Below are 144,179 nucleotides of genomic sequence, written 5' to 3'. Positions count from 1 at the left end.
CAAAAAGTTCTGCTGCCTGTGCCAAAGTGCCAGGAGGTAGTGCGTAGGCTTCCACGATGTGGTGTTGATTCACAACAGCATAACCGGCGAGGAGCAAATAGTCTCTTGGTCGATGAGAAGAGCCGTCGGTGTAAAAGGTAACATCCGGATCTCGTAGAGGATCCATCTGCAGATCCATTCTGGGAGAAGTGGATTGCTCGACCATTGCAATTCAGTCAAGTTCCGCCTCTTCAGGGGACTCGGGAACAAAAGTGGCAGGATTAATGGCAGGCGATTGGCGATAAGTGTAATTGGGATGCGATAATAAAATCACTTCGTACCCCGTTCGTCGTGAGGCAGTAAAATGTTGTGTAGCAGCGGAGTTTAGTAGCAGCATAACAGTGTGGGGTACCCGTACCTCACAAGGGTGATCGAGGACCATTGTAGCAGCAGCAGCAACAGCACGGAGACACGCAGGCATCCCCAGCACCACAGCGGGAAGAGCCATAGAATAATAAGCGATCGGTCGTCTACCTCCGTTATGGTCTTGAGTAAGCACTCCGGTGGCGAATCCTCTCTCTTCGCAAACGTGCAGCTGAAAAGGATGCCCATAGTTGGGAAACCCCAGAGCTGGGGCCGTGGTTACAGCTGACTTGAGAGCTTGAAATGCTGACTCCTGTTTTGAGGTCCATTGGACAAGCGCTGGCGCCTCCTTCATCGTAGCTGCACGGAGGACAGCATCGTGTAGGCGATAATCGGGAATCCACTGTCTGCAATAGCCCACTATACCTAGAAAAGAAAGAATCTCTTTCTTTGTTTTAGGGGGTGGTATCCGCAGGATGGCTTGTACTCGTTTGGGTCCTATCTGCCGAGTCCCTGTTTTTAAAGTGAATCCCAGGTACTGAACTTGCAGCTGGCAGAACTGCAGTTTAGATCGCGATACTCTATGGCCTCTTGTTGCTAAAAATCGGAGTAATGTTACTGAGTGCTCCACGCAGTCTGCCAGCGAAGGGGAGGCCACTAAAAGGTCATCGGCATACTGTATGAGTGTGGGGTTTCCATTCAAATAGCACTCGTCTAAGTCACGTTTCACCGCAGCTGCATATACGGCAGGACTTTCCCTGTATCCCTGGGGAAGCCTCGTCCAGGTACACTGCTGTCCTTTATATGTAAAAGCAAACAGGTATTGACTGTCGGGATGGAGGGGGATAGAAAAGAAAGCGGAGCATAGGTCTATTACGTTATAGGCTACAGCGGCAGACGGGATAGAGGACAGGATTACATTTACATCGGGTACTACTGGTGCTGTGGGGATCACAATGCAAGTCCTGCACAAAACGCCATTCGTTTGGCCGTCCAATTTTAGGTATAGGTAGTATGGGTGTGTTACAGGGGCTAACGGTGGGGTTAAGGACTCCTTGTTGGAGCAGGGCATTTATGACTGGGGCTATGCCCGTCTCAGCGTCAGGAGTGAACACAGGGCAGGACAGCATTCTTTCCCAGCACGACGCAGCGATCTGAGGCGGAAAGCACTCGGCCGACAGGATTTTTATGCAAAGCCCACAGGTCGTCATTGACTATGTCTAACCCATAAGGACCAACAGAGCCAGGCTGCTCAGGCGGCTGTTGTCGCTGGAATTTGGCTGGGGGGTCGATTATTTGACAGGAAATCCCTGGGAGATAGATTCTACCCTCAGCAGGTCTGAACCATTCAAACGATCCGATGCACTGAGGTAGGGGTCTGCTGCAGCCTCTTGATCATGGGACCTATATGGTCTGCCTGAAAGGGGGGCCGAATAGCAAGGGTCAGATGGGGCACAGAATCAGGGCTCATTTGAAACAGAGACTGCTGCTCCGTGGTCAAATGCACCAGGATCCCAAACCCGCCTCGCTGAAATAAAGATAGGGATCAGGGCAAACGGGGGTCACCTTTCCTGTGAGAGTGCTGACCCTTTGATGATATTCAGGGTCGTCTTTCACTGTAAACCACGCGGTACAGTGTAGGCGAGAGTAATACTGTGCTACCTGTAACAGGCTCTTTAGAGTTTTAACAGGCGGTGAACATGGTAATCTGTCAATTTCCTGCCTTAATCGGCCCATCCTGGCCGTGTAAGGATTATTCTCGAGTTGCCAGCAGTATAAGATTGGTTCAGGCTTATTCTCAGGGATAAGGAGCAAGGAAGTTAACTGATGAGTCTGGGGTGACGGCACCTCCATATACATGCCTTGTGGCGTGCAGTAAATAGTGGCTCCCAATTTGAACAAATTTTGGCGTCCTAGCAGGGGTGAGGGTCCTAGCAGGGGTGAGGGTCCTAGCAGGGGTGAGGGTCCTAGCAGGGGTAAGGGTCCTAGCAGGGGAAAGGGTCCTAGCAGGGGTAAGGGTCCTAGCAGGTGTAAGGGTCCTAGCAGGGGTAAAGGAGTGGTTTTTGAAACTATCAATGTCTCCTCCACACGGTTGTCTTCCAGTGACAAGGCAACCCGCTTAGATAGAGGTTCCGACAGGGGAACGCCTGCCACTCCTACAGTTACTACCCTGTTTTGACTAAGGGGTAATCCCAGGGAGGGAGGTACAGAAGATCGGGTAGCGCCAGTGTCCACCAAGGCTTGTAAATGTGTATCTCCTATTCTAAGGGTTGCCATAGGTTGTGCTTCAGAGTCTTGGGAAAGTGATATAACCGCTCCCTGTACCATAACCTCCCCTGGGCCCCGCTAATCTTGTGGAAAAGGGTTATTGTAAGTAAAGGAGGGAATCGCGCGGTCTGCTGACCATAGGACACAGCAGGTTCCTTAGGGGGTGCAGATCGACATTCTCTAGCCCGGTGCCCCTTTTTTCCGCATTTATGACAGGTGTCTTGGGATTTACCTCTCCTCGGGCCTCTTGCCTGTCCCTTACGTGTATCCTGACCTTGATGATAAAATTGGGTCTTTTGTTGTTTGGGGCCCTCTCGGGGATTGACCAATAGTCCTTCCCGGTCCATATTAACCAAAGTAGTGGTAATTTCAGACCATTGCATGGTTTGCCAATTTAGGTTTTGCATTTTGAAAGTCTGGGCATGTTGGGGCAGCGTGCAGTTCAGCAGCGTCTGTATGGCTAAGGGCCCGATGCCTTCCAGGGGAACACCCGCGTGCTCCTCCCAAGCGTTATGGAATCAGGCGATAAAATCAGGGGCGCTTTCCTCTTTCTTTATTGAGCAACGAGTTACTTCCCCCATGTCCCCGTGCCTTTGCGCTGCTCCCATGTTGGCAGTTCGGCCCCTTTCTCGCAGCCAATGTCCCAAACTTTCATTCCCAGCTTCCGCTTGTTCGTCATCTTTTCGCCAGGCGGCACCTGAATGGTATCCTTCAGCGTGGCCCAGGAGCTACCATAAGCAAATTTTAACAAGTCGCCTGGAAGGGGCTGATAAGTTGCACACATCTGATATAGCCAATTTAGAAAGGCAGCTGGGTGCTTTATGGGGTTGGCCGCTTCGGCTACCATCGCTCGAGCTGCCGCCGGAGTCCACGGTTTGAGTATAGCCGTGTTGCTGATCATTATTTTCGGGTTCTGAAGTACATGAGAGGTAGTGTCAGCCGCTACCTTCCTGGAACTGCTTCGTGTGGTCATTAGTTGCGGTTCTGCATTGCTTGGACTATCGGCTCCCGATTCCCTTGCCTGGGGGTCGGGATCAGGTTGGGCACTAGCTGGGCCATGATTTGATGGTCCCGCTCCCGCCTCTGCACCTTAACCGGCCGCTCTATTGGACTGTCTCCAAGCCGTCGTTATTTCTATGAGTTTGTCCGTTAGGGGATCAGGAGGGGGAGGCCAGTGAGGATCGCCGGACGCCGGGAGTCTTGGGTACAGGGTATAAGGTCCCAATAAGCCAGGGCTAAGGGGATATGGTGGAGGGGCAGACGCTAAAGCGGAAGATGCATCTTTGCGAGCGGTTGCGGGGGTCCCCTCTTGGTCTGTCGGGATTTCATTATCTGCAGCCCGGCTTTCCTTTTTATTCTTTTACTTGGGGTGGTCGGGGGGGTGGGGTTTGGTGGCGTTTCACCACCTCCATCCATTTTTCAAAACAACCTATCATATAATCAAAATCCCAAGTAGGATCTCCGGCCCCATTAGCTACTCCATCCCACCAGGCCTGGATAAGGGGTATTTTAAAACTTCCCCCATACGGCCATTCTCCCTGCGTCCATCCGTACAGGCCACTGCTAAAAGGCACCACATACCGGTCATCGTCCGTTTCTCTTATAACAACGTCGGCTGGCGACCCCGGAGGGACCAGCGGATCTCCTACCTGTTGACGAGCTCTGGTTACCATTATACTTCGTTTTTCCGTTTTCTTACCCATCCTTAAGGTTCCTGTTTTAAGCTCCGGTTTCGGGGGAGTGGCAGAGCCCGCTCTGCTGTTGCAACCTCCCATTTTTCCTACCCTATGTGCTCACTGGTGTTTAAGAGTTCCTCAACAAGTCCACCAGTTCCTTGGGTCTTTCTTATGGTCGGTAGCTACCCTTTTATCTGCTGTCCCCCTTTCAGCTGGGACGCTAATTCACTGCACTCCCCCTTTCAGCTAGGATGCAGTTCGTACTCTCCCAACTTAGGAGAGTTATTCCTCCCTGTCTCCGCGAGGGTTCTTTTTTAGAGATCCGACGGCCCAGGATTTCAATCACCTCTCCAACTTAAGAGGTTACTGGACTTCAGTCAGATCCCATCCTCGTCGCCAATTTGTCACGTAAAACGGAGTGAACACTCGGACCCAGGAGGTTTGTCTCGGAAGCCTTTATTAAATCGTGATATCACGGAGAGCCCAGCAGCATACAATGTAGCTAGCTGACACTCTGAGGAAGCATCAGAGTACACACATAGTTATAGCAAAAGCATACGTGACAGAGGTCATGCAATTCACAAAGTTGCTTGACCCTTTGTAATTAATAACATTGAAATTTTATCTTTGGCATGCATACAATTGTTCTATCTTAGTTTATAATTACACAAAAACCTTGAGTAGCCCATCTGGCGATTAGTCATCTGGACAGACAACAGATAGCGTGACTAGGCCCTATCTCATGTGCTGATAACAGACATACTAGCTTGGTTTCAAGGACACTTGATAGTTTGTTCATCATACTTGTTTTCATTCCTCCACAATAACTGACAGCACAGGTTTGTTTACTACTTGATGTACTGGTGCAAGGACACTTCGTTGTAGTATTCCACTATGGTTTAACCACTTAACCCTTTGTTATCCTGTATATGTATTTTATTCTCCCACAGGGATGGAGTCGGTGTGTAGGGAGTTGAGGTTGTAGCAGAGGCTGAAGACAATGGCTTCAATCTTCCCAATATTTAAATGGAGGAAATTTCTGTTCACCCAGTAATGGTTGTCAGACAAGTCAGGACGGTGTGTGACTTGGAGATGAACTTGGAGATGATGGTGTTCTCATACACCTGCTACCCTGGTCCTTCTGGGTAGTGGAGGTTGAGGGTTTGGGAGATTCTGTCAATGCTCTGGTTGCATTGTAGATATATGAAATCATGCTCCTTCACCCCTGCTCTCTCTTTCTCTCCCTCACTCGCTTTTTCTCTCTCTCTTTCCTGCCATGGAACCCAGAATCTTGTGTAGGCGCAGACCGAGTGGCAGGGTCCCTTGTGATGTTTTATAATCCTTGCTCCTTATTCTTGGGGATAACAGAGTCGGTTGTATCTCTCAATAAATTTTCTTCAACTTCGGCAAGAGGGAGCTTGACTCAAGGACACATCATTGGGTCCAATGAATCCAACTTGCCATCAGCCAAAGGAAGAAAACCAGTCAAGACTATCCTCCTGATAGTCTAAGTTTCAATAACATATTAACTCAGTTGTAATCTTCCTGAATATTATAAGGGTCTGGGTTCAACTCCTCAGTAAATATTCCCCGACCTTCAGGAGAATAGGAGTTGGGTTCACTGAGTGGTGCAGAAGACGAGGTGAGGCAGGTTAAGTTTTAAGAATATTTTTTAAGAATCTGTCACAGTAAGAAAGCATGTGACCTGGTGATTATGCAAAATAGTATAATTTGCAAGGCTAAGTAAATCTCGAAAAGAAAAGCTAACTAGTTCTGATCTCTATAAGAGAGTCCAAAATGTAATCTTTACTTGTTACAGATATAAGAATTCTTAGAGTAAATAAGGATATCCATCAAATATGAAAGTAATATTTCCGTCATCCCCAGTATGTGAGATCCGCTATGTTCAGAACAATTCTAAAGTCAATCTCAGAGAATCTGATGAATCCCCCGAACAAATCTGAAGATTCAAGTTTGAGTTGAGATGTTTATAATGAATCTTGGGGTTGGATAGTTAATGTTAGTGTGGAAGATGTCCATTTGATCACTAACAGACCATCCCTAATTAGTATCCTATATTTAGATGAAAATTAGGTGAAAGGACCACCTATTATCATGAGGGTGCTCATTCAATTTCTAGGAAATGTTATCTTGAATTTATTCCCGAGGACTGAACTTCCCGTGACAGTCTTGTTGGTCAGTGTTGCTGAGTCAAGATATTGTGTCCAGTGGGATAATAAAACTTGGGGCCGAGTATTTCATTTCTCTGTTTTGGGGTTTTAATTATCAGAGCCAGTATTGTAGCTTGTGTGTTAGTGTCATAGCAAGAACCATGGAATCCCATTTTTTAGGTGTGTGAATTTCTTATCAGTAAACTCACCTTTGTTGTGAGGGGAGTTAACCTCGCTGCTTTTGTGAGCTTGTTTTGACCTCTGTTAAAATATGTTTTACTGTGAATTTACCCAGAGTAGCTTTTAATCAAATGTTCCTGTATTAATCCCATGTTATTTGACCATTATTCCCTCACATCTCTCCCTGGTGGGCATTCGTAAACTAGTTGGGTTTTTACATCAGTCCAGCAGCTTTCATGGTCACTTTTTCAAATTCACAGGGGATTCGAAGAGGAGGATTTGCAGTTGGGAAACTGAAACTAAACATCACACCAGGATCTGACAGAGTCACACAATGTATATCGGAGCCCGAATGTCATCGGATTTTGAACATGGAAGTACAAAGTACCGTTCACAGTGGGGAGAAACCGTTCATGTGTTCTGTGTGTGGACGAGGCTTCAGCCGATCTTCTGACCTGTCAAAACACAAGCACAGTCACACTGGGGAGAAACCATGGAAATGTGGAGACTGTGGGAAGGGATTTCGTTACCCGTGTGAGCGGGAAGCTCATCAGCACAGTCACACCGGGGAGAGGCCGTTCACCTGCTCCGAGTGTGGGAAGGGATTCACTGACTCAACCCACCTGCAGACACACCAGCGAGTTCACACTGAGGAGAGACCTTTTCAATGCCCAGACTGCGGGAAGTGCTTTAAAAGTTCCTGGAACCTGGTCTCCCATCAACATGTTCACACTGACGAGAGACCATTCAGGTGCTCTCACTGTGGGACTGGGTTCAGCTGGTCATCTCAACTCACTGAGCACTAGCGCAGTCACAGTGGAAAGAGACTGTTCACTTGTACGGAGTGTGGGAAGGGATTCACTCAGTCATCACACCTGTTGACACACCAGCGAGTTCACACTGACAAGAGACCTTATAAATGCCCAGACTGTGGGAAGTGCTTTAAAAGTTCCGGGAACCTGCTGCGCCATCAACGTGTTCACACTGACGGGAGACTGTTCAGGTGCGCTCAGTGTGGAACTGGGTTCAAGACATCATCTGAACTCTCTGTACACCAGCGAATTCTCTCTGGGGAGAGGCCATTCACCTGCTCCAAATGTGGACAGGGATTCAGTCAGTCATCGACCCTGATGACACACCAGCGAGTTCACACTGGGGAGAGGCCATTCACTTGCTCTGAGTGTGGTAAGCGATTCACTCAGTTATCCAATCTGCTGAGACACCAGCAAGTTCACAAGTAACTACAGTGATTGGATTTTGCTGTTCATTAGGGTCTGTTTCTGCTGAAGTTAATAAACTCCAGCCCAGTTATAGGGGTAAATTTTCTGGATTAAGTCAGATAAATCTGCCTTCTATTCAACACACAGTCTGTCGAGTCTTTTTAATTTCTCAAAGACAAGTTAGTTCCTTTTGAAGGTCTCTCCCTCTCCACTGACTCCACCATCCCTACCTCCAAGTGTGAGGAGCTCATGGAGCTTCTTTGTTGCTAAGATCAGCTGCCTCTGCTGCTTTCCTCCCTTCCATTAGCCTCCTGTGACAAACTGTCTCAAAAGCTCCCCCTTGTCTGAGCCCTGAACTCACATCTTTCTTCAGTTTCTCTCCCATCTTCCCTCATGCCTTCTCAGTGCTCATCTTGTCCATGAGACCCACCCCCTGCTCCATTGACCCTATTCCCACTAAACTGCTGATCACCCAACTTCCCCATGTTCACTGATATTGTTAATAGTTCTCTCTCTCCAGGTAGTGTCCCTCTCTCCTTCTAATCTGCCAAAAACAAGTCTTTGATTCCACCGTCCTTGCAATTACTGCCCCATCTGCAACTTCCCGCTCCTCTCCACATTGAATATGCTGTTACATCCCAAATACTGGGATTCTCAGTGTGAACAGGAAGGGATGTGTTTGGAGACAGGATGTCCCAGTTCTCCACCCTGGGATTCTCAGTGTGAACAGGGTGGGATGTGTTTGGAGACAGGATGTCCCAGTTCTCCACCCTGGGATTGTCAGTGTGAACAGGGTGGGATGTGTTTGGAGACAGGATGTCCCAGTTCTCCACCCTGGGATTGTCAGTGTGAACAGGGTGGGATGTATTTGGAGACAGGATGTCCCAGTTTTCCACCTTTAAAGGGACAGGGAGAGGACCAGCTGGGCTGAATGATGCTGCTTTATGACATCACTGCAGTGCCTAGTAACCATTCTCCCTGAGCCCTGCTCATTATGGGCTGGCTTTAGCTCAGTGCTGTTACAGGAAGGGAAACAGGAGGAGGATTCGAGCCGTGTGGAGCTCAGGATTAATGGGGAGAGATATAGGATCAATTTCTACCTTACTGAGTTTGAAATGTCATTGTCCCGGACACTCCCTGTCCCTCAGTATCTGTATCCGCGGGACAGGCTGATGGGTTTACTCTGTATCTAATCCGTGCTGTATTTGACTGGAGAGTGTTTGGTTCTGACAGAAGATGTTCACCTCAATGATGATGAGATAAACCCATCCGCTACTCCCCCAGACACAGATCCTGAAAGACAAGGAGTATCTGTAATATTTTGGACCATGTCCTTGATCCAGTTTTGAACTTGTTTCTCACATCTCCTCTCATCCTGCTTTATTCTAATGAAAAGACCCCCAGTTTCTCCAGTCTCTCCTCATGGGAAAGAAAAGTCGGAACTAAGTTAGAAACTCAAACAGGAGATTCACTGCAGACAGGTCACCATTAGAAAACATATCATTTCATAATCAGTTGTTATTAACCGGAATTCACTGTCTGAAAGTTTGGTGGGAGCAGGTTCAACAGTAACTTTCAAAACAGAATTGGAGAAATGCTTGAAGGAAAACATTGACAGGGCCATCGGGAAACAGCAGGGGAGTGGACTATTCAGGTAGCTCATCCAAAGAGCTGGCAAAGGCACGATGAGCCGAATGGCCTCATTTTGCGCTGTAGCCTCTCATCCGTGGTATCACCTCTGAATTTCTCCTGCACCATCCCCATGGCCTTGACATCGTTCCTGTTATAAGATGCCCAGGATTTGATTCAATATTCTAAATACAGCTTAACCAATGATTTACAAATTAATTTTTTAAGAAAAGTGGGGTAACAGGTTCAAACAGCATTTTAAACCTGTCCTTCAAATTTAAAGATTTGTGTATCTGAACCCCTTGCAACATGGCTAAAAGGCATTGAGGTAAGTTGCCTTGTTAGGGGAATACAGTAAGAATTTATTGAAAAGGAATTACTTAGATGGCAGACAGTGCCATCGAGTGCACTAATAGTTAAGGGTTACCAGATGAACTTTGCACACCCTTAGGGCCTGCAATCACCAGAAAGACCCTAGGAACTGGACTGGAGACAGAGGATGAAAACAAGATGGATTAAGTGTGCTCATCAACAGATTAGGAAAGGACAGATGGTGCCAGTTTCGATAGGGGGAGAAGGCTCTGCCTGGGTGAAGGCTGAACAATGTTCTTGTCAGTGATGTATAAATAAGCTGTATGCTTGTAATTTGGTAGAGTGCTACCTCAAGCTGCTTTGAGCTGACCCTCTTTTTGCAATTGCTGGAAAAAGTGATCGTAACCTGTATCTGAGCCTCCTGTGGTTCGTTTGTCAAAGATACCGCAACAGTCTGATATCATGTGTATTATGGGATAGAGAAGTTTAGTCTGAGTTAGAAGCTCAAACAGGCTCTTCACTGCAGACAGGTCACCATGGCAACACTGATAAGACATTCCATTGTACAGAATCACCTCATTGTAAACTCGAATCAGATCAGGGAAAAGGGCAGAGTTTGTCTGTTATTAACCACAATATAAACTGAAACCAGAGTGAGGAATAGAATAGATCAGGTTATAATTGCAATGTTAAATACTTATAATAATGAAACTATCAGAAATAACAGAATTAACAGTGAGCAGGGGAGTTTAGGGAGAATGAGAAAATTCCTGAAGAAAAGTAACTGCTGGGAACCAGGGAATGTGTCCTTGTTAATCACAGATTAGAGAAATTCCAGCTGTCTTATCCTCACTTCCTGCCAAAACCAGCAGAGAAGACAAAGAAGAGTCAGGGGTCAGAGCTGGATCACTACAGGGTATAAAAGTGAGGGGATACTGATGTAAGGGGGCAGTCGGGACTGGAGACACCAGAGATCAAGCTCGGGGTGACCAAGGTTCCATCCAGCGGGCTGACCTCGTGTAAGTGACTATGGACACACGGGACTTGCATGTTTACTCTGCTTGATGGACTAGTATAAGATACGGTAGAGGGCAGAGAATCTGATTAGCTTGTATTTCTTAAAAAATATTTAAATTGTTGACACCGGACTGTCAAGCCTACTGATTTACTAAGACAAATTGTTAGCTGGAATCACCCATCTCTTTACTGTTCTGACCCTCTAATCCCTTCAAACTGTTCCCGTTCACAAATATCAAGGGGAATTGTTGATTTGATTATGGAGTGCCTGTAAATTGAGAAGAAATTGGAACTGGTCAGGGAGCATCTGTAAATTGCGAGGAAATGTGGACTGGTCAGGGAGCATCTGTAAATGGAGGAGAAATTGTGACGGTTCAAGGAGGGTCTGTAAATGAATAGCAATGTGACTTGTCAGGGAGGGTCTGTAAATGAGCAGCAATGTGACTTGTCAGGGCGGGTCTGTAAATGAACAGCAATGTGACTTGTCAGGGAGGGTGTGTAAATGAACAGCAATGTGACTTGTCAGGGAGGGTCTGTAACTGAACAGCAATGTGACTTGTCAGGGAGGGTCTGTAACTGAACAGCAATGTGACTTGTCAGGGAGGGTCTGTAACTGAACAGCAATGTGACTTGTCAGGGAGAGTCTGTAAATGAGCAGCAATGTGACTTGTCAGGGAGGATCTGTAAATGAACAGCAATGTGACTTGTCAGGGAGAGTCTGTAAATGAGCAGCAATGTGACTTGTCAGGGAGGGTCTGTAAATGAACAGCAATGTGACTTGTCAGGGAGAGTCTGTAAATGAACAGCAATGTGACTTGTCAGGGAGGGTCTGTAACTGAACAGCAATGTGACTTGTCAGGGAGGATCTGTAAATGAACAGCAATGTGACTTGTCAGGGAGAGTCTGTAAATGAACAGCAATGTGACTTGTCAGGGAGAGTCTGTAAATGAGCAGCAATGTGACTTGTCAGGGAGGGTCTGTAAATGAACAACAATGTGACTTGTCAGGGAGGATCTGTAAATGAACAGCAATGTGACTTGTCAGGGAGGATCTGTAAATGAACAGCAATGTGACTTGTCAGGGAGAGTCTGTAAATGAGCAGCAATGTGACTTGTCAGGGAGGGTCTGTAAATGAACAACAATGTGACTTGTCAGGGAGGGTCTGTAAATGAGCAGCAATGTGACTTGTCAGGGAGGGTCTGTAAATGAGCAGCAATGTGACTTGTCAGGGAGAGTCTGTAAATGAACAGCAATGTGACTTGTCAGGGAGGGTCTGTAAATGAACAGCATTGTGACTTGTCAGGGAGGGTCTGTAAATGAACAGCAATGTGACTTGTCAGGGAGAGTCTGTAAATGAACAGCAATGTGACTTGTCAGGGAGGGTGTGTAAATGAACAGCAATGTGACTTTTCAGGGAGGGTCTGTAAATGAACAGCAATGTGACTTGTCAGGGAGGGTCTGTAAATGAACAGCAATGTGACTTTTCAGGGAGGGTCTGTAACTGAACAGCAATGTGACTTGTCAGGGAGAGTCTGTAAATGAGCAGCAATGTGACTTGTCAGGGAGGATCTGTAAATGAACAGCAATGTGACTTGTCAGGGAGGATCTGTAAATGAACAGCAATGTGACTTGTCAGGGAGAGTCTGTAAATGAGCAGCAATGTGACTTGTCAGGGAGGGTCTGTAAATGAACAGCAATGTGACTCGTCAGGGAGGGTCTGTAAATGAGCAGCAATGTGACTTGTCAGGGAGGGTCTGTAAATGAACAGCAATGTGAATTGTCAGGGAGAGTCTGTAAATGAACAGCAATGTGACTTGTCAGGGAGAGTCTGTAAATGAACAGCATTGTGACTTGTCAGGGAGGGTCTGTAAATGAACAGCAATGTGACTTGTCAGGGAGAGTCTGTAAATGAACAGCAATGTGACTTGTCAGGGAGGGTGTGTAAATGAACAGCAATGTGACTTTTCAGGGAGGGTCTGTAAATGAACAGCAAAGTGACTTGTCAGGGAGGGTGTGTAAATGAACAGCAATGTGACTTGTTGGGGAGAGTCTGTAAATGAACAGCAATGTGACTTTTCAGGGACGGTCTGTAAATGAACAGCAATGTGACTTGTTAGGGAGGGTCTGTAAATGAACAGCAATGTGACTTGTCAGGGAGAGTCTGTAAATGAACAGCAATGTGACTTTTCAGGGAGGGTCTGTAAATGAACAGCAATGTGACTTGTCAGGGAGGGTCTGTAAATGAACAGCAATGTGACTTGTCAGGGAGGGTGTGTAAATGAACAGCAATGTGACTTTTCAGGGAGGGTCTGTAAATGAACAGCAATGTGACTTGTCAGGTAGGGTCTGTAAATGAGCACAAAATGGTGGTTGGTCAGAGTGTATACAGTGTACAGAAGTAGAATTAGTCACAGAGAGCCCTTTGTTAGATGTGGGAGATATTGCAATACTGGACGTCAATAAGGAACAGAATGAAATGACGCAGAGAGAGAGAGAGACCGAGCTTACTGAAAGAAAGGAAATTAATGATTTGTTTAGTTGAGTGGGAAACAGCAGGAAACAGGTCACTAAGAAATGTGATACTGACAAAAGAGTGACATTGAGAGAAAGTAGAGAAATGAAAGATATCTACAAATCTCAAAAGATGTGAGAATATTATCGAGGGTTAACTAAATTGGGGATAGTGCTGGGAAATATTGCTGAAGTAGAAGATCTGCCATGATCTCACGAAATGGGAGACTGGGCTCAAAGGGCTGAATGGGCTACTCCTGCTCCTATTTCATCTGTTCAATGATACATTGATTTGTTGATGATTCGATGGACTCCTCATTAAGGAAGGTTCTTGAAATGTTAAGGTCAGTGGTTCACAGATTTACTCAGTGTGTATATTGTTTAAAAAGCACACACTGGGCGATGGTGGCTGCGGACTCTAATGTGATCTAGTCCCCAGCTCAGTGTTCAGGTTGATCAGACCCTTCAAATCCAAACTCTCAGCGCAGTTCATATACCTCCCTCCTACCTCAATATGTGATCAACAACTAATGTGGTCTTCAAGTTGTTCTCACACTACATCGTGATACCAAAAGTTAACAACTCGTCCAGATAGGCAAAACTACATAGATTCTCTAACTTTAGAATAACTCAATGAATTAAACTGAATTCTTCACAAATACAATGTTTCATCGTTGGCTTAATGGATTCAGTCGAACTTCCTATTTCATTTTCTTATTGCACGTTCCTCTCTTGTCATTTAATCATTATTCTACAAGCAAAACATTTAATGCTGAGTCTTTTACAGAATCAAATACATTCAGGCCCCACTCTCCTTGTTCTAAACTCTTAACTAGAAAGATAATGTTTGTCGTGGAAAACGGAGTGAACACTCAGACCCAGGAGGTTTGTCTTGGAAGTCTTTATTGAATCATGATATCACGGAGAGCCCAGCAGCATACAATGGAGCTAGCCGGCACTCTGAGGAAGCATCAGAGTACACACATAGTTATAGCAAAAGCATATGTGACAGAGGTCATGCAATTTACAAAGCTGCTTGACCTTTAGTAATTAATAACATTGAAATTTTATCTTTGGGATGCATACAATTGTTCTGTCTTAGTTTATAATTACGCAAATACCTTGAGTAGTTACACAAAAACCTTGAGTAGCCCATCTGGCGATTAGTCATCTGGACAGACAACAGATAGCCCTGTCTCATGTGCTGACAACAGACATACTAGCTTGGTTTCAAGGGCGCTTGGTAGTTTGTTCAGTATACTTGTTTTCCTTCCTCCACAATAGCTGACAGCGCAGGTTTGTCTATTACTTGACATACTGGTGCAAAGACACTTCGTTGTAGTATTCCACTATGGTTTAACCACTTTGTTATCCTGTAGATGTATTTTATTCTCCCACAATCCCTCCTTGTTGATCTTCTAGATTAACACCAATGAGGAATAGTATCTTCATTCTCATAAGGGGGTTCATAACCGTAAGGAAAAGGCCGATCTCTGGCAGAGTAAACCTTTTCTCCCCACGAGTGGGCTTCACTGGGGCCAGTGCGCATCATTTGGGGGACAATTGGGGCACCTCCTAATCCAGTAGAGACACTGTTAATAACCTGGGAACAGCACATTCACAGAGAAACACATGCACAGCACCCTATAACACATGCTATGACCAACCCAATTAAAACATTCAGCAGCCCACTTCCCCAACCGGAGAACCACCCCATTATTGTAGCCCACCAGGAATACTTGTTATAAAAATTACTCAGTCTTTCCCTAACTTTCTTTATTTCTTACACTTTATCCATAACATGCTGTCCCAGGTTAATAATGTTCTCAGAAACATCAGGCACATAAGTGCAGCACTCTGAACCTATCATGGCACAAGTGCCACCTTTTTCAGCTAGGAGGAAATCAAGGGCCATTCTATTTTGTAAGGCGGTCAGGCGTAGGGCTATCATTTCAGTAGTGGTAGCTGAAATCTGTTTCTGTGTCTCAATCAAAGCATTAGCCGTTGAATTAGCAAATTTTTCAAGTGCAGCTGCCAGGTTGATAATCTCTCGGGAATTACGAGCAGCTCCATAAGAGGGGATAGCAATCATCCAGAATCATTCAGATTCCGAGATGTCATGGCGATGTAGATGCCAATGTGGGTGAATATCTAATTTACTTATATAGCGAAGATAGGGATTCAAATATGCTAGGTAGCAGCAACCACTCCAGGTGAGAGCAGTAGCGCCCTTGCCCAAACGTCCGTTATCTTGATTAAAGAAGGAAGATAACTGCGGCATCCCAGCCAGCCAGGGGTATGCTTTTTCCCCACAAACCCAGAACGTACCATTTAGAGGATTTTGAGGGTCATAACTGCCAGGGCTAGTAGATATGGTGTTTTTGTAACTATTGTTTCCGGGTGAAAGGTACTGGTTGCAAGGTTCGAACACCAACAGGTGGCGTTTATCGGCTCCTGAGGAGGCTTGATTTTTATCCCATGATCTGTATAGTTCCACCCATTAGCAGGTGGAGAGCGACAGAACCATCCCCTAAACACATTGGGTTCTGCATCATCTGACTGGGTGTGGAAATTCATGAGATCCTTCACTTCTTCCTCAGTCATTGGTTTTGCCTGATAGGTGCTTGACTCACCTCCATGTTGGGGAGTCTGGGCACATATCCAACAGGCACCCTGTCCTACTTGTCTAGCATAAGCGCGGCATAAAGACAAAAAGGTGTTGGGGTGAGATAAAACACTTAGATAATTTTTTATCCATACTACTGCTGATGTTTTGATCCCATAGGCTTCAAGTTTGCTAACAAGCTTAATAAGTGGTACTTGATCCATTGTCCATATACACAACATAAACTGCAATGTCCTCAACCACCCTCTCTGTTAAACTTGCCAAAAAACTCATTAAAATTATTTAATAAGTAGTGAGACTTAATTCCCTCAGCATTTTATCAGAAGTTTACAAAGCAAAAGTAAGGATTGTATGAACTATCATTGTCCTTTGGGTAGCAGGAGTGGCCCATTCCTCATTCCTTCTACTCACATTCTGATCTTCACCTGTTTGGATCAGGGTCACACTGAGAGGGACCAACAGAACTTTGGTCATTCCTGTCTCTCTCTTTGCTGACAGCAAAGTCCCCATGTGGGGTAACCCAGAGGCGTATATGAAATGTATCCTAGCCACTCTCTTCCACGCTTCAGAGTTCTGAGACACAGAACAGAAGGCTTCTTTACAACTGCGTTTAAAATCAGGAAGAACAATGGTGAATGCTGGAAACGTGCTGTCAAATCAGAGATTGGTGTAAAACTGTGATCTGTTCCTGACTGAAAGTGAAACGGCAGATTTAAGTTTCCAGGCTGAAAATGACTGTGTTAAGTATTCTGCGAATGAATATTCATAAATGAAAAAAGATTTAATGTATGTGTGATAGTCCTCTGTCTATCATTTTAAGGCAGTTGTTAACCCTGCCAAAGGCAAAAGGCCTGAAACATTACCTCAATCTCTCTCCACAGATGCTGCCTGACCAGCTGAGTATTTCCAACATGTTCTGTTAGATTCTTGGGAAATTAGATTGCTAAAGAAACAACTATATCCATCCGAAATAAAAGGAATATTGCTTTAGAAACAGATATTTCTGTACAGGCTTTTAATCCTTGGTGTGTGAGTGTTGGTAACACTCAATTGCCCATTCCCAGTTACCCTTTGCGGAGGTAATGGTGGGTCACCTTTTTCTTGAACAACTGTCCATTGAAGATGCTCCCACAAGGCCATGAGGTAAAATCTGAGTTCCACCATTTTCACTCAACGATGAAGGAGCAGTGAGAATGTGCCCAAGGCAGGATGCTGTGTTACTGAGATGGGAAGCTTGAGGATGAGTGCGTTCCTATGCATCTGCTACCTTTCTCCTTCAATGTGATGAAAACCTTAGAGTTGAGAGGTTCTGTCAGAATTCTGGTTGTTTTGCTGATGTGTGAAATCCTTCGTCTTCACCTTGTCCTGTCTCCCTCTCTCTCTCCTCACATAAGGACACAGACCAGGTAACAGGTTTGCCTCCAGTGCACTTTCTGGCTGTATCAATTGAATTAATAATATTATATGATTGGCGCCAATCATAATCGGAGCACAGAAAATGTCTTTGTATTCTACAACATCATGACTCAATGGCGCTGCGATTACCCAGCATACACTGAGAGGCAGAATAGGTTCTATCCTCACTACGGGAGACCATCGCGCATGCGCAGTGTCAGGCAGTAACCGGAGCATGCGCATTCGGGACTCTGATTGGAGCATGCGCGGTTCCATCACTGGGAAGAGAGGCGTGTTCGCGTTGGATCAGGGAGGAGAGCAGAAGAGTCGAGTGGGCGGGGAAGCTTCATAAACATTCACCGCAGGCCTCAAACAGCAAATAAAAAGTTTCCGGTCCCGCGTTGGTACCGATCTGCCGACTGTGGCGTTTTTCCCTATATAATGCCCGGTTTGACGGTCACCATGTTGAGGACGAAATGCGCATGTGCCGACGCCATCTTTATAGAGGGCAATGTGCAGCAGTGCTCATGTGCGGACGCCATCTTTATAGGGGGCAATAGGCAACAATTGTGATCAAAGGTGGTGCAATTAAAATTGGGAATTGTCAGGAATCTGGAATTAGACGAAGTGAAGATATCTCGGAGGGTTGTGAGGCTGGAAGAGATTACAGAGATAAGGAGGGACGAGACCATGGAGAGATTTGAAAGGATCAGAAAATCAAAATTTTGGTGCTCCTTGACCCAGAGCCTTTGTAGGTCAGTGAGCACAGGACTGATGGGTGAACAAGACTTGGTGCGAGTAAGCACACGGGCAGCAGAGTTTTGGATGACCTCAAGATTACAGGAAGGTTGAATGTAGGAGGCTGGCTGGGGGTGCGTTAGGATAGTTAAGTCTAGAGGTAACAAAGGAATGGATGAGAGTTTCAGCAGCAGATGAGCTGAGACTGGGGTGGAAATTGGCGGTCATGGTGGTGATGTGGATATGTGGTTGGAAGCTCATCTTGTGGTGAAATATTTCAACATGTCTGGTACAGTCTCAGACAGTTGTCAGGGAGAGGAATGGAGTCGGTGACTAGGGAGTGAAGTTTGTAGCGGGGACTGAAGACAATGACTTCAATCTTCCCAATATTTAAATGGAGGAAATTTCTGTTCATCCAGTACTGGATGTCAGACAAGTCCGGATGGTGTGTGACTTGCAGGGGAACTTGGAGGTGATGGTGTTCACAAACACCTGTTACCATAGTCCTTCTGGGTGCTGGAGGATGAGGGTTTAGGAGAATCTGTCAAATTTCTTGTTGAGCTGTCGATATATAAAATGCTTCTCCTTTGCCCCTGACTCTCTCATATATCTCTCTATCTCTCTCTGCCTCTTTCTTTCTCTCCCTCTTGTAGATGCCAGAGTCTCATAAGGTCCGGACTGTGTCGCAGGTTCCATTCCCTGAAGGACATTAATCAATCATTTGGGATTTTAGGATAACTTTGAACCTTTCATGATCACTTTTTCCTGATGCCAGCCCTACATATTACAAGATTCATTCAGCTCAATTTTACATCCTGCCTTTGTGTTTTTGTGGGTTCCCTCTCGTTCCCTTTTTCCTGTTTAAATCAATTTCACAGGGTACTAAAAGGGGAGGATTTCCAGTCGGGAAACTGAAACCAAATATCACGTGAGGGTGGTAGGGAGTCACCCAATCTATCACAACCTGAATATCATCAGATTTTGAACATGGAAGGAAAAAGCACCGTTCACAGTGGGGAGAAACCGTTCACGTGTTCTGTGTATGGACGAGGCTTCAGCCGATCATCTGGCCTGTCAGAACATAAATGCAGTCACAACGGGAAGAAACCTTGGAAATGTGGGGATTGTGGGAAGGGATTTAATTACCAAGTTCAGCTGGAAACTCATCGGTGCAGCCACACTGGGGAGAGGCCGTTCACCTGCTCCGAGTGTGGGAAGGGATCCAATTACCCATCTGAACTGCAAACTCATCGCCACAGTCACGCTGGGGAGAGACCGATCACCTGCTCCACTTGTGGGAAAGGATTTACTGATTCATCGAACCTCCTGAAGCACTAGCCAGTTCACACTGGGGAGAGGCCATTCACCTGCTCTGAGTGTGGGAAGGGATTCGCTCAGTTATCCCACCTGCTGACACACCAGCGAGTTCACACTGGGGAGGGATCATTTACCTGCTCCAAATGTGGGTTGAGATTTACTGATTCATCCACCCTGCTGAAACACCAGCTAATTCACACTGCGAAGAGAGCATTTAAATGCCCAGATTGTGGGAAGTGCAATAAAAGCTCCTGGAAACTGATGCCCCATCACCATGTTCACATTGAGGAGAGACCATTCAGATATTCTCAATGCGGGAACGGCTTCAGGTGGTCATCACAACTCACCGCACACCAGTGAATTCACACTGGGGAGAAACCGTTCACCTGCTCTGAGTGTGGGAAGGAATTGACTCAGTTATCCTACCTGCTGACACACCAGCGAGTTCACACTGGGGAGAGGCCATTCATCTGCTCTGAGTGTGGGAAGAGATTCACTCAGTCATCCCACCTGCTGACACACCAGCGAGTTCACAAGTAACTACAGTGATTGGATTTTGCTGTTCATCACATCCAGGACTGAACCATGTTCACTGGGGTCTGTTTCTGTTGATGTTAGTAAACTGCAGACCAGTTATGGAGGTTACTATTTTGGAGTATTGCTTGCAGTGTTGATCTCCCTACCTTAGAAGGGATATACTTGCCATAGGGGGAGTGCAGCAAAGGTTCACTAGGCCAATACCAGGAATGGCAAAACTGTGGAAGAGGAGAGATTGGTTCAACTGGACCTGTATTCACTAGAGTTTAGAAGAATGAGAGGGGATCTGATTGAAACATATAAAATTCTAACGGGGCTAGACAGATTAGATAAAGGGAGTATGTTTCCCCTGCTGGGGAGTCTAGAACCAGGGGCCACAGTCTCAGGATATGGAGCAGACCATTTAGGACCGAGATGAGGAAAGATTTCTTCACTCAGAGGATGGTCAGCCTGTGGAATTCTCTACCACAGAAGGCTGTGGAGGCTGGGTCACTGAGTATATTCAAGAATGATTTTTTTTTGGATATTAGGGGCATCAAGGGGTATGGAAAGAAAGCAGGAATATGGCATTGAGATAGAGGATCAGCCAAGATCATATTGAATGGCACAGCAATCTCAAAGGGCCGAATGGCCTACTCCTGCTTCTAGCTTCTATGAATAATGTCATTAATCACTTCTGTTAAAAACACTGTGTCAATTCTTTTTAATATCCCCAACATAAGTTAGTTCCCTTTGAAGTGCTCTCCCTCTCCCCTGTCTCCTCCATCTTCACCTCCAACCATAAATGTGAGGAACTCATGGAGCTTCTTTATCATTAAGACTGAGAGTCTGATCAGCAGCCTCTGCTGCTTCCCTCCCTTCCACTAGACCACCAGGACAACATTCTGGGGGTTACCGTTGACCAGAAACTGAACTGGATTAGCCATATAAATAGTGTGGCTACAAGAGAGTGTCAGAGGCTAGGAATCCTGCAATGAGTAACTCACCTCCTGACTCCCCAAAGCCTGCCCACCATCTACAAGGCACAAGTCAAAAGTGTGATGGAATACTTTCCACTTGCCTGGATGAGTGCAGCTCGCACAACACTCAAGAAGCTCGACACCATCCCGAACAAAGCAGTCTGCTTGATTGGCACCACATCCACAAGCATTCACTCCCTCCACCATAGACGCACAGTAGCAGCAGTGTGTACCATCTACAAGATGCACTGCAGGAATTCACCAAGGCTCCTTAGACAGCACCTTCCAAACCCACGATCACTACCATCTAGAAGGACAATGGTAACAGATAGATGGGAACACCACCAACTGAAAGTTCCCCTCCAAGTCACTCAGCATCCTGACTTGGAAATATATTGGTGTTCCTTCACTATCACTGGGTCAAAACCCTGGAAGTCCCTCCCTAACAGCATTATGGGTGTACTTACACCACACGGACTTCAGCAGCTCAAGAAGGCAGCTCACCATCACCTTTCCAAGGGCAACTAGGGATGGGCAATAAATACTGGCCCAAGCAGCGAAGCCCACATCCCATGAATTATTTAAAACAAAGTTCTGGGCCCCATACTTATGGATGTGGAGTCATTGGAGGCATACAGAGGAGATGGGGGCAGCGTGTCAGGAATTGTGGGCAGTGAGTCGGCAGATGGGGCAGAGTGTCGGGAGATGGGGGCAGCGTGTCGGGAGATGGGGCAGCGTGTCAGGAGATGGGGGAAGAGTGTCGGGAGATGGGGGCAGAGTGTCGGGAGATGGGGGCAGAGTTTCGGGAGATGGGGGCAGAGTGTCGGGAGATGGAGGCAGTGTGTCGGGAGATGGGGGCAGAGTGTCGGGAGATGGGGGCAGAGTGTCGGGAGATGGGGGCAGAGTGTCGGGAGATGGAGGCAGGCAGAGTGTCGGGAGATGGGGCAGAGTGTCGGGAGATGGGGGCAGAGTGTCGGGAGATGGGGGCAGAGTGTCGGGAGATGGGGGCAGAGTGTCGGGAGATGGGGGCAGAGTGTCGGGAGATGGGGGCAGAGTGTCGGGAGATGGAGGCAGGCAGAGTGTCGGGAGATGGGGCAGAGTGTCGGGAGATGGGGGCAGAGTGTCGGGAGATGGGGGCAGAGTGTCAGGAGATGGGGGCAGAGTGTCGGGAGATGGGGGCAGAGTGTCGGGAGATGGGGGCAGAGTGTCGGGAGATGGGGCAGAGTGTCGGGAGACGGGGGCAGTGCGTCAGAAGATGGAGGCAGCGTGTGGAGACTTGGGAATGTTAGGGGGAATACAGTAAGAATTTATTGAAAGGGAATTACTTAGATGGCAGACAGCGTCATCGAGTGCACTAATAGTTAAAGGTTACCAGATGAACTTTGCACACCCTTGGGGCCTGCAATCACCAGAAAGACCTTAGTAACTGGACTGGAGACAGAGGATGAAAACAACATAGAGTAAGTGTGCTCGTCAACAGATAAGGACAGGACAGACGGTCCCAGCTTAGATAGGCGGAGAAGGCTCTGCCTGGGTGACCAGAGATATCTGTTTAATATAAACCAATATGCGGACAAGATTGGAATTTGAACAATGTTCTTGTACGTGATCTGTGATGTATAAATAAGCTGTATGCTTGTAATTTGGTAGAGTGTTACCTCAAGTTGCTTTGAGGTGGTTCTCTCCTTGCAATTGCTTGAGTAAATGATCGTAACCTGTACCTGATCCTCCTGTGGTTCGTTTGTCAAAGATACCACAACAATTGGCGTCGTCGACTGGATACTGGGATCGGATCCTCGGGACGGCTCTGCAAAGTGGGTGAGTATAATTTATTTACCACCCACAGTTAGTGCAGTAAGCCTACCCGAGAATGGTCTGGTCGAGTATCAAAAGAATCGGGAGGAGGACTCAGGGCAGGAGGTGCCGGGGTAGGAGGCGGAGCCGTGCTGGTGGGCTAGCAGTGCCGGAGCCACACAGGGAGGCCGGACCACTACCCTGAGAGGAGGCAGAGTCGCACTGGCAGGCTACGGTTTGAAATAGAACCATAGTTGAAGCTGCGCAGGGGCCAGACCCCTGGGGAAAACAAAAAAGATCACAAGTAACTAAGTTGTCAGGGCCGCGCAAACTAACTGCACAGAGATAGACGGAATAGAAGAATAGAATACCATCAGGAAAACAGGAAATTGCTATGGAACTCGACTGGGCAGCCGCGGACTCCATCACAAGGTTCATCGCGGAACAACAGTCAAAATTAATCAAGAAAATGTGGAAGGATGATTGGGACTCAAAAGGTCCCCTAGTGTATTTTCTGTAACTTAAAAAAATGAATTGTTCTAAGTTACAAGAGCTGTTTGCGCTGAAGAGAAAGAGAGCGAGAAAAAGGGGGTACCCCTAGGGGAGGTAATGAGCAGTGACAGGCAGGAGCAGAGGAAATGGGATCTTCAGTCAGTTTGATTGTCCAGATAGGTGGAGCCTCCAAGATTCCTTTATTCCCCCCGCTGCTACTTGAAGTTTCGTTTAGAGTATGAGAGTTTTAAATCGTTATGTTCAATGTTATAGGGATATAAATACATACCTTTATATATGTGTGTGTTTGTGTGCAAGGAAGCACTTGTATGTGAGCTTTAATGTGTTTTCTTCCCTAAAATGTCATGTGTGTGTGAAGTTCAGCACTTTAGAGTCAAAAGCCCCGAATTAGATTAAAGGAAAAAAATACTCAAACTTTCCAAAGTTCTGAGCATAAGGTTTGAGTTGAGATTTCTGGCAAAAATCGCAGTTTGAAGGTATTGTAAAGATAAAACAGGGTTTGCCTTTGTTTGAGATGAACCAACCTTTGTACCACCCCCTTGCAGACTAGTAGAGGGTAAGCCTTATCACCAGCTTACAAGCTGATTGGGATTGATACATATGAGTTACATTAGCTCATACGGGTTGGTATTCTAAAATTCTGAGGGAAAAAAAAAATACCTGAAATTCAAAAGGATTCTAGCAAAACTAAAAGTCATAAACACACGGCCTAGGTGGTTCCAATGGATAAAAAGGGGTCTCTTTTGAAGAGGTAATTTAAATATGAAAGGAAATCTGCATCCCAACAGCACTGTTATTTGAATTTGGGACAATCTTGAGATGTAAAGTGCAGTGTAATTTACAAAGTTACTTTTGAATAACTAGGGTGCTATCCAAGATAAAGAGTGTGTCGATAAACATATGGGACTTTTAATCTGGATATAAATCAATACGCATGAGAAAGAGGTAGTTTTAATTTTGATAGTGTAAATTACAGTTCTTACAAAGTTTAAAAAAAATTGCAGTTTGGTTTCCAATAAACTTCTCAAAAGGGAATTTTTTATTTTTAAAGATTTTACAACAATTGACACTAATTCAAATGCTGCAAGCTTTTTGTCATTGTCAGTATGTTCCCCAAATATAAAGTTAAGCTCAAGACCTTGACGAAGTTTGACAGAAATCCAATTTTTGACCGAGTTAATTAATCTGGGGTAATTCTAAAAAAAGGATCGGACACAATTTAGTGGGTTACATTTGAGACAATAAAATGTTGTTTGAGAGGAAGATAAGGAAGCAAAACATGTCGATGCTTGACCTCTGCTTTAAAACTGTTATGAGAATACTTTATTAGACTGTAAAGTCTCTCCAGGCAACCTGAACAAGATAAGATGGTAGCTATTGCATGTGTAAAATGGTATCAGGAAAGGATTAAGGTAGGAGAAAGAGTTAGGGAAAGGGGATACAATATACAAACTGTTTTAAGGGAACTGAATTTGATAATCTGGCCACATCATGAGCAGTGAATACACAATACTAAATAGCAAGAAGTACAAGTAAATCAGTACTGTGGCAGGGACAGAAACCTGATTGGAGGAATTCAAACATGGAGTTCTTGGAAAGTTGGACATGGATTTGGGAGGTGACAACACGTTCAAGGAGTTTCAGTAGAAGGGAGGTTGCAGATGGGGCAGTCGCTGCAAGGACGGTGGAATCAAAGGCTTGTTTTTTGAGGAGGGGGTGATAATGGCAGATTCGAAGGAGAGAGGGACACTACCTGAAGAGAGAGAACGATTAACAATATCAGTGAACATGGGGAAGTTGGGGGATCAGCAGTGGGAATAGGGTCAATGGAGCAGGAGGTGGGTCTCATGGTCAAGATGAGCACTGAAAGGGCATGAGGGAAGATGGGAGAGAAACTGGAGGAAGATGTGAGTTCAGGGCTCAGACAAGGAGGAACTTTAGAGACAGTTTGTCCCGGTGGGCTAGTGGAAGGGAAGAAAGCAGCAGAGGCAGCTGATCGGATTGTCCCAATCTTAGTGACAAAGAAGCTCCATGAGCTCCTCACACTTGTTGTTGGAGGTGAGGATGGAGGAGACGGGGAGAGGGAGAGCCCTTCAAAAGGAACTAACTTGTGTTAGAGATATTAAAAAGATTCAACAAACCGTGTTTATCACAAAGCTGATTTATTTGACTTTTATCCAGAATATTAACCTCTATAACTGGGCTGGATTTTATTACCAGGAGCAGAAATAGACACCAAAGAACCTGGTTCAGTCTGGATGTGATTAACAGCAAAATCCAATCAGTGTAGTTACTTGTGAACTCGCTGGTGTCTCAGCTGATGGGATGACTCATTGAGTCCCTTCCCACACTTGGAGCAGGTGAACGGCTTCTCTACTTTGAATGTGTTCGTGTTTAAACAAGTTGGATGAATGAGTAAATCCATTTTCAAACACAGTGCCGGTGAATGGCCTCTCCCCAGTGTGAGTGTGCTGGTGCCTCAGCAGATTGGAGAAGTGAGTGAATCCCTTCCCACACTCAGAGCAGGTGAACAGTCTCTCTCCAGTGTGAATTCGCTGGTGTAGTGTGAGGTCATATGAACGTCTGAATCCAGTCCCACAGTGAGAGCACCTGAATGGTCTCTCGTCAGTGTGAACACGTTGATGGAATATCAGGTTCTGGGAAATTTTAAAGCATTTCCCGCATTCTGGGCATTAAAAAGGTCTCTCGTCAGTGTGAACTTGTTGATGTCTCAGCAGGGTGGATAACTGAGTAAATCCTGTCCCACACTTGGAGCATGTGAATGGCCTCTCCCTGGTGTGAACTCGCTGGTGTGTCAGCAGGTTGGATGACCGATTAAATCCCTTCCCACAGTCAGAGCAGGTGAACAGCCTCTCCCCAGTGTGAGTGGGCTGGTGTTCAATGAGTTGAGATGATCCTATGAACCCAGTCTCACAGTGAGAGCACCTGAACGGTCTTTCATCAGTGTGGACACGTTGATGGGACATCAGTTCCCCAGAACTTTTATAGCACTTCCCACAGTCCAGACATGTAAATGGTTTCTCCCCAGTGTGAACTCGCTGGTGTCTCTGCAGGTTGGGTGACTGAGTGAATCCCTTCCCACACTCAGAGCAGGTGAAGGGTCTCTCCCCATTGTCAGTGTGCTAGTGCCTCAGCAGGTTGGAGAAGTGAGTGAATCCCTTCCCACACATGGAGCAGGTGAACGGTCTCTCTCTAGTGTGAATTTGCTGGTGTAGTGTGAGGTTATATGATCGTCTGAACCCAGTCTCACAGTGAGAGCACCTGAATGGTCTCTCGTCAGTGTGAACACATTGATGGGACATCAGGTTCCTGGAGCTTTTAAAGCATTTCCCACAGTCTGGGCATTTAAGAGGTCTCTCCCCACTGTGACATTGCTAGTGTTTAAGCAGGTGCAATGACCATGTGAATCCCTTCCCACACTCGGAGCAGGTGAACAGTCTCTCTCCAGTGTGACTGCGCCGATGACTTTCCAGCTGGGATGAGTAACCGAATCCCTTCCCACAATCCCCACATTTCCATAGTTTCTCCCCATTGTAACTGCATTTATGTTCTGACAGGCCAGATGATTGGCTGAAGCCTCGTCCACACACAGAACACGTGTACGGTTTCTCCCCACTGTGAACGGTGCTTTTTCCTTCCATGTTCAAAATCCGATGATATTCAGGTTATGATAAACTGGACGACTCCATCATATCCTGATGTGATGTTTGGATTGAGTTTCCCGACTGAAAATCCTCCCCTTCTAACACCCTGTGAAATTGATTTAAAACAGAAAAAAGGGGGTGAGGGAGAACCCACAAAAACACAAAGGCAGGTTGTGAAACTGAGTTGAATGAATCTGAGAATTTGTGGGGCCGGCACGAGGAAAAAGTGACCATGAAAACTGCTAGACTGACAACTGGTTCACTAATGTCCTTTAGGTAAGGGAACCTGCCGCCTGATCTGATTGAATCTAAGGAAGGAGGGAGAGAAGGAGACAGAGATGGGAGAGGCAGGCGGAAAAGGAGAGGGAATTTTATATCTACAACTCGACTAGAACATTGAAAAAACCACTGAAACTCTCAACCACCACCACCTAGAAGGATCAGGGTAGCAGGACCAGGGTAGCAGGTGTATGTGAAAACCATCACCTCCAAATTCCCCTCCAGGTCACACACTGTCCTGACTTGTCTGACATCCAGCACTGGATGAACAGAAATTTCCTCCATGTAAATATTATTTTCCACACAATGTGACTGCAGATTGTCAATATTTGCTGGTCTTGTTAGTGAAAGGACAGGGGAGTGGGACTAGCTGATTGGCTCTTGCAGAGAGCCAGCATGGGCACGATGGGCTGAATAACCTCCGTCTGTATTGTCATCATTCAATGATTCTGTGACTCGATGAAAAAGGACCTACACTGGAGGCCATGGACCAACTTCTGTAACCAACACCCACCCTGATACAAACCAGCTCTTAATTGGTCCGTCTGTGTTTCTAGACTCGGTTCTGTGAGCAACGCCTGCAATAACATAATAGCAAAATACTGCAGCTGCTGGAAATCTGAAATAAAAAGAGAAAATGCTGGAAATACTCAACAGGCAGTATTTGCGGAGAGAGAAACAGAGTTAACGTTTCAGTGTGTGCAGAATGAGTTACAGGGAATAAAAATGGTGCAGAACTTGATGGTCAATATAGCTCAGAAGTGGAAGAGGAATGGACTATAGGACAGGAAAAACAGTTCCTGACTATGAAAGATACAATGGGAAGATAAAGCTGGTGAGACAGCAGCACATGGTGGGGGGATCGGCAGCAATGGAAACCTCATTTAGATACAGTCGGCAAAAGCAACAGTAAAATACTCAACATCATTCAAATACACCCAGTATTAGAGGCAGAGGAAGTTACAGAGTGGCAGAGAGATGATCAGGGAGGGCAGAGGGTGAAATAGAGCATCACATGGACATGGATTCAGATCCACAGTGAAGGAGTCACATCAGCCCCACAGCAATGGAACATCACACAGGTAACAGTCTCCAGTCTTACATAAGGTTAGTTTGGAGAAACTGGGGTTGTTCTCCTTGGAGCAAAGCAGATCTAGGGGAGATTTGATAGAGGTGTACAGTTTATGATTGGTTTAGATAAAGTAGACAAAGAAATGCTGCTCCCATTAGCTGACTGTAAAAGGAGTAAGGGACACAGATTTAAGATTATAAGAACATAAGAAATAGGAGCAGGAGTTGGCCATTCAGCCCTCAAGCCTGCCCTGCCATTCAAAAAGATCAAGGCTGATCTGCCCAAGGCCTCAAATCATCTCTCGTGCCAGCTCCTCATAGCCCTCAATTCCCTGACATTTCAAAAAACTATCTACATCCTCTTTAAATACTTGCAGCAGTCTAGCCTCTACAACTCTCTGGGGTCGAGAATTCCAGACATTTACTACCCTCTGAGAGAAGAAATTCCTTCGCATCTCAGTTCCAAATGAGTGCCCTCTTATTCTGTAACTATGTCCCCTAGTTCGAGATTCCCCCACTAGTGGAAGCATCTTCTCAGCATCTATCCTGTCAAGCCCCCTCAGAATCTTGTACATTTCAATAAGATCACCCCTCATTCTTCTAAACTCTAATAAATAAAGGTCAAACCTGTTTAGCCGCTCTTGATACATCAAACCCCTCATCCTAGGGTTCAGCCTAGTGAACCTCTTATGAACTGCCTGCAATGCCAGTGTATCCTTTTTTAAATACAGGGACCAAAATTGTACACAGTACTCCAGGTGCGGCCTCACCAACACCCTATACAGTTGTAACAAGACTTCCCTCTGTTTAAACTCCAACCCCCTAGCAATACAGGCCAAAATTCCATTTGCCTTCTTAATTACTTGCTGCACCAGCATGCTAACCTATTGTGTTTAATGCACAAGAACACCCAGATCCCTCTGTGCTGCATTTTTTTGGATTCTCTATCGTCAAGATAAATGAGGGGAGGGGGAATGTGTGGAAGAACTTGTTTTTCGCATATAGCGTGGTAATGACTTCAACAACTGATAATATCCAGGTCCTGGCGAATCGAGTGACAATATCAGGTTTTGAAGTGATGTTTGGTTTGAGTTTGCTGTGTGTAAATCCTCCCCTTCTGACTCTCCGGAAAGGGAGTTTCCAAAATCCATCCCTGTCAGTCCAGGATAGAAATTCACAAAATTTTCTCCTTCTGCCACCTGGACCAGGATGACCGCGCATGCGCCCTGCTGCACATTGCCCCTTATAAAGATGGCGGACATTAATCCAGGTCTGACCGCGGCAGAAGCTCCACAGCTTTTCCTCCGCTTTTACAACCGACGACGGTAGCCTCTAATTCTGGAGTCTGCAGCTTACACAACATACTTACAAAGCTTTCCTAGCCAAATGCAAGATTCATCGCTCGCTCCGTTTCCTATTTCACGAACTATTTTTGGACCCGACGAACATGGAGCTTTCAATCGCCATTACTGTCGCTGCGCATGCGCTAAACACGGCGGCATTACGCATGCAGATAGGGGACGTTCACCACCTTGGGGAATGCTGGGTAAATACCCCGCCATTCTAAGTTCAAATTTGTTAAACGTGATTTGTTTTGTTGATATGCGGTGGAGTCTGGGACAGGTGGATCCAATATCAAAATTAGATAAAAAATTATAATGAAGGGCATTTGCATGGGTCATCCATTATTCACCAGAAAGAAGGAGGATGGGAATTGGTGGAGAATTGGGAGACCCAAAAACAGCAGAATCCAATCCCTGCAGTCACATGTGAACTCACTGGTGTCCCAGAATGAGTGAATTGCTGCCATACACAGAACATTTAAGCAGCCTCTCTTTGATATGAATGAACTGCTCATGCATCAAATTCTTTGAACTTCAAAGTTCAGATGAGAGAGACAGAAACGGAATGAGGACAACTGCAATTATTGGGAGATGGAGAAACTGAATAAATCCTTTGCAGTCAATAAATATCTGAGCAGTCTCTCTCCAGCGGAACTGGGCATATCTTCAGAAAAACCGGTCTGATTACTTCCCACATTTTGCCTTGCAGCACCATTTCTTTTGTCAGTTAATCTCCCGTGCCTTACATCTTATCACTGCTCTTCTCTTTTTTTTAACTTTAATTCCCGAGATCCACCTCTGTACTCATTCTGGATCTGTTGATGTCTAACATTTCCATCTCATGTCTGATCTCTATTCTTCACTCTACTTATGATGGTAGATCTGGTTTTGTTTTGTTTTGTTTTGTTTTGAGTCAGTAAGTAACTCATCTAAGTTATGAAATTTCACAAAACAGCAACAAAGCTTCATTCCAATCAGGAATCAAGCACATTCCGTGGTAATAAGAGCACCAAATCCTAACCACTAGACAACTGGGGAATCCACGTGAAAGTTGGCTGATGCACAATAATTTTGCAATGTCTTCACTTCAGACCACTTTCACTAGAGGCAAGTTTCTCTGCCAAAATGGTATGTTTACATAGAACACAAATGACTTGTTCAGCCAATGACAACATTGAATGCTGTTGACAGGTACATGAAATTGACAGGGAAGGGTAATAGTCCAACAGGCTGTGGATGTGCAATCTTCAACTTCTAAAACCCACTAACTTAATCATTGTGGTCCCTGTGAAACTTACAAGGCAATGCACTGCAGATACTCAACACTAAAAGCAACTGACACATGTCAAGTTCTAAACACTGTTATGCCACATCTCTTCCTGCTTCTGTCCCCGCCTCGCCCCCTGCTCCCTCTGTCTGTACAGCTCTGAGGTCAATTAGCTGCTTGATGCAGACACTGTCAGTTCGGGAACCCAATCTACACCTGGAAAGCAGGGACAGGGAATGGAAGACACAAGTCATTGAGAACAGATGGGTTTGAAGATGACATGGTAAAGAAAAGCAGGAATTCATCTCCCTGATTATCCCACGTACTGATTACAGGAATGTGCACAGTGCCAATTATTCACAGTTTCATTCTCTTTCCAGTCTTGTGTACGTTGTTAAGCTTTGAAGTTTATATTTTCATACAGAAGTATATTTTCAGACAGATTTTCAATGTGGAGAGAGCGGAGCTAGGATGAGCTAATGTTGTTCAGACGATGTACTGTAAGAAAGTACATAACAGGCTGATGATAACAGTGCCTCTTTTGAAACAGTGGGAGACAGTGGAAGATTGGCACCAATAAAAGTGTCCTTCAACTAGTCCGGTTTCAAATCTCGTTCTAGAAATGACAAGAAAACAGAATGAATTTACTCTGTGTCTTGACTTCAAATAAACAGGATGCAAGGTAAGAAAATATATTTTGTGAGATTAGGTTGTAAAATGGCAAAGTGGGCGTGAAAAAATAACCGTGGTGTTTGGAAACATAGAATTATAGGAAGTTACACTTTTCAATTTGGCATGCTGCTTTGAAATAGCAGCTGTGATTGTTTGATCAGGAGTGATATTTCTGCCGGTTTGAACATCAGGCAGAAAAGCCTTCCCCTTTACCACCCACATTTAGCCTCGCAGCATCATCCCTTTAGTCAGTTCATCCCTCATGCCTTGCATCTTATCACTGTCCATGAGTAACAGAAACGGAATGAGGACAACTGCAATTATTGTGGCAACAGTCTGAATCTTCAGCTTGTTAATACCAGCTTTAGGTATCTTGCAACTCACCTTGGTACATGTTACTGTGGTGTAATTGGTTACTACATGTAACAATTATATGAGGGGTTTTTAGATCGAGCACAACCTAATATTGTTCACTTTTTACCCCCTTGGGTATTGGCTGCCACACAGTTCCAGGTTTTTTATTTTTGTGTCCTTTCACTGCCAGAAAAATATTCCCCAAAATTTGCCAATTCTGCTGTTATCCATTAACTCTTCAACTAAACAATACCTCGTTTTTTTCCCCAAATGGGATATGGAGAATATGTGGTTGTGATGATACAAATCCATGTTCAAATTCAGAGATGTGAAAATATAGTTCAGTTCATAGACCGAAGAATCTGTGGTTGTTCTTCTTAAAGCCGAGAAGGGTAAGAGGAATTGTGTTTGAGCTTATTAAAATCATGAAAAGTTCAGATAGAGAAATTAAAGAGAAAATGCTTCAAATGGATGAAGGGTCGATAACAGATGATAACCAATTTAAGAAGAGTGTCTGAAGTATCAGGTAACAAGATGAGAAGTGTTGTTTTTTTTAAAACAATCATTTGGCATTTGGAAATCACTGCCTAATAGGATAATGCAAACAGAATGAACTGCAGTCTTGAAAAGGGGAAACGAGAAGGAGGACATTCTGCAGCAACGTGAGGAAAGGGTGGGAAAGTAGGACTGACTGTGCTGCTAGTGTAGACACAGTGGGTCAAACTGCCTCCTGTGTGGGGAAAGGGTGGGGAAATGGGATTGACTACACTGCCAGTGCAGACACAATGGGTCAAGCTGCTTCTGTCTGTGTTGTACTTTCCTGTGACTCCGCAATTTGACCCACTTCTGAAAACTGGATCATACCATTTCAGAAATTTACAGCCAATTCACTATTCAGCTCTCAGCAACAATTTCATCTCACCGTCATCTTTCATTCACTTTGAGCTGCCAAGGCTCCAAATGATGGAATTCGCTCCCTCAAACTCTCTGCCTCTGTCACTCTCTCCCCTCCTTTAAGATGCTGCTTAAAACTTACCCCTTTTATCAAGCTTCTGGCCACCCATCCTAATATCTCCTTCTGGGTGGGTCACAATCAAACTTTGGGAATGCTTCCTGTGAAGTGCTTTGCGGTGTTTTATTGGGTTAAATGTCAATCAGTGAAAATTGTTGTTGTTCAGCTCCACACGGTGGGATTGGAGCTGAGGGGACAGAAAGGATCCAGCTCAGTCAGTGGCATTCTGCCTCGTGTGTGGAAGTACAGCTAGGGAGAGATACTTGAACATTTGGGCCCTATTCCTGAGCTGGATGAGCTGTTTACTACATGGAGACTATGAAATGTATTAACGGAGTCAGTGATTGAAGCAGAGACCAAGGAAACATAGAAGAACAGGTTAAGAAGGTGAGTGAATGACAGAGGGAGAAAGATCGTGGTGGTTTGGCGGGCCTGTGAGCTTAGGACTAATTCTGCTAGGGAGTCTAAACACCAACATGGACTTGTTGGAGGTGACAGTCTGATTCTATTTGATAATATTTCTGAAACTTTTGGATGTCAAAAATGCATCAATGCATAAATGGCAGCATGAAATATTGTGCACAGTAGATGAAGCTTCATGAATAAATTAGTTTCCCATTGCTCTGAGAATCCATTTATCATTCATATGGATTGGGACAGACTTTGGTAAGCTGGGATGTCATGGGAATGTGTTAATTATTAACAGGTTAATATCACACACAGTGATTCCAGGTTAAATTACCATCAGAAAATCAGTTGCTCTGAGCACTTTTTCTTATCCTTATTTTATTTATCTTATTTATTCAAGAGGGCATTAGATGATTATTTGAATAGTAACAATGTGCAGGGGTACAAGGAAAATGCAGGTCACTGGCACTGGTCATAATGCTCATTTGGAGAGCCGGTGCAGAGACGATGGGCCGAATGTCCTCCTTCTGTGCCATTCAGATTCTGTGGTTATCAGTCACATGTAGGCCAGACCAGATAAAGATGACAGATTTCCTTCCCTAAAGGGCATGTGTAATCAGATGTATTTTTTATGAAAACCGATGATAGTCTCATTGTTAACTAGCTGGTGATTACAGATTTATTAATTGAATTTAGATTCCACCAGCTGCCTTGGTGGGTTTTGAACCCGTGTTCTCAGAGCATTAGCCTGGGCCTCTGGATTACTCGTACAGTTGTCCCAGCTTTACAAAGACAGCATATCCTGAAAACAGCCCTACCTTTCCATTCAAAATAAGAAATCGAACACTATGTGGTTATTGCACCTCTCATTATAAAACAGACCAGTATTTAACTTTACAAATATGCATAAAGTATTGGGCCAGTGTCCATAAGTTACACGTCAAACATCACACAATGAATGTCACAATGTGTTACTCATACAAAATCTTAAAATAAACAATTCCAGCTACTGACCTGGAGCCTAATATTTACAAACAGCTACAACTGTCATCTTATTTGGATTTCTCCATTTACAGCAGTGATTTTAAACTCAGAGGCCAGTTTAACAGTTAAATGTTACAAATGTGCTTCAGCCTTCAGAGGACACATGAACAATAATTAAGGATATCCAGTTAAGATGGGATGGAAGTCACCTCCATTTAATAAAATGTCTTCCTTTGGATTTTGTGAAGTTTATATAGCACAGAAAAAAACTCACCTGATGCTGAAAGGTGATGAATATAAAATTCGAGGTTGCTGATTTAAATTTGATTGCTGTCTTTGGTCATCTGGCGTCTTCAAAAGATGGGTTGGAGAACACAGGTGGAGCGCACACACAGTTTAATAAATCAATTAAATAAAAGCGTATTGTTTAACATCACTACATGAATAACTATCTTTTTCAGTACCCTTTGAGTAACATATTGCTTTAATTTCTTTGAACCAGGTTTAATTATTGGCTCTGAAAGGTTATATAATAATTAAGCAAATTAATTTGTATCATAATTAAGTCCTCTCTAACAACACGGTGTGTACACCTATACCACATGGACTGCAGCGGTTCAAGAAGGCTGGTCACCACCACCTTCTCAAAGGCAATTAGTGATGGAACATAAATGCTGTCTCACATTCCATCTATGAATACATAAAACAAAAAAAAAACTATCAATCACCTTGAAAACAAGGCTGGAATCAATTAAAATACGGGTCTGTAAAAATGATAATTGCACAAGATGAATTCTGAAATTTAAAAGTAAAAAACAAAGGTGGAAGTACACAGCAGCATCAGCAGCTGGGGGTGCATGATTCATCAGGACTGCTCTGTCCCGTTCCCAACAATGTGTCAACATGAAGCAGGAAACTCTCTTCTCCCTGTGCTTCCCCCTCCCTCCCTCACCGCCCTCCCCACCCGCTCCCCCCCCCCCCCCAACCCCACCCCCTTCACTGAGTCTGAACTGGGTACAATGCGTCAACATGAAACAGAAAACTCTCTTCTCCCTGCTCCCACTCCCCTTCACTGACTCTGAATTGCGTCAAATGTACAAGGAGCTATTACTGTGTCCAGAGTTTTGTAAAATTATTTTTTATAAATAATGTTCAAAATAGTGTTACTTTTAGTTATGTTAGAGTGGGTTAACACAACCGTTTAAACTACCCTCGGGGGAGCTCGGACACCTGCACCCTGCAGACAGGACATCATTTCACTTCACAAGGTATCATTGAGAAGATTAGTATATTCCCATCCCACAATTCTTTCCTTCTCATTTCAACATTCAGGCTGATAAATAATGTTTCAATCTGCTGATGTAATTTTAGCAAATAATTTATAACTGATAAACTCAATCTCAGGTGAGAATGTGCAATGTACTGAAATCAATTAACTTTAGTCACCACAAGTGTGAACAGTTTGTGTTTGATAGACCACCAGTTGTCCGGGAAAGCTTTGTTCACTTTGCGCAGTGATAGTATTGTAGCCAATGGGGTTTTTGAAAACTTTTCCCAATAGCCCGCTATGGTGACTTGCAACAAAGTCAGCATTAGCAATTTTTGGTAATCTCTTTGGAGACTGTTTATGTATGTTAAAAGATAGTGAAGTAAACTGAGCTGATATTCAGCAGGGAAGGTAGTATCAGTGAAGAGGTGACTTAACATTGAGTTCAACAACTTCAGAACATGAACTCTTTCCTTAATTTTATAGCTTGACCCCATGACTCCAATCATCATCGGATGATAAAGCCTAATTTTGCATGCAAGACTATCGCCTTCCAATGGCGGACCTCTCACCCAGCATTCAGATCGGTACAGAATGTGCCCTAAACATTGCGCCAGTGCTATACGCATGCGTAAAGCGGAGCATGATTGGCACGCGCATGCGGTCTCCTGCCTGAGCATGCGCAGTGCTGTCCTGTGACCGGTGCCACAGAGAGCGGTTAGGAAAATGGCGACTGCAGCAGAAAAACAGAGTTAGTGGGTGGGCGGCAGGAATGGAGGCTTCATAAACACTCGATAAAAGCTGCATACCCTGAATAAGAAACTAACGGCTCTGCGTTTGCATCGAACAGACCGGAAATGGCTGGATCTCTCCCTCTGCACGGCCTGGGGGAAGCGGCTGTGCAGCAGGGCGCAGGCGCGGTTATCCTGGTCCAGTAGCAGGAGGAGAGTATGTTGTGCATTTCTATCCTGGGCTGACAGGGATGGATGTTTCTATAATCTCCTTTTCACAGGATATTAAATGGGAAGGATTTGCAGACGAAGAAAACTTAAATAAAACATCACATCAAGATCTGACAGAGTCACTCAATTCGTCGTAACCTGGACATTATCGGTCTCAGAACGTCAGTATTGAGTTCCAGATCATTAACACTCACTGTGTAAAATTTCTTCCTCACTTCCCCCCTGTAGATCTTGCCCCAAACCTTAAATCTGTGTCCTGTAATCCTTTTACGATAAAATAATGTGAACAGTTTTTCTTTAGCTACCTTAACTACACCAATCATAAACTTGTACTCCTCTATCAAATCTCTCCTCAATCCACTTTGCTTCAAGGGGAATAACCACAGTTTCTCCAACTTAACCTGAAAACTAAAATCCCTCATCCCTCGACCCATTCTGGTAAATCTTCCTCCGCACCCTCTCAAGGACCCTCACATCCTTCATAATGTGTGGTGATCACTGGTTTGCACAGACCCAGATGTTCTGTGTCCGTGTGTGTGACATCATCACACATCAACAATTACACTGTGACATCATCGCACATCGACAATTACATGGTGACATCACCCTGCTCCCCGGGTATTTCCTCAACTGGGAGATTTTTCTCTGACTCCAGTACTTCTGATATCTTTCCAGTTGCAGGATCCAGCAGGAGATTTTAAATTTAAAAACTGAAATTGTTTCAGGTTGAGTATTTTTGATTATTCATTTACAATTTAAAGCTTTTAGTTCTACGCTCTGTTATCTGGGAGAGATTTCATGACTCTGGGGCTGGTGTGATTCCTTTACAGTGGATCTGAATCCATGTCCATCTATTGCTCTGTTTCACCTCTACCCTCCCTGATCACCTCTCTGCCATTGTCTAACTTTCTCTGTCACTAATTACGAGTGTATTTTAACTATGTTTAGGATTTTAATGGTTCCTTCTGCCAACTGTGTCTAAATGAGGTTTCCACTGCTGCCCATCCCCTGACCATGTGCTGCTGGCTCACCAGCTTTATCTTCCCACAGTATCTTTCAGGAATTGTTTTTCCTGAGCTATAGTCCATTTCTGTTCCACTTTGGCACCTATATTGACCATCAGATTCTGCCCACCCTGAAATGGTAATTAATTAATTCTATTATGTAATGGAACATACCAAGGTGTTTCACAGGAAAGTTAGAAAGCAACATTTGACACCGAGCCACATGGGGAGATATCAGAGCAGATGAACAAAGGTTTACTAAACGAGGTAGGTTTTAAGAATTATCTTAAAGGAGGAAAGTGAGGTGGAGAAGTTTAGGGAGGAAATTCCAGAGCTTGTGGCCTTGGAAACTGAAGGGGAGACACCAAATGTGGAGCAGTTAAAATCAGGAATGCTGAGCAGGTCGGAATTAGAGAAGTGTAGATATCTCGGAAGGTTGTTAGGCTGGAGGAGATTACAGAGGTAGGCAGGGAGAGACCATGGAGGGATTTGAAAACAATTATGAGCAATTTAAATTTGAGGTTCTCCTTAACCCAGAGCCTTTGTATTCAGTGAGTACAGGGGTAATGGGTGAACAAGACTTGGTGCGAGTAAGCAGAGTTTTGGATTACAGGGAAGCTGAATGTGAAGGTGTTAGGATAGTTAAGCCTAGAGGGAACAAAGAAATGGATGACAGGTTGAGCAATTACATAAGGATATATGTGGATAATGTGGGAAAAATACTTTGATCGCAGAGGAGGCTCGATGGGCTGTATGGCCTGTTCCTGTTCCTATGAACAGTCTGGTTCAGCCTCAGATAGTTGGTAGGGAGAGAGATAGAGCTGATGGTCAGGGAGTGGCGTTTATAGAGGAGATTAAAGACAATGACTTCAGTCTTCCCGATATTGAAATTGAGGAAATTTCTGTTCATCCAGACAAGTCAAGATGGTGTGTGACTTGGAGGGGAAATTGGAGGTGATGGTGTTCACATACACCTGCCACCCTGGTCCTTCTAGGTGGTGGAGGTTGAAGTATCTAGAGATTTTGTCAAAGTTCTTGTGTTTAGATATCCCCTCACCCCCTGCCTCTCCCACCTTTCCCTCCATCTCCACCCTTGTAGGCCAGAGATTGTGTAGGCTGAGACCAGTTGGCAGGTCCCCTTCCCTGAAGGACATAAGTGAAGCAGTTGTATTTTTATGACAATCTGGCAGCTTTTATGGTCACTTTTAGCTAGTGCCAGCCCCACAAATTCCCAGATGCATCCAGCTCAATTTCACAACCTGTCTTTGTGTTTTTGTGGGTTCTCTCTCACTCCCTTTTTTCTGTTTTAAATCAATTTCACAGGGCATTAGAAGGGGAATATTTTCATTCAGGAAACTGAAACCAAACATCACATCAGGATCTGACCGAGTCGCCTAATTTGTGACCTGAATATCATCGGATTTTGAACATGGAAGGAAAAAGCACCATTCACAGTGGGGAGACACCGTGGAAATGTGGAGATTGTGGGAAGGGATTCAGATTCCCGTCTGAGCTGGAAACTCATCAACGCAGTCACACTGGGGAGAAACCGTTCACCTGCTCTGAGTGTGGGAAGAGATTCAGTCAGTCATCCAGCCTGCAGACACACCAGCGAGTTCACACTGATAAGAGACCTTTTAAATGCCCAGACTGTGGGAGGTGTTTTAAAAGTTCTGGTGAACTGATGTGCCATCAACGTGTTCACACTGATGAGAGACCGTTCAGCTGCTCTCACTGTGGGACTGGGTTCAGGTGGTCATCTCACTTCATTGAACACCAGCGGATCCACACTGGGGAGAGACCATTCACCTGCTCCAACTGTGGGAAGGGATTCACTCAGGCATCCCACCTGCTGTCACACCAGCGACTTCACACTGGTGAGAGGCCATTCACCTGTTCCAGGTGTGGGAAGGGATTCACTCAGGCATCCCACCTGCTGACACACCAGGTGGTTCACAGTGGTGAGAGGCCGTTCACCTGCTCCGAGTGTGGGAAGGGATTCACTCAGTCATCCAACCTGCTGAGACACCAGCGGGTTCACAGTGGTGAGAGGCCGTACACCTGCTCCGAGTGTGGGAAGGGATTCACTCAGTCATCCAACCTGCTGAGACACCAGCGAGTTCACAAGTAACTACAGTGATTGGATGTTGTTGTGAAATCACATCCAGGACTGAACCATGTTCATTGAGGTCTCTTTCTGCTGATGTTAATAAACTCCAGGTCAGTTATATAGGTTGATAATCTGGATAAAATCAAATAAATCAGCTTTGTGTTAAACTCACCATGTGTCAAGACCCTTTAATCTCTCTAATACAAGCTAGTTCCTTTTGAAGGGCTCTCCCTCTCCCTGTTTCCTCCATCATCACCTCCAACAACAAGTGTGAGGAGGTCATGGAGCTTTTTTGTCACTAAGATTGAGACAATCCGATCAGCTGCCTCTGCTGCTTCCCTCCTTTCAACTAGCCGACCGGGACAAACTGTCTCTAAGGTTCCCCCTTGTCTGAGCCCTGAACCCACATCTTTCTCCAGTTTCTCCGCAATCTCCCCTCATGCCCTCTCAGTGCTCATCTTGTCCATGAGACCCACCTCCTGCCCCCTTGACCCTATTCTCACTAAATTTCTGACCATCCAACTTCTCCATGTTAGTTGAGATGGTTAATGGTTCTCTCTCCCTTCTGGTACTGTCCCTCTCACCTTTAAATCCACCATCCTGACCCATCCTAAAAGAAAGGATCTTTCCTTGGCCCCTCCTCTTTCTCATCCTCATTCTGCCACTAGGTGACATCATCCAAATGCACCGCGTTCGTTTTCACATGTACACTGACAACACCCAGCCCTACCTCACCACCATTCCTCCCCATTCCTCCCCACTGTTGCTAAATTATCAAACTGCTTATCCCACATCCAGTACTGGATGAGCACAAATTTCCTCCCATTAAAAATTGGAGGATCAAAGCCCTTGTCTTCAGTCACCACTACAAATTCTGTTCTGTAACTACTGAGTCCATTCCTATGAGGTAACATTGGGATGTATTGTCCTATGTTTGTCAAGCCAGGAAGCTTTGTACCTAAGCGAGAGGGAGAAAGATATTCCTATAATATTCAATGCATTTCCGAAGTTTTTATGAGGTTATTAGACAGTGTTTTCTCACAGATCTCCCCACCTTGAGAAGGGAATATCCTTATTGACTTCTCACAACTGATTTCTGACTAACCTCACTATTTCTAAGCTCCGAGCTTGTTTTCCTAGTTTCTTAATGACAAACTGTTCATAACATACTAAAGCAACTAGAATGATCAGAATCAGCAACTCAAACCCTTGAGCTGCCACCTAGAGTAAATGTCAAAACTTTTCCACTAAAATATGATAACTATCATCTTAGATTCATCCTCCCCACTTGCCGATCATCTCACACAATCTATGTTATTGGCATGTTATAAATACACCTGGTTCAAACAAAATTTCATGCACGGACTTTAAAGATTCTCCAGCTCTCTGTTCACCTGCATTCTCCTTGTGGATATTTTCTAAATACAGCTTCTATTTCTCTCTTCACATTAATTTTACTCCCTCTCATAGGTACCAGTGTGTTTAATTCTGTCTAGATTGTTTGAAACTCAGTTTGAAACCAAGGTTCTGAATTGCAATAAGACAGCACAGTTTGACATTCTACGTCGTTCTGCAAGGAGCTGCGTGTTGTTTTTGTCGTCTAGTAGTTATCAAATTTGCTTTACACGCCGAAAGTTTCCTGAATCGAAACTCATTGAAGAACAGTGGAACTGGCAACATTTGTGGAAAATGTTCTTACCGCCATTGACAACCCGGATCTGAGTGACACTGAATGTTGATGGGGGAAAAATATTCACGGCTTCGCCTCTGAACCACCAAACTTTACAGTTAACTGCCGAACGCGCTGACCAATTGTTCTGCAGAGACTGATGCAACTTTCTGTGTTCTTTGTACAGGTACAGCCAAGTCTCTTTGAACATCAGCACAAGTTTCTCACCTCTTCAAACATGCTCTGCTTTGTTGTTTTTTCAAACTATTTTTACGACCAAGTGAGTAACTTCAGACTTTGCTACATTTTTCTCCGTCTGTCATCTTGTTAGCCAATCACCTCTTATATATTATAAAAACAGAAAATGCTGGCAAAACTCAGCAGGTCTGACATAATCTGTGGAGAGGGAAACCGAGTTAACGTTTCGAGTCCGTATGACTCTCCTTCAGACCTGAAAAGAAATAGAAAGTGATAGAATATATGCTATTCAAGCGGGGAGGGGAGGGGGCGGGGAGGGGGGCGGTGTGGGGCGGGTAGAGCAGGCGAGATTGGATAGAAGGTCAGTGATAGGTGGGGGTGGAGGAGAGATTGACAAATGTGTCATGGACACAAGACAAAGGGAGTGTTAATGGCAGTGGTCAGGGCTGAAGAAGGTGCGGATAGTGGCATAAAAGTAAGGAAGCAGAATGTGTGAATAGAAGAATAAGGGTCAGCACTTTGTGAAAGAGCAACATGGAACAAGGAACAGATGGCTCTATTTTGGGCTGGGGTGGGGGGAAGTGCGGTGGTTGGGGAAAAAGGATAGAAAAGGGGATAAAAGGGGGGATAAAATAATGAATAAATTAATAAAAATAAGTAAATAAAAATAAAAATATATTTTTATAGCGAGATTTTAAAAAGGGTGAAATTAGAGGAGAGAGTTCACGGTCTGAAGTTGTTCAACTCAATATTCAGTCCGGAAGGCTGTAAAGTGCCTAATCGGAAGATGAGGTGCTGTTCCTCCAGTTTGTGTTGAGCTTCACTGGAACATTGCAGCAGGCCAAGGACGGACATGTGGGCATGAGACCAGGGTGGGGTGTTGAAATGGTAAACGACAGGAAGGTCTGGGTCATACTTGCGCACAGACCGAAGGTGTTCCACAAAGTGGTCACCCAGTCTGCATTTGGTCTCTCCAATGTAGAGGAGACCGCATTGGGAACAGCAAATGCAGTGGAGCAAATTGAAGGGGGTGCAAGTGAAGCACTGCTTCACCTGAAAGGAGTGTTTTGGCCCTTGGAAAGTGAGGAGGGAGGCCCCTAAAGGGCCAACTGTCAGTTGTTCTTTCACAAAGTGCTGATCCTTGTTCTGCTATTCACACATTCTGCTTTCTTGCCTTTATGCCACAATCAGTATCTTTTTTCGCCCCAACTGCTGTCATTAACACTCCCTTTGTCTTGTGTCCCTGACTCCTTTGTCAACCCTTCCTGAGCCCCCACCTCTCACTGACCTTCCCACCTGCTCCACCCAACCCCTCATATAACAGTATAAACTCCATCACATTTCTGTCTCTCTTTTGCTCCGAAGAGTCACAAAGACTCGAGACATTGACTATGTTTCTCTCTCCACAGATGCTGTCAGATGGTGAGTTTTTCCCAGCATTTTCTGTTTTTAATACAGATTACCAACATCCACAATGTTTTAACTTATTAATTTGCTTCTTCTATATTGTTCTGCAGTCTCACAGCTTTCCACATAATACCACCATCTCAGCTGAAGGTTATCCATAGGTTCCAGAAAGGATTGAACTCGCGCCCCCTGACTTACAAGACAAGTGATGTAACCACTGAGCTATGGAGCCACCTATTAACTTAAGCTAACGGAAAATCGACCATATTCAGTAAAACGAGGTGGAGGCTGAAGTTCCAGCTGGATGACATTTGATAGACCTGGAAATGTCTAAGAGGAAGAACAGGGAGTTAAAAGATGCGACATGAAAGCGGCAGAATTTGATGTGTGTCAGTTACTTTCAGTGATGAATTTCTGCCGTGTGTTCCCTTGTCAGTTTCACAGGAGCCGCAGGGATGAGGTTGGCGGCACCTGGTTAAAATGAGGAATAATGAGAACTGTAGTCAGCGGGATTCAAACCTACAGGGGGAGAGACCAATGGATTTGAAATCCATCACCTTAAACATTCAGCCGCGACTAACAGCAGCTTCCAAGCTCAAATGTGTTCTTGTCAAATCAGAAATGGCTACAAAATAAGTCACTCGGCCCATCGTGTCTGTGCTGGCTCTCTGGAAGAACAACTCAACCAATTCCACACACCCGCCTTTCTCCCACAACAATTTATATTTGTATGGCCTCTCCGCATTTTTCCAAACAAAATAACATTCACAACCCGCCCTATATTAAACTAGAATCTCCTCTTGTTCTCCGAAAGGGAATTCCTAAAGTTCCCCAAAATGGGAATATGACTTAAACTGTGGCAGCGCTGGGATTCAGATCCACCCCTCGAGGGACTGGAAGGAACCCAAGTCCAAATCTTCATGTTACTGAGTCGGGGAAACTTTGTTAATTAAGGGAAACTGTGCATGGATTCTGCAGAAACTCCTTCTTCAAAAGTGAATTAGACAGTTACTTGAAATAGAGAAAAATTAGACTTATGGAGAGAGAGAAATATATTGAGACGAATTGGTTCCTCTTTAAAAAAGAAGCTGGCACAGTAGAGATGATCTAATGACCATCCAACCTGCTGTGCCATTTGATGATGACATTGTTGATCAGTCTGTCTCCAGCATTCCTAATGAGAACAACCGAATTCCATTTCTTCAAAACAAAGACCCAAAAATGCTGTTGCGGAATTGCATTGTAGTCAGATGTACTGGGCTTCTTATCAATGGAGTTTCTGTAGTGTAGTGGTTATCACGTTCACCTTACATGCGAAAGATCCCCGGTTCGAAACCGGGCAGAAACGTTACTGCAACTTGCTCATTTAAGTAAGAGGAAAAGCTGTGTTGCTCCTTCTGGTTGTTGAATATTAGCTGAATGCAGTGTCTCACAGCCGTATTGCACTTGCTCTTTGCCTTATCTGTTGGAACTCGCCGGGTAACAAGAGAATTGGCGAATTCTGTCTATTTTTATTGTTTAATGATCCAATGACAATCCGGGACTGTGAGACAATGAATGCTGCTCCAGCTAACAGCAATCGCTGTTGTCATTGGCTGAAGAAGTCGGTTGTGTTCTAGAGAAACGTGTCATTTTGTCGGAGAAAAGTGTCTGTTGAAAGAAGTTTGAAATGAAAATAAAAGGCACAGAAAGCATGGAAATGCCGGGCTGTAAAGCTGCAAACCTGGGGGTCTAGTGGTTAGGGTTCGGCGCTTATAAATGTCATGAGAATGATTAATATAAATATGCATTACTTCTTGATTGAAAACTGAAAACGCATATCAGTTCCACCTGAATCAGTGGAGTGGGAGCTGGAGTATTGCATCAGCGCCGGAAATGTCACCCGTGCAACAGGTAGCGAACAAATTCAGAGGTGAAGATAAGGAATGAGAGAAGGGCATGGCAGGCTGCAGATCACTGACTATAGAGACGGTGGTTCACGGCAAAATATAGCGGTAATAGGGGAGATTTCACTGTTTACACCGACACAAACCTCTCCCAGGTCTGGTTCCGAATCTTGTGCCAAATGACAAAAAAATTCTCACTGAATTTACTCAGTCCCATGACGTCAGAAGAGCTGAACACAAGTGAAGAAGGTGGATTTTGCTGGAATGGGTTGACGATGATGGAATGACTGTGAAGGCAGCAGCAGTGGGGATGGAAATGAAACAATTATAGAAAGTTACTTTGAAAGGGTAGTTGTGATTGGTTGATCAAGAGTGATATTTTTGCCAGTTTGAACAGCAGGAAGATAAATCTGTCCCATTCCCACCCATATTTTGCACTATCATCCCTTTCGTCAGTTTCTGTCTCAGGCCTTGTAACCTATCACAGTCCTTCCGTTTTGTCCTTTCACTCCCTTTCGCCTCTGGACTTGTTTTCCACCTGTTACATCTGTGACTTTTCCAGCTCTGATGAAAGATCATCCAGCTGGAAGATTAACTCTCTTTCTCACTCCACAGACGCTGCCAAACCTGGTTTCATTTAATCAGGAATTTCTGTTCATTGTGACAGTACACTCAGTAGTAAGGAAAAGGATTTCCTTGACCGGGAATTGCCAGTGAAAGCACCAAATCCTCAGCACTGAACAGTCACAACTTCCAGTGAAGCAGAGGGCAATTTTAACGCAGAAACAACCAAATCGATTTTTCACAAAGTGGGACGGAGAAAGACTCAGTTTGAGCGGTGATACTGCTGGAGCAATGGAGAGCTGGCTATCACCCACGGAAGCTGCAAAGTTTTCAGGAATAATGGCGCCTAGCGTGGGGCTCAAATACATGGCCCCGGAGTTTAGAGTTTCATGTTCTATCGATTGAGCTAACCGGACTAGCATTTAAAGCCGTTCATATTCCAAAATACAAGGATAGAAATCCTGATTTCCAGTTGGTGTCTCAGCTTCTTCTGAGTTTAACTCATGTGAATAAAGCTCGTGATGATAAAAATGTGTTCATCCCCTTAGGGAACTGAAGCACATTGACACAAACAGAGGATCACAAATAGACATTTACACTGAGAGTGACAGAGGCCGAAGGAGAGGCAAACACCAAGAAAGCAAGGGCGACACCAACTTGGCCAATTATTGTTCCTTTCCAGACTCCAAATTGAGTAAATGTTTGCAGCTGAACGGAAATGAAGAAACGCGGAAGGGAAGCACGTAAAGCACACGGGAGTGTTTGGAAGGTTTTTATTCAATTTAACCAATAACTAACCCTGGAGGCATCTAAAGGAAGATGTGCAGTCAGCCAGACTCAAACCTGCTTCAGGAGACCCCAATGGATTTCAAGCCCATCACTTGAAACACTTGGCCCCGACTACAGGCCTTATGGTGATTTTAATGTTGTTCATATAACATCCCAGAACGGTTCTAGCAGCGACAGAGAGCATTCGGCTCCACATCTTCCCGTCACCCTGCAATTTACACTGACTCTCCTTGTTCTTCCTACCAAAATGAAGATCTTAAAAGGACACCGACTTCGAGCCGATTCTGAGATGATGTGACTGAAAGGGCAACACACACAGGAGAATGGAGTCTAAGCCCAACCCCCTGAGACCGCTCGACCATGCTATCTCCACTCAATGCACACTAACCATTGCCTTGAGTGGTGTTTGCACTGAATTACAACATAACCAACATAACCAAGATAGTCCATTTTACCTCCCGAGCCCCTCATAGTATCATAATATCAGGTCCAAAGTTACCCCACAGATAGAGGCCATTCAGCCCGTGTCATAGCAACAAAGGGCTCAGGAACAGGATCAGGAATAGGCCATTCAGCCCTGTTCAATAAGGTCATGGCTGATCTGGTTGTGGGCTCAACTCCAATTTCCTGTCAGCCCGCCATAACCCTTGACTCCCTTATCTATCAAAAATCTGTCTAAGTCTGCCTTGAATAAATTCAACGACTCAGCCTCCAATGCTTTCTGAGGAAAATAATTCCACAGACTAACGACCCCCCGAGAGAGAAAAAAAACTTCTCATCTCCGTCTGAAAAGGGAGACCTCTTACTCTTCTGGAAACTAACTCGCCTGGTCCCACTACCTCGCCTTTTGCCCAGAGACCTGGATTTTCTGTCCAATCCTCTTTTGAAATCCACGATTGAATCTGCCTCCCCCATACTCTCAGGTAGTGCATTCCAGATCCTAACCACTCGCTGTGTCACAGAGAAACCCCTTTAGAATTATTGGCTTCGGGACAATCAGAATATTTGGTAACAGACAAAACACTGAAAGTTTCAAAGGGAGACGGCAACTGTTGTAGGAGAGCTGGTTCCCGGTGACATGGATGTGTCTGCAGTGGGTGGGATTGTTTCCATGTATCCACGATGAGTGTCCCAAATTTAATTTTGGGAGAATGAAACTGATAGAGAACAATTGTCATTCTGGTAGCAGCAATCTGAAGCTTTAACTCACTTTAGGGTATCTCGAAGAGTCAACTTTCATCAGTCTCTGTTGCACAATTGATCAGTGCATTCAGCTGAGAACTGAAAAAAATCGGTGATTTGAGGCCACCCAGGGGTGAATCCGTTGTCGTTTTCTCCCCATCAACATTCATTACCACACAGGTCTGGCTGGCTCTGTGGCTCTGAAACCACAGGAAAATATCGCCCAACGCTCCAAGCTCGACTTTTACCCTCTGAGTTCCCACATCAATCTTCATTTCTGAACTTTCATTTCAAAGAATATTCTGAATATTCATTTTACAGAAAATAAACGATCATGTACCTCCATCTAGCCCAATAGAAATATATGAAGTTATTGGATCAAACAAACGCATCAATTTTTCTCTCTTCCTCAGCTCCACAGTGAGTGAGACAGGGAAATGCAGCAATTATCCAGCCCAACACTCCCCAATCAGCCGCTGCCAGAAGAAACATTTTTTAAAAACTGTTATTATTTTGCTGAATTTTATTATGAGAAAGAGTGAAGAATCAGGGAGGTGGTGGCTTAGTTGTATTGTCACTGGGCTAGTAATCCAGAGACACAGGGTAATTCTTTGGGGGCCAGGGTTGGAATCCCACCTGGAATTGAAAGTCTAATGGTGACCATGGAACAATTGTCATAAGAACCCATCTGGTTCACTAATGTCCTTTAGGGAAGCAAGAATGACACCAACCTGGTTCTGTTTTTGTTCTATTTCCCAGTGCTAGTTTCATGACTGTTTTCGTGAATGAACGGAAATATGAAAACTCTCGAATGTTTGGTTGGATTAGATTCAATTTAACTGATAATTAACTCTGTAGACAGCGAGTTAAAAGCAGGGAAAATGGGAAGCGGAAAACCCCAATGGATTTTGACTCCAACGCCTTAACCACTCGGCCACGATGACTGGTCCTCTGCACAGTTTAATGTTGTTGGTATAAAATCATAAATGCCTACAGCAGAAAAGGAGTAAATTCGGCCCATCGTGTCCGTGTCGGGTCTCTGGAAGAGCAATTTAACTAATGTCATAATCCCACCTTTTTCCCACAGCAATTTATATCGATCCTGTCCCTCCTCGTCCTTCCTGTAAAAATGAAACACCGCATACATACCCCTAAATAAAATTTGAGCTGGCACATGTTCGACCTGCTGTTCAAACGGCTCATGTACAATTTGCAATTTCCAAAACCCACCAATATCATCACTGCGGCTCCTGTGAAACTGACAACGGAACACACGGCAGAAATTCATCACTGAAAGTAACTTACACACGTCAAATTCTAAACGCTTCCATGCTGCAGCTGTTTCTGCTTCTATCCCTGCCTCGCCTCCGGCTCCCTGTGCCCGTTAAACTCCCAGGTCAATTAATTGCTTGATGCAGGCAAAGTCAGTTCACGAACCCAATTTTTCCCTGGAAAGCAGGGACAGGGAATGTAAGACACGAGGCTTTGAGTCGGGATGGGTTGAAAGGAGCTCATTTTCCTGATTGTCTGAGATACTGATTACAGGAATATGCACAGTGTCAATTCTCCACAGCCAGACTCTCCTTCGAATCTTGTGCACCTTTGAAACTGTTAATATTTTCACACTGGATTTCAATGTGAAGAAAGCGGAGCTGGGGTGAGTTTATGTTGTTCAGTCGATGTACTGCAAGAAGGTACACAACAGGCTCATGATAAAAGTGCCTATTTTGAAAGGGATGCTCCATCTCCATATCATTATGTTTATCCAGAAGCCCTGTAAAAGGTGCAAGAAAGATTTACTGGAGTGATGCCAGAACTGAAAAGTTATAACATTCAAGAACGATTGAACAGGTTAAACATGTTTTCTCTGGAAAGCAGGGTGAGGGATGACTTTATCGAAGCTGTTAATATTAGAAAAGTGTTTGGAAGATGTTTCCACTTGCGGATAGACAAGAATCAATATAACTTAGTCACCAATAAATCCAACGTTCATTTCAGAAGCAAAGTCGTTGACCAGAGATAAAGGCTGAAAATGATAAAAATACTCGGAATATCTGGGAATTTCTGTGGATTGAGAGTCAGAGTTATGTTTTAAGGTCTGTGCACTGACTCAGTACAACCCTGCTGAAAATTCACACACCTGAGAGGAAAAATATGTCTCTCTCCACTGACGTTACCAGTCCTGTTTCGAATTCCAAAATGTCCTGTGTTTATTTCAGATTTACAGCATCGCTTTTCTCTTTTCCTTGGATGAAAATGTAGAACATATTTCCAGAAGGATTTGAGATCCAAGTCTGAGCTGCACACTCCTGGGTAAAGTCACACGGTGAAAACATTATTCACCAGCTGAATGTGGAAATGATTCACTTGATCATCTGATGAGTTGACACAGCAGCAGTCACATCTGATGGAGAAAATTCTGGTAGTTCTTGTGTGCAAAGTTTGGTCACCAGTCACCAGAGACTTTAAAAGTTCAAAAGATTTAAGCCGCAATAGGCACATTCTTACTGGCAAGACGGAGTTTAAATGTTCAGTGTGTGGAAAGAAAAATAACTTCTTCACCTCACCTGCTAAGAATCCAGTGAATTGACATCTAGCTGTAAGGGTTTGTTCTGTTGTTAATTACACCCAGGACAGAAGTGTGGTAGAGGCATGTGCACTTTGTTACCTCAATTGATATGATAATTTTATATTTTGACCCTAAATCTCCAGTCATTATCGGATCATGAAACAGTATCGGCTTCTAATGGCGGACCTGTCACCCAGCATTCACAGCGGGAAAGAATATGCCTGATATAGAGTTCGGCGTGCGGCGCATGCGCATTACGTAGTGTGATTGTCACATGCGCATTGATGTCTCCTATCTGCGCATGCGTGGTTCTGTCTTGTGACCAGAGCTGCAGAGAGCGGTTAAGCAAATGGCGACGGCAGCAGAGCAACAGAGTTAGTGGGTGGGCAGGAGGAATGGAGCCAGTGGAGTGGGCAGGGAGGTCTCATAATAATTTGGTGCAGGCCGCAGAGCCTTAATCAGAAACTACCGGCCCCATGTTTGTAGTGAACAGTCTGGAGATGGCTGGGTCTCTCCCTCTGCTCGGCCCGGGGGGGGCGGGGTGGGGGGGGGTGGTGGGTGCGGCTGTGCAACAGGGCGCATGCGCGGTCATCCTGGTCCAGGTAGCAGGAGGAGCGAATGTTGTGAATTTCTGTCCTGAACTCACAGGGATGGATTTTGGAAACTCCTTTTACAGGGGGTTAAAAGGGGAGAATTTGCACACAGCAAACTCAAACCAAGAGGAATTTTTGTCTCTTGCAATTTCTATCCTGCACTGACAGTGATGGATTTTTTTAATAATCTTTTTACAGGATGTAAAATGGGAAGGATTTACAGATGGGAAACTCAAACCAAACATCACATCAAGATCTAACAGTCACTCGATTCATCAGGACCTGAATATTATCGGCCTCTGACTGTGAGCATTGAGTTCCAGCTCACTCAATCACTCACTGTGTAATTTTTTTTTCCCTCACACCTCACCCCCACCCCCCCACCTCCCCCCCCCCCCCCCCCCCCCCCGCCACCCCCCTGCAGATCTTGCCTCAAATCTTAAATCTGTGTCTGTAATCCTTTTATGATCCACTAATGTGAACATCTTTATCTACCTTATCTCAACCTATCATAAACTTACACACCTCCATAAAATCTCCCCTCAACCTATTTTGCTCCAAGGAGAATAACACCAGTTTCTCCAAACTAACCTTACAACTAAAATCCCTCATCCCTCGAACCATTCTGGTAAATCTCCTCTGTACCCTCTCAAGGACCTTCACATCCTTCATAAAGTGAGGTGATCACTGGTTTGCACAGACCCAGATGTTCTGTGCCCATGTGTGTGACACCATCACACATTGACAATTACACGGTGAAGTCATCCCGCTCCCTGGGTATTTCCTCAGCTGGAAGATTTTTCTCTGATTCCAGTGCTTCTGATATCTTTCCAGCTGCAGGATCCAGCAGGAAATTTTAAATTTAAAAACTGTATTGTTTCAGAGTTGAGTATTTTTGACTATTCATCTGCAGTTGAGAGCTTTTAGTGCTGTGCTCTGTTATCTGTTTCGTGGCTTCATGACTCTAGGGCTGGTGTGGTTCCTTTACTGTGGATCTGAATCCATGTCCATTTATTGCTTTTTTTCATCGTCTGCCCTCCCTGATCACCTCTCTGCCATTTTCTAACTTTCTCTGTCACTAATTACGAGTGTATTTTAACTATGTTTCGGAATTTACTGTTCCTTCTGCCAACTGTGACTTAATGAGGTTTCCACTGCTGCCCATCCCCTGACTATGTGCTGCTGGCTCACCAGCTTTATCTTCCCACAGTATCTTTCAGGAATTGTTTTTCCTGCGCTACAGTCCATTTCTCTTCCACTTTAGTGCCTGTGTTGACCATCAAATTCTTCCCACCCTGAAATGATAAATCATTAATTCTATTGTGTAATAGAATGTACCAAGGTGTTTCACAGGAGTGTTAGAAAGCAACATTTGACACTGAGCCACATGAAGAGATATCAGGGCAGATGGACAAAAGTTTACTGAAAGAGGAAGGTTTTATGGATTATCTTAAAGGAGGAAAGTGAGGTGGAGAGGTTTAGGGAGGAAGTCCCAGAGGTTGTGGCCTTGGCAGCTGTTGGGGGAGACACGAAAAGTGGAGCAGTTAAAATCAGGAATGCTGAGCAGGTCGGAATTAGAGAAGTGTAGATATCTCGGAGTGTTGTGAGGCTGGAGGAGATTACAGAGGTAGGCAGCGAGAGACCATGGAGGGATTTGAAAACGAGGATGAGAAATTTAAAATTGAGGTTCTCCTTAACCCAGAGGCTTTGTAAGTCGGTGGATACAGGGGTGATGGGTGAACAAGACATGGTGCGAGTAAGCAGAGTTTTGTATTACAGGGAGGTTGAATGTGGAAAGCCGGCCGGGAGTCTCTTAGGATAGTTACATCTAGAGGGAACAAAGGAATGGATGACAGATTGAGCAATTACATACAGGGCTATGCGGATAGTGTGGGAAAAAGACTTTGATCAGATTGAATGGCAGAGCAGGCTCGATGGGCTGAAGGGCCTACTCCTGCTCCTATGTCCCTATCAATGTCTGGTTCAGCCTCACACATTTGTCAGGGAGAGGGATGGAGCCGGTGGTCAGGGAGTGGAGTTTGTAGCAGAGACTGAAGACAATGGCTTCAGTCTTCCCGATATTGAAACGGAGAAAATTTCTGTTGATCCAGACAAGTCAGGATGATGTGTGACTAGGAAGGGATCTTGGAGATGATGGTGTTCACATACACCTGTGACCCTGTTCCTTTAGGTGGTGGAGGTTGAGGTTTCTGGAGACTTTGTCAAAGTTCTTGTTGTGTTGTAGGTATCCCTTCACACTCTGCCTCTCCCACCTCTGTCTTCCTCTCCTCCCTTGTGGGCCAAAGTCTTGTGTAGGCCCAGACTGGGTGGCAGGTTCCCTTCCCTGAAGGACATTAGTGAACCAGTTGGGTTTTCATGACAATCCAGCAGTTTTCATGGTCACTTTCTCCTCATGCTGGCCCCACAAATTCCCAGATTCATTCAGCTCAATTTCACAACCTACCTTTGTGTTTTTGTGGGTTCTCTCTCACTCCCTTTTTTCTGTTTTAAATCAATTTCACAGGTTATTAGAAGGGGAGGATTTGCAGTCAGGAAACTGAAACCAAACATCAGGATCTGTCAGAGCCGGCTAATTTATCGAAACCTAAATATCATCGGATTTTGAACATGGAAGGAAAAGGCACCGTTCACAATAGGGAGATACCGTGGAAATGTGGGGATTGTGGGAAGGGATTCAGATACCCGTCTAAGCTGGAAACTCATCGCCGCACTCACACTGGGGAGAGGCCATTCACCTGCTCCCAGTGTGGGAAGGGATTCAGACAGTCATCCAGCCTGAAGACCCACCAGCGAGTTCACACTGATAAGAGACCTTTTAAATGTTCAGACTGTGGGAAGTGCTGGAAAGGGTCTGAGGAACTGATGCGTCATCAGCGTGTTCACACTGATGAGAGACCGTTCAGGTGCTCTCACTGTGGGACTGGATTCAGATGTTCACCTCATCTCACAGAACACCAGCGAACTCACTCAGGGGAGAGGCCGTTCACCTGCTCTGAGTGTGGGAAGGGATTCATTACCTCATCCAGCCTGCTGAGACACCAGTGAGTTCACACTGATGAGAGGCCCTTTCAATGTCCAGACTGCGGGAAATGCTATAAAAGCTCTGGGGCGCTGATGTGTCATCAACGCATTCACACTGATGAGAGACTGTTCAGGTGCTCTCACTGTGGGACTGGGTTCAGGCGATCATCTCAACTCACTGTACACCAGAGAGTTCACACTAGGGAGAGACCGTTCACCTGCTCTGAGTGTGGGAAGGGATTCACTCAGTCATCCAGCCTGCTGACACACCAGCGGGTTCACACTGGGGAGAGGCCGTTCATCTGCTCCGAGTGTGGGAAGGGATTCACTCAGTCATCCCATCTGCTGACACACCAGCGAGTTCACACTGGGGAGTGGCCGTTCAACTGTTCCGGGTGTGGGAAGGGATTCACTTGCTTATCCCATCTGCTGAGACACCAGCGAGTTCACACTGGGGAGAGGCCATTCACCTCTTCCGGGTGTGGGAAGGGATTCACTCACTTATACCATTTACAGAGACACCAGCGAGTTCACAAGTAACTACACTGATTAGATGTTGTTGTGAAATCACATCCAGGACTGAACCATGTTCATGGGGGTCTCTTTCTGCTGATGTTAATAAACTCCAGGTCAGTTATAGGGTGTAATATCCTGGATAAAAGTCAAATAAATCAGCTTTGTGTTAAACTCACCATGTGTCAAGTGTTTTTAATCTCTCAGACACAAGTTAGTTACTTTTGAAGGGTTCTTCCTCACCCCCGTCTCCTTCCTCACCTCCAACAACAAGTGTGAGGAGCTCATGGGGCAGGAAATTACGCTCGGTGGGCGAGTGTCCCGACGTCATCGCGCAGTCCCGCAATATTTCACCAACAATTAAGAAGCCTGTAAGGCCACTAAGAAGTTAATTAAATTCAAATTTACGCTGCCCATCGTACCTAATGGTTGGCAGGCGGGCGAAAAGACCAAGCGGCCTTTACCTTTATCAGGAAACCTCATCCACGGGCGGGACGAGGTCACCTGAAGCAAATCAAATTTTACACTTGAATTAAAAACATGAAACAAAAAGAGAAAATGCTGGAAAAACTTAGCATGTCTGACAGCATCTCTGGAGAGACAGAGTTTTGTTTTTTTGCAAAAAGTATTTTGCAGTATTTCGCTTTTATCTTATTTAGTACACTTCTCTTCCAGGAATGCCTGTCTTGAAGAAGTACGGCCCTGCAGTATTTTGCTTTTATCTTATTAACTAAAAACATCTCCCTGATCATGTGACAGAGTGATATGAGGGGACATGTTTCATAACCTGTATAAAATTTATAATTTCTTTTTCAAATCAATCCATCTCCCGGAGACAGCTCTCTGACTCAGGGAGATTATGTAGCTCGCTCTCGCGTGCATGCACAAAGGTCACACTCGCCCAGCTCGCACTCCTCCCCCCGCCCGCACAGGCAGCACTGAGCACTGCTGCTCACGTTTCACGCAGCGCAGGCCTTAATTGGCCCCCAGCATGAAATTGCCTTCCGGGCCTGATTGCAGGCAGCGGGCGGCTTCCTGACTGCCCCACTCGCCCCCGCCGAGCCTGCACGCCAAGGGCAAAATTCTACCCATGGAGCTTCCTTGTCACTGAGATTGAGAAAATCCAATCAGCTGCCTCTGCTGCTTCCCTCCCTTCCACTAGCCCACCAGGACAAATTGAACCCTGAATTCACATTTTCTCCAGTTTCTCTCCCATCTCCCCTCATGTCCTCTCAGTGCTCATCTTGTCCACGAGACCCACTTTCTGCTGTACTGACCCCACTCTCACCGATCTACTGATCACCCAACTTCTCCATGTTAGCTGATATTATTCACAGTTTTGTCTCACTCTCTTCTGGTACTGTCCCTCTCACCTTTTAATCCACCATCCTGACCCATCCTAAAAACAGGATGTCTCTTTGCCCCCTCCTATTTCCCATCTCCATGCTACCACTAGGTGACATCATCCAAAAGCACCGTGTTACTTTACACATGTACACTGACAACGCCCAGCTCTACCTCACCACCATCCCTCTCCATTCCTCCACTGTTACTAAATTATCCAACTGCTTATCCCACATCCAGTACTGGATGAGCAGAAATTTCCTCCAATTAAAAATTGAAGACAAAAGCCATTGTCTTCAATCACCACTACAAATTCCATCCCATAACTACTGAGACCATCCCGATGAGTTATCATAAGGGTACGCTGTCCTATGTTTATCAACCCAGGAATCTTTCTTCCTATACAAGGAAGAGAGAGAGAGAGAGAACTATTTCTGTAATGTTCATTAAATTTCTGAAGATTTTATAAGGTTAATTAGACAGTTATTTCTCACAGATCTCTCCACCTTGAGAAGGGAATATCCTTTCTGACTTCTCACAACTGATTTCTGACTAACCTCACTATTTCTAAGCTACGAGCTTGTTTTCCTAATTTCTTGATGACAAACTGTAGATAACATACTAAACCTACTTGAATGATCAGAATCAGCAACACAAACACTTGAGCTGCCACCAAGAATAAATGTCAAAACTTTTCCGCTAGAATGTGATAACTATCGACTTAGATTCATCCTCCCCATCTGCTGATCATCCCACACAATTCTAAATTATTGACATGTTGTAATTACATCTGGTTCAAACAAAAGTTTATGCACAGACTTTAAAGATTCTTCAGCTCTCTGTTAACCTACATCCTCTTCGTGGATATTTTCTAAATCCAGATTCTATTTCCTTCTTCAAATTAATTTGACTCACTTTGATATGTTCAAGGTGTTTAATTCTTTCCTGAATGTTTGAGAGACAATTTTTATCTGGAATAGGTCTTACTGTATTGATAATTTAAAACATTGTTTCATTCTCCTGGCCACAATAATCACTCATGCCCTGTTTATTCTTCTTCATTCATGGGATATGCGCTTCGCTGGCTGGGACAGCATTTATTGCCCAACGCTAGTTCTGCTTGAGAAGGTGGTGATGAGCTGCCTTCTTGAACCACTGCAGTCCATGTGGTGTAGCTACACCCACAATGCTGTTAGGAAGGGACTTCTAGGATTTTCAACCAACGACAGTGAAGGAATGGCAATATATTTCCCTTTCAGGATGATGAGTGACTTGGAGGGGAATTTCCAGGTGGTTGTGTTCCCATCTATCTGCTGCCCTGATCCTTCTAGATGTTATTGATCATGGGTTTGGATGGTGCTGTCGAAGGAACCTTGGTGAATTCCTGCAGTGGTCATCATCAAAGCCCATCTACTCTCATCCATTTTCCACCACTTGGCCCGTAGCCCTGTAAGCTGTGGTGTTTCAAGTGTTCATTTAAATACTTCTTAACTCTTGTGAGGGTTCCTGCCTCTACCACTCCCTCAGGCACTGAGTCCCACATTTCACCTGGGCCTGGGGATTTATCCACTTTTAAGGCCGCCATTAGAGACTGAGTCTCAGTTAATCATTGTCTGAATCTGGAGATGAGAGGGGCAGATTCTGTTAGTAAATGGATTGAAAAATAAAAAAGACCAAGTTCCAGCTCATACCATTTGCACCTTATGATAACATAGTTATGGGTAATATTGAGGATGGATAGAGTCGTATTAGAAGCATTTCAGGGAAGGTTCACTCAGTTGATTTCTGGGATGAAAGCGTTGTCTTTCTTTTAAAATTCATTCATGGGATGTAGGCTTCACCGGCAGGTTCCAGATAGACCCCACCGTCTGGGTGAAAAGAAAATCCTCAAATCCCCTCTAAACCTTCTGCCCCTTAACGTAAATCTATGCCCCCCTGAGTATTGACCCCTCCACTAAAGAGAAAAATGTCTTCCTATCCGCCCTATCTATGCCCCTCATAATTTTGTACACCTCTATCAGTTAATCCCTCAGCCTTCTCTGCTCCAAGGAAAACAACCCCAGCCTATCCAGTCTCTCTTCATAGCTGAAACTCTCCAGCCCAGGCAACATCCTGGTGAATCTCCTCTGCACCCTCTCCAGTGCAATCACATCCTTCCTATAGTGCGGCAAACAGAACTGCACAGAGTACATCAAATGTGGCCTAACTAATTCTTTATACAGCTCCATCATAACGTCCTTGCTCTTGCATTCAATGCCTCGACTAATATGTCGACAATGTTTGACACAAAGCTGATTGATTTAACCTTTATCCAGGATATTAAACTCCAGCCCAGTGACAGGGATTATTAACATCAGCAGAAACAAACCCCAACTGTCGGAATGAGCATGGTTCAGTCCTGGATGTGATTTGCAGCAACAATAACAGCAGAATCCAACCCCGGGATTCACTTGTGAATACATTGTTCTGTCTGCAGGGTGGATAAATGAATCCCTTCCCACACACGAAGCAGGTGAATGGCCTTTCTCCAGTGTGAACTCGCTGGTGTGTCAGCTGGAGAGATGGATGAATGAATCCCTTCCCACACATGGAGCAACTGAAATGCCTCTCTCCAGTGTGAACTCGCTGACGTGTCAGCAAACCCATTTTGCTTTTATAGCTTTTCACACAGTCAGCACGTTTAAAAAGTTTCTTTTCAGAGTGAACACGTTGATGTGATGTGAACCGGGTTAGTTGAGTGAATTTCTTCCCACACTTGGAGCAGTTGAATGGTTTCTGCCCAGTGTGAACTTGCTGGTGTATCAGCAGAATCTTTTTGCTTTTGAAGCACTTTTCACAGTCAGAACATTTAAAAGGCCTCTTGTCAGAGTGAACAAGTTGATGTGAAGTGAGGGTACTTATCTGAGTGAATCCCTTCCCACAGTTAGAGCAGATGAATGGCCTTTTCCCAGTGTGAACTCGCTGGTGTATCATCTGATTCCTTTTGCTTTTAAAGCTCTTCTCATAGTCGCAACATTCAAAAGGTCTCATGTCAGAGTGAACAAGTTGATGTGAAGTGAGGTGGGTTAGTAGAGTAAATCCCTTCCCACACTCGGAGCAGATGAAAGGCCTCTCCCCAGTGTGAGTGCGCTGATGAGTTTCCAGCACAGATGGGGATCTGAATCCTAACCCACAGTCCCCACATTTCCACGGTCTCTCCATGGTGTCAGTGTCCCCATGTCTCTCCATGTTGGATGATCAGTTGAATCCTTGTCCACACACAGAACACTTGCACAGTTTCTCCCCGCTGTGAATGGTGAGATGTTTTTTTCAGATAGTGTAACAGGTTAAAGCTCTTTCCACAGTCAGTTCACTGGAGCACTCTCACTCGGGCGTGTCTGTCTCGGTGCTTTGCCAGTCACACTGACATTTGAAATCTTTTCCCACAGACAGAAAAGACAAATATTTCTCCTTCCACAGTCAAAGATCAATGATATTCAGGTCCAATGTCTAGAGTTATAGACCAGTCAGCCTGACGTCAGTTGTGCGGAAAATTCTAGAGTCCATTACAAAAGATGTAATAGCTGAGCACTTGGAAAAATAAAGTGGCAGAATGGGACAGAGTCAGCGTGGATTTATGAAAGGGAAATCATGCTTGACAAATCTACTGGAATGTTTCGAGGATGAAAGTACTGGAGTTGATGAGGGGGAACCAGTGGATGTGGTTTACTTGGACTTTCAGAAGGCTTTCGAAAAAGTCCCACGTAAGAGATCAGCGTGTAAAATTAGAGCACATAGGATTGGAGGTAGTGTATTGAGAGGTATAGAAAACTGGTTGGCAGACAGGAAACAAAGAGTAGGAATAAATGGGTCTTTTTCCAAATGGCAGGCAGGCAGTGACTAGTTGGGTAGCGCAGGGATAGGTACTGGGACCCTAGTTTTTCACAATATATATCAATGATTTAGAGGAGGGAATTAAATGTAATATCTCCAAATTTGCAGATGACACAAAGCCGGGTGGGAGGGTGAGCAGTGAGGAGGATGCAGAGATGCTTCAGTGTGATTTGGACAAGCTGAGTGAGTAGGCAAATGCATGGCAGATGCAGTATAATTTGGATAAATGTGAGGTTATCCACTTTGGTAGCAAAAACAAGAAGGAATATTATTATCTGAATGGCTATAAATTGAGAGAGGGAAACGTGCAACGAGACGTGGGTGACCTCGTACACCAGTTGCTGAAGGTAAGCATACAGGTGCAGCAGACAGTAAAGAAGGCAAATGGTATGTTGGCCTTCATAGCGAAAGCATTCAAGCACAGGAGCAGGGATGTCTTGCTGCAATTATACGGGGCCTTGGTGAGACCACACCTGGAATATTGTGTGCAGTTTTAGTCTCCTTATCTGAGGTAGGATGTTCTTGCTATAGAGAGAGTGCAGCGAATTTTTACCAGACTGATTCCTGGGATGGCAGGACTGACATATGAGGAGAGATGGAGTTAGTTAGGATTAAATTCGCCGGAGTGCAGGAGAATGAGGCGGGATCTCATAGAAATCTATAAAATTCTCACAGGACCAGGCAGGGGAGATGCAGGAAGGATGTTCCCGATGGTGGGGGAGTCCAGAATCAGGGGTCACAGTCTGAGGATATGGGGTAGACCATTTAGGACTGAGATGAGGAGAAGTTTCTTCACCCAGAGAGTGGTGAGCCTATGGAATTCGCTACCACAGGAAGTAGTTGAGGCCAAAACCGTGAATGTTTTCAAGAAGGAGTTACAAATAGCTCTTGGGGCGAAAGGGATCAAAGGATATGGGGAGAAAGCAGGAGCAGGTTATTGAGTTGGATGATCAGCCATGATCATAATGAATGGTGGAGCAGGCTCGAAGGGCCGAATGGCCTGCTCCTGCTCCTATTTTCTATGTTTCCTGCTGAATCGAGTGACTCTGTCAGATCTTGATGTGATGTTTGGTTTGAGTTTCCTATCTGCAAATCATCTCCCTCTTGTACCCTGTAAACGGAGTTTACAAAAATATTCACTGTATGTACAGGATAGAAATTCAAAGCCGAAAATTCGAGTTTCTTTGGTACATTCTTCACCCAAACATGTGGTCCAATCAAACTGAAAGAAATTCAAATCAGCAACAAAGTCCCAGCAAAAGCAAAGGGAGCCTTCCTAAATAAACCAGAATGTTGTTTCCAGTGTCTATGAGACACTCTGTACCCTGAGGTACCCACCGGTTGTGGGAGGTATCAAGCGTACCGGTGGATATTGCATGTTCCCTCACCAGGGACCCGCGGGCACGGACAAGACCATGGAAGAGAGGTCGGCAGCCAGTGTGACCAGACCCATCCTGGATCTAGAAATCCCTGTGTTAAACAGGCCCATGAACAGTTACAGGATAAGATTCTCTGATTTAACAAACCCACCACCCCGCCCCCTGCCCTTTACACTGGGCAGCCAGAGATTAGGATTGTGGGGCTGAAGTATCGCCAGAGGTTGAGGATCAGCACCTCTCACTCTGAATATGTAAATGTCCCATGGACTCACTCACTGTTACATCCACAAGAAGGCCGCGCATGCGCCCTGCTCCCTGCTGAAACAGGATGGCGGCCGTTACCCTGGGTCTGGGTCTCGGGGAAAATAAATATATAAAAACTCAATAAAATTAGCGATCAAATTATAGAGAAACCTAAATGTAACAGAGCATCCATTATCCACCAGAAAGATGGGGAGCGGGAATTGTCCATCTCAGTATCGTGAATAGATACTTAATGAGGGGACATTATTCTCTGTGTCTTTCCCGGACATGGAGATGGAAAAGGGGCAAATGAATGAACTTTAAACACCTCGTTCACTTGGCACAGAAACTGTCTGAAACTCAGAATAGAAACCACATGGAACAAAATACTGACAAATACTCAACTGTTAGCCAAAAATAAATAAAAATATATATTGGGGGAGACGGTGCCACAGTGGGAATGTCACTGGACTAATAATCCAGAAAACCAGCTTGATGCTCTGGGGACAGGGGTTCAAATCCCACCACAGCAGCTGGCGGGATTAAAAATCAATTATTAAATCTGGAATTGAAAGCGAGTCTCAATAAGGGCGATGATTAAGCCATTGTCGATTGTCATAAAAACCCACCTGGTTCACTAATGTCCTTTCAGGAAGGAAATCTGCCCTTCTTACCTGGTCTTACATGTGACTCCAGAGCCACACCGAAATGTGGTTACTCTTGATAACCCTCTGAAATGTTGTGGCAAGCACTTATTTCAAGGGCAACAAATGCTGTCCCTGCCCACATTCCATGAAAGAAAGTTTTTAACATCACCGCCACTGAATGGCTACAATTTCGGAAGGAAGTGAAGACAGAGGGTCCAGAAAAGATGCAAGAAAACTGTTCCCCTTCCAAGTATAACAAACCAACTTCACCGAACCTAATTGAAGTTCCGATCTCTCGTGAATCTTTCCTCCAAACTCTCACATTCTTCCTAAAGCTCAGAATTGGACACAATACTACTTGGGTCCAAAGCAGTGTTTTTTATTCAGGTTTATTCTAACATGGTTGATTTTGTACTTTATTCCCGTATTCTTAAAGCCCAGGATTCCACTTGCTTTATTCACTGCTTTCTCAGCCTGCCCCTCCATCTTCAATGATTTGTGCACATAAAGCCCCAGATTAAACTGCTGCACCTTTTTACAGTTGTATCCTTTATCTTGTATTGCCTTTCCTTCCTACCGAAATGAATCACTTCACACCTCTCTGAATGAAATTTTATCTGCCACCTGTCTGCCCATTCCACCATCGTGTCTATGTCCTCTTGAGGTTAATCACCATCCTCCCCACTGCAAACACAACTTGAAAATTTGGTGTTGTTTGCAAATTTTGAAATGCAGCCCGGCACACACAAGTCTAAATCAATAATATATATCAAGAAATCAGTGTTCTGACCACCGACCCCTTGTGATCCCACTGTATACTTTTCCTCAATTTCAAAAAGCAACCGTTCACCATGCATGTTGTTGCCTGTCACACAGCCAATGCTGCCTCTGCCCGATGGATTTTAACTCGGCTGACATGCCTGTTACTTGGCACTGTATCAAATACCGTTTAGCAGTTCATGTGCACATCAACCGTGTTACCCTCATCAACATTCTCTGTTGCCTTATCAAAAACTCAAGAAATTTAGTTCAATACGATTGTCCTGAACAAATTGTACAAGTGACCTAATTTTGACCTGAATTGCCGCTTCTAAATGCTTTCCCACACAAGAGGTTAAACTGACTGGTCTGTCAATGCTGGGCTGACCCTTCCATTTAAGATTACTAAGGATTTAATATTAGTGCCAGAAAGTGTGGGGAAATCGTGAGAAGTTGTGAAATTGTAACATTTAAAGACACTAATAACTGATAAATAGCTCAAGAAATAATCAGTTTTCAAGACATAAAGTACAGATAAATTAATTTATGAATAACTGAATTGAATTATTAATAATGTCGGGTAGAGTGCTTGGAATGGAGAAACGAAAATTACTGCAATGCTTAAAATACGAAATGAAAAGATTAAAAACTGGAAACACTCAGCAGGTCTGGAAGAATCTGTAGAGAGAGAAACACGATTAACGTTTCAGGTCTGTGAGCCATTGAAAGGTGGAAGAGGAACAGAAGGGAAGGTCTATGAAAGGCTGCAGGGCGAGAGAGATTAACTGACAAAAGGCTTCATAATGCAAGGTCAAAGGGAGTGGTAATGGGACAATTAAAAACACAAAAGCTGTTTCTAGATTAGGTGTGAATGGCACGATAACAACAGTCTGAATGTACCTGAAGCAAATGGGAGAAATAAGAAAGGAAAACTAGGACTCAAAGAAATAAGGAACAAATGAGGGCAGAGATAATTACTTGGTTAAACAGGGATCCAGGGACAAAAGCAGAAGGTGGGAATCACTTTGAGTGGAGCAGCGGGATGGAGACAAGTCAGAGAATCATAGAATGGTTGCAGCAAAAGGAGGCCATTCGGCCAGTCGTGTCTGTATTAGGCCTCTGAAGGGACAATTTACCCAATGCCACGTCCCTGCCTTTGCCCCATAGCCCTGAACAAGTCTCAAACAAAACTTGCATGAAACAAGATGTTTACGTGAAGGGGCAGCAGAAAAAAAGAAAAACAACTTGTTTACAGAGTGTATCGGGGGTGGGGAGCAGCATAATGTACCTGTGCAGGCCAGTGAGGATCCCCAAGGTCCATCAGCCGTCTGCATTCAGTGTTTAGTGGGCCCTGGGGGAGGGGGTGATGGAACCATTTGGGACACAGCACAGTGCTGGAGCTCACCCCTCCCCCACTGTCCTGATAACACAAATGACTCACCTTGGACTGTCCCACACCTGGGCCGGGCGGGGTCAAGGAGGCTGCAAGCTGGTAGGTTGAGCTGTGAACTGGGCGGAGTTGGGGGGTTTGAGTGACAGGTCTGGTGCTATATCAGAGCAGGCACAGTCACTGCTCCCCCTCTCCTCGTGGAAGTTTGACTGGAATCGTGTTGGTGAGTGTTTCTAAACTCTGTCTCACTATCCCGGGATTGGAGGTGGATTGGAGGTTGTTGTGAGTGTTGGATTATATTGTTTTTCCTCATTCTTCCCGCTTCTCCCACTCCCAGTTCCAGGCTGCAGGTCCCGGTGATTCTGGATGCGGGACAGTTGTTAGTCCCGGCCCTGGTGTGGGTGCGCAAGCGCAGATGCGCGGCTTCTTGTTCTGTAATAATGGCGAGTGATTGTCCTCCTGTATTTTGCTGCAGTTCTTCACCTCCTTGACTCTCCCGGCGCCATAGTTGCCACCTGCCGATTGCGGTAATCGACCTTCGATCAGGAAATTAACAACTTTTAGTTAGAGCGGTTTCTGGGGCGCTTAGCATTGTGGGAACATTGCCCGCCATTAGTCGGCGGCCGTCGCCGAGAGTTATCGTGCAGTCTGAAGGGAGGTCAGGGACCTGAGCCCCAATTTATGTTTCTTTATCTGTTCATACTGTCTGATCTGCTGGATATTTAAAATATTTTATCTCTTAATTTCCGATCTAGCCTTGCAGAGCTTTGCTTTCATGTATTGTTTTTTAGAACCGAGTCTCGAAACACAGACAGGCCAATTAGGAGCCGGTTTGAATTAGGGTGGGTGTTGGATGGGGGACTTTTTTTGTTACATCAGTTTTGTGATGGAGGAGAAACTGCTGGGTTTAACCCCGAGGAGTTTGCAACCCAGTTGGACCCAGCAATTTCCGGTGTGAGACTGTCAAGGGAGGTAGATCCTGGGGGAGATCAGATTGACAAACACACTGTCCATTCAATTTAAGAGTTTTGTTTTAGTAACAAGTATTTCTACGGTCCCCTTTTATCCGAGATTTTTTTGTTAACTCCATTCTTGGTATTTGGGTGTCACTAACAAGAGCAGCAGATATTGTCAATCCCCAGTTGTCTGTTGGTCAGGTGTTGGTGGGCCTTCTTCCTGAATCGCTGCAGTCACTGTGGTGAAGGTGCTCCCACAATGCTGATTGGTAAGGAGTTACAGGATTTTCACTGAGCGATGATAAATGTCCAAATCAACAACAACAAGCTGCATTTATGTAGCACACTGATTGGAATAAAATGTTCCAAAGTATATCGCTGGAATATTATACTGGAATATTTAACACTGAAGCACATGATGAGATATCATGGCAAATGATCAATAGCCTGATCAAAGAGGTAGGATTTTAAGAGAGTCTGAAAGGATAAGAGAGAGAGGCAGAGATGTCTAAGTAGGGAATTACAGAGCTTATGGCCCGGGCAGCTGAAGGCTCGGTCACCAATAGTGAGTCAATTAAAATCAGGAATGCTCAACAGGCCTGAATTAGATGAGCCCAGATATATGGGAGGGATGGAGATTGGAGGATATGATAGAGATAGTGAGGGACAAGGTCACTGAAGGATTTGAAAACAAGGATGAGAATTTGAACATTGAGGTGCTGCTTAAAGAAGAGCCTCTGTAGCACAATGAGCACAGAGGTGTTGGATGATCGAGACTTACTGCGAGTAAAGACATGGGAAGCAGAATTTTAAATGACCCCCGTCGTTTATGTGGCTGGCTCAGAATGGTCCAGTTTGGTGGTAACAAAGGAATTGATGACTTTCAGCAGCAGATGGGCTGAGGAAGGAGTGAAGTTACAGAGGTGGAAAGAGATGGTCTTTGTGATACGAAGTCAGAAGCTCAGCTTGGGGTGAAAATATGACACCAAGATTGTGAACAGCCTGGTTCAGCCTCGTAAGTTGCAAGAGAGATGGATGGTATTGATGGTTAGGGAGTGGAGTTTGTAGCGGAGACTGAAGACAATGACTTCAGTCTTCCCAACATTTAAATGGAGGAAAGTCCTGTTCATCCAGCACTGGATGTCGGGCAAGTCAGGGCAGTCTGTGACTTGGAGGTGATTTACCTGCTACCCTGGTCCTTCTAGGGGGTGGAGGATGAGGGATTGGGAGATTCTGCCAAAGTTCTGGTAGAGTTGAGTGGGCCCAGACTGGGTGGAAGGTTCCCTTCCTAGAAGGACATTGGTGAACCAGTTGAGTTTTTATGACAATGCAGCAGCTATCGTGGTCACTTTTCCCTTGTGCCGGCCCCACACATACAGCTCAATTTCACACCCTGCCTTTGTGTTTTTGTGGGTTCTCTCTCACTCCCTTTTGCCTGTTTTGAACTATTTTCACAGGGTTAGCAGTCCGTAATTTCAAACCCAACATAACATCAGGATCTGATGGTGTCACCCAATTTATCGTAACCCACAAATCATCGAATTTTAAATATGGAAGTTAAGAGCCCTGTTCACAGTGGGGAGAAACCATACACATGCTCTGTGTGTGAACGAGGCTTCAGCCAATCATCTGCCCTGTCGAGCCACAGCCGCAGTCACACTGGAGAGAATCCATGGAAATGTGGGGACTGTGGGAAGGGATTCAATTACCCATCCCAGCTGGAAATTCATCAGCTCACTCACGCTGGAGAGAGGCCACTCACATGTTCTGATTCATCCAACCACCAGCGAGTTCACAATGGGGAGAGGCCATTCACCTGCTCCGAGTGTGGGAAGGGATTCACTCAGTCATCCAGCCTGCTGAGACACCAGCAAGTTCACACTGGGGAGAGACCATTTACCTGCTCTGTGTGCAAAAAGAGATTTACTTATTCATTCTCCCTACTGAAGCATCAGCGAGTTCACACTGGGGAAAGACCGTTTACCTGCACTGTGTGTAAACAGGGATTTTCTGATTCATCCAACCGACTGAGACACCAGCGAGTTCACACTGGAGAGAGACCATTTACCTGTTCTGATTGTGGGAAGGGATTCACTCAGTCATTCCATCTACTTAGACACCAGCAAGGTCATACTGGGGAGAGACCATTTACCTGTTCCGATTGTGGGAAGGGATTCAATGATTCATCCAAACTGCTGAGACACCAGCGGGTTCATACTGGGGAGAGACCACTTACCTGCTCCGAGTGTGGGAAGGGATTCACTCAGTCATTCCAACTTTTATCACACCAGCGAGTTCACACCGGGGAGAGACCATTCACCTGCTTCGAGTGTGGGAAGGGATTCGTACGTTTATCAAGTCTACTGACACACCAGCGAGTTCACAAGTAACTGCTCTAGTTGGATTTAGTTGCCAATGATATTCTTGTCTGAAGCATATTCATTGAAGTGTGTTTCTGCTGATGTTAATAAACTCCAGCCTATTTACAGATTCTGTATATAATTCAAATAAATCAGTTTTGCGTTAAACACAGTGTGTTGAGTCGTTTTGATATCTCTAACACATTCAATTCAATTTTTATTTTAACTGAATATTATCAATTTTTACCACATCGCTGATTTGGTTTGGCGCTGAAGGAGGCTATTTGGACCATCATGTCTGCACTGGCTCTCCAAATGAGCAACTCACCCAGTTCTATTCTCCCATCTTTTCCCCGTAACCCTGAACATTATTCCTTTTCAGATAACAGCCTAATTCCCTCCTGAATGCTTCAATTGGACCTGCCTCCACCACACTCCCACAAAAAGCACACCAGACCCTGCTTGAAAAGCTTTTCCTCATATCATTGTTGATTCTTTTACTGATCACTTTAAAACTGTTCTCAGTCCTTTGATCGGTGGAAACAGTTTCTCCTTATCTGCTCTGTCCAGCCCCCACTTGAAAACATCTATCAAATCTCCTCTAAACTTTATTTTCTCTAACGAAAACAGTCCTGATTTCTCCAATTCACTTTCCTAAGCGCTGTTCTTCCTCCCAGGAGCCAGTCTTGCGAATCTTTACAGTGCCCTCTCCAATGCATTCACATCCTTCCTGAAGTGTGGTGCCCAGAAAGGGATGCAATAAACCACCTGAGGCCAAACTAGTGACTTATAAAAATTCAACATAACCTCCTTGCTCTTGTACTCTATGCCCCTATGAATAAAACCCAGGATATTGTATATTTTAATAAACACCCTCTCAATGACTCTCCTGCCACTTTCAATGACTTAAGGGCATATACACCCAGGTTCCTTTCACCTTCAACTCGTTTAGAGTTGTGCCCCTTAATTTATATTGCCCTTCATGTTCTTTCTACCAAGATGTATCACCTCACATTTCTCTGCATTGAACTTCATCTTCCACACGATTGCCCTATTCCACCAACTTGTCTATTTCTTTTTGAAGTTCTACACTGTCCTCATCACTGTTCTCAATGCTTCCACGTTTTGCATCTTCTGCGAACTTTGAAATGTTTCCCTTTACATCAAGATTTAGGTCATTAATATATATCAGCAAAAGCCCGAGTCCCATCACTGACCCCTGGCGAACACCATTACAAATCTTCCACGAGCATGAAAAACATCCATTAACAGCGACTTTCTGTTTCCTTCCACTGAGCCAATTCCGTATCCATGTGGCTACTGTCCCATTTATTCCATGAGCTATAACTTTGCTTATAAGTCTGTTGTGCAGCCCTGTACCAAATGCCTTTTGAAAGTCCATGTACACCACATCAACAGCATTGCCCTCATCAACCCTCTCTGTTACCTCTTCAAAAAACTCCAGGAAGTTAGTAAAACATTCTTCCCCCTTAAGAAGTCCATGGTGTCTTCCCTTAATTAATCTGCATTTGTCCATGTGAGTGTTAACGTCGTCCATATTATAATTTCTAGACGTTTCCCACCACTGAAGTTAAACTAACTGGCCTGCAGTTTCTGCGCTTATCCTTACACCTATTTTTGAACAAGGGTGGAACATTTGCAATTTTCCAGTCCTTCAGCACCTGAGTCTAAGGCACAGTGAAATATTATGGCCAGTGCCTCTGTAACTTCCACTCTTATTTCTCCCAGTACCCTTGGGTGCATCTCATTTGGCTCAGGTGACTTCACAACTTTAAAGTAAAAGCAAAATACTGCGGATGCTGGAAGCCTGAAACAGAAACAGAAAATGCTGGAAAAACTCAGCAAGCCTAACAGTATATGTGGAGAGAGAAAAAATCTGTTAACGTTTCGAGTCCGTAACATTAATTGTTTTTTACTTCTTTCCACAGATGCGAACAGAATCTTCCTCTTGCTTTCCCAGATTCAGACAAAGATTAACTGAGATGCGGCTTCTAATGGCGGCCGGATTACCCACAATCCTATGCGCCTCAGAAACCGCTCTATCTGCCGCGGATTGTCCGGGTGGATGGCGCATGCTCGGAGTCTCCTGCTCTCCTTATGAAGTTGGTGCCGGAGAGAAGCCGGAAGCGGCGGATTGTGAGAGTGTAGAATGATCATTGGTTCAGAATCGGCTCTGGGGCCGCACTCGGGATTTGTAAACCCCGCCCCCCGACGCTAACCTCACACCTGGCAACTCACAATGCCCGGCTGATTGACGGCGGCTACGGACCAATAGAAGAAGAGGGTGGGGCTGGATGACCGAATGCGGGCAGCTGCTCCTCCAGCCAATCAGAGTGAATGAGGGGCGGGGCTGAGCCCGGATCTCCCTCATTGGCTGAAACTCTGCATCATTCTGAAAGCTGATTGTCTCAAACTCCAGGAGAAAACTGGACCTTTTTGTTAGTGACTTTAAACAGATGAAACCCTGTGGGTGTGGAGCAGACATTTCAGCATTTGTTACTGAAACGTGGGTATATGATAAAACAATGTACAAACAATTCAAGGGCTCACTTCAAGGAATGACTAGCCAGGCAAGGAAAGTCACCATTAGAACAAGTGGAATCCCTGGTTTCAATAAATGAACGGGCAGAAGGGTTAGAACAGGTTAGGGAGAAGGTTAATACTGTCATCATTCAGAACATCACATGGAAGCCAAGGCCTGGGAGAGGGGGATCCACCTCAGACATAGCAACAGGGGAACGAAAACATAAAATGCTGAAAAAACTCAGCAGGTCTGACAGCATCTGTGGAGAGAGAGACAGAGATAACGTCTCGAGACCGTATGACTCTTCTTCAGATCTAAAGAGAGGTAAAGATGTGGTGAAATATGTACTGATGAAGGGGGGTGGAACCGGTGAAGCTGGATAGAAGGCCAACGATAGGTGGAGGCAAAGGAGAGATGGTAAAAGATGTCATAAACAAAAGGTCAAAGAATAGTTAATGGTGGTGGTACTGGCTAAATGAAGTGCAAATGGTGACATTAAGGAAGTAAAATGTGATAACGGCAGGACCAGGGTAAGCACTCTGGAAAGTGGCAGATGGCCCAAGCGGGGGTGGGGTGGGGGGAGGGGACGGTGGTGGGAAGAAAGATCGGAAATAGGCTAAAAGCTGGGCATAAACAATGAATAGGAACAAGGGGAGGTCATTCAGCCCGTCCAGCCTGCTCTGCCATTCAATACGATCATGGCTGATCAAACACTTCAATACTGTTTACCCACACTATCCCCATAACCCTTTACATGACTGTTAATCAGAAATCTCCCACTCTATACATTAAACATACTCAATGACTGAGCTTCCACGGCCCTCTAGGGTAGAGAGTTCCAAAGTTTCATAACTCTCTGAGTAAAGAAATTTCTCGGTCCGAAGTGGCTTCCCCCTTATTTTGAAATTGTGTCCCCTGGATCTAGACTCCCCAGCCAGTGGAAGAATCTTACCTACATCAACCCTGTCTATTTTTAAAAACATTTTGTAGATTTCAATGAGATCACCTCTCATTCTTCGAAACTCTAGAGAATACAGGCCCAGTTTGTCCAATCTCTCTTCATCAGACAGTCCCACCATTCCCGGGACAAGCCTGTGAACTTTCGCTGCACTCCCTCTATGGCAATAATATCCTTCTGAGGCATGGTGACCAAAACTGCACACACTACTCCAGGTGCAGTCTAAACAAGATTCTAAACAATCAAAGCAAGATTTCACCACTCCTGTACTCAAATCCTCTTGTGGCAAAAGCTAACATTCCACGAGCCTTCTGAATAGCTTGCTGCATCTGCATGTTAGCCTTCAGCGACTTATGGACAAGGACACCCAGGTCCCTTTGTACATCTACACTCTCTAATTTCTTATCATTTAGGAAATATTCTGAACATCAGTTCCTTCTACCAAAGTGGATAACCTCGCATTTTTCCACAATATATTCCATCTCCCATGGTCTTGCCCACTCACTAAGTCTGTCCAAATCCTCGCATAGCTGCTTTACATCTACCTCACAACCTAGCTTTGTATCATCTGCGAACTTGGAAGGATTACATTTGGTCCCCACATCCAAATCGTTAATATATATTGTGATCAACTGGGACCCAAGTACTGATCCTTGCGGTACCCCACAAATCACAGCCTACCAACACGAGAATTACCCGTTTATTCCTACTCTCTGTTTCCTGCCTGTTCGCCAATCCTTAATCCATGCCAGTACATTGCCTCCTATCCCATGTGGGTTTATTTTGCTAATTAATATGTCAGGTCCCGGTGACTTATCAACTTTCAATCCCATACTTACTGATATTAATTTCCTTCAACTCCTTATTCTCTCTACTCCCTTGGATCTCTAAATCTGGGAGATTTCTTGTATCTTCCCCGGTGAAGGCAGACTCAGAATTATCATTTAGCTTCTCTGACCTTTATCTATTCCCCGACTCTGCATGCAATGGACCCACATTTGCCTAAAGCAGCTCTTAGAGTCTGTTTTTATATTTTCTCTAGATTGCATTCATAAGCTATTCTCCCTTTCTTTACCAGTTTCCTGGTCTTCCTTTGCTGTATTCTAAAAGCTTCCGAATCCTCAGGTTTACTACCACTTCTGGCAAATTCATAAGCTTATCTTTAAATCTTATACCATCCTTAACTTCCTTTGTCAGCCAAGGTTGACTGACTTTTTGGAGGTTTTGCACCTTGAAGGAAGATTATGTGCTGTAAGCCATGTAATAATTCTTTGAAGACTATCCATTGCCTCTGTACATTTTAATGTATTTTCACATTCTATCTCAGCCAATTTGTCCCTCATGCCTTCATAATTTCTTTTATTCAACTTTAACACCCTTGCTTCAGAGTGAACTACCTAATTTTCAAACATAATGTAAAATACTATAATATTGTGTTCACTCGCCCCTAAAGGTTCTTTTACAACAAGATTATTAATTAGTCCTTTTACATTACATAACGCTAGATCTAAAATAGCCTGTCCTCGAGTCGGCTCCTCAACATACTGCTCTATAAAACCATTCCAAACATCCTCCAGAAATTTATCTTCCACAGCATCAGTGCTCAATTGGTTTACCCAGTGTACATGTAGATTGAAGTCATCCATGATCAATGTATAGCCTATGCTACATGCTTCCATCATCTCCTGATTAATACATTACTATTACCATTACTATTTGGTAGGCTATGAATAACTCCAACAAATGTCTGCTGCCTTTTGCTAATTCTTAGCTCCACCCAAACAGATTCCACATTGTTCTTCCAAACTGAGATCCCCTTTACTAATGCACTGATATCATCCCTTATTATCAGCACAACTCCACCTCCTTGTCTGCCTTTACTAAACTTCCAGTATCCATGAATATTCAGTTCCCAGTTTTTGTCACCATGCAGCCATGTTTCCATAATGGCAATAATATCTTACCCCTATATCTTACTATTTGTGCCTTTTAATCATCGATTGTGAATGCTGTGGGCATTCAGGTAGAGCACCTTTAATTTTGTCTTTTTAACATAATTCTGCATTCGAAGCAGACTCAATGCTCTGCTTTGTTTCTCCTGCCTTGTAGCCTCACTACTACTTCCTGTTACCCCTTTTACTTCCTTCTAATTTTACACTTAAAGTAAGGAGGACTAGTAAGAATAAATTAACAGTAACTTCACTTTGCGACACTTCTCCTAACTTTACCTTACTTTGGTTTACTTTATGACTCTATTTCACTTTGACTTGATTTAACGTTACTTCCCTATTGTTGGTGTTCCTTACTGAAATCCAGGCAGCTACCTCTTTATAAATGTTATGCTTTTCTTTCTAGTTTTAAGCTATTTAAACACACTCCCTAACAGCAACTTCTCACCAACCAAGTTTTCCTGTGATGTTGCCCTTGGGTTTATTTTCAAACTCTGCCCGCTGCCCAATCAGAGGTGTTCCTCACAGGTCTGGCTGTCTCCTCTCCAAGAAGGTGAGACATGTCGGGAAGGACCAGAAGGGAAAGTTTACCTGTGTCGCAGCCACATAGGATCTCACTTGTGGCTTTGATAAGAACTGTTTTCGAACTGAGGCAGGGCAGAAACCTGATTGGAGGGATTCAAACAGGGAGTTCTCGGAAAAATGGACACAGTTTTGGGAGATTACAAAATGTTTAAGGATTTTTGAAAGGAAAATGAGGCTGGAGATGGGGCAGCAGCATGCAAAGATAGAAGAGTGAAGGGCTTGTTTTTATTTAAGGATGTTATAATGATGGAAGGTTTAAAGGAGAGCAGAACAGTATCTGAAAAGAGAGAACCATTGACAATGACGGTAAACATGGGGAAGTTGGATGGTCAGTAGTTTAGTGGGAATAGGGTCGATGGAGCAGGTGGTGCACACAGAGGGCATGAGAGGAGATGGGAGAGAAACTGGAAAAAGATGTGTTCACGGCTCAGACATTGGGGGAAATTTAGAGACAGTTTGTCCTGGTGGGTTAGTGGGAGGGAGGGAAGCAGCAGAGGCAGCTGATCGGATTGTCTCAATCTTAGTGACAAAGAAGCTGCCTGAGCTCCCCACAATTGTTGTTGGGAGTGAGGATGGAGGAGACAGGGCAGAGGGAGAGTCCTTCAAAAGGAACTAACTTGTGTTCGAGATATCAAAATGACTCAACACACTGTTTATCGCAAAGCTGATTTATTCCAATTTTATACAGAATCTGTAACTGGGCTGGACTTTATTAACCTCAGCAGAAACACACTCCAATCAATATGCTTCAGACAAGAATATCATTGGGAACTAAATCCAACCAGAGCAGTTACTTGTGAGCACGCTGGTGTCTCAGCAGATTGGATGATTGAGTGAATCCCTTCCCACACTCTGAGCAGGTAAATGGCCTCTCCCCAGTGTGAACTTGCTGGTGTCTCCGCAGATGGAATGACTGAGTGAATCCCTTCCCACACTCGGAGCAGGTGAACGGTCTCTCCCCAGTGTGAACTTGCTGGTGTTCCAGTAGGGTGGATGGATCAGCAAATCCCTTTTCACATGTGGAGCAGGTAAATAGTCTCTCCCTAGTGTGAACCCTCTGGTGTCTCAGCAGGCTGGATGAATCAGTGAATCCCTTCCCACAATCAGAACAGGTAAATGGTCTCTCCCCAGAATGAACTCGCTGGTGTCTATGCAGATGGAATGACTGAGTGAATCCCTTCCCACAATCAGAACAGGTAAATGGTCTCTCCCCAGTGTGAACTCGCTGGTGCCTCAGTCGGTTGGATGAATCAGCAAATCCCTTTTTACACACAGTGCAGGTAAACGGTCTTTCCCCAGTGTGAACTCGCTTATGTTTCATGAGGGAGGATGAATCAGCAAATCCTATTTTACACACAGAGCAGGTAAACAGTCTCTCCTCAGTGTGAACTTGCTGGTGTCTCTGCAGGTTGGATGAGGTAGTGAATCCCTTCCCACACTCGGAGCAGGTGAACGGTCTCTCCCCAGTGTGAACTCGCTGGTGTCTCAGTCGGTTGGATGAATCAGAAAATCCCTTTCCACACACTGAACATGTGAATGGCCTCTCTCCTGTCTTTGTGCGCTGACGAATTTCCAGCTGGGATGGGTGATTGAATCCCTTCCCACAGTCCCCACATTTCCATGGATTCTCTCCAGCATGACTGTATTTCAACAGGTCAGATGATTGGCTGAAGCATCGTCCACACACACAACACATGTATGGTTTCTTCCCACTATGTACGGTGCTTTTTCCTTCCATGTTTAATCAGGCGACTCCATCAGATCCTGATGTGATGTTTGGTTTCAGTTTCCCGACTGCAATTCCTCCCCTTCTAATCCTCTGTGAAATTGATTTAAAACAGAAAAAAGGGAGTGAGAGAGAGCCCACAAAAACACAAAGGCAGGTTGTGAAATTTAGCTGAATGAATCTAGGAATTTGTGGGGCCAGCACTAGGAAAAAGTGACCATGAAAACTGCTGGATTTTCATTGTCTTCAGTCCCCGCTACAAACTCCACTTCCTCGTCACTGACTCCAGGCAACTGTCTGAAGCTGAACCAGGCTGTTCACAACCATGGGGAAATATTTCACCCCAAGATGAGCTTCCAGCCACATATCCACATCATCACCAAGACCGCCTATTTCCACCTAAAAACAGAAAATGTCAGAAAACTCAGCAGGTCAGGCAGCATCAGTGCAGACATCAAGAGTTAATTTTTCAGGTTGTGATGACCCTTCCTCAGAACTGTGGAAAGATAGAAATGTAATAGGTTTTGAGTCCGTGAAAGGGGGATTGTGAGGGAAGAACTAAAGGCAAGGTCTCTCATCGGGTGGATCCACCTCAGTAACATCGCCGGACTTTGTTTCTGCCTCAGCTCAAACATTTTTGAAACTCTACGTAGTCTACTTGGACTTCAGCAAGGTTTTTGAAAAGGTCCCGCGTGGGAGACTGATAAGGAAGGTAAGAGCCCATGGGATCCAAGGCAATTTAGCAAATTGGATCCAGAATTGGCTGAGTGGCAGGAGGCAGAGTTTGATGGTCGAGGGTGTTTTTGTGACTGGATGCCTGTGTCCAGTGGGGTTCCACAGGGATTGGTGTTGGGTCCCTTGCTATTTGTGGTATATATAAACGATTTAGACTTTGAGTGTCGGAGGGTTGATCAGTAAGTTCGCGGATGACACGAAAATTGGTGGGGTGATAAAATAGTGAGATTAGCCTTAGATTACAGGAGGGTATAGACGGGCTGGTCAGATGGGCTGATCAGTGGCAAATGGAATGTAATCCAGATAAATGTGAGGTGATGCACTTGGGCAGGACAAACAAGGCACGGAAATACACAATGAATGCTGGGACCCTGGGAAGTACCGAGGATCAGAGGGACATGGTGTGCATGTCCACTGGTCTCTTAAGGTAGTGGGACAGGTAGATAAGGTGATTAAGAAGGCATATGGGATATTTGCTTTTTTTAGCCGAGGCATAGAATATAAGAGCAGGGAGGTTATGCTGGAACTGTCTAAAACACTGGTTAGGCCACAGCTAGAATATTGCGTACATTTCTGGAATCCGCATTATTGGGAGGATGTGATTGCACTAGAGAGAGTGCAGAGGAGATTTACCAGGATGTTGCCTGGGCTGGAGAGTTTCAGTTATGAGGAGAGATTGGATAGACTGGGGTTATTTTCCCTGGCACAGAGGAGATTGAGGGGGGACATGATTGAGGTGTATAAAATTATGAGAGGTATGGATAGGGTAGACAGGAAGGAACTTTTCCCTTTGGTGGAGGGATCAATAACCAGGGGGCATAGATTTAGGGTAAGGAGCAGGTGGTTTAGAGGGGATGTGAGGAAGAATTTTTTTACCCAGAGGGTGGTTGGAATCTGGAACTCACTGGCTGAAAGGGTGGTAGAGGCAGAAACCCTCATAACATTTACGAAGTATTTGGATGTGCACTTGCGATGCCATGGCTATGGGCCTGGTGCTGGAAAATGGGATTAAAGTAGTTAGGTGCTTGCTAAACCGGCACAGATTCAATAGGCCAAAGGGCCTTTTTCTGTGCTGTAGACCTCTCTGATTCTGTGAATCTCATCCATTCCTTTGCTCCCTCTAGACATGTCTATGCTGACACTTTCCTATCTGGCCTCCCACATTCAAACTCCATAAACCTGAGATAATCCAAAACTTCACTGCCTATCACAGACTCATATAATTGTGAGAGCATTGAAGGAGACCATTCGGCCCTTCCTGTCTGTACTAACTCTCTGAAAGAGCAATTCACTTCGTGCCATTTCTCCACCTTCTCCTCATAAACCTGCACATTCTTCCTTTTCAGGTCCTGATCCTCTTGAATGCCTTGATTGAAGCTGCCTCCACCACACTCTCAAGCCGCACATCTTAACCACTCGCTGTATGAAAAAGGTTCTTCTCATGTCGGCATTGATTATTTTTTCTTAAATCTGTGCCATCTTGTTCTCTATCCTTTCACCAATGGGAACAGTTTATCCCTCTCTACTCTGTCCAGACCCTTCAGGTTTGATAGAGGTATTCAAAATTATAAGTAAATCTTACTTACAATGTATCTTTTCCTCCCATCAGCACTCTGCTCATTGACCTACACAGGCTCCCGGTGAAGCATTACCTCAATTTTAAGATTCTCATCCTTGTTTTCAAATCTCTCAACAGTTTCTCCCTCTGTTTTTTTCAGTCCCTGTGATGATTGAAATCTTTTTCCACAGACAGAACAAACAAACCTTATTCCTTTCACATTCAATGCTGATGATCGTCAGGTCCCGATGAACGGAGTGAATCTTTCAGATCTTGATGCGATTCTTGAATTGAGTTTCCTGTCTGTTAATCTGGCCTTTCTAATGTCCTGTAATAGAAATTTACAATAGCCATCACTGTATGTCCAGGATAGAAATTGAGAAGAAACAAAAATTTCTCTTGGTTTGAGTTTGCTGTGTGTAAATCCTCCCCTTCTAACCCCCTGCAAAAGGAGTTTCCAAAATCCATCCCTGTCAGTCCAGGATTGAAATGCACAACATTCTCTCCTCCTGCTACCGGACCAGGATGGCCGCGCATGCGCCCTGATGCACATTGCTCCCTATAAATGCGGAAATGTGAGGGGCGGACGAGGTCCCGCAGCTGCCGCCGGATTCGCAGCAAACGTGGGACCTGTACATTCTTACTGTGGGTTTGGGGCCTCCACTGGGTGTTCATGAACCTGCCACACCCACTCCGCCGCCTCGTTGCGGAGCCGAGCTGATCGCAAAACCCGCAGTTGCTGCACCCGCTGCGCATGCGCCAGATGGAACACGTACCGCGCATTCTCAAAGCAAGCCAAGGCGCATGCGTAGCCGCACCTGCAGTGAGGATAGGACACATTCTGTGTCGCTCCGAATGCTGGGTAATAGTCCCGCCATGGAAAGGCGATCGTGTTGAATAGATATTGTTTTGGGATTTGATTGCGATGGAGCCATAGCGGAAGGATATAAAATTATTAAATCCCTTGAATTATAAAACAAATTGAACAGGCCCTGCACCATAGTTCTGTCCTGAATGTAATTACCAGCAGAACAAACCACTACCGTTTGATGTGAACCCACTGGAGTCTCAGCAGATCGGGTGAATAATTGATTTTTTTTCCCCATACATGGAACATATAAACAGCGTCCTGCCATTAAGAATGTGCTGATTATGGATGAAATGCTTTCAACTTTTAAAGATGAAATTTTTAACATTGTTAAAGGGCAATAATGAACCAAATGGGTTTTTCTGGCAATGCTAGTCACCATTACTGACACTGACTGTCAATTACAAGCTTTGATTGATTCATTGAATTTAAAATCGATCAGCTGTGATCCTGATTCCCAATCAGAAAATTCTGGAAATACTCAGTGGTCAGGCCGAGACTGTGGAAAGAGAAACGTTTAACGGCTCAGGTCACTGAACTTCCAATTAAATTGGAAAATAAGTTAGAGATAAAATAGATTTTAGGAAAGAACGCAAACAGGGTAAGGGAGAGGGGGAAAGAACAGAAGAAAAGGCTTGTGATTGGGTGAATACAGGAGAGATTAAATAACAAAAGGGATAAGGATACAAGGCAAAAACTGAGGTAATGGAACGAATAAATAAACTAAAGGTGAGAGAGCCATTCTGTATCTGTTGTCTATTTCTGTTCTGATCTGAAATGTGTTGCTTCTCTGTTGACCCATATGACTTCTGACCCACACTGAAAACTCCCAATCCTTCCCCACCATTACAGAGATTTTATTGAGCAAATACACACAAATCATGCAGGAAAATTCTCAATTTTTAAACATTGAAATACCGAAACATAGAAATATTTACGACCCAGAAGGTGGTTGTTTGATCCATCGTGTCCATGTTGACAGAAAAAGAACAATCTGAAGAAGGGTCACTCCGACTCAAAACGTTTACTCTGGTTCTTCCGCCACAGACGCTGTCAGATCTGCTGAGCTTTTCCAGCATTTTCTGTTTTTATTTCAGATTTCCTGGATCCACAATATTTTGATTTTATATTATTATTATTTATGATATAAAAGAACAATCCAGTTCAATCTCACGTTCTAGCTCTTAGTCTGTAGCTGTGTAGGTTACATCAGCTCAAATCATTTTCCAAGTTTTCTTTTCTTTAACCCAGTGGGGGTTTCTGCCTCTGCCAACAGCTCAGTCAGTGAGTTCGAGACCCCACACATCTGAGTGAAATAAATTGTTCGACAACTCCCCACTGATCCTTCCATTAATTTTGTTAAGTTGAATTGTTGGTTTTACTGTGACTCTGTTAGTAACACTTTCTCCTCTATGTTGGAAGGTTCTGACGTCAAATCCCATTACTCAGACTTGAGCACAGCAATCAGTTAACCATCCAGCAGAGTACTGAGGGAATCCTGCACTGGCGGAGGTGTTTCCTTGGGATTTTAAACTGAGGTCCCCTCTGCCCTCTCAGCTGAATTTAACATACCCCATGTCACTATTTCACAAAGAGTCCCGTGTCCTGTCTAATATTTATCCCTCAATCAACATCCCAAGAACAGATTCTCTGCTCACTATGACGTTGCTGTGTGTGGGAGTTTGCTGCATTTCCTGCTTTACAACAGTGAATCCACTTCCAAAATATCTCATTAGCTGAAAAGCATTTTGGGATTCCAGTGGTGTGGGAAGGTGCTATTTAACTGTGAGGATTTCTTTCTTTCTAAATCTATGTCCCTGGTTATTGATGTCTCTGTTCACGGAAATAGCTCCTTCCTATCGACTCTATCTCCGCCCCTCATAATTTTATACACCTCAAATAAATCTCCCCTCAGCCTCCTCTGCTCCGAAGAAATCAAACCTATACTTTTCAATGTTTCATCACAGCTCGTTTTGATGTGAATAAGGTTCAGGAGGAGTTCCCGAATACTCTCCCACAATCTTATGCATTAGATCATTCTCGCCTGGATCCTGATTGACGTGGGCCCGCCGCTATCGGTCCCCCAAGAAGTGACCATTCTAATTCTGTGACTCAGCAGTTTTGGTGGTACAGGGGCTTGAGTGGGACTTACCACTTTTAAAGCGTCATCACTCGTTGTACATTAGGCCGCAACTACACATTTGTCTCTTACTCCTCCAATGAAGCAGAGGGTAGTTTTCACTCATAAACCAACAACTGTGATATTAACAAGGTGGGAGAAAGATTCGGTTTGAGCGGTGACACTGCCAGAGGAATGGAGAGCTGGGACCCATGAAGCAGCAAAGTTTAAAAAAACTGATGATGCCCAACGTGGGGAATCAAACCCACAACGCAAAGATTACTATTTCCATGCTCTAAAAGCTGAGCTAGCCTGGCATGCACCCACATAAGTTCACATCCCTTATCGCAGCGAGATTAATGCCTGAATGCAATGGTGGAGAAGGAAAATGACACCCAGAAGTCCAAGGGTCCAATGCTTTCCAATACACCGAGCACAGCCTCAGGGAAACACAAGGAGATTACATACCAGTCACTAAACTTCCGAGCAGCATTTACACAATACCTGACTGCACCTCCTTCCAAATATTGTGATCCATTTTCCTCAAGATTTGTCCCTGGATTTAATGCTCACCTGCTTTGTGTGCTCATTGTGAAATCAGATTTGCTTCAATATTCAACACATGGACAAATAGAGATGGACAATAAATGCTGCCTTAGCCAGTGACGCCCACATCCCATGAACGAATTTTTAAAAAACAAATTGAATTCCAAACCTGATGGACAAGCAATGGAAAACAAGTCACTCGGTAACACAAATCCCATCGTGCTCATTTTCAGATTCACAACAGTCAGCTTTTCAGCCAAGTGAAGGAATTTTACAATGAAAAGATTTAGAAAGTTTGTGTGACTTTTATTTGTGACTTACTCACTCGGTGTTCTGTAAATGCTGCTCGGAGGTTTTGTGACCGGGATATAATCTACCTGTGATTTCCTAAGCCTGTGCTCGGTGTATTGGGAAGTTTGGCCTGGGTAGTAGTATCTTGTGTCCCAGGGATGGGCAGTAACCCGCTGATGGAAGCTGCAGTCGCCGCTTTCTGCTGGCAGCGGGTGATTGGAGAGTGCGGGGCTGGAATATTGCTGCTTTTCTGCTTTTCCCTGTCTCACTCACTGTGGAGCTGAGGAAGAGAGAATAATTGATGGATTTGTCTGAATACAATAACTTCAGAGATTTCTAATGGGTTAGAGGTAGGTACATGGTAGTTCTGATTGTTTTCTCTTTATAGTTGAAATGAATAGGTTAAATAAAACTGTTTGTGCGGGAACTCACTGGATAATTGTCGAGCTGGCAACATTTGGGAGATATTTTCTTGCAGCCCATGTACCCATTAACAATCGGAATTGTGTGAAAATGAATGCTGACGGAGAGAAATCAATGAAAGCTCCTCCCCCCACCCACCCCCGCATGGTCTCAACTCACCACCCTTTCAGTTAACACCCAACGTGCTAAGCAATAGCGCCACAGAGACTGACGGAAGTACACTTCTGCAAGATGTCCTAATCCAGGAGGTCAGCGAGTTAAACCTTCATATTTAGTTGTGTCAATTGTTCTCTGTACAATAATGATTATTCAAACTGTCTGTCTGAAGTCTCCGCCCCGCTCAACATCTCCTGTACCCCCCACATTTTCACTCTAGGGTCACACCAAGTCGGAGGCATTACAAGGGGGTCTCACTGGGAAAAGGTTTGTGAAGTCGCGCTGTATTAATAGACTCAGCATCATTATATTCAACACAAAATTGTTTTATTTGACTTTTGACCACAACATTAACCCCAATATCGATATGGAATTTATAAACATCAGCAGAAACAGACCCCAATGAAGATGGTTCAGTCCTGGATGTGATTAGCTGCAAAATTCAATCACTGTTCTTACTCGCGAACTCACTGGTGTTTCAAGAGGCTTGATGACTGAGTGAATCGCTTCCCACACTCAGAGCAGGGGAATGGTCTCTCTCCACTGTGAATGCCCTGATGTACAGTGAGTTTAGATGCTTGCCTGAACCCAGTTCCGCAGTGAGAGCACCCAAATGGTGCTCACTTGCGTTTGAACTCACTTGCGTGTCACCAGGGTGGATACCTGAGTGAATCCATTCCCACACTCGGAACAGGTGATTGGCCTATCCCCAGTGTGAATGCGCCAACATGTTTCGAGCCTGGAAAGGGAACTAAATCCCTTCCTACCATCTCCACTTTACCGCTGTTTCTCCCCTGGTGTGACGGTGCACGTGTTTCAACAGGTCAGATGATTGGCTGAAGCCTCGTCCACACACACAACACTTATGTGATTTCTCCCCACTGTGAACGGGGCATGTTCCTTCCATGTTCAAAATCCGATGATATTCAAGTCACGATAATTTGGGCGATTCCTTCAGATCCTGATGTGATGTTTGGTTTCAGTTTCTCGGCTGCAAATCCTCTCCTTCTAGTACCCTGTGAAATTGATTTAAAACAGAAAAAGGGAGTGAGAGAGAACCCACAAAAACACAAAGACAGGTTGTGAAATTGAGCTGAATGAATCTGGGAATTTGTGGGGCCGGCACAAGGAAAAAGTGACCATGAAAACTGCTGGATTGTCATAAAAACCCAAAAGGTTCACTAATGTCCTTCAGGGAAGAGAACCTGCCACCCGGTCTGGACCCACACAAGACTGGTCTATGTGGGAAGAGAGAAAGAGAGAGAGAGAGAGAAAGAGAGAGAGAGGCGGAGGAGGGGGCATGGGAAATGGACCGTGCACATCTGTAACTCAACCAGCATGTTGACAGAATCAACCCAACTCACAGCCCCACAGCACCCAGAATACAAGGGCAGCTGGTGCATGGGAAAACCATCATCTCCAGGACACACACCAATGAGTTCACACTGGGGAGAGGCCGTTCACCTGCTCCGCATGTGAGAAGGGATTTAACTGATCATCCAAACTACGAGAAACCAATCAGTTCACAACTGACTGCAGGGGTTGGATTCTGCTGTTATTGCTGCTGTTAATCACAACCAGGACTGAACCATCTTCATTCTGACAGCTGGGCTTTGTTTCTGATGGTGTTAATAATCTCTGTAACTGGGCTGGAGTTTAATATTCTGACAATCAGTTTGCTTTACTTTGTAAGCTTCATTGTTCAAATTAAGCATCTGTCTTCGGGTTCTCATAGTTTTGAAAGATGAAACCAAACAGTGATTTATTTGTACTTCTTGCAGTTTAGTTACTGTATTCACTGCTCACGATGTGATCTGCTCTACATTGGGAAGACCAAACACAGATTGGGTGATCACTTTGTGGAACAACCTCCGTTCAGTCTGTGAGCTTGACCCTGAGCTTCCGGTCATTTGTCATTTTAATTCTCCGCCCCACTCCCACTCTGACCTCGGTCTCCTGCAATGTTTCAATGAAGCTCAATGGGAGCTCAAGGAACAGCAGCTCATCTTTCAATTCGGCACTTTACAACCTTCCACACTCAACATCGAGTTCAGCAGTTTCTGCACCAACAGAGAGTTGTCAGGATCTGGAACATTCTACCTGAAAAAGTGCTGCAATCAGATCCTACCAGGAATTTCAAAAGGGAGTTGACAGGGATTTGAGATTGAGGAACTTACAGGGTTACAAACAGAAAGTGGGTGTGTGGGGCTAAACACGACTGCTCTTTCAAAGAGACGGCACAAGCACAAAGGGATTGAATGGCCTCCTTCTGTGCTCTAAGTATCTTTGATTCCAGGAGTTGGCCATTTAGCCCATCGATCCTGTCCCACCATGCAATCAGATCATGGCTGATCTGTGACCCTTTGTCTCATGTGCCTTAATTTATACCTTGTGTTAGCAAAGATCTTTCAAAGTCAGATTGAAACTGAACATTGATCAAGCATAAACTGCCAATTCAGGAAGAGAATTCCAAACTTTTCCCAACTTTACCTGGAGAAGATTTTCCTAATCTCACTCCTGAAATTTCTGGCTCTAATTTTTAGACCATGTTCCTCAGTCCTGGATTCCCCAACCAATGGAAATACTTCCCCTCTATCTACCACGCCATTTCCAATTAATATCATGAAAACTTTGAGAAAATCATCCTCAATCTTCTAAATTCCAGGGAATACAACCCTCACAGTGAGATGATGAATACTGGCAGAAGGAATAGGGAGAGGCAATAGATACTTAATGGTACAGTCCCAAAGAGAGTGCAGGGACAGGGGACCTGGGGGTTGATGTGCACAGACGTTTGGGGGTTACAGGGCATATTGAGAGAGCAGTTATCAAAATATATGGGACCTTGGGCTTCATAAACAGATACAACGTGTACAAAAGCAGGAAAATAAGCTGACCCGTTATAAAGCTCTGGTTAGGTCACAACAAAAGTATTGCATCTAGTTCTGGTCTCCACACTTTAGGAAAGATGTGAGGGTCCATGAGAGGGAGTAGAGGAGATTAACCAGAATGGTTGCAGGAAAAAGAGAATTCAGTTACAAAGGGAGATTGGAGAAGCTGAAGTTGTTCTTCTTGGAGTTAGAGAGTTGAGGGGAGATTGGATAGAGGTGGACAAGATTGTGACAGGTTTAGATAAGATCGACAAAGAAAAAGTTGTTTCCATTTGGTGATGGTCCAAGGATTAGGGGGACACTGATTGAAGGTTATGGACAATAGATACAGGGCAAATGCATGGTGGAACTTTTTACACAGCAAGTGGTAATAACCCGGAACTCCCTGCCTATGAGGGGGGAAGGAAGCGGAAATGATCAATGATTTAAAAAGGAGATTGGATCGGCTTTTTAGGGAAATAAACTTGCAGGGCTTTGGGAATACAGCAGGGGAATGTGACAGACTGGATTGCTCTACAGAAAGTCAGCATAAACCCAATGGGCTGAATGGCCTCTTCCTGTGCTGTACTTACTGTGGTTGAGGTGCGATATTAGCAGTATTTTGAATATCTTGTTGCTTTTCCAGTCACACTGATACCTGAAATCTTTTCCCACAAAGAGAACAGACAAACCTTTTTCCTTCCACGGTCAAAGTCCAATAATATTCAGGCCCTGAGGAATTGAGTGACTCTGTCAGATCTTGATGTGATGTTTGGTTTGAGTTTCCCCGTTTGTAAATCCTACCGATTTAATATGCTGTAAAATTGAGATTATAAAAAAAGTCCATCACTGTCAGTCCAGGATAGAAATTGAGAAGAGACAAACATTTCTCTGGGTTTGAGTTTGCTGTGTGTAAATCCTCCCCTTCTAACCCCCTGTAACAGGAGTTTCCAAACACTCAGTGTAAACTGGGCTCCGGGAGTTTGTAATCCGGGTTTGGAGTCCTACACCGGGTGTTTGTGAACCCTCCCAGTCCACCCTCCGGCTCCATTCCTCTCCTGCACTCGGCCCTTTCTCACCCGCTGGACTTTCAACCCGAGGATAAAAGCAAAAAACTGCGGATGCTGGAAATCCAAAACAAAAACAAAAGTACCTGGAAAAACTTAGCAGGTCTGGCAGCATCTGCGGATAGGAGCACAGTTAACATTTCGAGCCCTTAAGACTCTTCTTCAGAATCGGTGAAGCAGAGGGCATTTATATTTCAACAACTCGGCCAGAACTTAGGCAGAATCTCCCAAACCTTCAAACTCCATCCTAGAAGGGCCAGGATAGCAGGTGTATGTGAACACCATCACCTCCAAGTTCCCCTCCAAGTCACACACTGTCCTGACCGATACTGGATTAGCAGAAATTTCCTTTATTTAAATATTGGGTAGACTGAAGCCATTGTCTTCAGTCCCCGCTACAAATTCCATTCCCCAGACACCTGCTCCATCCCTCTCCCTGACAACTGTCTGAGGCTGAACCAGACTGCTCACAACAATGGTGAAATATCTCACCCCAAGATGAGCTTCCAACCACATATCCACATCATCACCAAGACCGCCTATTTCCACCTCAGTAACATCGCCCGACTCCACCCTAGTCTCAGCTCATCTGCTGCTGAAACTCTCATCCATTCCTTTGTTACCTCTAGACTTAACTATCCTAACGCAATCCCGGCTGGTCTCCCACATTCAACCTCTCTGTAATCTTGAGGTCATCCAAAACTCTACTGTCCCTGTGTTTACTCGCACCAAGTCTTGTTCACCCATCACCCTGTGCTCACTGACCTGCAAAGGCTCCGGGTTAAGGAGAACTGAAATTTGAAATATCTCATCCCTGTTTTCACATTCCTGCTCCCTAACTCCGAAATCTCCACCAGCCTCGCAACCCTCTGACATATCTGTACTCCTCTGATTCCAGCCTCCTGTGCACTCCTGATTTGACTCACCCCAGCATTGGTAGCCATTTTGTCAGTATCGAAGGCCCCAAGCTCTGGAATTTCCTCCCTAAACCTTTCGACCTCCGGAGATCCCCAACATCATAGATGCCAGTCTTCAGCCAATTCGATTTGCTCCACATGATATTAAGAAATGGCTGAAGGCACTGGATACTGGAAAGGCTATGGATCTTGACAATATTCTAGCAATAGTATTGAAGACTTGTGCTCCAGAACTTGCTGCACCCGTAGCCAAGCTGTTCCAGTGCAGCTATAACACTGGTATCTACTTGGCTATGTGGAAAAATGTCCTGTACACAACAAGCAGGACAAATCCAACTGGCCAATTGCCAACCCATCAGTCTACTCTGGGTTATTAGTAAAGTGATGGAAGGGGTCATCAACACTTCTGTCAAGCGGCACTTACTTAGCAATAACCTGCTCACTGATGCCCAGTTTGGGTTCTGCCAGGGCCACTCAGCTCCTGACCTCATTGCAGCCTTGAATCAAACATGGACAAAAGAGCTGAACTCTAGAGGTGACATGAGAGTGTCTGCCCTTGATACCAAGGCAGCATTTGACATCAGAGAGCCCTAGCAAGACTGGAGTCAATGGGAATCAGGGGAAAACTCTCCGCTGGGTGGAGTCATACCTAGCACAAAGGGAGATGGTTGTGGTTGTTGGAGGTCAATCATCTCAGTTCCGGGATATCACTGCAGGAGTTCCTCAGGATAGTGTCCTGGGCCCAACCATCTTCAGCTGCTTATCAATGACCTTCCTTCCATCATAAGGTCAGAAGTGGGGGTATTTGCTGATGATTGCACAATGTTCAGCACCATTCACGACTCCTCAAACACTTAATAACTCCATCCTCAAATGCAGCAATATCTGGACAATATCCATGCTTGGGCTGACAAGTGGCAAGTAACATTCACACCACACAAGTGCCAGGCTATGACCATCTCCAACAAGATAGAATCTAACTATTGCCCCTTGACAGTCAAGGGCATTACCATCGCTGAATCCCCCACTATCAACATCCTGGGGAGTTACCATTGACCAGAAACTCAACTGGACAAGCCATATAAATACTGTGGCTACAAGAGCAGGTCAGAGGCTAGGAATCCTGTGGTGAGTAACTCACCTCCTGACTCCCCAAAGCCTGTCCACCATCTACAAGGCACAAGTCAGGAGTGTGATGGAATACTCTCCATTTGCCTGGATGAGTGCAGCTCCCGCAACATTCAGAAGCTTGACACTGTCCAGGACAAAGCAGCCCGCTTGACTGGCACCACATCCACAAACATTCACTCTCTCCATTATCGACGTACAGTAGCAGCAGTGTGTACCATCTACAAGATGCACTGCAGGAATTCATCAAGGCTCCTTAGACAATGCCTTCCAAACCTGTGACCACTAACATCTGGAAGGACAAGGGCAGCAGATAGATGGGAACACCACCACCTGGAAGTTCCCCTCCAAGTCACTCACGATCCTGACTTGGAAATATATCGCCGTTCCTTCACTGTCGCTGGGTCAAAATCCTGGGACTCCCTCCCTGACAGCAAGCTGGGTGTACCTACACCACATGGACTGCAACAGCTCAAGAAGGCAACTCACCACCACCTTCTCAAGGGAAATTAGGGATGGGCAATAAATGCCCAAGTCAGCGAAGCCCACATCCCTTGGAAGATTTAAGAAGAAAACCCCCTGGAAGATTCCCTTTAAAAGCGACATCTTTGACCAAGCTTTTGGTCACTGGCCCTAATATCTCCTCATGTGGCTCAGTGTCAAATGTTACTTTTCTGTGAAATGTCTTGGAACATGTTATAACATTAAAAGTGTGACAGAAGCAGAAATGATTGTTATTGATTTGGAATTATAACGCCGTCCCTTCATCATCATTGGGTGAATAACCTGTAACTCCTTACCTAACAGCATCGTGGGAGCACCTTCACCACATTGACTGCAGCGGTTCAAGAAGGTCAAACATCATCTTCCCCACAGGCCACTGGGGATTGGCAATATTTGCTGGTATCTGGGGAGAGGGAAACAGAGTAAACATTTCAGGGTGTGCAGAATGAATTACAGGAAATAAAAATTGTGCAAAATTTGATGGTCAATATGATCTCAGAGGTGGAAGATAAATGGACTATAGCACAGGGGAAAACAATTCCTGACGATGAAAGATATTGTGAGAAGATAAAGCTGGGAAGCCAGCAGCACATGGGCGGGGGATGTGGCAGCAGTGAAAACTTCATTTCGAATCAGTCAGCAGAAGCAACAGTAAAACACTAAACAGCTAAAATACACCCATATTAGAGACAGAGGAATTTGGGCAATAGCAGAGAGGGTGATCAGAGAGGACAGAGCTGAAACAGAGCAATGGATGGTGTTATGAATTCAATTCATCCTGCATCCCTGGGTGCTAACAGTGCAGATTGTAAAATTTAAAGGTCCAGGATGTTCTAATGCTTGTTACGTTGGTTCCTGTCTAGTAACAATGGTGGGACCCTCTGGGAGTGTTTTGATAGGTCACAGATCAGTTCAAGTGTCAGTGAACAGCTCTTCTTGAGGCAGTTATTTCCGGGAGTTGCCAGGCAACAGGTGGCACAGAGACAGGGACGGGCAAACGTCCCAGTTAAGTGGAGTTAAAAATTTAGAGAAAAGGCTGCAGGGGCAGAATTTAACTAAAGAGGGCTGTTGAAGCAAAGGTACCCCTTTGGAGCAATGGTGTTTTGCTTGGCACGGCCATAACTCTAAAACTGTGCTTGCAAGCTAGTGTTGGAGTGTACTCAGGAATCCAGGGAGAAGAAATCTCGGAAAGCGAGACTGAAACTCTGTGAGATGGGCCATCCATTGTTAAAGCCATCTGAGTGGGAGTGACTTTTGGAAAGAATGCCAGGTGAGATCTTCGATGCTGGAGATTGGAAACCCTCTTGAGAAAGACTAAGTTTCAGTGAGATTGGTTGAGTCAATGTGGGACTAACGGCTGAGTGGATTGTAGAGAAATCCATGGAATCTCTTTTGGTTGCATCTGTCATTTACTCTGTAATGTGGTGTGTCTCACCACAGTTCGTCTGTTAATTCACATGTACCTTATACTTATCCTGAATGTTCGAGTATCAGGTACATATTGTAAATTGTTTTATCTTTCTGAACTTGTACAGTAAATTTTGTTTTATTGTTGTTCAAAACCCATGGAAACTAGTGCCTTTATTCCAAAAGCAGGTATCTTAAATCTCAACCTTCATCTACTTGAAACAAAATGTTATTGATCCCTCACCAGATCGCATGTGTCTGGCCAACAATCATAACAATGGACTGGGATTCAGATCCACAGGAAAGAAGCCACACCAGCCGTTAGCAGGATCTACACCAATTGGTGAAGTCAAAACTAAGACACAGAGCCTTTTCTTGCTGAGATAGTTTGTTGACTTGGTTCACTGTCAACACTGCTCACCCACACCCAGTGTCCCAGCTATCTCCTACTTCATTGTGTTCAAACACCCATCACCTGTTTACCTTAACACTCTCATTGACATTAACAAACCTTAACAATGTAACTGAGAAGGCATTCACACCAACCTCAGCCATGGAACTTTGCATAGATAACAGAGCATAGACAACAGAGCATAAAACCAAAATCTTTAAATTGTAGATGAATAGTCAAAAATACTCACCCGTGAAACAATTTCAAGGTTCAACTTTAAACTCTCCTGCTGGAGCCTGCAGCTGGAAAGATATCAGAAGCACTGGAGTCAGAGAAAAATCTCCCAGTTGGGGAAATACCCGGGGAGCGGGGTGATGTCACCGTGTAATTGTCGATGTGTGATGATGTCACAGTGTAATTGTCGATGTGTGATGATGTCACAGACACGGACACAGAACATCTGGGTCTGTGCAAACCAGTGATCACCACACATTATGAAGAATGGGAGGGTCCTTGAGAGGGGACAGAGGAGATTTACCAGAATGGGTCGAGGGATGGAGGATATGAGCTAGAAGGTTTTGTTCTCCTTCAAGCAAAGGAGATTGAGGGAGATTTGATAAAGGTGTACAAGATTATGATAGGTTTAGATAAGGTAGATCACACAGAATCACAGTGCAGAAGAGGCCCATCGAGTCTGCACCAACACGTGAGAAACACCTGACTGACCTACCTAATCCCATTTACCAGCACTTGGCCCATAGCCTTGAATGTAATGACGTGTCAAGTGCTCATCCAGGTACTTTTCAAAAGGATGCGAGGCAGCCTGCTTCCACCACCCGCTCAGGCAATGCAGTCCAGACCGTCACCACCCTCTGGGTAAAGAAGTATTTCCTCACATCTCCCCAAATCTCCTGCCCCTCACCTTGAACCTGTGTCCCCTCGTGACTGACCCTTCAACTAAGGGGAACAGCTGCTCCCTAACCACCTGTCCATGCCCCTCATAATCTTGTACACCTCGATCAGGTCGCCCCTCAGTCTTCTCTGCTCCAACATAAACAACCCAAGTCGATCCAACCTCTCTTCATAACTTAAATGTTTCATCCCAGGCAACATCCTGGTGAATCTCCTCTGCACTCCCTCCAGTGCAATCACATCCTTCCCATAATATGGTGACCAGAAATGCACACAGTACTCCAGCTGTGGCCTCACCAAGGTTCTATACAACTCCAACAACACCTCCCTACTTTTGTAATCTATGCCTCGATTGATGAATGCAAATGTCCCATATGCCTTTTTCACCACCCCACTAACATGTCCCTCTGCCTTCAGAGATCTATGGACACACACGCCAAGGTCCCTTTGTTCCTCGGAACTTCCTGGTGTCATGCTGTCCATTGCATACTTCCTTGTCAAATTACCCCTTCCAAAGTGTATCACCTCACACTTTTCAGGATTAAATTCCATCTGCCACTTATCTGCCCATTTGACCATCCCGTTAATATCTTCCTGTACCCCAAAACACTCAATCTCACTGTCAACCACCCGGCCAATCTTTGTGTCATCCACAAACTTACTAATCCTACTCCCCACCTGTCGTTTATATAAATGGTGAATAATAGGGGACCAAGCACAGATCCCTGTGGTACGCCACTGGCTTCCAGCCACTAAAGCAGCCTTCTGTCATCACCCTCTGCCTCCTACAGCTAAGCCAATTTTGAATCCAACTTATCAAATTATGCTGTCTCCCATGTGTATTTGCCTTCTTTATAAGTCTCCCATGTGGGACCTTGTCAAAGGCTTTGCTGAAATCCATATAAACTACATCAAACTCACTATCCTCATCTACACACCTGGTCAGCTCCTCAAAAAATTCAAACGAATCTGTTAGGCATGACCTCCCTCTGACAAAGCCATGCTGACTTTCCCTGATCAAACCTTGCCTCTCCAAGTGGAAATGGATTCTCTCCTTCAGGATTTTCTCCAGTAGTTTCCCTGCCACTGATGTGAGACTCACTGGTCTGTAGTTCCCTGGCTTATCTCGACAACCCTTCTTAAAGAGCAGAACCACATTAACTGTTCTTCAGCCCTCTGGCACCTCCCCCGTGGCCAGAGGGGAATTAAAATTTTGGGTCCGTGCCTCTGTGATCTCCTCCCTTGCCTCCCTCAGCAGTCTGGGATACAAATCATCCGGACCTAGATATTTGTCCACTTTTGAGCCTGCCAACACCTTCAATACCTTGTCACTCCCAATATCAATTTGCTCAAGAACCTTGCAGTCTCTCTCTCCCCGATTTCCATACCTTCATCCTCATTCTCTTGGGTGAAGACGGATGTGAAGTATTCATTTAACACTCTAGCAATGTCCTCTGGCTCCACCCATAGATTGCCCTCTTGGTCCCTAATGATAACGATAGTTAACAAAAAGCTATTCCATTTAACCGATTGTAAAATGATTATGGGACACAGATTAAGGATTTTGGGCAAGATCTGTAGGGGGAATGAGAGGAAGAAATTTTACACTGTGAGTGGTAATGACCTGGAACTCAATGATTACACTCAGAGGCCGATAATATCCAGGTCCTGAATTTCTATCCTGGACTGACAGTGACATGTTTGGGAAACAATATATACAGAGCATTAGAAAAGGATGATCCAGGTCCTGATGAATCGAGTGACTCTGTCATATCTAAATGTGATGTTGGTCTTGACATTCCCGTCTGTAAATCCTCCCTTTCTGACCCCCTGTAAAAGGAGTTTCCAAAATCCATCCCTGTCAGTGCAGGATAGAAATTCACAACATTCTCTCCTCCTGTTTCCTGGACCGGGATGACCGCGCATGCGCCCTGCTGCACATTGCCCCCTATAAAGATGGCGGCCGTTACCCCGGGCCTGGCGAAGGGAGAAATCCAGACTTTTTCGGTCCGTTCTCTGCAAACTCAAAACCGGTACCTTGTTATTTGGGCTCTGTGGCCTGCACTGTGTCTTTATGAAGCCTCCCTGCCCACTCTGCTGGCTCCATTCCTCCTCACACACCCACTAACTCTGTTAGTTTGCTCCACTCGACATTCTCTCAACTACTCTGAGCAGCTTCAGTCACAGACCAGCACTGCGCATGCCCATGAAACAGACCGCAACGCGCATGCTCCAGCACACCCCGTAATGCGCATGTGCAAGGAGCTCCAGTTGTGAGGATAGGGCACGTTCTGCTCCCCTTTGAATGCTGGGTAGCCCCGCTGCCATTGAAAGTCCATATTTCTGAATAGGAAATTATTATTTGTGATCCAGTGACGATTGGAACCACAGGGCCAAGATATAACAATGTTTTTTGATATCAACTGACTTAATAAAGTGCACTGGTCTTCCGCCATAGTTCTGTGCCAGGTGTTATTAACAGCATAACAAATCCCTCGTTAGATGTGAACTCACTGGAATCTCAGGAGGCCGTGTGAACAAGTGATTTTTCATTCCATACACAGAATATTTAAATTCTGTTGTCAGTAAGGATGTAACAAATCAGCTGGTGAACGATCATTTCACAGTGTGATTTTACCCATAAGTTTCCAGCTCATACTGGGATCTCAAATCCTTCTGATAATGAGTTCCACATTCTCAACCATCTACAGTTATCATAAAGCGGGTGATGTGAATTAGAATTTAAAATGGAAAATGCTGGAATTTTTAGCAGATCTGGTAGTACCGGTACAACAAGGAATATAGCATCAGTGAACAGTCCTGAAAACTTAATGCTTCTCAATGCAGATGCTCCTAGATGTGCTGAGTGTTTCTGGCACATTCTGCATTATCTCTGGTGAATGAAAATTGATCATGATTTACACATTAGATTTATTAGTGACTAACTTATATTTATTTCCATCCATTCACAAGTGGAAACATCTTCCACGTGTCCATCCTGTCAAACCCTTTCACTATCTTAAAGTCCTCGGTCAGGTCATCTCTCACTCTCTTCTCCAAACAAAACCTTTGCAAACTGTTGAATCTTTGTTGATTGATTTAACTTTCCAATTCTGGCATCATTCCAGTAAATCTGTTTTGCACCTTCTCCAGTGCTTCTCGATCCAATTTAACATATGGAGACAGAGCTAATCTGAGCATCAACATCACTACTGCCCCAAATTCCTGTATGTTGGAAGGATCATTACGGCAGTGGGAGAGAGGACTGTGGTTTCGAGCTGTTATTCATCATCCTCTATTTGAGAGATTATCTCACTAGAATATTTGGACACCATGAGAATCAATGGATATGGGAATGGGGCGGGAAAGTTGAGTTGAGCTGAAAGATCATTTAATGGTGGTACAGGCTCAAAGAGCCGTATGGTCTACCCCAGCTCCTATTTTTTGTTTTTTTATGAACATCACTGTGAATCATTTCCATACAAGCACAAGCACAGCAGATGCAGCGCCCGCCCTTCACCTCTTCCCTTCCCACATTCCAGGTCCCCAAACACACTTTCCAGGTGACACAATGAAAAAGGTCAGCGACCTAAAACATCCCGTCCGCTTGGTCGACATGAAACTAAACTCATGATTAATTCCTCCTCAGTAACAGGGAGCGGATCAATAGTACCACTACTGACCGAGCTGATCGATACCTAAAAGACATTGCTGCTAGACTGGGTCTGTGGCAAGTCGTGAGAGAGTCTTCAACAGGGAAAAACATACTTGACCTCATCCTCATCACTCAGTCTGCTGCAGATGCACCTGTCCACGACAGCATCAGTAGGAGTCACCTCCTACACAGTCATTGTGGAGACGGGGTCCCATCTTCACTTTGAGGATACCTTCCATCGTATGGTGTGGCATTACCATCGTGCGAAATAGCATAGGTTTTGAACAGATCTAGAAACTCAAGGCTGGGCATCCATGGGGTGCTGTGGGCCATCGGCAACAGCAGAATTGCACCAGCCACGATCTGTAACCTTATGGCCTGGCATACCTCCCCGCCCCCCCCTCCCCCCACCACTCTACCAGTACCATCAAGCCAGGGGATCAACCCTGGTTCAATGAAGAGTGCAGGAGGACATGCCAGAAGCAGCATCTGGCTTTCACAAAAATGAGATGTCAACCTCGTGAAGCTACAACATAGGATGACTTGCAGGCCAAACAGCGTAAATGGCATGTGACAGACAGAGATAAGCGATCCCACAACCAATGGATCAGATCTAAGCTCTGCTGTCCTGCCACACGCAGTCGTGAATGGCGGTGGACAATTAAACAACTCACTAGAGGAGGGGGTTCCACAAATATCCTCAACTTCAATTGTTCTGAAAACGTGGACTTCAGAACTCGCTGCACCCATAGCCAAGCTGTTCCAGTACAGCCACAACATTGGCATCTCCTCAGCAATGTGGAAAATGGCCTGGGTCTGTCCTGTACACATAAGGCATGATAAACCCAATCGGGCCAATTACTGCCCTATCATTCTACTCTCGATCATCAACAAAGTAATGGAAGGGATTATCAACAGTGCAATCAAGTGGAACTTTCGTAGCAATAACCTGGTCACTGGTGCTCAATTTGGGTTTTGCCAGGATCACTCAGCTCCTGACCTCTTACAGCTTTCGTTCAAACATGGACAAAACAGTTGAACTCCGGTGATAAGGTCAGAGTAACTGCCCTTGACATCAAGGCAGCATTTGACCGAGTGTGGCATCAAAGAGCCCTAGCAAAACTGGGGTCAATGGAAATGAGGGGGGAACCTCTCCGTGGGTTTGAGTCCTGGGTTCTGGTTGTTGGAGGTCAATCATCTCAACTCAGGACATCGCTGCAGGAGTTCCTCAGGATAGTGTCCTAGGCCCAAACATCATCAGCTGCTTCATCAATGACCTTCCTTCCATCATAAGGTCAGAAGTGGGGATGTTCGCTGTTGATTGCAAAATGTTCAGCACCATTCGTGACTCCTCAGGTACTGAAACAATCCATGTTCAAATGTACCAGGACCTGGAAAAACTTGGCGGATGGAATATAATTTGGGAATGTGTGAGGTTATGCTATTTGATGGGAAGGATAGAGGAGCTGAATATTATTTAAGTGGAGAAAGACTGCAGAAGGCTGCAGCACAGGGGGATTTGGGAGTCCTTGTGCATGAATCCCAAAAATCTGACATACAAGTTCAGCAGGTAATAGGGAAGGAAAATGGAATGTTGGTCTTAATTTCAAAGGGAATGGAGTATAAAAATAGGGAAGTCTTGCCAAAACTATACAAGGCACTAGTTAGACCGCCCTGAGAATACTGTGAATAATTTTGTCCCCTAATCTAAGGAAAGATATTCTGCCACTGGAGGCAGCCCGGAGAAGATTCATTCTGTTGATTCAGGGTATGGAGGGATTTTCTTTTGAGGAGAGGTTGAGTAGGTTGCGCCTGTACTCATTGGAGTTTAGAAGAATGAGAGGTAACCTTATTGAAACATATAAGATTTTCGGGGGCTTGATAGGGTAGATGCTGCGAGGTTATTTCCCTTTGTGAGAGAGTCTAGGACTAGAGGGCATAATCTCAGAGTAAGGGGGTGCCCATTTAAAAAATAGATGAGGCAGAAGGTCTTCTCTCAGAGGGTAGTGAATCTGCAGAATTCTTTACCACAGAGGGCTGTAGAGGCTGGGTCATTAAGCATATTCAAAGCTGAGATAGACAGTTTTTTAATCAGTAAGGAAATCAAGGTTATGGGGACAAGTCAGGGAAGCGCAGTTGAGGATTATCAGATCAGCCACGATCTCATTGAATGGCGGAGCAGACTCGATGGGCCAAATGGCCTACTTCTGCTCCTACATCTTATGGCTTTATGGGCAATACCTAGGCTTGGTCTGGCAAGTGGCAAGTAACATTCACGCCACATTAGTGCCAGGATATGACTATCTCCAACAAGTGAGAAGCTAACCAACTCCCCATGACTTTCAAATGCATTACTACCATTTAATCTCCCATTATCAACATCCTGGGGTGAGCATTCACCAGAAACTGAACTGGACCAGCCATATACATAGTCCGGCTACAAGAGCCAGTCAGAGGCTAGGACTCCTGCGGCAAATATCTCACCTCCTGACTCACCAAAGCCTGTCCACAATCTACAAGGCACAAGTCAGGAGTGCGATGGAACACTCTCTACTTGCCAGGATGAGTGCAGCTCCAAAAACACTCAAGAGCTCAACACCATCCAGGACAAAGCAATGCACTGGATTGGCACCACATCCACAAACATTCATTCCATCCACCACCAACGCACAGTCGCAGCAGTATCTACCATCTACAAGATGCACTGCAGAAACTCACCAAGGCTCCTTAGGCAGCACCTTCCAAACCCACGACCACTACCATCTAGAAGGACAAAGGCAGCACACACTTGCCATCCTAGCTTGGAAATATCGACGTTCCTTCACTGTCACTGGGTCAAAATCCTTAAACTACCCCAAGCATCTCATGAATGAATTTATAAAAATCAATTGTAAACACAAAGCTTCCAGCCGGGATTGAACCGGGGACTTTCTCATGTAAAGTAAAGGTGATAATCAGTGCACTAGGGAAATGAGTGTGAATCCCCCCCGGACAGAGGGGAACTGACCATCCATCTCTAGCTCTAATTCCCAAACAGAAAATGCTGCCAAGAATCAGCAAGTCAGGCTGAGTCTGTGGCCGCGCTCACCATTTGAAACCGTCACAATGCCCGGTTGATTGGCGGTAGCTCCGGACCAATAGGAAGAGGGGGACGGGACTGGAGGACCGAACGGGAGCAGCTGGTCCTCCAACCAATCGGGGTGAATGAGCGACGCTCCGCGCATGCGCAGTGTCATTGTACCTGAAGCCCGGGGAGTGCGGGAGCTGAAGGAGGAAGGAGGCGGGAAAGGGTGAGTGACAGCCGAGTACAGGAGAGAAATGGAGTTAGTGTGGACTCGAAGGTTTCATAAAACCCGGTGCAGGCCTCCGGACGCGAATTAGAAACTCCCGGTCCAGCGTTTGTACCAAACCGGCAACTGAGATTCTTCAGGTCTCAGGCCCGCGGTGACGGCCGCCATCTTTCGCGGGGCAGTGTGCAGCAGGGCGCATGCGCGGTCATCCTAGTCCAGGTAGCAGGAGGAGAGAATATTGTGCCTTTCTATCCAGGACTGATAGGGATGGATTTTGGAAACTCCTTTTCCAGGGGTTAGAAGGGGAGAATTTACACACAGCAAACTCAAGCCAAGAGAAATATTTCCCCTTCTGATGTAGATCTTGTAAATTTCTTTCACAGGCTATTAGAAGGGGAGGGTTGACAGACAGAAAATGCAAATCAAGAATCCCATCAAGATCTGACAGTCTCTCGATTCATCAGAACCTGAATATCATCGGCGTTTGAATGTGGAAGGAATAAGGTTTGTTTGCTTTATATATGGGATGAGATTTTGAACATCTGTATGACTGGAAATAGACAGGGAGAGACCGTGGAAGGATTTGAAAACAAGAATGTGAATTTTAAAATTGAGGTGCTGCTTAACCAGGAGCCTGTGTAATCCATGAGCAGAGTGGTGAGATGAGCTGAGGCTAAGGTGGAGTCAGTTAATATACTGAGGTGGTGATAGGTGATCTCCATGAGGATGCAGATATGTGATCGCAAGCACATGTCAGGTAAAATATGACACCAAAGTTGTGAACACTCTGGTTCAGCATCAAGCAGTTGTCAGGGAGAGGGATGGCTCCATGGCTGTGGAGTGGAGTTTGTAGCAGGGACTGAAGACACTGGCTTCAGTCTTCCCAATTTTTAAATGGAGGAAATTTCTGTTCATCCAATATTGGATTTCAGACCAGTCAGGACGTTGTTGGATTTGGAGGGGAACTTGAGATGATGGTTTTCAGATACACCTGCTACCCTGGTCCTTCCAGGTGGTGGAGGTTTTGTCAAAGTTTTGGTTGAGTTTTAGGTATTGAAAATCTCTCTCAGTCTCCCTCTGTTGCTGCCACCACTTTCCTCTCTCTCTCCTCCCATGGAGTCCTGAGTCCTGTGTAGGCCCAGACCAGGTGGCAGATTTCAATCCCTGAAGGACATTAATGAACTAGTTGTGTTTTTATGACAATCCAGCAGTTTCCATGGTCACTTTTTCCTAGTGCCGGCCCCACAAATTTCCAGATTCATTCAGCTCAATTTCACAACCTGCCTTTGTGTTTTTGTGGATTCTCTCCCACTCCCTTTCTTCTGTTTTAAATTAATTTCACAGGGTATTAGAAGGGAAGGATTTGCAGTCGGGAAACTGAAACCAAACATCACATCAGGATCTGACAAATCATTGGATTTTGAACATGGAATGAAAAAGCACCGTTCACAGTGGGAAGAAACCGTACACGTGTTGTGTGTGTGGACGAGGCTTCAGCCAATCATCTGGCCTGTCGAGACACAAGCACAGTCACACCGGGGAGAGTCTGTGGAAATGCGGGGACTGTGGGAAGGGATTCAGAACCCCATCAGAGCTGGAAACTCATCAGTGCACATGCACCAGGGAGAGACTGTCCATCTGCTCTGAGTGTGGGAAGGGATTCACTCAGTTATCCCACCTGCTGACACACCAGCAAGTTCACACTGACAAGAGACCTTTTGAATGTCTAGGCTGTGGGAAGGACTTCAAAAGTTCCAGGGAACTATTGTCCCATCAATGTGTTCACACTGACGAGAGACCGTTCAGGTGTTCTCACTGTGAGACTGGGTTCAGACATTCATCTCACCTCACTGTACAGCAGCGAATTCACACTGGGGAGAGGCCAGTTACCTGCTCTGAGTGTGGGAAGGGATTCACTCAGTTATCCAACCTGCTCACACACCTGCGTGGTCACACTAGGGAGAGACTGTTCACCTGCTCCATGTGTGGGAAGGGATTCACTCAGTCATCTGACCTGCTGACACACCAGCAAGTTCACACTGGGGAGAGACCGTTCACCTGTTCTGAGTGTGGGAAGGGATTTACTCAGTCATCTGACCTGCTGACGCACCAGCAAGTTCACACTGGGGAGAGACCGTTCACCTGTTCTGAGTGTGGGAAGGGATTTACTCGACCATCTGAGCTGCTGAGACACCATCAAAATCATGAAAACTACAATGATTGGATTTTGCTGTTAATCACATCTGGAACTGAACTATGTTCACTGGGGTCTCTTTCTGCTGATGTTAATCAACTCCAGCCCAGTTATAGGATTAGCATTCTGAATAAAAGTCAAATAAATCAGCTTTGTTTTAAATACACAGCATGTTGAGTCTTTTTCATATCTCGGGAACACAAGTTAGTTTCTTTTGAAGGACTCCCCCTTTCCCCTGTCTCCTCCATCCTCACCTCCAACAACAAGTGTGAGGAGCTGATGGAGCTTCTTTGTCACTAAGATTGAGACAATCTGATCAGCTGCCTCTGCAGCTTCCCTCCCACCAGCCCACCGGGAGAAACTGTCTCTCAATTTCCCCCAGCCTGAGCCCTGAGCTCACATTTTCCTCTGGTTTTCATGGTTTTCCCTCATGTCCTCTCACTCTCATCTTGTCCATGAGACCCACCTCCACCCTTGAGCCTATTCCCACTAAACGGCTGACCATGCAACTTACCCATGGTGCAAAAACACAACAGGAAAAGTGGCCCAACCATGGCTCACAAAAGAATTTAAGGAAAGTATAAGATCCAAAGAGGAGTGAAGTGAAGTTTTCAGAGAAAGTACCAAGCCTGAGGATTGGGAGCAGTTTAGAATTCAGCAAAGGAAGACTAAGAGATTGATTAAGAGAGGAAAAATAGAATATGATAATGTGCAAGGAACATAAACAAGCACTGTAAAAGCTTCTATAATTATATAAGAAGAAAAAGATTAGTGAAGTCAAATGTAGGTCCCTGACAGTCTGAAACAGGAGAATTTATAATAGAAAACAAGGAAATGGCAGAGCAATTAAACAACTTCTTTAGTTCTGTCTTCACAGAGGAAGACACAAATAACTTTCCAGAAATATGAGTGAACCAAAGGTCTAGTGAGAATGAAGAATGGTGAAGGAAATTAGTATTACTACAAAAATAGTCCTGTTGAAATTAATGGGACTGAAAGCCAGGGCCTGATAATCTGCATCCCAGGGCACTAAAGGAGGTGGCCATGGGATTCGTGGATGCGTTGGTTGTCATCTTCCAAAATTCGGCGGATTGTGGAACAGATTGGAAGGTGACAAATGTAACTCCGCTATTTAAAAAGGAAGGGAGGGGGAGAAAAACAGGGAATTACAGACCGGTTAGCCTAACATCAGTGGTGGGGGAAATGCTGTAGTGTATTATAAAGGATGTGATAACATGACACTTAGAAAATATCAACAGGATTAGACAAAGTTAACATGGATTTATGGAAGGGAAATCATGTTAACAAACCTGCTGGAGTTTCTTGAGGACGTAACTAGCAGAATAGATAAGGGTGAACCAGTGGATGTGGTGTATTTGGAATTTCAGAAAGCTTACGACAATGTCCCACATGAGAGGTTAGTGTGCAAAATTAAAGCACATGGGATTGGGGGCAATATATTAGCATGGATTGAAAATTGGTTAGCAGACAGGAAACAGAGAGTAGGAATAAATGGGTCTTTTTCAGAATGGCAGATGGTGATTAGTGCGGTACCGCAGGGATCAGTGTTTGGGCCTCAGCTATTTGCAATGTATATCAATGATTTTGGTGATGGTAACCAAATGTAATATTTCCAAGTTTACTGACGACACAAAACTAGGTGGGAATGTGAGTGGTGAGGAGGGTGTTAAGAGGCTTCAAGGCAATTTAGACTGGTGAGTGAGTCGGCAAATACATGGCAAATGCAGTATAATGTTGATAATTCTGAAGTTATCCACTTTGGTGGGAAAAACAGAATGGCAGAGTATTATTTAAATGGTGATAGATTGGGAAATGTTGATGTACAAATGGACCTGGGTGTCCTTATACACCAGTCACTGAAAGCAAGCATGCAGGTGCAGTGAGCTGTTAAGAAGGCAAATGGTATGTTGGCCTTCATTGAGAGAGGACTCGAGTACAGGAGCAAGGATGTCTTACTGAAACTATATAGTGACTTGGTGAGACCACACCTGGAATATTGTGTGCAGTTTTGGTCTCCTTACCTAAGAAAGGATATACTTGCCATAGAGGGAATGCAGCAAAGGTTCACCAGGCTGATTCCTGGGATGGCAGGATTGTCGTATGAGGAGAGATTGGGCCGACTAGGCCTCTATTCACTGGAGTTTAGAAGAATGAGAGGGGATCTCAATGAAACATACAAAATTCTGACAAGACTGGATGCAGGGATGATATTTCCTCTGGCTGGGGGTTTGTGGGGGGGTGGTGGTGTCTAGAACACGGGGTCACAATCTCAGGATCTCAGGATAAGAGGTAGGTCACCTGGGACTGAGATGAGGAGAAACTTCTTCACTCAGAGGGTGGTGATCCTGTGGAATTCTCTACCCCAGGGGGCTGTGGAGGCCAAGTCATCGACTATACTTAAAAAGGAAATAGATAGATTTCTAGACTCTAAAGGCATCAAGGTGTATGGAGAGAGAGCGGGAGGACGGCGTTGAGATAGAGGATCAGCCATGATCATATTGAATGGGGGAGCAGGCTCGAAGGGCCGAATGACCTACTCCTGCTCCTATTTTCCTGTTTCTGTTGTTCACGGTTCCCTCACCTCAGACACTAGGAACAAAAGATCGTAAGAAACAGGAGCAGGAGGAAGAGGAGGCCATTCCACCCCTCTAGCCTGCTCCACCATTTAATAAGATCATGGATGATCTGATTGTGGCCTTAACTCCAATTTCCCGCCTGCCCCCATAATCCTGAGCACCCTCGTCGATCAAAAATCTGTCCAACTCAGCCTTGAATGTATTCAATGACCCGGCCTCCACTGCTCTCTGTGGATGAGAATTCCAAAGACTAACAACCCTCCAAGAGAAGGAATTCCTCCTCATCTCCAACTTAAATGGGAGACCTCTTAATTTGAAACCGTAACCCCTAGTTCTAGATTTTCTCACAAGGGAAAACATCCTCTGAGCATCCACCCTGTGAATCTGATATGTTTCAACAAGATCACCTCTGATTCTCCTAAATTCCAATGAGCATAGGCCCAGCCTGTTCAACCTTTTCTCACAAGACAAACTCCTTCATCCCAGAAATCAGCCGAGTGAACCTTCTCTGAACTGCCTCCAATGCAAGTGTATCCCTCCTTAAGTAAGGAGACCAAAACTTTACCCAATCCTCTTGGTAAGATCTTCTTCTGTCTTTTAAACAGAGAGTATGGGGAACTGGGTCTGGATTTCAATGCAGGGAGGAGGGAGAGTGTGTGGGACATGGATTTACAGCTTTGGGGAACAAGAGAGGAAAAAATGTTCTTGCTGAAAAAAGAGATATGTCAAAGCTTTTCATCTCGCACTCATCAGGGCATTTCGCATGAATACCAATATAAGGGGAAAACAACAATTTATACTGTATGTGAAGAGAGTGCTGACAGGTTGTCAAGTGGACTCTGATTGGTAGAGGCGTTGCCATGGAGAATGCACCAGTGATGGTGACTGACAGTTCACTGCAAAGCATTGTTTGAAATTAAACCAGGCAGCTTGACCCTGATTGGTCAAGGCATTGCCCTGAGGAATAAGTCAGTGAATGGCTGCCACTTATTTTGTTTAGCTTAAAAAGGAGCCATGTATTCTGTATTTACAGTGAAGAATTGTGTGAACTTCTTTCCAGGGTATGAGAAGGGGAGGATTTTCAGATTCGCAGTGGGGAGAAACTACATGTAGTTTGCATGTGGAGGAGGTTTCAAATAACCATCCAACCTGGAGAAACACAAGGATACCTACACCATGGAGAAACTGTGGAAACATCACTACTCTGGGAAGGGATTCAATTACCCGTCTGAGCTGGAAACTCATCGGCGCAGTCACACCAGGGAGAGACTGTTTCCCTGCTCGCTGTGTGGGAAAAGACTCAGTCAGTCATCCAGCTGCTGAGACACCAGCAAGATCACATGTGACTGCAGGAGTTGGATTCTGGTGTTACTGCTGTTGTTAATCACATTCAACAATAACTCACCTTCATGTAGCGATTTTACCACAGTTAACAACCCAAGGAGAGTTATCAAATTAAATTTGTCAGAACCGCACATTGAGAAATTTGGGAAGATGGAGAAAAACGTGATTAAAAAGGTAAATTTTAAGGAGCACCTTAAGAGGGAGAGAGAGGCGGAGAGGTTTTGGGAGGGAATCACACAGCAAAAAGACTCAGACAGCTGAAAGCATGGCCACCAATGGTGAAGTAAAGAAAATACGGGGTGTGAAAAGGGCCAGAGTGAGAACAGGACAGATATCCAAGAGAGTTGTGGGGCTGGAGGAGATTCCAAAGGTAGGGAGGGGTGAGGCGATACAGGGGTTGAAAACAAGGATGAGAATTTTAATAAATGGGGTGTCGCTGGGAGCCAGTGCAAGTCAGTGAGCACAGGGGTGATGGGAGAATAGGATTTGGTCTGCGTTAGGAAACATGAACAGAGTTTTGGATGACCTCAAGCTTGTGGAGGGCAGAGTGTGGGAGGCCGGCCAGAAGTGTCTTGGAATAGTCCAGTCGAGAGGTGACAAAAAGACGGGGTGAGGTTTTAAGCTGCAGATGAGCTGAGGTATGGACGGGTTCGGGCAGTATTACGGAGATGGGAATAGGTGGTATTAGTGACGGGGCGAATATGTGGCCGGTAACTCATCTCAGGGTCAAATATGAATCGAGGATGTGAAAAGTCTGGTTTAGTCTCAGACAGTTGCCAGGGAGAAGGATGGAGTCAGTAGCTCAGGAATGGAATTTGGAGCTGGAACCATAAAGAATGTCTCCGGCCTCTCCAACATCCAATTGGAGGAAATGTCTGTAAGTTCAGTACTGGATGTGGGATAAGCAGCCTGAGAATTGGACAAGAGTGGAGGAGTATGAGAGGTGCTGGTGTCGTCAGTATGAAATCAAACACTGTTCTCAGATGTTGTCCTTGAGGGGCAGTGTGTAGATGAGAAATAGGAGGGGATCCAGGATAGATCCTCAGGGACACCAGAGGTAACGGTGTAGGAGCTGGAAGAGAAGACATTGCAGGTGATACGGTGGCTGTGAATTTCTGGATAAGCAAGGAACCAGAAGAGTGCAGAGCCACCCAGCTGGACAAGAGTGAAGAGGGGCTGGAGGAAGAGCGGGTGGTTTAACCATGTCAAAGGCTGCAGACTGATGGAGAAGGACAAGGAGGGACAGCTCACCTTTGTCACAGTGACACGGGATGTCCTTAGTAACTCTGGTAAGAGTTGTTTCAGTCCTGTGATAGGGGCAGAAACCTGCTGGGATGGATTGAAACATGGAATTCCAGGACAGATAGGGACGGATTTGGGAGGTGATGAAATGCTCTCGGATTTTGGAGAGGGAAGGGAGGATGGAAATGGGGCAGTAGTTTGCAAAGACTGCGGAATAAAGGGTTTGTTTTTCATGAGGAGGGGCTGATGACGGCGAATTTAGAGGAGACAGGGACAGTACCTGAAGAGAGAACCATTAACAATATCAGCGAACATGGGGAGAGTGGAGGGTCAGTAGTTTAGTGGTAATAAGGTTGAGGGAAGAGGTGGGTCTCCTCAACAAGATGAGCACAAGAGGGCGTGAGGGGAGATGGAAGAGAAAATAAAGATGTGGTTTCTGGGCAAGGGGAAGCTTTAGAGATAGTTTGGCCTGTTGGGCTAGTGGAAGGTGGGAAGCAGCAGAGGCAGCTGATCGGATTCTCTCAATCTTAGTGACAAAGAAGCTCCATGGGTTCCTCACACTTGTTGTTGGAGGTGAGGATGGAGGAGACAGAGGAGAGTGAGAGCCTTTCAAAAGGAAATAACTTGTGTTTGATATATTAACAAGATTCACCACACTGTGTTTAACACAAAGCTGATTTATTTCACCTTTATCCAGAATATTAACCCTATAATTGGCTGGAGTTTATTAACATCAGCAGAAACAAGCCCCAATGAACATGTTTCAGTCCTAGATGTGACTAACAGCAAAATCCAATCACATAGAAACTAGGAGCAGGAGTAGGCCATTCGGCCCTTCGAGCCTGCTCCGCCATTCAATATTATCATGGCTGATCCTCTATCTCAATTCCACATTCCCACTTTCTCTCCATACCCCTTTATGTCCCTAATGTCCAAAAATTTATCAATTTCTTTCTTGAACATACTCAGAAACCCGGCCTCCACAGCCTTCTGTGGTAGAGAATTCCACAGGTTGACCACCCTCTGAGTTAAGAAATGTTGCCTCATCTCAGTCCTAAATAGCCTGCCCCGTGTCCTGAGACTGTGGCCCCTGGTTCTAGACTCCCCGACCAGGGAAACATCCTCCCTGCATTTAGTCTGTCTAGCCCTGTTAGAATTTTATATGTTTCAATTTGATCCCCTCTCATTCTTCTAAACTCTAGTGAATACAGGACCAATCGAACCAATCTCTCCTTATACGACAGTCCTGCCATCCCCGGTATCAGCCTCGTGAACCTTTGCTGCACTCCATCTATGGCAAGTATATCCTTTCTTAGGTAGGGAGACCAAAACTGCACACAATACTCCAGGTGTGGTCTCATCAAGGCCTTGTGTAACTGAAATAAGGCATCCCTACTTCTGAACTTAAATCCTCTTGCAATGAAGGCCAACATATCATTTGCCTTCCTAATTACTTGCTGCACCTGCCTGTTTACTTTCATTGACTGGTGTACAAGGACACCCAGATCCCTTTGTACATCCACATTTCCCAATATATCACCATTTAAATAAATCACTGCCTTTCTGTTTTTCGCACCGAAGCATATAACTTCACCTTTATCCACATTACACTGCAACTGCCATGTGTTTGCCCCACACACGCATCTTGTCTAAATCGCCCTGAAGCCTCCTTGCATCGTCCTCAAAGCCCCGCCCAGTTTTGTGTCATCAGCAAACTTGGAAATATTGCATTTGGTCCCTCATCCAAGTCATTTATATATACCGTGAATAGCTGGGGCCCAAGCACTGATCTCTGCGGTACACCACTAAACACAACCTGCCATCGGAAAAAAACCCATTTATTCCCACTCTGTTTCTGGTCTGTCAACCAATTCTTAATCCATGCCAATATATTATCCTCGATCCCATGTGCTTTAATTTTTCCTACTAGGCTCTTATGTTGAACCTTATCAAAAGCCTTTGTGAAATCCAAATACATCACTGGTTCTCCCTGATCTATTCTACTAGTTACATCCTCAAGAAACTTCAGTAGATTAGTTAAGCATGATTTCCCTTTCATAAACCCATGCTGACTTTGTCTAATCCCTTTAATGCTTTCCAAGTGTTTTGTTACCACACCTTTTATAACAGACGCTAGCATTTTCCCCACTACTAATGTTAGGCAATCACTGTAGTTACTCATGAACTCACTGATGCCTCAGCAGGGTGGATCACCAAGTGAATCCTTTCCCATACTCGGAGCAGGTGGACGGGCTCTCCCCAGTGTGAACTCGCTGGTGTTTGGTGAGTTCCGCTGTTAGCATGAACCCAGTCCCACACTGAGAGCACATGAACGATCTCTCATCAGTGTGAACTCGCTAATGGGACATCAGTTCCCCCGAACTTTTATAGCACTTCCCGCAGCGTAGGCATTTATAAGGTCTCTCCCCAGTGTGAACTCTCTCATGTCTCAGCACATGGGATAATTGAGTGAATCCCTTCCCACACATGGAGCAGGTGAACGGCCTCTCCCCAGTGTGAATTCGCTGGTGTACAGTGAGTTGAAATGATCCCTTGAACCCAGTCCCGCACTGAGAACATCTGAATGGTCTCTCGTCAGTGTGAACACGTTGATGGCACATCAGGTCCCCGGAACTTCTAAAAAACTTCCCGCAGTCTGGGCATTTAAAAGGTCTCTCCCCAGTGTGAACTCACTGGTGTATCAGCAAGTTAGATGACTGAGTGAATCCCTTCCCACACTCAGAGCAGGTGAACGGTCTCTCCCCAGTGTGAACCCGCTGGTGTATCAGCAGGTTGGTTGAATTAGTGAACCCCTTCCCACACTGGGAGCAGATGAATGGTCTCTCCCCAGTGTGAGTGCGTTGATGAGTTTTCAGCTCAGATGGGTAACTGAATCCCTTCCCACAATCCCCACATTTCCACGGTTTCTCCCCAGTGTGACTGTGCTTGTGTCTCGACAGGCCAGGTGATTCGCTGAAGCCTTATCCACACACACAACACGTGTACGGTTTCTCCCCACTGTGAACGGTGCTTTTTCCTTCCATGTTCAAAATCCGATGATATTCAGCTTACGTTAAATTGGGCGACTCCGTCAGATCTGTTGTGTTCTTTGGTTTGACTTTCCCGACTGCAAATTCTCCCCTTCTAATACCCTGTGAAATTGATTCAAAACAGAAAAAAAGGAGTGAGAGAGAACCCAGAAAAACACAAAGGCAGGTTGTGAAATTGAGCTGAATGAATCTGGGAATTTGCGGGGCCGGCACTAGGAAAAAGTGATCATGAAAACTGCTGGATTGTCATAAAAACCCAACTGGTTCACTAATGTCCTTCAGGGAAGGGAAACTGCCACCCAGTCTGGGCCTACACAAGACTCTGGCCTCTATGGGAGGAGCGAGAGAAGGATGAGGAGTTGCAGGAGGATAACAAGCGGGGTTTTATATATCTCCAATTCTACCAGAACTTTGACAGAATCTCTCAAACCCTCAATCTCCACCACCCAGAAGGACCAGGGTAACAGGTGTTTGTGAACACCATCACCTCCAAGTCACACACCATCCTGACTTGTCTGACATCCAGTGCTGGATGAACAGAAATTTCCTCCAGTTAAATATTGGGAAGACTGAAGCCATTGTCTTCAGCCCCTGCTACAAACTCCACTCCCTAGGCACGGACTCCATCCCTCTTTGCCTCTGCCTCAGCTCAACTGTTTCTGAAACTCTCATCCATTCCGTTGTTCCCTCTAGACTTGACTATGCTGACCCTTTCCTTACTGGCCTCCCACATTCAACCTCCATAAACCTGAGATCATCCAAAACTTCACTATCACAGAATTGGTACAGCACAGAAAGAGGCCATTTGGCCCTTCCTGGCTGCACCAGCTCTCCAAATGAACATTCCCCCAACTTCTCCCCATAACCCTGCACATTCTTCCTTTTCACATCCAATTCCCTCTTGAATGCCTCTATTGAAGCTGCCTCCGCCACACACTCAGGCAGCGCATTCCAGATCTTAACCACTCGCTGCGTGAAAAAGTTTCTCCTCATGTCCCCATTGATTCCTTTTCAATTACCTTAAATCTGTGTCCTCAAGTTCTTGATCCTTCCACCAATGGGAACAGACTCTCCTTTTCTACTCTGTCCAGACCCCTCATGATTTTGAATACCTCTATCAAACATAAGTAAATCTTACACACACCGGTGTCCCTTTCCCCATCAGCTCTGCCCATCCCAGTGAAGCAACACCTCAATTTTAAAATTCTCATCCTTGTTTTCAAATCCCTCCATGGTCTCCCCCTCTGTGTTTGGAGTCCCACAGATATTCAAAGTATTTTCCCACAGAGAGAACAAACAAACCTTTTTCCTTCAAATGATGATGATAGTCAGGTCCTGATGAATGGAGTGACTCCGTCAGAACTTGTTGTCATTCTTAGTTTGAGTTTCCTATCTGTACATCTTCTTCCAATAATCTGTAAAAGAAGTTTAAAAAACCCATCACTGTCAGTCCCGGATAGAAATTGAGAAGAGACAAACATTTCTCTTGGTTTGAGTTTGCTGTGTGTAAATCCTCCCCTTCTAACCCCCTGTAAAAGGAGTTTCCAAAATCCATCCTTGTCAGTCCAGGATAGAAAGTCACAATATTCTCTCCTCCTGCTACTTGGACCAGGATGACCGCGCATGCGCCCTGCTGCACAGTGCCCCTATAAAGATGGCGGATTTTAATGGGGAATTATGTGGTTAGCGCCTTCCCGATTTTGCCGCCCAGTTTGCGACAATCGCGGGACCTGTGCATTCCTAATGTGGGTTTGAGGCCTCCACCGTGTGTTCATGAATCCTCCTCACCAACTCCGCCGCCTCCCTGACCCTCCGACAATCGGCCATTTCTCAGCGTTTGAGGAGCCGAAATAAACAACTCCCGGCAGCGGCAGACTCTACGCATGCGCTATTCTTAGCCCGTCACCGCGCATGCGCAGCCGCTCCTGCAGTGAGGACAGGGCACATTCTGTATCGCTCCGAATGCTGGGTAATAATCCCGCCATGGAAAGGTCAAAACAAAAAGCTAAAAGCTACTGCGGATGCTGGAAATCCAAAACAAAAACAGAATTACCTGGAAAAACTCAGCAGGTCTGGCAGCATCGGTGGAGAAGAAATCAGTTAACTGTTGTTGAATACATCATTTTGTTTTGTGGTTTGATTACGACGAAGACGTAGGGGAAAAATATAAAATTATTACACCCCTTGATTGATAACCAAAGTGCAATGGCCCTGCACCATAGCTGAATGTAATTACCAGCAGAACAAACCACAACAGTTAGATGTGAACTTAGTGGACTCTAGGCAGATCGGATAAACAATTGATTTCCCCCCATACATGGTAAATTTAAACTGTACCTTACCATGAAGAATGTGCTAGCTATGGGTCAAATGCTTTGCAGTTTTAAATATGGATTGTTAATATCATTAACGGGCAATAATGAACCAAATGGGGTTTTCTGACAATGTTTGTCACCATTACTGACACTGGCTGTCAATTACAAGCTTTGATTGATTCACTGAATTTGAATTCCATCAGATCTGATCCTAATTCCCAAACAGAAAATACTGGAAATACTTAGTGGCCAGGCCGAGGCTGTGGAAAGAAAAACAGTTAATGGTTCAGATCCCTGAACTTCCAACTGAACTGGAAAAAAGCTGGATATACAGCAGATTTTAGGAAAGAGCACAGACGGAGAAAGGAGGAGTGGGAAGAACAGAAGAGAAGGTTTGTGATTGGCTGAATATAGGAGAGATTAAACAACGAAAGGGATGAGGATGCAAACAAAAATCAATGTAACGGAACAAGTAAAGAACCTAAAGGTGGGAGAGCTATTCTGTATCTGTTGTCTATTTCTGCTCTGATTGGAAAAGTGTTGCTTTTCTACTGACCCATTTCACTCTATCCCACACTGAAAACTCTCAATCCTTCTCCAACATTATGAACATTTTATTGAGCAAACACACACAATCATACAGGAAAAGTCTAATCAATTTAAATATTGAAATAATGAAACAAAGAAATATTTATGACCCAGAAGGTGGCCATTTGATACATCGTGTCCATGTCAGCAGAAAAAGAACAATCCAGTTCAATCCCATGTTCTATCTCTTGTTCTGTAGCCATGTAGGTTGCAGCAGCTCAAATGAATTTCCACGTGTTCTTTTCTTTAATCCGATGGGGGGTTCTGCCTCTACGAACAGCTCAGGTAGTGAGTTCCAGACTCCCCACGCCCACTGAGTGAACCAAATTAATTGACATCTAATCCTTCCATTAACTCTGTTAAATTGAATTATTGGTTTTACTGTGGCTCTGTTGGTAATACTTTCTGCTATATGTTGGAAGGCTATGATGTCAAATCTCATTGCCAAAACTTGAGCACAGCAATTTAGGTTGACATTCCCTCAGAGCACTGAGTGAGTCCTGCACTTGTGGTAGTGTTTCCTTGAGATTTAAACTGAGCCACCCTCCTACTCCCTGCCGTTTGATGTGGGTGGAAAATTCCCCATGTCACTATTTCACAAAGAGCAGGGTCCCGTGTCCTGTCCAATATTTATCCACCAATCAACATCACAAGAACAGTATCTTTGCTCATTATGACGTTGCTGTGTATGAGAGTTGCTGTGTTTCCTACATTACAACAGTGAATCCACGTCCAAAGTACCCCATTGGCTGGAAAGCACTTTGAGATTCTGGTAGTGGGGAAAGGCGCAATATAAATGTGAGGATTTCTTTATTTCTGAGTCTATGTCCCGGGTTATTGATCTCTCTGTTCATGGAAATAGGTCCTTCCTATCCACTCTATCTCGGTGACTCATAATTTTATACACTTCAATTAAATCTCCCCTCAGCCTCCTCTGTTCCAAAGAAAACAACCCCATCCTATCCAATGTTTCCTCGAAGCTCATTTTGATGTGAATAAGGTTCAGAAGGAGTTCCCGAATACTCTCCCCTAATCTTATAGATAAGATCATTCTCATCTGGATCCTGTTTGATGTGAACCCGCCACTATCGGACCCCAGGAAGTATCCATTCTAATTCTGTGACTCTGAACAGTTTTGTTGGTACAGGGGCTTGAGTGCAACTCGCTGCTTTTAAAGTGCCATCATTCATTGTACATTAGGCCGCACCTAAAAACTTGCCTCTCGCACTTCCAGTGAAGTGGAGGGTGGTTTTCACATATATACTTGCAGCTGTGATATTAACAAAAGCACACAGGAGAAAGACTCAGTTTGAGCGGTGATACTGCAGGAGGAATGGAGAGCTGGGGGTCACCCATGAAAGCAGCAAAGTTTTTAAAAATGGCATCTAACATGGGGCTTGAACTCACGATCCTCAGATTGCGTCTCATGCTTGACCAACTGCGTGAGCCAAACAATGGGAAACAAGTCACTCGGTAACACAAATCCCATGGTGCTCATTTTCAGATTCACAACAGTCAACTTTTCAATAACATGAAGGAATTTTGCTGTGTAAAGATTTAGAAAGTTGGTGTGACTTTTATTGGTGACTCACTCACTCGGGTATTCTGTAAATGCTGCTCAGTGACCACGATATGATATACCTGCATTTTCCTGAGCCTGTGCTCGGTGAATTGGGAGGTTTTGCCTGGGTTGGAGTATCTTGTGTCCCAGGGATGGGCAGTAACCCGCTGATTGAAGCTGCAGTCGCTGCTTTCAGCTGGCAGCGGGTGATTGGAGAGTGCGGGGTCGGAATATTGCTGCTTTTCTGCTTTTCCCTGTCTCACTCACTGTGGAGCTGAGGAAGAGAGAATAATTGACGGGTTTGTTTGAATCCAATATTTTCATAGATTTCTAATATGTTAGACATAGTTACATGGTAGGTCTAATTGTTTTCTTCTTATATTTGAAATGAATATTCGAACACGTCACCTGTGAGGGAACTCACTGGATAATAGTAGAGCTGGCAATGTTTGTGAGGATCTTTTCATGCTGTTCAAGCACCCAGTGACAACCCAGACCTGAGTGTCAATGACTGCTGATGGATAGAAAACAGTGAAAGCTTCACTCCTGGATGTGTTGTGAACCACCAATCTTTTGCTTAACAGCAAATGCGCTGACCAATTGCACCACAGCAACTGATATAAAACCAGCCTACAAAATATCCTAAACCAGGGTGTTAGCGAGTTAAAGCTTCAGATTGCTGCTACCGGAATGACAATTATTCTCTATCAGTTTTACTCTTCCAAAATAAAGGGTGGGACATTCATTGTGGATACATGGAAACAGTCTGATCCCACCCACTGCAGACACATCCATGTCACCGGGAACCAGCTCTCCTACAACCGGTGCCATCTTCCTCCGAGCGTTTTACCAAGTATTCTGATTGTCCAGAAGCCGATATTAGGTTTGAATTCCTGATGTGCAGTAACGAGAATCCTTTCAATGTCTCAGATCAGCTATTATCACTTATGACAACGGTGTCAATGTTCCAGCGTCTTAAAAAAGGGAAAGGTGCCTTGACTGTCTCTGGTCAGTCGGACAGTTCACCCTTCATTCTCCTCTGATTCCGGTTCCCAAAGAGTTTCTAAAGATTCACACAGCTTGGCGGGGAGGGTAGGGAGATGGTGGAGGGCGGTGGCGACGGGAGGTTTGATGGAGCAGATAGGGAAGAAACTGTTTCCATTGACCGGGGTCAGTAACCAGACACTGGGATTTAAGATAATTAAAGAAAGACAGGCTTGCATTTATATAGCAGTTTTCCCGACCAGCGGACGTCTCAAAGCGCTTTCCAGCCAATGAAGGACTTTTTGAAGTGGCGCCATTGTTGTGATGTAGGAAACACAACAACCAATCACCGCTCAGCAAAATCCCACAAACAACAACGTCATAATGAGTGGACAATGTGTTTTTGTGACGTTGATTGAGGGGTAAACAGGACACGTGGCTGTGAGACACTGTATTCCCTTAATATTTAGCATCCAAAGTGTATTTTTGGACATTTGCTTACCATTAAATTAACAGATTTTGATCATGTTTCGTCCTAGTTTCAAAGCGGGGACATTTCCCATGTGATACCCACTCCAATACAGAACAATACCTGACAGAGTCAGAGGCACCTACACATCATATTAAACTGTGAGGTCCTGCAGCAGCACTTTGGGTCTTTGATTTGTGGAAATGGAATTCGGTTGGCAGATTTAGAAATGCTGTCGTCAAATTAATCTGATAATGTTATCATAAAATGACATAGCACGTGAGGAGACCATTCAGCCCTTCATATCAATAACAACTTTTTACGATGTTCTTTCTAATTAGTCTCCGTTTCGTTTTCTTACTCCATAACCATGATCTTTGAAACTTTCAGGTCATTGTCCAATTCCCTTTTGAAAACTCTGAGTGAAGAAAAGCAATATTGAAAGAGGTGCCGGAGCTTCTGCCGTGTCCATGTTCAGTGTGTGAAAATTAACAAAGTTCCCCTGACCCAATGTCATTAAGAGTCAGGCTGAGGATTCTTAAACAGCTTTCAAAAAAATGATGTTCATTTCAAATGGAATTTGCAAAGGAATTTTATTCTGGCCAAGCATCTCCTTATTTTTCTCAGCCGATATATACAATCTAATTTCCCTTGCTGTACAAACTGTTACAGAGGCTGTTATAGAAAAAAGGGAAAGGTTTGCTGCAGCTGTACAAAGTCCCGATTAGTTCACACCTGGAGGACTGTGTATAGTTCTGGGAACGGCACCTCATAAAGGATCAATATTTACCTTGAAGGTTTCAGTGGAGCCGCATTGATTAGGTTGGTGGGTTTTGGAAATTGAAACTTGTACATCTGCAGCTTGTGGCACTATTTCACCTCACTGTTCACTTCATGCTAATGTATAACACACTCGATGAACTATTCTTCTGTGTTTGAACTAAACATGCTATTATTCGGCGCTCCCACTCCTGCCGCCCAGGTTTGGCCCTCATCAGGGAATGTTGTTTTCTTGTTGCTGTGTGAACTGTCACAATGAACTGATCCTGGAGTCACTTTCCCTTGGGATATACAAAACCCATCACTTCTCTTCCTCTTTCATTCTCACTCTTTCATTCCAAGTTTGAGTCGGTTCTCCTGTTGGACTCTTCAACAAATCCATTTGGGTGGACAAGTGGCAGCTGGAATTTAATGCAGGGATGTGTGAAGTGATTCATGTTGGTCGGAAGAAGGAGGAGAGGCAACATCAAATAAAGTGTACAATTCTAAAGGGGTTTCTCTTTTACACAGCGAGTGGTTAGGATCTGGAATGCACGACGTGAGAGTGTGGGGCAGATTCAATCGCGGATTTCAAAAGAGCATTGGACAGAAAATGCAGGTCTCCAGGGGAAAGGTGGGGGAGTGGGATGAGGTGAGTTAGTTTCCAGAAGAGTAAGAGATCTCTTTTCAGAGATAGATGAGGAAATTTTTTATCCCGCTGATGGTCTGTGGAATTATTTTCCCCAGAAAGCAGTGGAGGCTGGGTCATTGAATTTATTCAAGGCAGAATTAGACAGATTCTTGATAGACAAGGGAGTCAAGGGTTATATGAGGGGGGAGCGGTGGGGGAGCATGAAAGGGGAGGTGAGACCAGGACCAGATCAGACATGAACTTATTGAATGCTGAAGCAGGCTTGAAGGGCTGAATGGCCTCCTCTTGTTCAAAACTCCTGTGTTCCTCAGGCCAGGGCTGAATGTAACCATTTCTCTGATTCTCCAACACAATGGAGGGGCGGTGGGGGTGGGGGGGTGGTGGGGGAGGCTCGAGGGGCAAAATGTTTCCTGCTCCGGTTGTTATGTTCTAATTCAGAGCTGGTCCCACTCGAAGCAATGGCTGAAGGAGTATTCGCTTTGGAATATGGTTGAGTAGACTGAAGAGCTGAATTTAAATTGTGTGTTCAAACCCCACCGCTGTCAAAATTCCAGCTAATTCGTTTTCTTCGGTCTCTTCAGCAAATCGCTCAGGATGCGCTGGGGAAAGTTGTCACCTACAGTGCTTCATTTTGTTCAGAAAAATGAGGAGAGGTGATGTAAATTACAAGGTGACCGGAAACAGGTGGGACCGAATCCAGTTTTCTTGCTGCAACAATACTATGATTTTGGTTGAGCAACATGACCATTGGCCCAGCGAGTGTCGTCACGCCGAATGGTTAAGGCGATGGATTTAAAATCCATTGGGGTCTCCCCAGGCAGTTTCGCAATCCTCCTGATTGTTCTGCTCACTGTTTCATCTTTCAGGTGCCTCCCGAATTAATGATTGGTTAAATGGAATAAAATCCTTCCAATCACCACGGTGTGTTTTGTCCTGCTTCGCTTCCGCGTTCCTTCATTTCCATTCATCGACAAGCACTCACCAAATCTGCAGTCGGAAATAGAACAAACACTGAGCCAAGTTGGTGGTATCCTTGTTTTCTGGTTGTTTGTCTCTCCTTAGGCCTCTGTCACTCTCGGTGTTTTTGCCTGTGTGTGTTTCAAAGTGGTTCAGTTCCCAGAGTAATGAACGTATTTTTACCATTGCAAACTTTATTCACGTTCGTTATCTATCATCATGGTAAATGGTAAAGTGAATAACAACAGGTTTAAAAGTTGCCAGAGCTACAACATGGGACAGCTTGCGTGCCAAACAGCATGAGCAGCAAGTGATAGGCAGAGCTAAGCGATCCCACAACCAGCGGATCAGATCTCAGCTCTGCAGTCCTGCTACAATCAGTCATGAATGGTGGTGGGCAACTGAACAACTACTGCAGGAGGAGCCCAGCACATCAGTGCAAACGGTAAGGCTGATGAATTTGCTACAATCTTCAGCCAGCAGAGCCGAGTGGATGATCCACCTAAGTTTCCTCCAGAGGTCCGCAGCATCACAGATGCCAGTCTTCAGCCAAATCGATTCACTCCACTTCACTCCAAGGAAGGCTCAAGGCACTGGATGATACAAAAACTACGGGCCCTGACAAAATTCTGGCAATAGTACTGAAGACTTGTGCTTCAGAGCTTGCCACGCCCCTGGTCAAGCTGTTTCAGTGCAGCGACAACACTGCCATCCACCCAGCAATGTGGAAAATTGCCCAGGTAGGTCCTATACACAGAAAGCAGGAGGAATCCAACCCGGCCAATTACCACCCCATCAGTCTACTCTCCATCATCAGTAAAGTAACGGAAGGGGTCATCAACAGTGCTATCAAGCGCCACTTGCTTAGCAATAACCTGTTCACTGGCACCCAATTTGGGTTCCACCAGGGCGACTCAGCTCCTGACCTCATTACAGCCTTGGTTCAAACATGGACAAAAGAGCTGAACATCCGAGGTGAGGTGCGAGTGACTGCCCTTGACATCAAAGGCGCATTTGACAGAGTGTGGCATCAAGGAGTCCTAGCAAAACCGGAGTCAATGGGAATCAGGGGAAAAATCTCCGCTGGTTGTAGTCACACCTACCAGAAAGGAATGTGGTTGTGGTTGTTGGAGGTCAGGCACCTCGGTTCCAGGATATCACTGCAGGAGTTCCTCAGGGTAGTGTCCTCGGCCCAATGATCTTTAGCTGCTTCATCAATGACCTACCTTCCATCATAAGGTCAGGAGTGGGGATGTTCGCTGATGATTGCACAATGCTCAGCACCACTCACCACTCCTCAGATACTGGAGCAGTCCATGTCCAAATGCAGGAAGATCTGGACAATATCCAGGCTTGGGCTGACAAATGGAAAGTAACATTTGTGCCACACAACTGCTAGGCAATGACCATCTCCAACAAGAGAGAACCTGACCATCGTCCCTTGACGTTCAGTGGCATTACCATCACTGAGTCCACCCCTATCAATATTCTGGGGGTTACCAATGACTAGAGAATGACTGGAAATGCCATGTAAATACTGTGGCTAGAAGACCAGGTCAGAAGCTATGAATCCTGCGACGAATAACTCATCTCCTGTCTCCCCAAAACCTGTTCACCATCTACATGTAACAAGTCAATGGTATGATAGACTGCTTCCCATTTGCCTGAATGAGTGCATCTCCAACAACACTCACGAAGCTTGAAATTGTCCAGGACAAAACAGCCCGCTTGATTGGCACAACATCCACAAACATTCTTCCCCTCCATCACCAACGCACAGTAGCAGCAGTGTGTACCATCTACAAGATGTACTGCGGGAATTCACCAAAGGTCCTTAGACAATAACTTCCAAACCCACGACCGCTATCTCCTAGAAGGACAAGGGCAGCAGAGATATGGAAACACCATCACCTGGAAATTTCCCTCCAAGACTATTTTCTAAATGGGGAGGGAATTCAGAAATCTGGAGTGTAAAGGGACTTGGGAGTCCTAGTCCAGGATTCTCTTAAGGTTAACTTGCAGGTTGAGTCGGTAGTTAGGAAGGCAAATACAATGTTGGCATTTATTTCGACAGGTCTAGAATATAAAAGCAGGGATGTGCTGCTGAGGCTTTATAAGGCTCTGGTCAGATCACAATTAGAATATTGTGAGCAGTTTTGGGCCCCGTATCTCAGGAAAGATGTGCTGGCCCTAGAAGGGTCCAGAGGAGGTTCACGAGAACGATCCCAGGAATGCAAGGTTTAACATATGAGGAACATTTGAGGACTCTGGGTCTATGCTTGGTGGAGTTTAGAAGGATGAGGGGGGATCTGATTGAAACTTACAGAATACTGAAAGGCCTGGATAGAGTGGACGTGGGGAAGATGTTTCCATTAGAAGGAGAGATTAGGACCCGAGGGCACAGCCTCAGAGTAAAGGGAAAACCTTTTCGAACAGAGATGTGGAGAAACTTCTTTAGCCAGAGAGTGGTGATTCTATGGAATTCATTGCCACAGAAGGCTGTGGAGGCCAGGTCATTGAGTTTATTTAAGACCGAGATAGATAGGTTCTTGATTGGAAAGGGGGTCAAATGTTACGGGGAGAAGGCGGGAGAATGGGGTTGAGAAACTTATCAGCCATGATTGAATGGCGGAGCAGACTCGATGGGGCAAATGGCCTAATTTCTGCTCCTATGTCTTAAAACTTAAGACTTAAAAGTCACTCACCATCGTGGCTGGGAAATATATCGCCGTTCCTTCACTGTCGCTGGGACAGAATTCTGGAACCTCCTTCCTACCAACACTGCGGGTATACCTACACCGCATGGACTGCAGCGGTTCAAGAAGGCAGCTCACCATCACCTTCTCAAGGGCAATTAACGACGGGCAATAAATGCTGGCCCAGCCAACGAAGCCCACATCCCGTCAATGCAAAATAAAATGGAAAACATTTTCATCCAGAGAGTGGAGGGCGTCTGCAATTCATTTTCCAAGCTCATGGTTGAGGCTGAAATGATCAAATTATTTAAAAAGTACCTGGATCAACACCTGAAGTGCTGTAACCTGCAAGGCTGCCGACAAGGTGCCGGAAAGTGGGAATATATTGAGCGGCTGGTTTCTTTTTTCTCTTTTTAGGCTGGCGAAGACATGATGGGCTGAATGGCCTCTTTCTTCACCGTAACATTTCTATAATTTTGTGGTTTTACGTTGAATGATGTTATTGATGACTGAGAGGAATGCATTGCACCCTTGGGGCTTTTGTCGATCGATTACCTTCGACACTTTGAATTCCAGAGCAAACTGAGGCTCCAAATGGAACATGTTTATCTTTCTGCGTGTTGGGGACGAGAGCAAGTGGATGCACACATCATCACTTGGCAGAGTGAATGACACTGGACCTGTCGGTTGTGAGTTGGAGCTGCTTGATGGGCGCCATTGCTTTTTAAACTTTGCTGCTTTCACGGGTGATCTCCAGTTCTCCATTCCTCCGACAGTGTCACTACTCAAACTGATTCTTTCTCCATCCTGTTTTGTTCATATCAATGTTGCTGGGTTTCTATGTGAAAACTGCCTCCTCTTCAACGGAAGGCGGAGAATTTAGTGCTTTCAATTTGATGCTTTCACTGCCGCAGCCCAGGTTCAATTTCCAGCTAGGGAAATCATTTTCCTTCCCGCTGTGTAAACTGTCACAATGAACATGAATTCCTTATCAAGTGAACTTAGGCCGGACAGCGTCTGTGGAGTGAGAAAAAGAGTTAATCTTCCAGTTTGATGATCTTTCATCAGAGCTGGAAAAGTCAGGGAGGTAACAGGTGGAAAACAAGTTCAGAGGAGGAGGGAGGGGAGTGAAAGGACAAAAGGGAAGGATAGGCTGCAGAGAGAAACTGACTAAAGGGTTGAGGGTACAAAATGTGCGTGGGAATGGGACAGATTTTTCTTCCTGTTGTTCAGACTGGGACAAAAGTCACTCCTGATTAACCAATCACAATGAGCAGATCATGTCTTTTTGGTTGAAAGATAAACAGTGACCAGGCCACATGGCTGTAAGATACTGTCTTCAACATACGTGAATCTGCAGATTTAGATAATGGTTCTGTGCAGTCTTGAACCAGGGATCTTATCATGTGTTAGGTAAAGGGGACAATCACTGCACTGCAGAAACAGGAGATAACCGCAAAGCTCAATGGGCCTCACTGAAATTTAAGCGGTGACGTCATGCAGCAGCACTTTGGATCTTTGTTTTGAAGAAATGGAATTCGGCTGTTCTCATTAGGAATGCTGGAGACAGACTGATCAACAATGTCATCATCAAATGGCACAGAACAAAAGGAGGTATTTTGGTCCAAAGGATCTCCGTCAGTTTTATACAAAGAGCTTTCTAGTGATCTGAATTTCTTTGTCTCTATCCATAACCCTGATATTTTTCTCCTCCTTTCAAGTCTTTGCCCAATTCCCTTTGAAACCTCTGAGTTGAGAAAAGCAATATTGAAAGAGGTGCAGGACCTTCTGCAGTGTCTGCACAACGTGTGAAAATTAAGAAAGTTTCCCTGATCAAATGACATGAAGAGTTGGATTCCGAATTTTTTTACAGTTATGGAAATTTTAAAAATAGTTGATTTCAAATCGAATATTCGAAAAAAAGTTTATTCCGAACAATCTCCTCACTTTGCTCAGTCGATTTTTACAATTTAATTACCCTTTACCAACATTTCGTTGAGTAAACACACACAGTCACACAGGATAAAGAAACATCATTTGAAACATCGAAGTAATTAAAAATTGAAATAAAAAAAAGTTACTACAGGAGATGATTTCTGTGTGTTACAAAGTGAAGAATGGTCTGATTAACTGACGGATTTGGTTTGAGTTTCCCAATGACTGATTCCTGCTCCTTTGCTTCTGTTCTATTTTGGTGGCAACACCAGTGAAGGAAACGATGCCTAGTGGTACTTAGTGAGGTAGCGTGGCCGAGCGGTCTAAGGCGCTTGATTTAGGCTCCAGTCTCTTGTGGAATGTACACGGAATCTGCAGGTGGTGAAAGTAGGGTTAGTGGGCACATGTGGCAGAGAAAGAAAATAAATGAGGTTGAATACGCGCAGGGTATGTGAGAGGCAGCCATAAGAAACAGAGAAAAGGGCAAGAAATGAGGTTGAACAGGTAACGGGTTAATGCTATTTTATTTTTATAAATGCCCTCAGTTATTTAATTAATTTCCAAATAAGGTTAAGTGGATAATTCGCCGCGTTCTTTAACTCCTCTCTGAATTTACTCTGCGTCGCTGCATAAATACACGTGTTGGTGCAACAGCTAAAAAGCTGCAGCATATACCCGCTTTCCTGCAGAATGAACCTTGGGTCAGTGAAATCAGAGCCTGCGAAATAATAACCGATTGAAAATCGCACATACAGCAAATTTATAACATAGGTCAGCCATAACAGGATAAAAGTGCCCGAAATAGACAGCAGCAAAACGATGGACTTTCTCCTGCTCTCCATCTCTGGATCATTCCGATTCCCTCCATTGCTGTGGACCCGGAGTCTCCTGCGGGCTCTGCTGGCTTTTACAATGTGCCTGACTGTCAGAACATTGAGCAAAAGAATCAGAACAAAAGACACACAAGGGGTGAGAATACGATCCAGCCAGTCAAACGCTGCCCAACCAGGTGATGTGTAAAATAACAACTTCATGCTGCAAAACCATGGAACATCGTCTACTATGTACAATGGTTCATATATAAAATAACAGGGGACATTTTTAACACAGCTCAGAGAACAGACAATCCCAATAACCACAGCAGCTGTTCTCTCTGTGCAAAACTTTACTTTGAGCTTTTGATAACAAATGGCCACAAATCGATCAAAGGTAAAAGCAACTGTTAACCAAACTGAACTGTCTCTTGCTGCATAGGTTAGGACAGCACTAGCACTGCAGCCTGGAGTGGTCGTCATAAAACTAATCGGGAAATAAATGCCACGGATCCGATTCAGTATGACCGCAGTGATGACCACGAGGAGATCTGTCACTGCCATGGACACCAAGTACCGAGTGATGCATCTGGAGAGACCACACCTTCCTCGGGACAGGATCACAATTGCCACTAAATTGGCTGTTTAAAAACAAAAAAAAACCAGGATAATTAATGATATATACAAGTATATCCCTTACTGGTACATGGAAACAATCACTGTAATGCATCTCCAGGGACATTGATGTCTTAAGCAAAGACTGATATAATAAATAGGCCACTGGAATTCCTTATGCAAAAGCATGATACATTAAGTATAGACTTGTAAAGTGAATACATTTATGCAATAACTTATGTGATGCGACTGAACCTTAAAAAATAGGTTATAATAATTACCTTCCTGGAACAAATTTTAAAAAAGAAACTTTAAATGAATATTCCTGAAATGATTATCATGGTATATCACCTTGCATAGAATATCAATATCTAAAAGAAAGGCTTGATCAATAAATATGGTGCTAGAACACCTTACATAGAACACTGATACTTTAAGCAAAGACTTGTACAATAAATAAGTACATTTATGTCTAAGTAGAACTTTGAAATCTTAAGAAAGTATTGTTGCAATACGTAGCTAACTTTAATAACTTACAAAGAGAATCATTGTCTGAAGTGCCGACTGATCGTAATAACCTTACTGAAATACATGACCAGCAATAACTATACCATGAAAAAGGCTTGCACAACAAATGTGTTGCTGAAATACTTTACCAAGCACATCAACATCGTAAACAAAGGCTTATGCAATGCATGACACACTATAATACCATACCTGGAACAGCAATAGCTGCAAAGACCGGATAGTAAATGGCAAATACAGGACCAGTTACTGGAGCATGCATTTCAGCAAAAGCTGATTGACAGAGGAAGCCACGTGCAGTCCAGGGCACATTCAAATGCTCCCATATTTATATCACATGTTCACTCCAGCGGCACAATTATATTACATCATCATCAGTGTTTGTTACAGTTCGCCAAACAAACAAATTAATGCAGTCACTTTCATGCTTATTCATTGTTGTATGAAGGTATTTTACACTGATTTATATGGCCATGCTCGCAATCTGTTTTATGATGTTGGTACTGTTTCTTGAAGGAGATTATGAATTTTAATATTGAGGAGCAATAGTGGAACTGAGTCCCAGAAACTAGAGAAATACAAGTTTAAATTCTCCATTGCAGTTCAGTTAGGATATCGAACAATGGAGGCACTGGGGAAGCGGTATCACAATGATAATGTTATTGAGTGTGTCATCCAGAAGCTTAGATTAGAATTACAGAGATATGATTTCACAGCTCAACACGACAACTGGGCGAATGTTAATTCGATTAATTCAATAAAATTTCAGTAAGATTACAATGAAAGTTTGGATGCTTATTTAGAAAAGTATCTGGCTGGATAATCTGCTGCCCGAACCTGGTCTGGCCTACTTTAATCTCCAGGCCCACAACAATATCTGCCATCTAAAATGGATTATCAAGCCATTGTTTACTCAAACCTTTACAGAACAGTCAAATAGGAATAACCCATATGAACGACACGGCATCAAGCTGGTCACAGGACGTTACAAAAACACACCCTGCCCAGTCGGCCCTTTAAAGTGCTCCTCATTAGCACTTGGAGACTTGTGCCAAAATTGGGTTAGCTTTCCCGCAGATTGCAAAACCCTTACTGAATTAAGCGCTGTAGCTAATGTTCCCGGCTTCTCCACTACCATCCCTCGTAAACCATGGCAGAGTCAGGATGTGTGGCACTGGGAGTCATCAGCTATGTGTGCAGCACCATGAAGTCTCATGAGACCGGATCTATACTGGACAAGAGTATATCCTGTAGATTACCACATTGATTCAACTGCTGAACCAGAACATGTTGAACAACATTTAGATAAAACACTGAGGGTAACAGTGGCATGTGATGTGCTCACAGTAAGGGGTTATCAATGTCGACCAGCAAAACTGGCTCTGTATCACCAATACTAAAAGAACTGGTCGAGACCTGAAGGACATAACTGCGCAACTGGATCTGCAGCAGATGCTGTGAAAACCTGGAAGTGAAGAAAATTGACTTGAAGTCACCCTCACCAAATTACCTTCCCTGTTGCATCTGCCAATGAAAGAATTGATAGAAACGAGCACCACACGATTGTTGTGGAGACGAAGTCCCATCTTCACAGAGACCCATTGACAAAAAAGTTCGCACCCATGAGGCTCCATCAGCTGCAGCTGAATTTCATTCATCCACAATCTGTTAAGTGGTAGCCCAGCGATCCCTCCATCAGGCCAAAAGCTCCACCCTTGTTCAATAGGAGTGCGGGAGGGAAGTTCCACCAGCATTGCAACCGTGATGATGTGAAATAAGCCCAGCTGGAGGCTGCATCTACTTGTGAATTATTGAAAGCAGATGTTCTTTTCACAGCTTAAGGGTTGCATAAGTTCTGAAGGTGGACACAGAAAATTGCCACAAGTTGTATAATATCGCAGAGCCTCATCCAATCAACAGCGCAGCCAGAAAGTGACCGTATAAACTCCTCTTCCTTCAGGTACCATGTCTTCAGAGGGAATGGTGTCTATGTACAACCATTTGATTGCTCCATGATTATTCTTGGCACAGTACTGCAGTGGTTTGGTGTTGCTCTCTGCAGTATGGCTGACTGGTAAACTCTTTCACTCTTACCACCCACCATCAAACACATTGGAATGATTTACAGCTTGCTAATAACTCTGTGTGGGCACGTCATAAACCGACCGCCCACAGCCCTCATTTCATAAAGTGGGACTTGAATTTGGAGCTTCTGACCCAGAAGTCGGAACATTACCACTGTGCCACAAGATCACCCCCTATGATCTATCGTAAAGAAAAGAAAGGAAAGCAGAAGGAGAAAGAGCAGAACCCTCGATTGAGAAAATCCCTTTAATGAGATAACTGTTATCCTCTCTCCGCAAAGCCCTGCGACTTCAAGACCGGCCTTTGAAAAAGCCGAGGGCATGCAAGGGATGAAGCGTGGACAGGGGAGACGTGGGGCCGTGGTGACTGTGGGCTTCACATTATACAATCTGGCACAAAATGATTTGCTGATCCTTAGACTGACAGTCTGCAAGGACATTAATGAACTTAGGAGGATGGGGTCCAGGTCTAATCCTGCTCCAGGCAGGGTGCTCAGGACAGGGACTGACCTTGGACATCTCCGCAGCAAAGAGCGAGGCCTGTGGTCACTTCAACTCTCGGAGATCCTCATCGACACCAATGGCCATCAACAATAGAAAGAGCAGATTGTCCACGTTTTTCTGGAGTTGAGACGTTTCCCTCTCTCTCTCTCTCCCTCTCTCTCTCTCTCTCCCTCTCTCTCTCTCCCCGCCCTTCTCTCTAATTCTCTCGCTTCGGAACGTTTGAGGATGAAATGCATCTTGTAGTTCACCTTGATCGCTTCCCACCTTGGCGGTGGGAACTCAAAGTGGGTTTTCCCGGTTCTCCAAGGATTGTAATGGCTTTAGAGATCCACAGTCTTTCTGGGGGTCATCGTTTTCATGTTCAGCTTACATGTTCCACTGTCAACTGACAGCTGAGCGTTCCCCTGCTTTTCCTGTCAGTGACGACCTGCCAGTAGGAGGCAGTGCTCAGAAAGGAACATCAGCTTGAAGTCGGTGGATCTGACCATGATCGCTCCGGGAACAAACAGGGAGTCAATCCTGGAGCGGCCGAGCAGCCGGGCCCTGACCAGTTGTATCTCTCCGGCCCTCCATCTGCTGGGCTGCTGAAGACCTTGCGCAGCTTGGCTTCTTTTACCGTTGACATCAGGAGTCTGGATGTGGTGTCCAGTTTGTTGTCCGCCCTGTTGGATAGCCCAGCTCCATCGATGATGCAGGAGAGATCAGTACCTGGAATGACCGGCTTGGATGCCGCCAGCAGCAGTGGGAGCTGGTAAGTGACGGTCAGGCAGAATCCTGGCTGATTTGTTGCTGTACATCCCGTGGATTGAAAACATGGCAGCCATGATGTTAGCGCGGTGCAGGGAGTGAAAGGTTAACATGACGGGTGTCCTGCTGATCAAGCGGGCTGCTTTGTTCTGGATTGTATCGAACTTTTTGAGTTTTGTTGGATGTGTACTCAATCAGGCAAGTGGAGAGTATTCCATCAAACTCCCCACTTGTGCCTTGCAGATTGTGGCATGGATAAGCGGAGTTCAGAATGAATCCCTCACCCTAAATTCATCGCCTCTGACATACATTTCTACAGAGAGTATTTATGTGGCAGGTTCAGTTCAGTTTCTGGTGACTGGTGACTGGTGATCTCTCCCATCCCCCACACCCACCCACAATATTCTCTCTGGGAGATTCAGCGATTGAACTGCCGTTCAATGTCAATGGGGGGTGGTTACAGCCCCTTGTGTTGAAGATTTTAATTGCCTGCTTAACTTTCCTGAATATACTGTGCACACCTGGCCCACTCCAGGGTTGAATACCATCGTGTGAAACTGGACGTTGCCACAATAAATAAAAGCCCTTTGAACTAGAGCAGCCCGCACTGAAACACATACTGTAGAACTAGATCTGTGCTCACTGAGAGTAACCATTCTGAACCAGACATGTGCGCAGTCACCCTAACTACGATAACCTGGACAGCCTTACACTGTGCTGACCTGGGCCTGTACATATTGAATACAACGGGGTTGAACCATAGCAGTCCACACAGAATGTAACAGTGCACAAATGGCCCAGTCCACTCTGAGTAATAGTCACAGATTTTGGCAGGTACACACTGATTATCACCGTGCAGACCTGGACTAGTCAACATTAAATATAGACAGGCTCAACTGACCTTGTGCCCATCGACTGTAGCCATATTGAACTGATTAATTTGCATGTAGCCAGGACGAGTAAACATTTTCGGCACGTTGCAGGTAAGCATGCACAATTGTGCCTGTGCAAAATATTTCTTACAGGGCTTCACCCGTCCACATTTACCTAATCCTGCAGAACGGGGCCTGTGCACAGTCAATGAAGCAGGTCTGAACACGGCCTGCGCATACTGAGTGCAACAGTGTGTAAATTGACATGACCGCACTGAAAACAACTTTCCTGAACTGGACCTGCAAACTGAATGTCGCCCGGAATTACCTTATCATCTGCGCTGAGCTGCGCCATTTTACACAGGATAGAAACATGAGGGAATGGAGCGGTGCACAATAACTATAAGCGTATTCAGCTGGACCCTGTCTTCGATGAATTCCTGTTTACTGAATTCAGCCATTCAACACTAAGCTCAAAGTGCTGAACTCAATCTTGACGCATAAAGAGTAAACATGCACGACTGCAGCTATGCACATTCACTATTGTCGGGTTCACAGCTCTACATTGGAAGAAGCTGAATTGGACGAGTCCACACTGAAAATAACCGTGCAGAACTGTACCTGGGCATTCTGAAATAACCGCTCTGCACTGGACGTTTGCACATGTGATGTGACCATGCTGAACGGAATGAAACAGAACCTGATAGGAATACAAAGAGACTCTGTGGAGAGAACCACGTTTCAGGGCCACAACATTGGTACCAGGTTTTAAAGCAAAATAGAGGCAAAAGACGGGTGTGTGCGTGTGTGCGTGTGAGTGTGTGTGTGTGTGGATGATTGTATGTGTGGGTGTGGGTGTGGATGCATGTGTGTGTTGGGGTGTGTGTGTGTAGGCGTGTTTGTCTGTGTGTCTGCGGGTGTGTGTGCGTATGTAAGCCTGTGGGTGTGTGTATGTATGTGTGCATGTGGGTTTGTGTGTGCGTGTGTATTTTTGTCTGGGTGGGAGTGACGGTGCGTGGGTGTAGGTGTGGGTGTTTGTGTGTTTGTGCGTGTGTTTGTATGTGTGCGTGCGCGGATTTGGGTGTAGTTGTGGGTGTGGGTGTTTCTGTGGGTGTGTGTGGGTGTGTGTGTGCGTGGGTTTGGGTGTAGGTGTGGGTGTGGGTGTTTGTGTGTGTGTACGGGTGGGTGTGGGTATGGGGGGTGGGGTGGGTAGTGGGGGGGCGATGGTGACGAAAGTACAGGAGGGTAGGTGTGTGATAAACTGCGAGGCAGGAAAGAATTGTCACCAATTGTTGATGCCCAAAAGCATTGGAAAGGTTTAAAAAATACAAAATAGAGCTAGTGGTTATGATCTGCAATTTATGAACTTTACAATGAATCAAGACATCTGTAAAGTTTCTAAAAGATGAGATGTTATTCTTCAAGCTTAGTTTGAGTTTAAATGGAACAGTACAGGAGGCCGAGGATAGAGAGATCAAAGTTAGAGTAAAGTTAGAGAACGGAGTGACAAGCGACAAGCTTAGTGCCACACTTGTGGATTGAATGGAGATGCTCCACAAAATGGCCACCAAACCAATGTTCGGTCTCGATGATGCAGAGCAGACAGCAGCGTGAACGCAGAACACACTATATTCATTGGGAAGAAGTGCAAGTAAATCGTTGATTCACCTGGAAGTATTGGTTGCAGCCTTGGGTGGCGGGAAGGGCGGAGGGGCAAGGGAAGGGGTTGCAATTCCTCTGCTGGCAAGTGAAGGTGCTGTGGGAAAGGCAGTTCTGGGGTGATTGCTAATAACTAATTGTGGAGAGGAGCAAATGACCCATTTTAAATGCTGAAAGCGAAGGGGGCAGTAAGATATGTTCGGTGGTGGTATCACACTGGTTGTGGTTATAAATACAGAGGAAGATCCAATAATTATGGATGTCAGTGCGAGTGAAGGTGACGAAATTAGAAACTCTGCCGTGGTTCTGGGAGGGGCAGAAGGGCTGCGAGCAGAATTGTGAACAATGGGATGGACATGTCTCTGGGATCTGTCACCCACGGTGAGGTGGAGACACCGAGCTGAAGAGATATGAAGAGATAACGGTAGCGCCAAACTGGTTGTTTGGAACTCCTGAACAGATGCAGCAGAAATGGGGTGAAAATAAAGCTAGGCGAACTGAATGGATTCATTGCGGAAAAAACGGGAAACACAGAATTGTAGTCAGGATAGCTGATTGAGTTAATGGGTTTATAATCAATATTGGTCGATAATTTATCCAAAGAAAAGGAACAAATTAAAGTCCAGGAAGGGAATAGAAAACCCGGAGTGGACCAAGCGATGACGTAGGGACGGTGGAATTTGGAGACAAATGTGATATATTTTCCGGTTCAGAATGTGAGCAGGAACCGGCATTGATACAGTCATCAATATGTCGGGGAAAGACGTGAGGGTGGTGGCCTGGGTAGGACTGAAGCAAAGAATGTCCCACAGATCACACAAATGGCAAAAATAGCCAAGACCAATTAGCAATCGCTAATATTTGAAAGAAGTGAGTGAAGTTAAAGAAGTTGTTCAATATGAGAAGCCGTTCACCCAGGGGGAGGGGGTCGAGTGGTGGACGGCGGCTGGTTGGGCCTTCATTGAATGAAGCGAGAGGAGAGTCCTCAGATGGTCCTGGTGGGTGATAGGGGTGCAAAAGGTTTGGCTGTTTATTATGATGGACGTAACCATGCTGAACGGAACCTGTGTGCGCTGAAAGTAACTGGACTTGTAAGCACTGAATACACATTTACCGAACTTGTTCTGTCCACCATATGTATCAGTTTCATAATTGTTGAAGCGGATCTGTCCACACACACAGTAACCGTGCTGAACTAGACCTTTCTACACTGACAATGATCACCCTGGGCTGTATCTGGATGGGCCAGGACTGAATATAGCTTTAGTGGATGAGACTTGTCTACGCTGAATTTAACCACACTGAACTGGACCTGACCTAGTCTGTATTCAAACTTTCTGGAGTGAACCAGACTGTTGTGAATGTTACTCTGCTGTCCTGAACCTGTGCACAGAGAATGTGACTATGCTGAACTAGACGACTTTATATTAAATTGAAACATCTAAACAGGATCTGTGCTGACTGCATGTAAACGTGTTGAACTGTAATTCTCCACAAAGAATACACACAGTTGCACGACAATAATTATAAAGTCTCTGAGAGATTTGTATGTGACCCGTGATCACATGGGCTGAATGTTGATCAGGAGGGAGAAGTTAGATGCGTTTTCCTTCAGGATTAGAATATTCTGTTCAGTTATAACTTGTTCTGAGACCAATAAACTCGGCATGATCGGGTTACAACTACTCATTCCTCGTGTAGTATACATCTCTTTCGCAGTTGAAACTGTCTGCTGTTTAACTTTTCATTATTTTTACGAGGAATGTAACTGGGACTATACTATACTCTCTGAGTACTTCCCTGTGGAGCTGCGTCAGTGCCCTTGAAAAGTATTTCATTCCATCAAAACATAAACAATGTGTTTGTTTCAGTTAGTGTCATTAGGATAAACGATGAAATCATCTAATTGTTTCCCTGGAGCCTGACATCAAGGATAAATGTGACAATCTCTGAGTGCAGTGGAGAACGCAACCGGAGTTTCTGATAGAAATGCACTCATCACCAAACGGTCTGCTGTTTGCCATTTACTATCCCATCCTTGCAGCTATCGGAGTTCCAGGTAAAAAATTCTGGTTAACTATTAGTTATGGAAATCATTGTTTAGCTCTGTCACTGTTCTCATTTACAAATAATGCTTCTCCATCGGACCAATATCCTTTCTCCCACTTAAGCCAAATTATTCCATTTAAATGCTTTGATTTCTCCCATTTTTCAATGCCATTTTTCAACCCTTTACTGTCATAGTATCTATGCATTATCCATATTATTTCTACTCAATAACAGTATATTACATTCACTTTACCAAGTACCATTTCATCCCTTTAAAGTTATCTTTATTTACTGCAACCAACTCAAGGTGTAAATGTAATTGTTTTGTTGCTTCTGCTGTCACTGTGGCTGCATTATCACACCGATATCACAGTGTAAATTTGGTTCTATTGTGATTTGCCGCTTTCAATCGCGTGAATTATCACACTGTAAATGTAGCTCTGTTGTTTTGTGAGATGTGTACTGAATTATCACACTTTTACCCTGATGTGCATGTTGTTTTTTTTGCTGCAATATGAACAATGGCCCTCTGTTAAAATGGTGTTGATTGTGTTCTACATTTCAATTAGACGGCGCCTCAGAATATTTGCATAGCCGGCTGTTGACACACCAGCCACTCCTACAGTGCTTAAGTACTAGAGTAGAGCTTGAACCGCAGCCATCTGACTCAGGAGTGAGAGTTCTGCTAACTGAATCATGGTTTAAACATTGCCTGTATGTCTTTCTTTACTCGTCACCGTCAAACTTTGTTACAATCGCTTCAATTAACTTCCAATCAGCAGTCCCAGATTGTTCACTTTCCATGAAAACCAGCGTCTTTCCTTTAAAGTAATAGCCGTTTCATGTATTGTGGCCCCCATGTGAAGCATTTTGCATTTCTCTGCATTGAATGTCACCTGCTGCCTTTCTGCCAAATTTCCTTAGTTTTAGTGCTCCTGGATTTGCTAAGGACATGGTCTTATCTTCTCTCTTTTCTACACGTTGAATGAGAGCATAACTGTTTGCATTTCCTGTAACTGAGTCAGGAAGTAGTAAGATGAATGCCCAATATAGAACTGAACCCAGAATAAGCCCACAACTCAATACAGTGTTCTACGGAATGCAACATTTTAGGAGGGATCTCTCCCTGAAGGAACAGAAAGGTCATCAACTGGAATTGCCAATTCTGGTCTCACTTCACATCTGCCTCCTGACTTTTGAGTATTTTCAGCCATTTCTCTTATATACTTTCTTCTGTAAGTTGCTTAATCAATGACTATTTTTGTCTATAATACAGCAAATTTGGCAGTGATTGTCATCCTGGTCCGAGGACGATGTGGTCTCTCCAGATGCATCACTTACTACTTGGTATCCATGGCAGTGACAGATCTCCTGGTCATTGTAACAGCTGTGATATTAAACCGGATTGCCCGAATTTATTTCCCATTTAGCTTCCTCTCCATCACTCCAGTCTGTAGTCTCAGCTTTGTGCTAATTTACGGAGTCAGAGATTGCTCTGTCTGGGTAACGGTCGCTTTCACCTTCGATCGGTTTATGGCCATTTGTTGCCAGAAGCGGAAAATAAAATACTGCACAGAGAAAACTGCGGCGGCGGTGATCGGAACTGTTTGTGTTCTGTGCTGTTCTGTAAACACCCCCTGGTACTTTGTATATGAGCCTTCCTTTATCATTAACAATATACCTTGGTTTTGTAGTGCAAAATCCATATTTTACACATCCCCTATTTGGGCCGGATTTGATTGGACTCTCATCATTTTAAGCCCCTCCCTCCCTTTCATTCTGATTTTACTGCTCAACGCTCTGACCGTCAGGCAAATTCTAGCGGCCAATCGATCCCGCAGGAGAATCCGGACCCACAGCAATGAAGGGAATCAGAGTGACCCGGAGATGGAGAAGCGGAAAAAGTCCATCGTTTTACTCTTCTGTGTCTCGGGCAGTTTCATCCTGTTATATTCCTTATTTTTTATTACTATCCTCTATGTCTGAATTGCGAAGGTAACATATTCCTCAGGTTCTGATTCCAGTAACTCAACATTTATTCTCGATGAAAGCGGAACTATGCTTCAGTTTTTGAGTTCCAGCATCAACCCGTTTATTTATGCTGGGACCCAGAGTAAATTCAGAGAAGAGTTAAAGAATGGGGTAAAATATCCCCTGACACTAATTGGCAAATTATTTCATTAATCAAACCAGTAAAGTCCAACATGATTTGGATCTTATAATCAATTCTTTTCTCTTTTTCTCCACGTCATGCACTGCCTCGCCTCCCAGAAGCATTATTACGCGCTTAGAGATACACAGACTCTATATGAGTTAGGAATATGTAAGGAACGCTGCACTGTTCAGTTGCTCGTAAAATTTTACTTTTAAAATGTAATCAAGTCTGCAATTTGCAGTAAGTGGAAAGTACTGTATAAGTAGACTCTCTTTCTTGAAACTTAGACAGGTAATCACACTCTGATGTGAGTTCTGAGTAGTTGATTAGCTAACTTGTTGAATCTGGTTACTCTCGCCCTAGTTCATTTGGTTATAAATACAGGGTTCCTTACTGCAGCATTGGGAAACGGAGTGCAGCTGTGGAAGTTGAGTGCAAACCTGAGAGCTTGGTGAGTGGGGTAGATCATTGAAGGAGGGGAAGTGGAGGGGTTCGGTTCCTTTTGCTTTTATACCTGTCTGACGCTGTAGAAACTCTTTCTCACTATGCTGCAGGGAAAGGAGCCAGCTGTTTTGTGAATATATGTTAAATGGTTAAAGTAAATTCTATTCCTGAAGTTTAAAATAGAATACAAATTGGTGATAAACTTAATAACGAAAATATATATTTTTTAAAAAGTGTGAATAATATAATTAGTGAATTAATTTAAACACATTATGGATGGCAGGGCAAGTGATATGTCAATGCTGCAGCATGTGGAAACTCTTGGATTAGAACTTCGGCTCAGGCTAATTGAGCTGAAGGCTGAATTGCAGATGCTGTGAAGCATCGGGCAGGGGGGAACTTACCTGGATGCTTTGGAGGCATTCACATCACGAAGGATAGGATCTATTGATTTGGTCAGTGATCAGGGACAGGAGAGAGTGTCTCAGAGTGAGGAGGAAAGAGAAGCTGGAAGGAAGAAGTGCAGGAGAGTCAGCCTCTGTAATTACCCAAGAGGTTTGAGGTTCCCTCAGCTTGTTTGGATGAGAACAGAGTGGATGAGAAAACTGAGCATAGCGCCTTGGTGCAGGAAGCCATTCAAATTGCTAGAGAATAAAATAATGTAGTGGTAGTAGGGAACAGTATAGTGAAGGCAATTGACACAGTTCTCTGCAGAAAAGAGTGAGAGTCCAGACGACTGGTGCCAGTGTTTGGCACATCTGCTCAGGACTGAAGATGAACTAGCAGTGGGAGAGGCGTGGGGGTTGGGGGAATCCAGTTGACGTGTTCCATGTAGGTACCGACGACGTAGGTAGAAGTAGGAACAAAGTCCTGCATAGAGAGTATGAGGAGCTAGGCACTAAATTAAAAAGCAGCATCTCAAAGGTCTTAATTTCTGGATTATCAGTCAAGGCTGGATGTTACAAAGATAATAACAATACAAAACAAAAGGCTTTGCATCTACATAACATTCGTAACAAAGTAAGTGATTGATCACGCATATTGAAGTAAATGCATACTATCTGATAGTCATTACAGGCGCGTGGCTGCAGGATGACAAGAATTGGGTCCTGAATATTGACGTGCTCATGGCATTCAAGAAGAATGGGAAGTTAGGAAATGGTGGAGGGATTGCACTGATGATCAAGGATGGCATTGGCGCAATTGTTAGTGATTACCTTTGTTCAGGAGATCAGGATGTGGAATTGGTTTGCGTGGAGATGAGGAATAGTAGCAGAAGAAGTCACTAGTGGGAGCGGTCTACAATCCTATAACAGTGATCACAATTTAAGACAAAATATATAAGTATAAATATTGTGTGCTTGTGATAAAGGGACAGCAATAATCATGGTGAGTTTAAATACATATAAACTGGAAAAATCTGCCTGGCAGTAGTAGCTTGGATGAAGAGTTCATAGAATGCTTCCAAGGCAGTTTGTTAAAGAAGCACGTTCTGAAACAGACCAGGGAGCAGTTGTATTAGACTGGGGTACAAGAAAAATACTGCAGAAGCTGTAAATCTGAAATAAAAACAGAAAATGCTGGAAAAGCTCAGCAGGCCTGGCAGCATCTGTGGAGAGAGCAAGAGCGTTAAAGTTTTGAGTCTGTGTGACTCTTCTCTGACTCTGAAGAGGAGTCATTCGTATTCGAAACTTTAACTCTTTTTCTCCCTCCACAGATTCTGCCAGACCTGCTGAGTTTTCCCAGCATTTTCTGCTTTTATTTTATATTAGATTTGATATTATGTAATGTGGCAGGTTTAATACAGGACCTCAGAGTTAAGGCATCCCTGTGTAGCAGTGACCAAAATATGATTGACTTTTACATCCAGTTTGAAACTGAGAAGAGTGGGTCTAAGACTAACATTTTAAAATTAAACATGGGCATTAGGTGGGCATGAAAGCTGAACTAGCTGAAGTAAACTGGCATACCAGTATAAGGAATAGACAAGCAGTGGAAGACATTTAAGGGGATACTTCAGAATACTCAGAATAAGTATATTCCTATTATGAAGAAAAATTCTAAGGGGAGGACCTAACCATCCGTGGCTAAGTAAAGAAGTTAGGGGAAGCATCAAACTTAAGGAAAAAACATATAACTGCGCAAAGATGGGCAAATCAGCTGATTTGGTCAGAATATAAAGAACGGCAGAGACTGGCTTAATTGTTAGTCCGGAGAAACAAATTATAGAATGAGAGGAAGCTAGCTAGAAATGTAAAAAAGAACACCTGAAACCAAAAGTATTTAAGGTATTTATGAAGGAAAATAGGAAGTAATGTGAATGTTGGTCCTCCAGAGAGTGAGCATGGCGAGTTAATAGTAGAAAATAAGGAAATGGAGGATGGAATGAACAAATATTTTGCTTGTCTTGGCTATAGAAGAATAAATAAAATCATTCCAGTAAGAGCTGAAATCAGGAGGGAGAAGGGAGTGAGGAATTGGTGAAATTGCAATCACTAACGAAGCGCTACTGAGCAAATTGATGGAGCTGCGGGGTCCTCATGAACTTCATCCTATTGTCTTAAAAGAGGTGGCTAATGAGGTACTGGATGCGTTGATGTTAAATTTCCAAATTTTCATAGATTCTGGAAAGGCTCAATCAGACTGGAAAGAAACAAATGTAAACCCTCTATTCAAGGGAGGGATACAGAAAACAGGAAACTATAGGCCAGTTAGCGTGACCTCTGTCGTTGGTAAGGCGCTAGAACCATTCATTAAAGGGGTTACAGTTGGGCACTTAGAAGAGCTCAAGGTAACTGGGAAGAGTTAGGTGGGTTTGTGAAGGGAAGCCATGATTAACCAATTTGTTATAGTTATTTGATGGAGTAACGTGTGCTGTGGATAAAGGGAAACCTGTAGACTTTCTGTACTTGGGTTTCCAGAAGGCATTTGATAAGTTTCCAAAACAAAGGTTATTGTGGAAACAAGAAAAGCTCATGGTGTAGGGGGTAACATATTAATCTGGATAGAAGATTGGCTGGCTGGTAGAAAACGGAGATTATGCATAAATTGGCCTTTGTCTGATTGGCAGGATGTGACTAGTGGGGCCCCGCAGGGTTCTGTGCTCTGGCTTCAACTTTGTACAATTTACATCAATGCATTAGATTAGGGGTACGAAGTCATAGTATCGAAATGTACAGATGACACAAAGCTAGGCAGGAAACAATTTTGAGAAGATGAGATCAGCAGTTTACAGACGGACATAGATAAGTTCAATGAAGGGGCAGAAATCTGGCAGACGGAACATAATATGGGAAAATGTGAAGTTGTTCACTTTGGCAGGAAGAATATAAAAACAAATTATTAGTTAACTGAGATCAGCTGCAGTATTCCAAGGCACAGAGGGTTTTGGTGTTCTAGTGCATGAGTCACAAAAAATTATTATTCAGGTACATCAAGTAATTAAGAAAGCTAATAGAATGCTCTCCTTTACTTCAACAGGAATTGAACATAAAAGTAAGGATGTTATGCTTCAATTATGCAGGGCATTGGTGAGACCACATCTCGGATACTGTGAAGTTTCGGTCTTCTTATTTATGTAAGGATGTAAATGCATTGGAGGCGGTTTAGATTAAGTTTACTATTTGATAACTGGAATGAGTGGGTTGTCTTATGAGAAGAAGTTGGACAGGATGGGCTTGATTCCAGTGGAGTTTAGAAGAGTGGCGGGTGATTTGATTGAAGGAAACAAGATCCTGAATAAACTTGACAAGGTGGACGTGGAAAGGATGATCCCTCTTGTGGGTGAGCCCAGAACTAGGGGACACTGTTTTTAAAATTAGGCGTCGCCCTTTTCGGACAGAGATGAGCAGCATTTTTTTCACTCAGATGGTTGTGCGACTCTGGAAGTCTGGATCAGAAGGCGATGGAGGTAGGGTCATTGATTTTTTTTTTAAGTAGGAGGTAGATAGATCTTTTTTAGGCAAGGGAATCAAAGATTATCGGGGGTAGATGGGAATCTTGAATTCTAAACACAAACAGATCAGCCATGACCTTATTGAATGGCGGAACAGTCTCCTTCTCCTGCCTTCTCCTGCTCCTATTTGATACGTTGTCTGTGGAGAAGGAGAGTCCGAATTGTAATCTGCTATGGGGTTAACTGTTTAATGAAGTAATACCAATATCCTTCCTGGGTAATATTTGGCACTTGAGGGTAGAATATACTTTGAAATGGAAATAAATATGGTCTCCACGCTTTGTTTCCTGTTCACGAGGCGCCATCCCACAGCCACGTTGCTATTTCCAAATACATAAAACAGGACTTGATAGTGGAGAAAAAATAAAACATTCGTTCAATTTCTGTTCATTCAATTGGCCAATTATGACGAAATCCCCAGTGTCGTAAAACGTTATCAAACGAATCCAAGAAATGTGTCTCTTCTTTGAAAGGTTACAAATAATAAACAATCAAAACATAAAAAAAGTTATCAAATGTAATGACAATATTATCTTCACTGTCGGCTATGCTCTTAATTGTTTTTTTTTGCAACCCTCATAACCGTGTAATGCAAAATCGATTAAATTGCTGACTCGTCATAACAATCAGTCTCCATCAATCATTTTACCCAGGCGTCAGGCAAGGCAATTATCCCGAGCTCGAGACGTGTAGGAACCAGGGTCGCGAAATTTATCGGAAGGGTACAATGGAGGCCGAGCATTGCTTTTACTTGGGCGCGATGAACAGCCAGCTTTTTCCTGTGTGGCCAGTCCAGCATTCCATGTGTGGAAAGCAGAAAGTTGGTGCTCCATCTCCCTGCTCCGGGAGGCTTTGAATCGGTGTTTTCATTTTGGCACACACCCCATTCGCTGAAGTGATGCCAGAATTTTAAATTTGGACACGAGTGTCCAATTTAGATACATCTCTGTCTCTCTGGAGTCTACAAGTGCGGCGATATAGATTGGCCCCATAATGCGTGTGACGCCTGAATTGCAGATTATGCAACTTTGAATAGTTTCTGCTTTTGCAAAGTGGCAAAACCTGGATTAATTTTGGAGCGTCTGTGAAGACGTTTGTAATTTCTCATCGAGTTTTGCAGCAAACTCATAGGCCGTGCGGTGGGCTTAGTGACTTGTCCACAAAGGCTGCAACAGATTTGGAGCGGCTGTTCCAGTGCATCAGAACGGCAAGTGGGACGGAGAAGGGACTTCCAAGAAAGGGGTTCTGTGTTAAGGCCGTTAGAAAATTGGAGACAGACTGCTGAGAGACCCTTTACAGTGTAAGAACATCAGTCCCTTGATTAGTCAATGAAGCCTATATCTTGGTATGCAAACAGCACTCCCCTATCTTCTGCTCCATTCCAGTTACGACGCAACTGTGAACACTGGAGCAGGACTACATCAGAACATAAGAAGTAAGAGCAGGAGTCGGCAATTCAGCCCCTTGAGCCGGCCCCGCCATACAATAAAATCATGGCTGATCTCATTTCGGCCTCAACTCCAATTTCCCGCTCTCTCCCCATAACCCTTCAACCCGTTACTAATTTTAATTTGTCTATCTCCTACTTAAATGTATTCAGCGTCCTGGCATCCACTGCACTCTGAGGCAGTGAATTCCACAGATTCACGGCCCTTTGAGAAAAGCAATTCCTCCTCATCGCTGATTTAACTCTAGCAATTCTGGTGAAACACTGAGAGCAGAAAAGTGAATGGAACTTCAATGCCCATCAGCAAGAATGGCTCGATGCCAATACTGACTGAGCTGGCCGAGTCATGAAGGACATATCTACCAGACCTGTCCCCCGGAAGGTGTTGAGAGAACACAAGGGGAAAACTTACTTGAGATGGAGCTCATTACTCTACCTGGCACAGATACATCTCCCCCGTCAGTGTTGGTGGGAGTGTCCACCGCACTTTCCTTTTGGATACAAAGACCCATCTTCAGACTGACAGCACCACCCATCGCGTTGTGTGGCATAATCATCGTCCGTGACGAACTCAGAGCTATTAAGGACAATTGGCGATAGTTAACATCGCTTTCAATAACCTCAGAGTCCAAAGTTCATTGGTCTCCTCCTGCAGGAGACAATTTTAACCAATCATGTGTTTTAATTTATGGCTGTAAAATGTCTTAAAGTCCTTATTGGACACGTGAAACCAAGAAAAAAGGCTCATAAAATAAAACTGGCGGCAGATTTTTCAGAATATGGTTCTTGATGTCAGCCTGTTTAGATTGCTAGGAACAATATTTTAAAATTCAGCAGCTACACCTGCTGGATCTGCACGAACGAAGGTGACGAGATTGAAATAATGCTTCTACGTTCATATATCATTCATAAAATGCTATTTAGTCATCCGCTGAACTCGCATTTTTTCCCTCAAATACTGCCCTTGCATTACACCAGCGAATACTACTCAGAAGTGTTTTAGTAGATCTAAAACATTTTTGGGGCATCCTGAAGTATTGAACAGCGCTTTATAAATGCAAGGGTTTCTTTCTGTGAATGAACAGCAAGATGAAATTGTGAAACTTTGCTACATTTACCAATCACTCGGAGTTGCTGTTTGTGTGTGTGCAGGTTTTGGTGCGCACGGTGCGTGTGTTTATGTGTGGGCGTGCGTGTTTGTGTGCGTAGGTGTTGTGTGTGCATGTGCGTCTGTGAGTGTACGTGCGTTTAAGTGTGTGTTTTGTGTGTTTGTGTGTGTGTGTGGGGGTCTTCACGTGTCACGTGTGTTGGTGCATGCGCGTTTGTGTGTTCATGTGTATGTGTGTAGACGTGTATATGTATTCGTATGCGTCTGTGAGTGTATCTGTGTGTGTGTGTTTTTGTTGTTGTGTGTGTGTTTGTTTGCTCTGTGTGTGCTTGTGTGTGTTTATTTCTGTGTGCGTGTGTGTCTGTGTGTACGTGATGTGTGTGTATGTTTGTGGGCCTGCATTTATGTTTGTGTGCTTCTGTGAGTGTGTACCTTTGTTTTTGTGTTTTGTATGTGTGTTTCTGTGTGTATGTGTTTACCTGTATATGTGTGTATGTGCATGTGCACGCCCGCACCACCTTTGTGTGTGTGAGTGTTTGTGTGTGTGTGTGTATATACGTTTATATGTGTTCGTATGCGTCTGTGAGTGTATCTGTTTGTGTGTGTGTGTGCTTGTGTGTTTATTTCTGCGTGCGTGTGTGTCTGTGTGTGTATGTGTGGGCCTGCATTTATGTTTTTGTGCATCTGTGAGTGCGTACGTTTGTTTGTGTGTTTTGTATGTGTGTTTCTGTGTGTATGTGTTTACCTGTATGTGTGTGTATGTGTGTACGTGCATGCACACACCCGCACCACCTTTGTGTATGTGAGTGTTTGTGTGTGTATGTGTGTGTATGTAAGCGTGCGTGTGTATTTGTGTGCGTATGTGAATTTGTATTCTTGTTTGTGTTTTGTGTGTGTCTGTTTATTTGTGCTGTATATCTGTATATGTTTCTGTGTGTGTGTGTTTGTGTGCTCTGTGCACGTGTGTGCTTTTGTCTGTGGTTCTTTGAGTTGGTGTGTCTGTATATGTTTCCATGTGTGTGTGCGTGTGTATCTTTCAGTGTTTGTGTGTATGTTTCTTTATGTTTGTGTGTGTGTTTGTGTGTGTGTGTGTGTGTGCTTCTTTGTGCGCATCTGATTACGCCTTTCTGCTGTCCACATCAGTCTCTCTCTCTCTCTAACGTTTCTTCTCTCATTTGCTCTTTGTTTCCCTCCACTTGATCGATCACTGTTGCGAAAAATCTACCGCTGTTGATGGTTAATTAACCCAGGGTGGCTCCCTACGCCATATTGCTCTGACGCACCCCTAATAATTACATAGTCATGTCATGGATTGCTTAGCTTCAATACCACAATGGATAATTATTAGTTGTGATGTTAATTTTCCTGATGAACAAGATTATATTTTAAATGATGTTATAATACATTCGTATCCCTTGGTGCGACTTCAGATAATCATGAGGAGATAAAACCAAAGGAGTAAATTTCGAAGAGGAGAATGCATATTTGTGATGCTTTATTTTAATAATCAGCGGAAAGTGCCGAAGAACTAATAAAAACACATTAATAAAGACTGAACTCACATTCCTCTCAAAACAGTAATGGTTCGTATTGCTGTCCGGTCGCGAAATGAAGAGTAAATCAATGTTTTCTCAAAACAGTTTACAAAACTGTCAGGCTATAACACGCAGGAATGACTGGGCAGGTTGACGCTCATGTCTATTGGAGAGAGAATGCTGACAGACACACGATGCAACCTGGTAATTTCCACTGCACGTTTGTAACTGGAGGTATGTTATTGGAAATTTTATCTCCATGCATAAGGAAGGAGAGATTTCACTTAAATTCGCTACATGCGTACAGACGTATATTCTAATTAGGAGCAGAAGCAGGAGTAGGCCATTCAGCCCTTCCACCCTGCCCCAAAGTTCAATAAGTTAATGGATGATCTGATTCTAACTTGAGCTCCACGTTGCCATTTACCCCCGGCACCATTTCACCACTTGCTTATCAAGAATATATCTAACTCTGCCTTTAAAAAAATATAGAAGACTCTTCTCTCTCAGTTGGTCGTGAGTCTTTGGAATTCCCCTCCTCAAAAGGTGGAAGCAGAGAACAAAAACACCTACTCATCCCTGTCTTAAATGGGCGGCCACTTATTTTTAATCAATGACCCCGAGCTCTAGATTCTCCCACAAGAGGAAACATCCTTTCCACACCCATCCCCCCATTCTAGGCATTGGCCTAATAAACCTTCTCTAAACAGCTTGCACTGCATTTGCATTCTTCCTTAAAAACGGAGGCCAGTACTGTACAGAGTACTCAAGATGTGCTCTCTCTGGAGTCCCATATGACTGAAGGATAACCTTCCTAATCTTGTAGTCAGTTCCTTTCACAATAAATGATAACATTCTTTTAGCGTTCTGAATTGCTTGCTGTACCTGCGTGATGCATGAAATGGGGCACTCAGCTTCCTCTGCATCTCAAGGCTCTGCAATATTTCGCTATTTTGATAATATGTTTCTTTGTATTCTTAATGCTAAAATGGACATCTTCACATTTCCCTAAATTAAGGATAATTTGTCAGATCTTTGCTCATTCAATTACCCTATCTGTATCCCTTCATAGCCCCTTTATGTCATCTTCACAACTTACTTTCCACCCTAAAATTGTATCATGAGCAAATTTAGCAAAAATATAACTTCGGTCCCTTTATCCAAGTCACCTGGGGACACCCTCTAAAGGTCTAAGTACAGTGTGCCGCTCTAAAATAATTGGACAATGAAATAAATGTTTGCTGATGGACATTGTGATTAGATGAATCTGGGAATTAGAAGGCAGAAACGATGAGGCCGAGAGTAACCCCTTTTATCCAGTAGTTCTGCATGTCTCTCATTTTACATCTGAAATGTGCATGACACCGTCGGAGAGCAGAATGCGTGGGGACAACTCAGTGGTGCAATACACTTCCCAGCACAGGGATCAAAACCTGCAGCTCGGAAGCGCTGGGGGCATCTTCCATAGGACAGTGAACAAACTGGTTCTATGTGGGCATAAGAAAGTCAGGTACTGAGCACACTTGATCCAACAGAGCTATTACAAAGTGCCACCCGCTCTCGGGCAACTTCGGGTTTGACACCGAATCTACTTCATATCGTAGAGACTTCAATAGCTTTCCCCTGGCACAGCTCAGACTGTGATGTATGAGGGGGTTTATAATATGGCTATGTACGAAACTGTCTCTTTTAATTTGCTCTTAGAATGTGAGGACTTACCAGGAACGCCGTCCAGAAATCCATCACAGCAGCCACACCATAAAGAAGCATAATGGAGCACAGGAATAGGAGGATAAGGCATATCAATGCGTGGCTGGAAAGATGGTGCAGGAGAGAGGGCTTTAATTCCTGGGCACGGGGACTGGCTCTGGTGGAGTTGGCACCAGTACAAGCCGGCTGGTTGCATCTGAACAGACCGAGAATAAGTTCCTTGGGAGGGTTTGAAACTAACTCGGCAGGGGTGTGGGAACCAGGGGAGAGTATTAAAGAGGAATATCACGGTGCACAAAATACTTGGAGACATATATAACGCTAGAAAGTAGATTAGTAAGGTAATAGGTGGGGTTTTGGTGAGGGAAAATATAACAAATTCTAAATCAGGCTTACTATACATGTATGTGAATGCACAATGTACAGTGAATACGATTGGGGAGTTACAGACGCAGGTTGCCATGTGCAAATATGATATTTTGGAGATAGCAGAGACCTGGCTCAAGGAAGTGCAGAACTGGGTGTTAAACATTTTTGGTACAAGATATTCAGAAAAGTTAGGTAAGGAAGGAAAGGAGGAGGTTGGCGTTATTGGTTAAGGAGAGCATTGCAGTGCTGGAGAAGGAGGATGTCCCACAGGATTCAAGGACAGAATCAATTTGGCTAGAGCTAAGGAGCAAAAGAGTGCAATTACATTGCTCGGTGTATTCCATAGACAGCCAACTAGTGAGAAGGGCGTAGAATGACAAATCCCCAGGGAAAATACAGAGGGTTGCAAGCATTATAGAGTAGTTTTAATGAGGGACTTTAATCACCCGAATGGAGACTGAGACAGTGGTAATGTAAAAGGTGGAGAAGGGCAAATGTTTCTAGATTGCGTTCAGGAAAGAATTACTGTGGGAGAATAAAATACATCTACAGGATAACAAAGGGTTAAGTGGTTAAACCATAGTGGAATATTACAACGAAGTTTCCTTGCACCAGTAGCAGACAAACCTGCGCTGTCAGCTATTGTGAAGGAAGAAACACAAGTATCATAAACAAACTAC

At 44.6% G+C, this 144,179-nt stretch overlaps 1 protein-coding gene, 1 long non-coding RNA gene, 1 other non-coding gene and 3 pseudogenes across 3 annotated transcripts; 5 read left to right on the top strand and 1 right to left on the bottom strand.

Annotated features, from left to right (window-relative positions):
• Positions 1-35,763: 35,763 nt before the first annotated feature.
• On the top strand, positions 35,764-35,881 carry LOC144698609 (U4 spliceosomal RNA; annotated as a pseudogene).
• Positions 35,882-38,916: 3,035 nt separating this feature from the next.
• On the top strand, positions 38,917-69,140 carry LOC144698066 (uncharacterized). Its single transcript, XM_078569993.1, has 3 exons — positions 38,917-39,612; positions 66,394-66,992; positions 68,948-69,140. Exons 1-3 carry the CDS (start codon positions 38,923-38,925, stop codon positions 69,138-69,140), a joined length of 1,482 nt encoding a protein of 493 aa, XP_078426119.1. The 5' UTR covers positions 38,917-38,922.
• Positions 44,153-44,225, top strand: trnav-uac (transfer RNA valine (anticodon UAC)). Its single transcript has one exon. It is a non-coding gene; the product is annotated as a tRNA-Val (tRNA).
• LOC144698572 (uncharacterized) lies at positions 53,089-54,042 on the top strand (annotated as a pseudogene).
• Positions 69,141-73,684: 4,544 nt separating the features above from the next.
• On the bottom strand, positions 73,685-127,423 carry LOC144698065 (uncharacterized; annotated as a pseudogene).
• Positions 97,511-99,260, top strand: LOC144698354 (uncharacterized). Its single transcript, XR_013580508.1, has 3 exons — positions 97,511-97,566; positions 97,950-98,070; positions 98,911-99,260. It is a non-coding gene; the product is annotated as an uncharacterized LOC144698354 (long non-coding RNA).
• Positions 127,424-144,179: the final 16,756 nt, after the last annotated feature.

Source organism: Cetorhinus maximus, chromosome 23 (assembly GCF_964194155.1).
Source record: "Cetorhinus maximus chromosome 23, sCetMax3.hap1.1, whole genome shotgun sequence".
Taxonomy (NCBI): domain Eukaryota; kingdom Metazoa; phylum Chordata; class Chondrichthyes; order Lamniformes; family Cetorhinidae; genus Cetorhinus; species Cetorhinus maximus.
The sequence above is the reverse complement of the archived record's forward strand: the minus strand, read 5'-3'. Positions and strand labels throughout refer to the sequence as shown.

Coding starts and splice junctions, on each gene's coding strand:
- LOC144698066 (XM_078569993.1), top strand. CDS start 38,923: ATGGAAGGAAAAAGCACCATTCACAGTGGGGAGACACCGTGGAAATGT. Junction 39,613..66,393: donor ACCTGCTGAGACACCAGCGA/GTTCACAAGTAA, acceptor TCCAACCACCAG/CGAGTTCACAATGGGGAGAG. Junction 66,993..68,947: donor ACACACCAGCGAGTTCACAA/GTAACTGCTCTA, acceptor TTGCTTTCCCAG/ATTCAGACAAAGATTAACTG.